We start from the raw sequence: 140,685 nt of genomic DNA, 5'->3' as shown, positions 1-140,685 counted from the left end.
GTTTAGAATGGATACTTTCTTTTTGAAGCACAATAAAAAATAAAAATAAAAACTAAGCAGACACTACAAATGAATGTTTATGTTTTTTTAAGATTATTTGAGGAGTTGGTCAAATGTCACAAACCTCACTTTGTCACTTCTCACTTCTTGTAGGCTAAGTGTTAGAGCCATAAGGTACATCAGGTTTATTTAGCATATTGTGCCTCATTTGAATAATTTGTAGTTATAAGTAATTTAATCTTGTGTTAATATTATATTTGACGTTATGTCATTTGGAATGCTTAACATTTGATTTGTGATGTTCAATCATATTTATCTAGCAGTGATTTATCTAAGATGCTTATTTGTGTTCTATTAGTCTGTCCTGCTATCGTAAATTTGAGTAATTGGAGTAATTATCCATGTGCGCATCAGTACGCATGCGCTCTAGTAGGGAGAAGGTGTTCAATGAAGCGGGACGTGGAGCAACAGTTTTCTGACCGTATCCGTAGGCAATTTGTATTTTTTGTGCACCATAGGCCTGATAGTATATAAGATCAGAAAAAGAACAGATAGCTAGATTAGGACTCCATGTGGAGACGTTTTATTTTGTAATTTACACCTTTTGTGGAATAAATCATCTATTTTTTTATTTTACACCTGCCTCGTTTATGCCATATGGATTATTAAGATACAGAAGGCGTATGTGGAAGTTTGCCTTTTGGAAACCACGAGTCAGAAACTTTACGTCCCGCAAGAGTGGCAAAAGAAGGTTTTTGTTTTAGTTTGCCACTTCACTATGTGTGACAGTCGTCATGATGACTTTTATACACAGTCAGCATGAAGTGAACAGCGCCCTCTAGGAGGCGCTATAATCCAAGAATAGTCCAGTCACAAAAACACGGGAGGTTTGGAGAACCAATAGATTTCCTCCTAATCACACCATTACTTCCGGACACAATCCCTGATGGTAGGTTGCTGTAAGAAATACACAGAAAACCATTTCCATTCTTCAGTTTTTAGCGATCTGAACTGAAGTAGCCTAAAGCGTGGAGGGTCTCAAAGAGTGAAAGAGGGTTCGCTTAAGATATTGCGTAGGATATATTCAGTTATAAATGTTCTGGAAAGGTTTAAATTGAACATTGAATAGCTCATGTGCCTTTTGGTGGACTGATGTGCAAAACGTTCTCTTTAAAAAAAGCTGGCCATGTAAGAGGTGGAAGTGATATTATGATTTATTTTGTACAAAATTAGGTTAAAAAAGAAAAAGAAAGAAAAGGAAAAAAGAACACCGTCTGCTGCCATCATATATGTGAATGTTTTTCAATTTGTCCATTTTTTGATAAGTTTGCCCTGGAACCGCTCGTTTTGCATTCTGAAATGTTTGATTATCAATAAAGTTTAAATAAATTATAATAAAAAATGATGGTCATGTTTGTAGCCAAAAATGTATATAGAGACGGGTTGGCAAGATCATCCGTCATAAGGCCTGACCAAATTGATACTGTCTAAATCTAAACATCAGTACTGCCCAACGTACATCCTCCAGTTTTGTCTGGAAGTCCTGTCTGGAAGTGTGTATGTTAACCTCCTTGGTGTTTATTCATGGAGGTGTTATGGCCCCGCCCACTGGGATCTGCAACTACCGGGTCGTGCGTCGAAGCTGTGATGCAATCAGCTGTAATTTAACTTCACAACTTCCCAGTGTAAGTTAGGATTGTGTTTTCAGGATATCACCTGCGCTGCCAGCGACAGTTTGGTTTAACGCTAGTCGAGGCAGTGATGTTTATTGTTTATCGCTTTATTTTGTAAACAATCCAGCAGCGAAAGAGTCATTCTTATTCAGCCCTCGCTTGCTAACGTTAGCTTCAGTTAGCAAGAGCTAGCTAACATTTTTTGGTCGTGTTTTTTAAACTGGCTGGGCTTAGTTTACGTTCATTTTTTTTAAACGGAGTCTCTCGTCTCTTTCTCCATTTTGTTTAGCTACAAATCCCATCCATCGGCCATCCGTATGTGTATGTTTTGAAGGGCTGGGGGCCGGCGGCATCACCCCACCTACACCTCTTGTTTTGCGGACCTAACGTTAAATGGCGAGCGCTGCCCCTCCAGCCTCTGGCTCTGCGGCCACCGAGAGCCCAAATCCTGGCTCCAGCAGCTCGACCGGGGGCGACAGCGGCAACCAGGACAGCACTTTCGAGTGTAACATTTGCCTGGACACCTCAAAGGATGCAGTGATCAGCCTGTGTGGACACCTCTTCTGGTAGGTTGTGTTTACAACGTTGCACCCACTTCAAACAGGTTTGCAGTCTAGAGCACCCTGGTCGAGAGCAGGACAAGACCAAGAACTGTCCTAGTTGAGACCTTTTTTTAACAGTCCATGGTTGAGAAAGGCAGCAGACAGCGAGTCCACAACCAGAACCTCTCTGAGACTAAAATGTATTTTGTGGAAATCGTCTAAATTTAATATTGTATATATGATTATCTGTAGCCTGTATGCTAAAAAAAAAAACCCAAACAATGCACCAACACTGAGAGAAGAAGAACAATATTTGGTTCACTAGTTGTCACTTGTTGTGACGTAAATTCATTATTCCTCCAACTATCTTTGCAAAATACTTTAATTTTGGGTTGAGTTCATTTTTATTGAAGTATAATTCTGTAAAAGTAGTAGTCCAGACACAAGCCTGGTGTAACACAGTATAGTGTAACATAGTAGCCTATAGCACAGTATTGCTGTGTGTGTAAGCCAGCTTGCCTCTCTTCTGAATTTGACAGCCTGGTTAGGATCTACAGAAAGTTTCCAAGCTCTAAAGCCATGTCTACCCCTACAGGGGAAACTCAACCTCTGCCTGTTTAGTTATTAGTTATTATTCTTCCTAGTTGTTCAGTTTAACTTTTCAAAGAGAAGTTCAATCCTGAAAAAAGCACACAATTTGTTAATTTGGGGAATGTTCTAGTTCAGTATAGTACAAGTAGCAGGTGAGTTTGTCCTGAACTTGCCACTAGTATAGAGAGTTGTTTGTCAACTTTGGAAATACAAATGCACCATTTTCCTTTTTATTAAATGTAATACATTATGCATAGCCTGTTTTACTCAGGATGAATCTAATGTTTCTCTAATCAAATGTTTTCTTCCCCTGTCCAACATCTCAACTTCATCTTCATCTTCCCTTGCATCACCTCTCAATTAGTTGGCCTTGCTTGCATCAGGTGAGTTGAATGGTCTCTGTTTTCTCCTTTTTCCAACATTTTCAAATTACCAAAGAGACAGAGTGTGTTGTCACTGATGCATTATAATTGATGCAATCAAAGTCAGTTCCTTAAAATTTCTTGATGTTTCTGCAGTGGTTGGAGACTAGACCCAACAGACAGGTGTGTCCAGTGTGCAAAGCGGGCATCAGTCGGGACAAAGTTATCCCTTTATACGGCCGGGGGAGCACAGGCCAGCAGGACCCAAGGTGGGTAGTATCAATTTGTTAATCTTCACATTTTAAATATCATGTGTCAGGCTTAATGTGTTACCTAGTTGCTCTCTTCTAGTAGTGAATATGTTACATAAAGTTGATTGAGCGTAAATCACTTAGAAATTGCGTTTTTTTTATATTTCGTTTTTATATTTTAATGCTGTTGCAAATGTGTTTTTTTGTTATAGAGAACGAACGCCTCCACGACCACAAGGGCAAAGGCCTGAGCCAGAAAATCGTGGAGTAAGTGCTATGTACCAGTTCTATTGCATGGTAACAACTAACCATATGATCTTACATTGTGCCAGTCAGATCCGTACATGTAGGCCCCCTAATGTCCGGCGTTTTAAAACTGATGTATTTGGAACGTTCCTGTGCAATGTCAGCTCTTGAGTTGCATGATCCATTCATGATGAAACTATTACACTGGATGATGCAGTTGCTGTAGTCCCACATTGCACTTAATTCATTAACAAAAGGACCTTTCCCACTGGGATCTATTAGATGCTGCGACTGAGGTGGAGAAGCCTCTCTTGAGAATGACACCAAATGGCATCGGCCATTGCGTCACATCTCACTTTTGTTAGATTGCTTTTACTTCCGATATTTAGATCTTTAGACGTGGCTAAACATTGAGAGGATGCACACAAAAGATGTTATGTTCATGTGAGAAAAAAATATATTACAGGGATTTCAAGGATTTGGCTTTGGAGATGGAGGTTTCCAAATGTCGTTTGGAATCGGTGCCTTTCCATTTGGTATTTTCGCTACAGCTTTTAACATCAATGATGGAAGACCTCCACCAGGTATTTATGATTTACACACTGAACCATACTGCCATACCATGACCAGACTGCATCTTTGTGTATCAAGCCATCAAATAATCTCTGTTAAACAATTGATTCCCCCCCACAGCTGCCCCTGGGACGCCACAACATACGGATGAGCAGTTCCTGTCTCGACTCTTCCTGTTTGTCGCTCTGGTGATTATGTTTTGGCTGCTAATTGCATAAATGATCGGACAACCAAGACAAAGCCTTGTGTTAATGACCCAAAAGAAAGGATTTGACAGTTAAAGAGATTAGACATTATGATACATCATCACTGTTTGCATCTACTTGATTCCACCTCCTTACATTTTTAGTATTGACTTAATGATTGAGCTAGTTCCTTGATTGCTTTTTTGTTTTGTTTTTTTTCTTTGATTAGATTTCCTGTAGATAACGTTTCTCTTCTTTCACACCACTAGCTGAAACTCTGCAGCTTAAAGCAAAAACTTGGTCCCCAAAGGTCACATACTACAACAAACATGCCAGTACATGCAAAGGTTTGACAGCACATGCTCTCCCAGACCCTTTCCCTATTGGTTACAGAGTCAGCCCCTTTAAAATTGTGAGTGTGCGTCTGTCAACCGAATCGCCCGCCTGTCTGTCAGTTGCAGCTGGAAAGGCCACGATAAAGATAGGAGCTGAGACAGGGTTGTCTGGAGTTATATAGCTCAGTTTATCTGCATCACATCTCAACCTGCCTCATAGACATAAACATAGATTTCTTTCTGAAATGTCCAGCAAGGTGCTCGTCCGTCAGTCTCCCTCAAGTTTGCATCAAACTGTAATTTGGAACCAACTGTAGAATCTGAGTGTTTTTTGAGATTTTTTAAACGTAAACAAGTCTAAGCTACGTTTGCATTTTTATTGTGAGGGGAACATTTGAGCATATTACAGTATGAGTTATATTTCTACAAATAATTATTATAACTGTATAATAGTTACCTCACTGCCTTTCACTTGTCCACACATGTTCTGCTGTCTGTCACTTCATCTGGCAGCTCACCAAACGTCTGCAGGCACAGTGAGAATGTAAACAGAGCTGTGTGAGAACGATGCAGGTCGGTCCAAAGTAAAGGTATCTGAGATAATCTAATGGTGACTAAATTGTAGCTGAAATGCAGAACACATACCCTCGGTCAATTAATGAAACTTGTACTAGTTAACATGATTAATTAGTGTGTTTGCAAAGCAACACACTTAATTTATTTCTCATATTTCTATTTCTTGCACCCAAACTTTGTCAGCTAACTCCTCCATACTTTAAACTAAATTCCCCATTCTGTGTTCAAACTGCAGATCCATTGGCACTTCTGCTATGACGTTTCTGTGGAAGCCCATTCTCGCCTCGCAATAAAATAAAAAAACGACTAAATTGTGAGTTTTTTTCCTCAGAATTAGATATAAAGAGGAAAAAAACTCATAATTGAGTCATTTTTTATTTTCTTGAGTGGCGGGAATGGGCTTCCATATGTTTCTCTTCAATACTCTACATACATGAGGATATTTTTATTTTATTGCCAATTATTTCCACATGCACACAGATGGCAGGTTGTTGTGGCTGATGACATCACTAGGCCCTACTTCTACTGGACCTAAATAGTTGCTTTTGAGTATTGCTATTGCTTGAGTATTAGCTTATTGAAAGGCATATTCTGCTAAAAATAATAATTTAAGATCATCAGTGCTCATTTACTTGGACACTTATATTTGGCCTACTTAATCCCTATATATTCTTCCATACCACCTGTACTGTTTTACTTGGGGCGTCTTTAATTGATAATTTGTCAATTGGTTCTATTCATATCACTCGGTATGTCAGAATATACAATTATACTGTCACTGGACTTACACTTTCTGAAGGATACAGTTTTATTATTTTCCCACAAGTTTCTATTGTATTTATAATTTATTTTTTTGTTTAATAAGTGATGACTTGTGTGCTGTCCCACTGCTCACTCAACAGCTTTTTTTAGGTCAACAAATTTTAAGACGATGATTATGCAACCAAATATTGGGAAAAGTAACTGATTTCTCATACCGGTTACTGGCAAATACACAGTTGTGTAAGTAAAATATTATGTCGACATAGAAAGGATTAACACATGATTCAGTTGTAGTTGTCCTGTCACTGATGATGGATTTACGTCTACGCATATTTAAAAGCCTTGAAGCAATACTTAACTTGTGTTAAAATCTTACCTTTTTATCTCCAAATTAATCCATGAACATCCAGTCACTGACATCAGCTGTCCTGAGGATCCACAGTTACCACTAGCGCTCACATGTTTTTCTGACTTTATTCATTTGCACATATTTTTGGAGCCTGGACTAACAGTCAAATTTACACAGCAGCATGGACACTGATGGAAAGATTTAAGGTCTCAGTTTGTCGGTGTGGTCTTGCAGCAGGGATGAGCAACACTATTGTCAATCAAAAGCATGTTGAGCATCTCTGCATGTAAACAAATCGTGACTCTGAGCTAATTAAAGATACAGTTTAGTGATTTAGCTTGAAAATTACAACCCTGGACACAGAAAATTATTCCAACTCTGCGTCGGTATGCACATATGTTAATTATAAGTATGCTTTTTAGATCGAAGCTTTTAATTTATATGCAAAGGACTGAAAAGTCAGAAAACAAGCCTGAATGTAACTGTTGACTCTGGATCACATGGATAAATGAAGTCACCGGTTGACTGCATTTGAATCCATTATTTAAATACAGCAGCTGACTCACTTTGCTGGTGTTTTACTTGTTGCAAACAATGCTACTGAATAACACACTGAATACCAGCATGTCATTTCCCCATGTTGACTCTCCATTCACTAATGAATTTGAAAAAGATTTTAAAATCTTTACGGGTGAGTCGTTGTCACTGTCTGAAGAATTATAAATTACACATCTTAGTTAAAATTTACCAAAAAATGATATGCATGCCATATGGAGTCATGAATATTGCCATGTTTGTAATGATTCAAACAAATCTGTCAGACAGTGTCTCTTCATTGTAGACGAGACGGACAAGAAGAAAGATGTGATGAGGCTCATAAGTAGTTGAATGATTGATTTCTGAAACAGTGTTCTCTCCAAAATTGTGTAATGTTTAATTTTGCTCAGTTTGACTCTTTGCCACTGTAATTAAATGTAAAATACTGTAGAATATTGCTGAGTTGAAAATGCAGATTGGTTGATTGAAATAATATTAACCAGTTTTCTAAATGTGAATCCACTCTATTGACAGAAATGCTATGTAAATAAAGAAGTTAATCATAGTCTGTCTCTTTTCCTAATGTGGTGTAAATCTATTTGGCCTTCATTCTCTCACAAGCCTTACACTTCTAATATGCAAAATGACTGACAATACAAATAATTTTCTTTAAAAACAACATGAACTGGAAAAAAAACAACACTTCAACACTTCTTCTAAAGGGAGGTCAGTAACTGAGTAGTAGATATATATTCTGTGGTGTTTTAATTGTTAATCACCTACTGTCAAAAAAGGATATACCTCAGACTCAATTAATTAATGCTGTAAAAAATGAAAAATATATATTTTGGTCATCTTTGTGGAAGAAGTTTTAGAAAACATTTGTCTAACAATATCAAAGAAAGTAAAAAAAAAAAAAAAAAAAAGTCAATTTGGCCTAGTCCTGTGTTTCTGACTCCGTCAGTTTCTCTGACTCTGCAACATTGAACTCCGCTTCATACATGATCTGCTGGATTCTTATTTTCGTCTCGCATCTTTTTTGTGGAGCGAGTCGCTTCAGAGCGGGAACAAAGCTCAACAGAAACAGTTCATCCTCGTCGCGCGGCCTGCTGGGAAACGAGGAGCCATTGTCTTTTGCTTGTCTTTTCGCGGGGATCGGTGTACTCTGGGAACAAGGTAGCGAGAGTGTCTCCCTCATCAGGCGCCGTTTCCTTCCAGGCTTGCCGATGGGCGTTAGCTGTGAGCCGGGCGGAATCTTGGTCAGGACGGCCAGCTGGGCCATCTGTGTGTCCTGAGACATGGGAGGCAGCTGGGTCACGAAGGCCACCTGGGTCTTCTGGTCGGCGGGGATCTTCATGATGGCCTGGGGCGTCTTGGCAGCCTCAGAAGACATGGTGTCTCCCTCCGCGTTGGCAGATTCGTTGTCAGGATTCTCGTGGTCTTCGTCGTTGCCGTTCTCTGCCGTTCCGTTCCTTGACCCGGTGAAGGGCGCGATAAAATTCAGCAGCTGTCTGTATTTCCATCGACTTGGGACCATCTCTCCTTGCTGCTTGCTCTTTATCTCCATTCGAACCTCCTTCAAATATCTGTCTCTCAGGTTCTTCCATTTTCTTTTGCACTCCTCAGCTAGAAAAGTAAAATATCAGAGTGTAAGGGAGCAATAATTCATTTGCTGAAAAAGCTGCTGTCTACTAGGAAAGCACAGGGAGTGGAAAATAATAATATTGACAACTATCATTACAAAAGTGCAAGAGGCTGCCAGTTTTCATTTCACCAGCAGGTTGCAGACTGGACTTGCAGTCAAGTTGCACATCAGACAAATTTCTCCTATTTCAGTTTGTTATGAAAATCATTTGTGTTTCATTTCATCCCCCAATTGTTTTTGTGTACATCTCACTATATATTGTCTTTAAGCGATATGTGGTTACAGTAATAGCTCAACTTGGTCATGTTTTTTCTGAATCTCCATAAAAATTTCATTCCCAAACAGTGACCCTGTGCAGCTGTGGGGACAGCTCTGGATCATGTTGAAGTTAGGGTTAAGGAATGGACACAGACTTATCACAGCTCATTAGATGCTGCTCTCAACTGCCCCTTCACCCAAACAGCAGCCTGCCTCATGATTAAATTAATGCTTGGTCATTATTGAATTTGAAGTCATTGTAAATCATGGCGGCCTATTGCAGGAATAGGCAATAGGGAGCCATTTAGGGCAGAGTGTCTGCAGGTTTTTCATGCCAACCAAACACTACACCAGCTGATTTCACTGATTCACACCTTCAGCCAGAGAGGAGGAACTGTGTTAATCAGTGAAAACAGCTGGTGTAGTGCTTGGTTGGAATGAAAACTTGCAGAAATTGATGAATTGTTCAACTTCACCATTATTTCATTTACAAGAAGTTAACATACAATCAGAGAATGTAGAAGAATGACTGTTTTGGTCATAGTATTAGTTTCACTGTTATCTCTCTGCCTACAATACAGATCGTAGTCATGGAATTCTGGACAAAATCATATCTAACAATAAAAATATTCTCAAGAGTTGAGAGAAAATCTCATCAAATGGGGGTCTGTGGCCCTAATGTGTACTACATTTGGGGTCCTTGATATGAAAAAGGTTGAGAATCACTGCTGTAGTGTAAAGGCATATGAGATAAATTACCATGTTAGGGCATAACCCGGGTAAACCTACTTTTTCCTCTTTATATTTATATTTATTTTTAGGTCCATTTACGACCAGTTTACTGACTTTTATGGCTGACAAATCTTTCTAGGTGAATTTATAGTAGGTTATAAATCATAATAATGATATAATGGTAATAATGATGCACGTTATACAAGTCTTAGTAATGCTTTTCTGAATGTATTTGATGATTTGTTTTGTTTATATTGGTGGTCGTTTGACTTACTATGATCACCAACCGGAGGTCATAGTTTATCCATGTTGTTATTTACCGCCGCATCACCGGCCATAACTCCGTCCTCCTGGTTTTCAGGGGGTCGGGGGCCTTGATCTCGGGGTGTCCTTACACAGTTACCTAACCCTGCCCGGGCTGCAGCCACCTCTGGACCACCGGAGGGGTTCAGCCCACGCCTCGCGCTGTAACGTGCACGGTTAACAACACTCAAAAATACAAAGAGTTCGTAGCGCTGAGCATCTCGCGTCCCGTCTCGGCACGCGGCTGGCGGCGCAGTGGCAGCACCGGACAGCCTGTCGGTGCAGCGCGGCCTCCGGCGTGCGAGCTGCAGCTGCTACCGCTAGCACGGTGCGCGTGCGGCTACACCGACCGCTGTGCTACTCGCGCGGATAAAAACGCCAAACAACACCACGCATCGCGAATCACCCGCACACTGCCTGAAACCTGACGGCCGGACACCCCGCAACACCCGATATTTCAAAACTCCGGGTGTTAAATCGTGCACGCCAACCATTAGCTGAGCAAATAATAACTCGACGTAAACTTGTGAGAAAAATCAAACACTCACATGGAAGACCCACTAAGGCACTGATGTTTCTCCACGCATTTGTTCGACTTTCCGTGCAACGGTAATTCGGCAAAGTGACATTGTACAGCTCTGGGAAATTAAATACAGACAATATTAACTTATCGTCCATTTTGCCCCGCTGTTGTTGCTTGTGCTGCGCGGACGCGGAAGCGGCAATTCCTCTCCCGCCTTTTCCGCCCAGCGTCTGCCTCTGTGCACGTTATCGCGAGTTGCAGGCTGCCGCGCTTTGTCGCTTGCTGTTCAGTAGCGCGCAGTGACGCCTCTGGTCAGATGGGGGCGCGCGTTTATGCTTTGGCTTCACTGATCTTCACTGCTCTGCTGCTCCGGGGCAAGGAGGTGCTCTATTAACTGGGGTTAATCAAGAAAATAAACAAGGTTGGGTTATTATTCAACATCTACATGCTTCCACTGGCTCAGATTATGAAAAACAACAAAGTATGTTACCATAATTATGCAGACGACACACAAATTTACATAACCATATCACCAGGGGACTATAATCCCATACAAACGCTGAGTAAGTGCATTGAACAAATCAATGACTGGATGTGCCAGAATGTTCTTCAATTAAACAAAGATAAAACTGAAGTAATTGTTTTTGGAGCCAAGGAAGAACGATTAAAAGTCAGTGCACAGCTTCAGTCGGTAATGTTAAAAACCACAAACCAAGCCAGAAATCTTGGTGTAGTCATGGACTCAGACCTGAATTTCAACAGCCACATTAAGACAATTACTAAGTCAGCCTACTATCACCTTAAGAATATATCAAGGATTAAAGGACTTATGTCTCAGCAGGATTTGGAAAAACTTGTCCATGCATTTATCTTCAGTAGACTCGACTACTGTAACAGTGTCTTTACAGTTCTCCCTAAAAAAAATCGATCAGACAGCTGCAGCTCGAATCCTCACTAAGACCAAGAAAGTGGGTCACATCACTCCAGTTCTGAGGTCTTTACACTGGCTTCCTGTCTGTCAAAGAATTGATTTCAAAATACTACTGTTGGTTTATAAAGCACTGAATGGTTTAGGGCCAAAATACATTTCTGATTTTCTGCTACTTTATGAACCGTCCGGACCTCTCAGGTCGTCTGGGACAGGTCTGCTTTCTGTCCCCAGAGTCAAAACTAAACATGGAGTTTTTATGCTCCACATATCTGGAACAAACTCCCAGAAAACTCCCAGGTCTGCTGCAACTCTCAGTTCTTTTAAATTAAGACTTTTCTGTTTGCCGCTGCCTTTTATTAAATCAAATAACTATGCATCTCTCACACTGTACTGTAACCTTTATTCTTGTATTTTACACCTGTCTTATTCTATATTTTTACTCTTAGCTCTTTAATGAACTTTATTTTTCTTGGTCTTTTATATTAATTTTATCCTTTTCATTTTGTCTCATGCTTTTAATGTTTTATGTAAAGCACTTTGAATTGCCTTGTTGCTGAAATCTGCTATATAATTAAACTTGCCTTGCCTTGCCTATTATATCTACTGAACATTTATTTCAGTAAACATATGTGGATGATAAAAAAAAAAGTGATCTCAAAAGTGATTTGGATGTATATTTATTTAGTCTCTTTGCAGCTTAGTTCAGAAAGCCCAAGGCACATTTCATGCTAAAGCCTACCAAAATAGAAACTAGATCCTAGAGCTAGATTTCTGAATTCAGGGGGAACATGTGAGAAAAGAGTAACATAACATTTGCTTTTACACAACTTTTCTGGACTTTCTATATTATGATATTGTGTTTGCATTGCACTGCATAAACTGCCATTAAAATGATGATATTCAGATGAGATGTAATGTCGGCCTACAGTTATATTAATGGACATGATCACTGGAATACTCATAATTCATATATTGGTAACAACTGAGGTTCAGGCTAGCCTTCTCATCATTAGAGGGAAATCTATTCAAGAATGTACACACATTTATGACTGTCAAGATCACTGATCATCATTTTTATTCACCTTGGGTACTTGCTGTACTACAGCCAGTGTGAGAATTGAGAGCCTCCACCTTTTACACATACTCCAACATGATGAAACCCCATAAATTGCAGTATTCAAATGGGTGAGAATAAATGTTTAGGTATACTTTTCTTTACTGTGTGGTTTCCTCGCCCCACAGATTGCAGCAGGGGAAGCTGAAAGCTCTCAGATCGTCTTGTGCGTTGATCCCAGGTTCCACTGACTCACATTTCTGTTAGGTAATCATGATTTTTTCATTTCTTTTTAAAGTTTCTGTCTGTACGTTAGATAATGCGGTGCCTTTGGTGACACTATGAATTGCCTAGTTAGGGTTTAATAAGGCATCTATTCATTGATTTGCTGCTCAGAGAGTAAAAGAGGTTGGTTACAACACTTCTGCACATCTCTGCTTTTAGTCCATCTCCCTCTTTTTGTGTCAGTGCAGCACTTAAGAGTCAGTTGCTCTAATAAGGATAGTAAAGAGCATTTGTTATATCATGTGGATTTGAACAGCACCATTTCTGATGCACCACAAATAATGTTTAGGAGAATAATTATAATGTTTGGCTTTTGAAATTAAGCAACACAGTCCAAGTAGCTGTTTTAACATCCAAAAGATTGGATTGCCCATGAGGCGGATGTGGTTTCTTTTCTTTACTTCTTGTACCCAATATTGCTCTTACAACAACAAAATGAACCTTTATCATTCTAATCCTCAGTAATGAATTTTGAACCATTTGAACCAGTGTGGATGTGGTACAATTCCTTCTTTTGAGAACCACAATAACTGCAGATAGCGATCTCAAATGCTCAGCAAACTATACATCAACAATCTGGTCGCTATTAAATCCAAGTGAAAAGGATGGGATGGTGTTTATTGTTATCTGTTTTCAAAAGCCCTTATAAGAGGAGCTTAAGACAGATTGTGAAAATCCATTAATTCTCTGAAAAAAGGTGTATTGCCTTGTATGAAATCACAGGATTTGTTGGGGAATGAATTTAACCTGTAATGGCTTTACCTCAGCTGTGCACATTGTCAGAGAAGTCAGACTGAAAGACTGCATCACACAGATAAGACACTATGCATGATTGTGAATACAAACGTGGATAGATCCCTTCTCTGAATTTTTCCGAGCCAGTGTTCTCAGTTAAATGTAAGAATTGAGTAGTAAAAATAAATCTATTAGTGTCACCACTCATTTCACTTGCACACTGAAAGTCTATCACATGTAGGTTCCTTCATTCATCTGTAATTGGCTAATTGGTGTGAATAATAAGTAGCCTATGCATTGTTGTTATCAGTCACTGTGACCTCATCTTATTTAATTTGGTGAATATCTTAGTAATTTGCACTCGATGATTTGCTGATAAAGCTAAATAGGAAAGTGACATTAAGAAATAAATTTAAGAGCTAATCCCCAAATTCAGCATACACAAGTCTTTGGCCACACCAAAGCGTTCATCTTTAAATCCAGGTTTCTAATACCAGGCAATCCCCTTTTCTCTAAAACCACAACAATAAGGATCTTAGGAGCTCTCCACTTCTCATTTTATGCAGCGAAATCTGATTTCCTTCGGAGAAAGGAATGAGGCAAGATTAACTGAATCTGCCGTCCTCCCTAACCTCTTCACAAAACTGCCCAGATTAGCTAGGAATTAAGTTTCAACCGTTTTATGTGTCTAGTCCATAGGGGGGATTATAGTTTTACTATTTTTTTCCCCCTCACAATTTCACTATAAGGGCCAGACATGCTGCTGTACGGAGAGGAGAAGGAGAGGAGAAGGAGAGGAGAAGCCGAGCCTGAACTATTGGAAAAAGTGTTACGGTCACTATTGTTTGTGCTGTGCTGTACTGGAATTTTTTTGGAGATGGATGGATTGATGAGGATGGAGAGACAAAAGTTCCCATTCACTATTGAAAACATACTGAACAAATATCCTAACAGTGGTGGGGACAGCCGGCCGTGTGGAGCAAGTGCTGCTGGACTGAAGGAGAAGGCGGGCAGATCAGGGAGTCCAGCTGGAGGCCAGACAGACGGCGTCCATCACACCTGCTTGTGTTGCTGCTACTGTTCCCACTGTGGAGACGTTTTCCAGACTGACTTTATTCATGAAAGTAAGGCCCAAATTAAGTATTCAGTTGTTTATGAACAGAGTTAGCACCTGTTTCAGACCAGTATTGATGTCAGTAACGCATGTCCCACTGCCTAACCCTAAAACCAGACCTCCTCTGTGCAGCCTGTCAGTATGGATGGTCTGCGGCGATGTTCTCGGACCCTTGCAGGCTGGGAGACGCTCACAGAGAGGAGCAGTCCATCGGTCAGGTCCAGAGGCGCACCAGACGTCACCGCACCATCTTCACCGAGGACCAGCTGGACGCTCTGGAGGAGCTGTTCCTGCAGAACCAGTATCCAGACGTGAACACCAGGGAGAAACTGGCACAGCGCACTCACTTGCGAGAAGAAAGAGTAGAGGTACAACTGCTACTGTGTCGTGATCGTGGATTTCAGAATTGAAGCTTGTAGATTGTAGCTTTGCTTGATCAAGGCCACTTTCAGCCTCAGCAAGTGGTATTCTTATTGCCACAGTGATAGAGATGTCTAAGATTAATAAGTTTCAAAGTCTGCTTCAACTGATCACTGCACTGGTGTCAGACGGTCATCATGTTAACTTGTTTGTGCAACTGATGAGCTTATTTGGATGAGGATAGAAACTCTTGACCATTAATAAGGATGCCTGCAAGCTAATATCCTGTATTGGAACAAGGTATTTGAACTGAACTCTGATCAATCTCTCATGTTTTTATTATTTACACGTTTTGACAATAATATATGTTTCCCAATGCTGTTAATGAAAGCCAGTTGTTTATGGAAATGTGGATAATTACCTCTCTTTTCCCAACAGGTTTGGTTTAAAAACCGAAGAGCTAAGTGGAGGCGTCAAAAAAGACTAACATTTGGTGTTGGAGACATGGAAAACTGACGTGTGTAAATGGACTACATAATTACACATGAGGAAAGAGCCTAGCCTCTGTGTGTGTGTGTGTGTGTGTGTGTGTGTGTGTGTGTGTGTGTGATTTGCACAAATGATTTTAGAGTGATATGCTTTCCTGGGATTTTTTTTTGAAAACTCATTTCTGATGACTGATGAATAATTATTATTATCGACAGTTACAGCCGGCCCACTCCTTAGTCTGAAAATGTACAAATGCTGAGCCCTTTTGTTTCAAAGTCAAATCATGGGATTAGATACAATTTTTGTAATGAACCTGACAGTCTGTTACTGCTAATCCAGAATATAAAATCTATCTTGAATCTGTAAATGGTTTGTTTCAGTTAGCACAGGTCAAAAAACAAGTGTCCTTTGAGAACAAATAAAGTGCTATTGGATGGCTCTGATCTGTTTTCATTTGAAAAAGATGCAGAAACTTTATTACTACTAGTACGATTACGTATAGGCTACTACTACTATTACTACTACTAGTAGTAGTAGTAGTAGTACTTGACTTTCATGTCAAGGACCTGCAGATCAATGTGCTTTAGACCACTGGACCCAATCTTATAACAGTTACATCCCAGGGATCCCCATCTGAGTAGACTTTTGTTGACTGTTTCTGCTGGAGATAAGTGGAGACATTGAATCTTCTCATCAGGAGAGTCACTCCTCTACACTCTCTCCGACTGCTGACTTGAACTAATCAACAAACACAAAAATACAGATTGTCAGGCAATTGAATTCAAAGAAGAGTCAATACATCATAAAGTTTGTATATTAACAGAAGACAAAATATAAAGTATCTGTATCAAAGTGCTTGAGGAAGATCACATTGTTTTTTATTATTAATTAATCTCAAGGATTGTATAAGGCATTTGAGGTTTATCAAAAATAGATCAACTTTTTGGAATCTTTGTTTATGAAAAAATAACTTGGCAGTCAAAATAAAGTCAAATGTCATACATTTATTGCAGATTTCTTTCCAAAGGCTCTTTACAGTATCGCGCTCTAGTCAAGTGTGCGCTTAAGAGTGTGTTTCCCTTTAAGAATGTAATAAACTTCCGCTGACGTAACCGGATCCAATTGAGTACGTTGTTTGTTCGCTTACATGAGGAGGTCACTGGCTGGAGTTGGCGACGCTAAAGCTCACGTTATCTCAGGAAGATGTGCTGTCAACTCGGTTACGATATGTATATTTCTGTTTCTAACGGGGTCTGTTAAGTGTTAAAGTCGTCTTTTCAGTCGGTGTTCACAGCAGGGCCGCCGTTAGCCTCGTAACTAACAGGCTCATAACAAACAGCGTAGCGTTGCCGCGGCTCAACAATGGAGGGAAGTGCCAGCGTGAGGAAAGCGCTGTCCGGGACCCTCGTCCCCTCCACTGTCACTACCGTGGCTCTTCGACAACAACCCGAGGAGAACGACCAGGGCACGCCGAAGCGGAAGGTTCTCGACGAAGTTGAATACATAGAGGTAAGAGATAAATTTGTGTGTGAATGTGACACAGACGCAGCTGTGTAGTACGGAGAGGATCGCTCTCTCCGATCAGTTAACATATGACATGAGTGTAGTGGTGCTGCTAGCTTACAGTCGTAATGTTAGCTCATGTTAAGTTAGCTAGCTAGGTGACAGTTACAGTAATGTTTCAGTAAAAATGCTTTCGTAACAGGTAACTACGGTGTTTAGCCTGGTTTGTGTTGTTTTCAGAGAGTAAGTCACTGCTGTTAAGCCTGTTTGACTCCCCTCTGATCAAAAACAAAACACAAGTCAACACCAACCAGCTCAACACCTAATGCCTGTATGGCTGGTTTTAGGCAGTAGCAAACTGATTAAACAATGAATTAAGTTAAAGTCACACTTGCCGGGATAGTACAATTCACTTTTGTATAATTTTTTATAGTATAAAACCTCAAATATGTTGCCAAATGATAAACTAACGGAATTGTATCCAATTCCGGCCACTCGGTCACTCGCGTAATTTCTGGTGTTTACCGGCATTTTTATACGGAGTTCCCAACCGAAAACTAAGTGACGTAAATTCATACACATTTCAGAAGCTAGATATCAAATTTCATAAATATCTATCCACATTTAAGCATATAAAACACTAAGTTACGAACTTAGTCACGAACAAGAAGCGGGAAGCCTTAAATCCCACTGGAGGATTGTTAATTTATGAGAAACTTCAGTGAAAACAGTACAGGATGAAATATATTGGTATATGATTGTGATTTTTTTGGTCATATGCTGTCAGGCATTGGGTGCCCTGATGTTAAAGTTACCTTCCCCCTCTACTGATTTGCTTCCAACAGAGTTTAGAGAAGATCATCCAGAGGGACTTCTTCCCAGATGTAACAAAACTACAAGCACAGAAGGACTATCTTGAAGCGGAGGAAAATGGAGACCTCGAGAGAATGAGAGAGATTTCCATCCGATGCGGCTCATCTTTGACAAAATCTACACCACGATCGTCCGCACCCTGTGAGTAAGATGAGGAGTGTGCTGTAATGTTGTATTATGTTTGATACCTTGATTTAAGAAAAAGGAAAAAAATATCTGTCGGTTTTGCTGCTCCACAAAAATGTTAAATTAAATATGCTGGTGACAATATAAGGTTTTAAGCCACACATTGTCTGCATCAAATATTTGGTCTGGTTTCCATGAAGAGATTTTGAATGAATGTGTCTTTTCTTCATCCCTTGTGTGTAAAGATGTGACACCAGCTAGCTTTGAGACACCGGAAGGCCGTGCAGGATCTCCCTCCTCCACTCATGGCAGACACATAACTGGCAATAAAGGTATAGATGGGGGTAAGTTCCTAACTTTTAGACACACAAAATAAATGTAGTGGCTTTTAAACACTCATAACTTCATTTGTCTAGTTACTTATCAGCTTTGACCAGTGGTTCGCAGCTGGTTTTAGACCAGGAGCTAAGTGTGACATCCACAAAGTAGCTAGAAGTATTCAGTATATCAAAATGTGGGAAAACAGTGTGCAGGTTAAGACAGAATCATTTAGATCAATTAAACATGAAGCCCACTAACTCAAACCCTGTATTGCACTGATTTGCAAAACTATATAAAGCAGTGGTTTTCAACTGGTTTCGCAATAAGAAAGTATTAAGTTGTGACCCATTGTAAATCAAAGAACTCATCAAACAACAAGCAAGTTATTCTTTAGGAGAGAAAAAAATCAAGAAAAGATGTAAACCTCAGAAAAAAACCCATTTTAAATCCCCTAAAAGCACATTTATTCATCTAATCATTAAAAAACAACACAGCTAATCAAACTTTATTTACCGGACATGCATTTCTGAAGTCATATAAAGGAAATAATTAAGGGGAATACTACAAGATTTGAGCATTCAAGTTAACTCTATGTCCATAGACCGTATTGGTGAGCACCTCCTGCTCTTATTTCCCGTGGACAGAAACAAGAAAGAAGAGTTTGTCCACAACCCAATCTTAGAAGGCATATTGATTTATAGCTCCATAGGGAATGAATTGGAAAAGATGAAAACGTGAATGTGACATTTACCAAGGGAATTATTTTGTGGAATTAAGGCTGAATAATTTGGGTAAACAATAATTGTGCACTTATTTGGTGATTGCGGTATGACATGCAATATATATATGTTTACATTTTGCTAGGACAGTGGATTTGTTTATTGACACTTGCTCACAATTTTGTCAGAACAGATCTGGACCCATTTTTGAAACACTAGCCTAAACCATTTCACATACATTACTCCCTGTCTTTTGTTTGTTTTGTTTTCTTCTCATGAATGGACATACAGTGTTGCAGTCACAATAGTAGTGTAATCTAGACATAATTAAGCCCAAAAAAACACAACAGTAATTTCACTCTGTTTCTATTGATTTTGTATTTATAGAGAAGGATGGCGACAAGGAAGAGAGAGAGCTGCCCTGTCTGGATCGTTTTCTTTCTAAAAATACCAGTGAGGATAATGCTTCATTTGAGCAGATAATGGTTCTGGCGGAAGACAAGGAGAAGCTGAGGCATGCCTGGTTATATGAGGCTGAGGCTGAATTCAAACAGGTATATATGAACTAACTTAAACATTTTTACTTTAAAGCCAGTGAAATTAAAGAGTATATATTCTCATATATTGAAGACATATGAAGAAGATGATGAAAACGTATAAAGACTACTGATATCTTCTAGCGCCACGAGGAAAACCTTGCTTTACCATCATCAGAGAAGGCAGCACTGGACTCAGTCAAAGCTGGACTGGAGACCTGGGAGTACAAAGCGAAGAACGCCTTGATGTATTATCCAGAGGGTAAGGAGATCTGTACCTGCATTATTTGGCATAAATGCTTGTTAAAGGCAGAGTGCAAAAGCAAATCATGCAGTTGATTTAAAAAGGTGAATTTCATACTGTATGTTTGTCACATTTATAAACAGGGGTTAAAGACGATGATGTCTTTAAGAAGCCAAGGGAGGTAGTTCACAAGAACACTCGCTTCGTGGGAGACCCATTCAGCAAAGCTCTGAACAAAAGCCAGATTCAACAGGCTGCAGCCCTCAATGCACAGGTAAATCATAGGAATATATTGTTTGAAATCAGACAAGACGTCACATAAAGGTAGTTGTGTTTTATCAGTAACTTTCCAAAGTACTTGAATTACTGTCTACACTACAGTCATCTGTCTCTCTTTAGTAAAAATGAGTGGAGATCTATTTTTAATTAAAAGAAGAGGCCTGGAAGTGTTGGGATTTAACATTTTAGAATCCAAAAGTTGAATGAAATTGGTAATTCCTGACTGATGCAGCCGATCTGCTGTGTTTTCTGTCTAGTTCAAACAGGGTAAAGTCGGCCCCGACGGGAAAGAGCTCATCCCACATGAATCCCCGACAGTGAATGGATACGGCTTTGAAGGAGCGCCCTCCCCTGCTCCTGGTAAGCGAGCCTTAAAATTCTGTTCAACTTAGTAACCAATCCTGAAATTGCTGAAAATACATGTTGCCTTGAATGGCTGATTCAGCAGTCCTACCTTGTACCTTTTGGAGAAGATTACAGTAACCTGATTTTGTCCCCTCAGGCATAGCTGAGTCCCCTCTAATGACCTGGGGAGAGATCGAGAGCACCCCATTTCGTCTAGATGGGTCCGACACCCCATATGCTGAGAGGAACCATGGCCCATCATTTAAGGTATTAAACTCGTAGTGGTTGGGTTGTTAAACAGTTTTTTAAAATAATTTGTCATGTTGTAAAATGTAAATTGTAATCTTTTTTTTTTTTCTAAAAGATTCCAGAACCAGGAAGAAGAGAGAGATTGGGTTTAAAGATGGCCAATGAAGCTGCAGCCAAAAATCGCGCGAAGAAACAGGAGGCGTTGAGAAAGGTCACGGAGAACCTTGCAAGGTAAAGACATTTGAGTGATTACAAGTATTGATGGTTAACTGAAACTATCTTCATTCTTGATAATTTCTACTTCTAGAAATAACATCAGCTTACTACATCTATTTGTTATTGCACTTGGGGAGAAATGATTACACTTCTCTCATTTCTAAAGAACCAACTGACCGTGACAACCGTTGTTTTGCAGTCTCACTCCTAAAGGTCTGAGCCCGGCCCTCACCCCCGCCCTGCAGAGGCTCGTCAATCGGACGTCTAGCAAATACACAGACAAAGCACTAAGGGCCAGCTACACCCCGTCGCCCTCACACAGAGGGACTGGCTGCAAGACTCCCTTAGGTGGCCTGTCCACACCCTCAGGAACACCCACGCCGAACAAAGCCAAGACCCCCAGTTCTCAAGACCTAGCCTCCATCACAGACAACTTGCTGCAGCTTCCCAAGAGACGAAAAGCCTCAGACTTTTTCTGAAAGGAGTAAAGCCGCTCTCAGAGGACACTATTAGGATTGTACAACATGGACTTCTTATAGTGAGGAGAACTTTAATATAGCTTTTCCAGATCCAGCTTTCCCCCAAAAGCACATCTTCTGTCAGGCTGGGTGGAGCAGTATGCTGGATAGAGAAAAGTACTGTAAAGAATTTATAAGGCTTTACTTGTTTATGTTCTTGCTCATGGGTTTGACTAGGGCCCTATGAAATCTGTTCTATTTTTTTTCCACCATTTTTCAATTTGTTTGTTTTTCCCCAGATTCAGGTTTTCATCAGTTTTTATACAAGTGTTTCCACACTAACAAATGTTTGTAATCACTGTGCAGTTGTCCTAATCAACACATCTATGCTTACATGGAATAGTGGAGTGAAGCACAAGCAGGCAAACTCGACTCATGATGCAAAAGCTGTATGCACGGAGTCAGATCCCCACCAGCACATACTCATTGACATTCTTAATTTGTTTGTAGGCCTACACTGTTGATGACTGTCATTTCGACTTTTTGGCCACATGGATTCTCTGAGAGACACAGGGGAGCGAATATTTGCACACACAGCATCCCACAAACATACAGCTCTCCATACATGTTGTCATGATATTTAAATGTTTCTGTTCATCCCTTTGCAATAGAAATGACTCAAAATAACATGTTTTGTTATTCCTACAACAGCGTTCCCCAACCTCACCGTTCTGTGGTATTCTGTGTTTATGTTTGAATTCTCCGGATTCCATCCTTGAAATGGAAAACATGGGGCCCTAGTTAGACAATTTATGGATTTGTGAATTTAAATGCTGAATATCTGTTTCCTATGCTTGTTTTTGCAATATATTTTTAGTAATTTGAACATTGTCTGAATTTTATTGGCAGTGCGAATTGCAATAATGAAGTTGTAGCATCTATACAACTTGCACCAATGGCTGATGTTCATAAAACTGTATGGCCCTTTTTAGAAAAAATATATAATCTGATTAAATTAATTGGACATTTTGACAGGACAATGTCTGCAATAAGGATGTCATGCCATGTATCATTAGATGACGGCTTCAGTGATGGTCCTGCTCAACCCTACACTGGCTTAGATTCAGATTCAGCCTCAGCCCACAAGCCGTTCCTCTTCTCGTTACTGTGGGTGATTATTTTATGCCTTCACTTTTTTTTTTTAGAGTAAGCTTGACATGTTCAGGTCCAATCATACTGTTTACCACTCCTGTGCTGTGCTTTAGCTTTTGACTGCATCCAGAAATACTCCAACATACCCTCAGCCTGTGTTTGTTAGAACACAAGAGGGTACTGGGTCCAGTAAGTCCAGGCCTTTGCCTCAGATGAGGTAGTCCTGTTAGGTGGAGAAGCCTGAATTTACTATCTTCACATTGGAGTGTGAATCTTGCTGAGCTTCCTAGGCACAAACATCTAAACTGACCTTTGATTTTAGATCTATGAATGTTTAATAAGTGTGTTCTTTATCACCGGAAATGAAAATATGTATGTTTGAATTTGTGTCCTGTTGCAAATGCAGTTGAGAACCATTATCAGAGAGCATATAACCACAGAGCATGTACAAGCCATACTCCAAATAAGTCTCTTTAAAACTGCAGGTGCTGTTTAGGCTACAGGACTGCAGTATGTTTTACTCCGGTCCATTTGCCCAGCATTAAGCCTGCTACTAAACCCAAATTCAGAGAGACTGTATCCTTGTCTTTCACATTTCAGATGTCTGGATCATATCCAGGTTAGGGACAGGCTGATTCTCTCTGAACTCGCTAAATAACTTGTGGCGGACACATTTTGGGTAAACATCCTTGAGAGTTAATGTTTAGCATTTAACATTGTTAATACTCAGATTGATCCAAGTCATGGGTCACAGATGTCACAGTGCCATTAAATGGTTGTCCGTTATCACTATGAAACTTGCTTTGTTAAAACCTAATGTTCTGACATTCCACACACAGCATGTGTACAGTGTATACACAGCTTGAGTCCCCCTGTCAGCTTTAAATCTGGAACTGGCACGAAACCTGGAATGGCCATTCATGGCTATAATTTTGGTTGGTCCCAAGTCTCTGAAAGCTGGGGTTTGGACATACAGTACATCTCTCCCATCCTGGTGGCAAAAGCATAACTGCATTTCTGCAAGAGTAAGGAGTCATTCATAATAATTGTAGTCTTTGGGTTTACTGCCCCATCATGTACCGTCCCCGGTCCCCCCCATTAAAGTTATTTGATATATAGGCTATCCCACAAGGTCGAAAGGGTCAAATAGGCCTGTTTATTCCAAGTCATCACAGGAATGAGCAGAATTATGCATATTGCATACAGTATGTTATAAGATGTCCTAATACAACAAATTGTAGGCTATAATTTCATGCGGGAAAATGTACATATGTCTGCATTCCTTTATACAAAGGTTTCCCACACGTCACAGTTCAGTTATAAAATAAAAAGGCAAATAATCACATTCCACGCCCATTGTTATGGAATGAGTAAACAGCAAAACATAACGGGTTTGGTTTCTGAATTACTTTATAATTGTCTGCTTAATCTTAATTAGAGTGATTGGTGATAGATGTCGCGTGTACGTCTAATTAGCATTTTAAGAAACAACCATGCTTCATAGTCTCCTGGTTTGCGTACCACGCCGTTGTTCCGCCGTTATGTATGAACTGCGCCATGCAGCGCCGCCCGAGCGACTTCTGTACAGTAACACGGTGATATTTGGGGGATTCATCACATAATGTCTCAATGGGTACACATTCGTTACCGCGTAGCTATCACATTGAGTATAATCCGCTAAACTCCGCCCCGACCCTCCTCCAGCTGATAGTCTGTGTTGCATGTTTGGGATTGTTGTGATGGGAGGACGCAGCCATCTTGGTTCAGTGCCGTTCCACTGGGCAGGAGGACGAACGACGTAACGTTAAACCAGCTAGCTAACGTTAGCTGGTCGGCGAGATTAACTATAATCTATGTCGCTGTCTGGTAATACTATGATTTACACGATCGATTATCTTCTGTTACCGCTTTGAGTGTACGAGAATGGATTTAAATTGTATTCGGCGCTTATAGGTCCGAAGTGGGCGACGGCGGTGCAGATCCTCGGTATATTTTTTATTTCTGAATAGAGGAGTTACTATGAATGGAGGATAAATGTTGCCAAAGGCTGACAGCAGCAGTTTCGTCCTCCTCTCTCTTCTCTTCGTCCTCACGTTAACGGACCCACCACGGACAGGTAAATCCACGTCGAACAAAGCGACTTGTTTTCCTTTGCATGCATTCCCGTGGGCTTGGCTTGAAACTGGGAGAAAGAGATTACAAATATAAGCAGAAAACTGCAGGCGAGGCCTGCTGGATAAACCAGCGGGCTCAAGTTCTTTTTAAACCGCTGCTATGTTATTGCTGGACGGTGCGGATCGCGGTGGTATCAGTATGTAGTAGTAAATATAAAGCTGGGTAAACTATAACCTCCTGTCGGTGATTATCATAAGGAAAACACCCACCGATATAAACTAAAATCAACCACGTTTTCAGGAAAACGTCAATGTATTCTTTTTTCCCCGAAAAAGATCGTTTCCTCATATCACTTCCATCACAGTTTGTTACTACTTCTGATTATATACATACAATGAATTTACGTTGGAAAGTGTAGGCCTATATAAGCTAAAGCTAAACACTACTGCGCAAATAAAAAAGGTTGGTAAACAGAGTTTCGGTGGGTTTGCCCTCCTCTATCCCTCTGGTTGATATCGGCTTGGTCGAGGAGCTCCAGTTTGAAATGCATGTCAGAGATTCATGCCCCTGCATCAAAAAGCCTGGTTCTCATCGACTCGTCTGTTACTGGATAAAACACGGCAGCTTGATAATAACTAAACAGCAATGCAATTCTTATAATACCACAAAAATGCATCGAACCACATTTCTGCGATTTGTAGCCTAGATGGATCGAGATATAGGTAGGTAGTTTATTTATCCCGGAGGGAAATTGAGTTGCCACAGCTGCAACATACACACACTTGAGAGACGATACACGATTTAACACAACGCCACGATAAAGCCAACAGAAATGTGCGTTTGCCCCCTCTGTACAATCATCCGACCTATTAACATTTATCCATAATATGATACATTAAGTGATCACAGCAATGGCACAGTAAAATCCTCTGGAGGATTCTGCTGTAACAAAATGCCAGCATTTCCTTGAACCAAACAATGAAATAATTTGAGAAGAGTGGTTTCCATTGAAAGGAAGCTACACCTGGCCCTTACATGCAAATGCTCGCATAGCCTTTCCTGAATGTGTTTCAGCACCAAGAAGCCAATGCATCGTTGTCTCCTTTAATGTTGGGCCTGTTCTAATGATCCTCACAAATGTTTGGACAGGAGAAACTCTGGCCTAATAGTTTGGCTCAATCTAAAGCAGTGACCCCCACCTCGAAAACAGACTAGAGCCAAAAGCCTTCCGGCATTGGTACCTTGTGGAGGTTTAGTGCTAGGGTAGGTGCCAAGTTCATATTAGGAGGCTCTTTCCTTGTTAATTTTCACTCAATTATAGAATATAATCAATAGTAATGACTCATTTACCCTTTCAAAGGTGAGCTCATTATTTGCCGTAATGCTAAAGATTGAACACTGCTATTTAGTTTATATAACTGGAGAGAACAATCTGAAATGTGAAGGTTACCTTTTGAGTAAGTGAGAGGAAGAGCATTGCTTGGCAGGACTTCACCTTGTGTGCGGCTCTTGTTTTAAACTCCTGCCAGTTGTTTGGGTGCTGCTGCGGCCTTCAGGGTAGGGCTGCCTGCAGGAGTCTCCCTGTCTTCATGCCATCTCACCCGGATTATGTCAAAGGGGGTTTTGGTAGAGCATGCTGATGCATGTAAAGTGTACGCTTCCCAAAGCTTGATGCCCGCACGACTTGGGCATTCCAAGCTACAGTATAATCCAGTTTGCTGGAACATAAACAACTGGGATATGGAAAATTGTATGTTTATGTAACGGTATAGAGATTCCTTTCAAGTTTTCAAAGTAAAAAATCTGAACCTGTGCAATTGTGTGTGTGAAACACTCTTTCCCTGTCACACATGCAGGCTACACTCAACTTGTCCCTGATACGGTCAATTCTCTCTCAAATGGAGAGAACATTGTGGTAAAGTCTGTTAAAAAATCTGCCAGTTTTGTACCTTATTGCTTATTTATATAAAAGTTCAACATTTATTTCTTCTATTATTCTCACAATCTTCTTCCACAAAGGGTTGTAGCAAGCAGTGTGAACCACTCCTAAAAGTTGAGATTTTATTGACATAAGCTGTATGCCGAATTGAAAAGTGGCTCTTAAAGTTTGGCTCATGAGCATGAAAAAGAGAATGAACTGGAAGAGAAGTTGAGAGTCTAACTAATACAAACTAGGCTATCTATGTGAGTGAGCATTGTTGTAAACATGTCTCTTCTTTTCCGGTTCATTCTCTTTTTCTTCCCCCTATATCTAAACTCCCATTGGCTGTTGCCATGGTCACTCTCAGATTTCAGTCTTAGTCACACTAAAGGATAATCTGTGTCGACTGTCAGGCCCGAGTGCCTCCCCGACCCGACTAGCCCAGATTCCAGCCGGGCTTAGAATCAACGTTAAAATTGCCTAGTATGACCTAGGCTCCAGGCCAATGGGCCACGTGTGAACCCATTTTAATCTTTGTCAATTAAGCAGTGAGTCACAAGAGGCCATGCCTCTCAGTGATTTAGAGCAGCTCAGAGGCGTTGTTGGCATAATGAGTGCCTAAACCCTCTGAAATCATTCATTCATAAAACATTCTAAAATCACAGTAAAACACAGCCTTGAGTGGTTTGTTGCTTTTATACAACCTTTGTAATAAACAAAGAATGAAAATGTTCAATATTTTATTTTTGATCAATAATAATTGACCAATAATAATTAGAAACTAAAACTAACTGCTATTGTTCTGCCAAGGAGTAGGCTAGTTTTATTATCTGTATGAGTGGTGATTTTATTACCTTTATCAACCTCTATCAGCGACGGGTAGAAATTATAACAACATTGATAGAATATTTCTTCCTATACAAGTCAAAATAGAGACAAGTAAAGCGAAATGTATATTGTGGTATGCGCAGAGCCACAGAGGCTGTCTACGGCGCCCACAGACAGCCGCATAGTAGGTTGGCAGACGCACCGTGCACATCCAGAAAAATTTCATAAGCAAGCTAATTAGACCAGAAATCCAACAGAAACTTAATGGTGCAAATACTGTAATATTAATGATAAGGTGTTTGTGCCATTAACACAAGAATAACAAAAATGTCCCACAAGAGATTTTCAAAATAATTGTATGAGCTAACCAAGAAATAGACATAGTTACAAAGTTTTACTTGAACCCCATCCCAACTTGAAACTGATATACAGAAGGCAGCCCAGTTTTGGTTCTTTTTCTTGCATCAAAAGTTTCACATGCCCATAATTGTATCATTCGCTTTGAATATGCTGTTAATTCTGAGGGAAAATAAGTACTAATACTGTAGATACACAAATGTCACAAAGGGAAATGTTTACCTGTTTTCATAACAATATAGGCAAGTCTTTGGCAAATATTTTGTTGTGAAGAAACAATGGCTCCCACAGAGCAGCCAGTGTGGTAAATCAGACACACTGCCAGCAGCTTGCTACAGACATGACACTTCCAAATTTATTTGACTTCCATTTGTGTCCCCATAAGTATCCACTAGTTTTTCTTGGTGCATCCTCTCAGCATTGTTTTAGTTCATTAGATGGTATAAACTGATACATTTAGTTATTACAATATGTACCAAATCATTTTACAAAGACATGGTAATTGCTGTATTATTAACAATTTCCTAAACAAAAAAAATAAAAAAATAAAAAATAATTTAGGCTACCCTATTGATTTGCAAAACCAAATTGCTAGCTTTGTGAAGAAAATTTGTAGGACTGCAACTAACGAATATTTTCATTATCGATTAATCGATTAGGCCTAGTTGTTTGGTCTATAAAATGTCAGAAAATGATGAAAAATGTTCAGTGTTTCCCAAAGCCCAAGATGACGTCCTCAAATGTCTTGTTTTGTCCACAACCCAAAGATATTCAGTTTACTGTCATAGAGGAGTAAAGAAACAGAAAATATTCACATATAAGAAGCTGGAATCAGAGAATTTTGACTTATTTTTCTTAAAAAATTACTCAAACCGATTAATCGATTATCAAAATAGTTGGCGATTAATTTAATAGTTGACAACTAATCGATCAATCGATTAATCGTTCTCTAAAAATTTGGCTCAAATGCTTTCATTTACCCAGAGTAGTGAAAATGTATCAATATTAGTACTGAATCTGAATCAAAAATTTCAAAACAATGCCCATACCTACTCACTATTGTTAGTAGAAAGCTTAAGTGTTTATGTGAATCATCACGCTCGTAGCCATCTCAGATGCTGCAGCCAAAGCTGATACAGTGTTTGCACAACGCCGTCCATTTCATCCACCATGCTGACCGCCTTCTATGGGACTGAGATGGGCCGAGGGTCAGTCTGATCCACGGTTAGTCTTCATTGTATTTTCCCATTGGTTATGTAAGAGGTGCAAAGGACACACTTCAGTCAGGGTCAAAATTTGAAGCAAGTCAGCGAGCAATAGCCTCAATATGAACTAATTTCAATATGTTTGCCCAGTACCTTCACAAAGTGAAAACTATCACCATCACTATTCTCTGCATTCTGAGAGAACACCTGATCACCAAACTCATCACAACAGAGCAAATCTGTTACATTTGTCATTCTTCAGCCATTAATGCTATAATTCCCAGGCAGATGCATTACATCAGCCAATCTATGTTAAAATATGTGTCTGTGCAAACGACATAAAATAGTCTAGCATGTGCCTTACCTCTCCTTGGGCTTGTTTCGGTCACTAGTGAGTGTTTGGATAAAGGTCACTGGGCTGTTTCTGGGCTGTTTCTAGCCTGTCTCTAAAACATAAAACCTTAACCTTCCTATCAAATGTGTGTAATAAAATCACCCCCAATGAAATCTCTCTCTGATGAAATCACTACCAAATAGAGAAGGAAAGATGAGCTGAGAAGCAGCTATGAACCACAGCTGATTCAGATACGCCATCCCAATCTCCAGAGAGCTCTGATAATGGATCAAAATGAATAAGCACTTCAGTTTGAGGTTGGCAAAAGATACAGGCTTTCCAACCTGCAGCTGTTTATGTCTATCCTGTGCCATCAATGAGTAATTAATGGGCAGTAACATCTACTGACCTCCAGTTTGTTGGCTACTGGTGTAAAAAGAAGTAGGCCGATATCTGAATCTGGATCAAGAGCGCAGTCATGAAAGCACAAGAAGCATGCATCCCAAGGTATGTGACAGCACGTCTGCGTTCATACGGAGCTTACGTGTGTCCAGCCAGACAGAAAGCATGAACTAGGCATCAGTCCCTTGTCCAAAGCCCAGAGATGTAGCTTGAGAAGAGTCAGTTAAAATATGGAGAGGTTTGAATTGATTTCCTTTTATCTCCATCTTGGAATGAATTACAGTGACATACTGGAATCACTTGCAGTGAGACATGGAGCAGTTCTGCACAAGAGACACTTAATTTTCATACTGAAAGCGTATGAGCTTAATAAGTCGTTCCCACGTGTTACTAAGTTGTGGCCACGCATTATTGTATGAACATGAGATGTCACAGATAGGCTCCGTAGTATTGACATGTCTGAGATGTAAGATTAGAAATTAAATCAGATGTACTCAGATTATTGCTGAGAGCTATGGACCTCCATCATGGCCACCAGAGGATGTGTTTACTTCACCTGACAGCCACCCACAGGCAAGGACACTCTTGATAGGGCCCTCTAGTGATGGCACAAACAACTTTTCTGTATACGTTCATGCAGTAAATTATTAACATCAATAGTCTTTTCTAATCTATTTTATCTACACGCTGTCCAATATCTTATTCATCAGGTTGACACACATTTATGCTTGATGGGATCCATTATAACACATTCATTCTCAACAAGAGATTGAGGTGGGACTGTAATGCATCCCAATCCACTCAGCATTAAGCATAAGCATTGTCTGCTGTACTGGACAGCTTTTGGTAGAGTGAAATCGATCTGCATTGAGGTCAGCCTTAACGGACATTTGAATTTGTAACTGTGTGTCCACGCCACATGCCAACCTTGTAGTTTTGATTTTAGGCTAATCATTAATTAATGCAGCATTCATACCTGTGGTAAAAATGAAGACCAATTGTTTACCCAGTGCACCGCAGTCCACTGTAGGTTGTGGCCTTGCCCTGTGGGATCATCAAAGCCTAAAAGTTTGGATTGTTAGGTTTAATGTCAACTGAGGTGGTTGGTACACAGATGGAACAACAATCACAGTCTTGAAATAGCTTCTAAGTAAAGAGTACAGGCCTGCTTTTTAAGCAAAAATAGAGTTGCCGCATTTGACGGGTGAGTGGGTGGTCCAGGACCATCATAGGTAAACATAACCACCTGTATCCCAAGAGCAGATGGTTGACTGTACCCACAATTAGGCAAGCAACTGGCGAGGAATCACTGAGCACTGACAAATGCCAGAGAAATGTTGACAGTATGAAGATTGAATCCCTTGGTAGACAACATAGTAACTAGTAAGCATCACGGGCAGGCTAAATCTTGTCCGTTTCTTTTATCATTTATCATTCTTGGTTTCACTCAACACGGGTATGTTCGAGTGCAATTAAAGATTCCTAAAAGGGGGCACATTGAGATAAAGGATAGTTCATCCTATTGTTTCTATTTGTTGCAGGTCCGCGGCTAGCTCTGGCAAGATTATTGTCAGGTAAGCAGTATGTTTTGTAGTGTAGTGATTGTTTCATTAGAATGTACCACCAGCTTCTTCCCTCAGTTCGAACCACTGTTGACCAAAACTTAACAGATGGAAATGGGAAAAGCCCTTTCAAAAGATATTCACTGAAACAACTGTGATTGTTTTATCATCTTTATATCTTTTCATTTTTCCGAACTCTTCACAGAAGAGTTTTAAGATCAGACTTGGACTGATCAGCCTGCAATAACATTTTACCAATATTTATTTTTTAATCAGCCAAATTTAAATTTCAACATGCATCCCATCATTATTTTTGCGTTTGTATTCATGAAAAATGTATTGCTGAGGTCTAGCCTTGTTATACTTTTTATTCTGACTTGAAGACAAGTTTGTTGGACATCTGTAGTGAAACTCTCACAAAAACTCAGTGTTAAAACATGATAATCAATCAAATTTCCCTCTCCCAAAATCAGTATTACTGTCAGATCCAAAAATCCAGTATCAGTTGGACTTTGACACTGCTAACAGACCGGTTCTTCCGTCACATGAGAAAGGCTTGACACAGGCAGCTCTGATGCAGTGGCATGTCTTATGTTAATCACATATGGCGTGGAGACATTGACCCAGTTAACGCAGACTCTGTGTTGCTAAGGGATATAAACAGACAAAAAGCCTATAGGGGGTTTGTGTATGCATGACTACTGTAGGTCTGAGGCTAGCACTTCCCTTTGCTTTGTAGCAGAACTGTGACTTTTCTGTTTACAAGTTCTTATTTTTCGTTTTGAATGGACTGCTTTTGGTGACTGGGATCAAATGTGAAAATGACATTGGTGGCCATTAGTTTTAGTGCAGTTTTCTTCACATATTAATGCATGGATTGAGTTTCACTGGTTTGCTTTCAATGGTAATACTGTGGGGTGAGATTTGTGCCACCAGATAACTGAATTTGAATTATGTGTTGAAATTGAATGTTGGCATTTGAATCTGAATTTAAAAAAACTGAACTTGCATTTGCTTGTTTGACATGTTTTTCAATATTCAAGTTCAATTGAATTGGAAAACAGTATAAAAAAATTACTGTTAATGTAGTACAAATTTGCAAACCCTGCTCAACCATTCAACACCATGATTTCAAATTCCACCCAGATTGTGGCAGCATCTGAGTACTCAGGAAAAGCAATAGCTTGCAGATAAAAATCAAACAGACTACAGAAGGTAGAGAAATCAGTATTCTCTTGGTGGATCCAGATATCTAAGTTTTGTCTGTTTTTCTTCTCTCCCATGTTTATCTAAATATATTGAGTTATCAAAAGGTGAAACTTTATTCTGCCAAGATACTTTTTCTCAGTTCTACCCAAAATGTTTTTCTCTTGTTGCTATCTCAGTATATTGACTTAGTGAGCAAGCTAACAGGCTAGCAGCTAGCATTTAAACCTCAGCCACACTGAAAGGCCCAGCAGCTGAATCAGTGTGTCCCAGTTGGTGCAGTGGAAGTGTCGGTGCTTGGAGATGGCGAGGTCCTGGGGAGACGCCATGGGTGACGCCTGGTCCCTGTCTGATTCTGTATGGTTTGCAGCCACAAGAGGGCAGCATTGCACCACTGCTCCGTGTTTACAACAAGCCTTAATACATTTTTGTTTCAGGAAGAACATTCACAATCAGTTTATGAATTCCACACCCCAAATTTCACCCCATACATTACAATCAACCATCTAAGAAATCTTATTTAAGCTCTTGCGCCCTTATTCAATCGTCTGCAGGACTCTGACTTTAAATGGTTTCTTTTTGTTTGGGAAAGGCATTCTCGTATGTAAGTATGACTACACTAACTCTCTGTTGTATTTCAGAGCAGCGCTGCAGCCCTGGGCAGTTTGCCTGCCGCAGTGGGAAGATGCAATGTATCCCAATGTCCTGGCAGTGTGATGGCTGGACAGCATGTGAGGACAAGAGCGATGAGATGGACTGCCCCCGTGAGTACAGCTCACTTAGGCCCTTTTACACCTGACTCTGTCACCCAACACCCACAACATTTGACTGGGAGAAACAGCAACACTTAGAGGATTGCATTTTAAGGAGGGATAAGGACTCAAGTTTGCGACCTGCACTCGAGTCGCACTTGAGTCACGTACAAATTGACTTACAACTCGACTTGGACTTCTCAAATGATTTCACACTTGACTCGGACTCTAGATTAGTGACTCATGAACAACGAGCGTCTGTAAATGAGTGGCATTGTATAAAAAGATTGAAGTGTTTATTTCTAGATTGGGCATGACTGTGATGAATCTAAACGTCACTTTGCTGTGCGGACAAACGAGCAGCATGGCATCGGCTGCAGTGCCTTTTGTAATAACATTTGGATAAGTCCGTTGGGCCCAATAAAAGGACAGCAATTTGCAAAGCCTGCAGTATCACAGTAAAGGAAGCTGGATCAACAACGTCACACCTGGATAGGTCAGTTTTAGAACAATACCTGCAGTATTGTATGGAGTGTTTACATGTGTCATCACTGACTGAGAGCAGATGAGTAAGAGTTTGGACCTCAACGCTGAGCCTATGGACCAGAGGAGGGGACAGTAGGGGGATTGAAAGGAAAGCAAAACCAAATCTGTAGGCTCCTCTCTCTATTTGGTGGTTGACAGTAGAGGACAATATGTAAACAAAGCTATTTTACCACTGTAGCTATAGCTATTTTTTGGGTTCGTATAGACTACCGGAAGTAAGACGCTGGAACCTTCATTCAAGTCTGCATGTTTATTGCAGGTAAAATAGCTTTATATTCATGAGATGTTCATGTTTTTAGGCCAATTACAGTTTTTAACTTGAAAAAGCTTTCACTGTGTTTTTCTCCTACTTCAGGGTAGTATAAAATATTAAGTGATGACCAAAAGACTTGAGACTTGCATTAAGTGACTTGACTGAGCATCTCTGATTTTAAGTGATGCAGTTTGACTCCCAACATTGGTTCATATGGAAGCCATGCAGATCACATTGGGAACCGTCAGAGAATGAGATTATTATGCTGGTGCTTTATCCTCCACAGTGAATCAAACACTGTGGGGATAACAGCTCTGGACTAGGGCTGGGCAATATATCAATATTATATCAATATCGTGATATGAGACTAGATATCGTCTTAGATTTTGGATATCGTAATATCATGATATGGCATAAGTGTTGTCTTTTCCTGGTTTTAAAGGCTGCATTACAGTAAAGTGATGGAATTTTCTGAACTTACCAGACTGTTCTAAAACAGGGAAGAAAACCCTGTCTTTGCATTTTATTTTGATCACAGTCTTGTTTTAATAAAAGTGCTTGTGACATCTCACATGTGGCTTTGACTTACAACTGAACATTTAGCCCACTTTGTAGAAAATACCGAGATATATATCGTGTATCGCCATTCAGCCTAAAAATACCGAGATATGATTTTTGGTCCATATCGCCCAGCCCTACTCTGGACAGACAGTCTCAGATGGCAGAAGGAGGCCGAGCTTATTCTGAGTAGCTGCACATATGTCTGCTTCCCCATTTTTATTCAGTTTTTGTTGATCTCTTAGACACTGCATAGATATTGCAGTGGTAATCTGTTGACTGAAATCCCATTGTTTCCCCTCTTAAATCCGGAGAGACCATATCCCTGGATCTCTGACTGCATAATGGGAATTATTGAAAGGATTGAGTACAGCATGTGACCTCCATACAGCAGCAGTTCTGCATGCTTAATTTGTTTTATGTGACTGTTTTTACTGTTGTCATGTGGTGATATTTCCGTTTATCGTGCCTTATTTTCAAGGGTCCATATGTTTTGGTAGTTGTGTTGGCATTGAACTAAGAACACCTAGTACAAAGCATAAATTTATAGGTAAACTTAAGTTAGTCTTTTAGTCGTTGTTGACTGATCTTCACAGTGTCATGGATTTTACATGTCAAATGCTGGCCAAATGCTTTTGATTGATTGATCATTTGAATTGTATCAGACATCCAAAGTAAATGTTTAATTGTATACTTATGTATTTATTATGTATCATGGTCATATGGAATCATGAACCCCATATCGTGTATCAAATAGTATCATGAACCCCATATCGTGTATCAAATAGTATCATGAGATAAGCATAGCGTCCCCCTACTTACAACACTTTGAACACACTATAAAAAGTGATTCATATTGTCCAAAATAGCATATGTTTTCCTCTTTATCTTCCACTCTGTCTTTGTATGTATTTAGCTTTCATATATTGAACATGGAGCTGTTTGACATATCAAACTTGATTGTTTGTTTTTAACAAACCCGCCTACACACACACGTATAATTTGAAAAGTGGAATTATCAGTGGTGGTGCAGAAGCAAGCAGCATTGAGAATATCCTACACATCAAACTGCAGGGTTACTTCATTCTGCTAGGCTAGCAGACAGATGAAAAAAGAGGTTTATGACTTTACCTGGTGCTGCTGCCTGCGACCATTTTGAGGTTGGAATTGATAGACACAGGATGCAATTTGACAGCTGTAGAATATTAATTAGATCACAGGAATTTAACTGGTTTTGCAATGGAAAAAAAATGAATAAACTATTTTGTTTGATTTAAATCAACTTAATAAATTTACATGCAAGCAAATAAAAAAAAAAAAATGGAGACGTCCACTTTTGTTGAACCTGTGTGATGTTGTTTTCACAGCTATGAAGGAGGAAAGGTTCCGTTTCGGCAACGGTTTTGACCAGGTGGAAGATGTCATCGGCGTGGCCCAGCCTGTGCGCTTTAACAGTAAGCATCTCACATAACTCTCTCCCATAGTTAGTTTTAGTTGGATAAAGAGTAGGGAGTGTAAAGAGTGTTAAGAGTTCCCTTTGTTTTGTTCAAAGTATGACTGTATACCGAACTTCAATCACAATGCGAACCTTCCTCCCACCTGTAGAGAAGTGCCCCAGTGGGTGGCACCACTACGAGAAGACAGCCAGCTGCTACAAAGTGTACCTGAGGAACGAGAACTACTGGCAGGCCGTGGATACTTGTCAGAAAGTCAACGGCTCACTGGCTACTTTCGTTACCAATGAGGAGCTGCAGTTCATACTTAAGATCGAGGTGGACTTTGACGATAAAGTCTGTGAGCGCAGAGACCAGTGCAAGTGAGTGTCACCTGTGCTGTGTTTTGTTTGGAATATATTTCACATGTATTCTAAATTGTATGTACTTTCTGTCTGAGAGTTCCAAAAACATTTACCAATTAATATGATCTGATGTAACTATTCCCTGTGATTATTTATTTATTATTTTAGTGCCTATATAGTTATATAATTCTGTAAGAAAAACTCACTGCTGCACACACTTTTCTCTCCACCACTTACTCCACCCTTTGCACTCTCCCCTTTCTTTGCTTTTCTATTTGGCCTTTATTTACATAGGAAATAATCGGCTAAGCATACACGCTCTAATTCAGCATTACCATGCTTTACATTTGAACACTTCAATTACACAAGAGGGAGCTGGCCAGTACAATGTTAGAGTCGGGGGGTTCAACCCGCTGACTTTTCAGTCGCCAGCCTGCTATTCTAACTTGTTAGGCCTCTGCTTCCCCCTCTTGACCCTTTATGTGTTGTACCAGCATGTTTACACAGGAGGTAGGGTTAGTGATCGTGCTCCGTCACTGGTAGCAGGCCATCTAGTGGCCTGAAAGATGTGAGCAATTGACCATGAAAATGCTTAATATGTACTTGCTTTTGGCTTTGAACTGCTGTATGCACCCTGAAATAAGTCATGTGACACTTTTAACTTAAACAAAAGAGCAATGCACCATATTTCGTTGGAGTATCAGCATTAGGCATTGATTTCTAATATGATGTTTATTTTTTAGGTTTTGGGTGGGCTACCAGTATGTGATCACCAATCAGAACCACTCCCTGGAGGGTCGCTGGGAGGTGGCATATAAAGGTATTTTAACATTTGTTTTTGTCTATTCTTTAAAAAAACTTAAAACGAACAGTAGCGACTCTACAGTTAACTGCTGACCTGTGACATTAAATGATTCATATAACCACCAATACTTGATCCTTTCACCAACTGCATTTGTTGTAATGCTTCAAGACGTTCCTCTTTTGTTTCTCCACAGGGTCGATGCAGGTGTTTCTACCACCAGAGGGCCTTACCAATTTTGGCGAGGCATCTCCCACCCAGGACAATGTCTTCTGTGCTCAGCTGCAGCGCTTTCAGATCAAGAGCATGAATGAGCGCGGCCTGCACAGCTGGCACGCTGAGAACTGCTACAAGAAGTTCCCTTTTCTCTGCAAGAGGCGTATGTACTCATTTTGTCTTTCCATCAAAAATCACATGGCAGTTATTTATATTGTTTCAGTCTTATGATAGAATGTGTTAGTTTTTGTCTGAGATCTTACGTTTCCCCAACAGGACAAACATGCGTGGACATAAAAGACAATGTTGTAAATGAGGGCTACTACTTCACCCCTAAGGGGGATGACCCCTGTCTGAGCTGCACGTGTCATGATGGTGAGCCTGAGATGTGTGTGGCCGCGCTGTGTGAGCGGCCGCAGGGCTGCCAGCACTTCCGCAAGGACCCCAAGGAGTGCTGCAAGTTCACCTGTCTAGACCCAGGTACTGCCGGCTGCTCGCACGTCTCACTGCTTCAAGCAATATTTCACTGGAGTAGAGAATATTTTCACTTTTTACCATGCGTATTTCATAAGAGTTCAAGAACTTTCAGCCTCCAAGTTCGGCTGGCCCACGTATCCTGGGGCATTCAATGAAATTTAAAGCAGAAATAACAGTAAGAGTCCCACAAGGTGGAGCTCCTTACAAATATACAGTATTTGATTTACTACAAGTCCTGGCAAATCGTTGTTGAATTTCCTTTAGCCATTGTTCAAGGACATTTGGCATTGTAGTTAAGGGATACTCAAGTAATCATTTTAAAGGATTTTTAAATACAGTTAAATAGAATCACCCTGTGGATCAAACACTTTAGTCTGTTTTAAAGAAGAATTTACATCTTCTGTTCATTCCTACTGAAATTTTGCGCTGGTTGCAGTTGCTCATACTTTGGCACAAATGAAGCATTATGACATGTATAAATGATATTGGACAAATGTGTGCTCAGATTGTGTCAAACCGCCATGTAAGAACAATGCATTTTCAGTGACTGAACCATGGAAATTTGATTCCAGTGCTTTGTTACTGTGCGTTACTCATACCAAGGTGCATGACACAGGCAGGTCAGGTCAGACAAAATTAACTTGCTAACCCCAACTGTGGACCACAGAAAGGAGTCAGCTGCTGAGCAGTGAAGCAGAAAGCGGTCGAAGTTTGTAGTACTGCAGAAAAAAAAAGTACAATGAAGCCAAATGTATTAAAAGATTCCATGTGCACAGGGACTAGAAATTATTCTGTTTTGGATCCAGGTCTGAACTAAAATCTGCTTATTGAGTGACAATGCTCTAGCTTTATTGTCTTTAAATGCGATACGCAACACCTAATATTTTTTATTTGTAATTTTCCCAGATGGAAACAGTCTGTTTGACTCCATGGCCAGTGGGATGAGACTAATCGTCAGCTGCATCTCCTCCTTCCTCATCCTCTCTCTGCTGCTCTTCATGGTGCACAGACTCCGTCAGCGGCGACGTGAACGCATTGAAACACTCATTGGAGGAAACTGTGAGCATTTAGCCTATTGGAAACACATACAGACCATTATTTGTATGATAAAAAATAATTTTGCTGATGTTCCTTGTTATGTAATGAGGCTGTCTCATTGTGCACAGTGACAGCAGGGTTTCCCATATAAAGTTATATAATGGGCAGCGCAGGTAAATGAACAGCCGCCCAAGGGAAATTTTGTGTTTTAGACAAAGCTGGAGCTCAAACCTGGTGTTTCTCTCAGGAGGTAATCCATATGTATTTAGCTGTATGATGTATATGCCTCACTAAAGTAGGGTTAATCAGATGGGAGTATAATATCTGCTAATTTTTGTGATTGTAGTGGCAAGGTAGCTAATACCAGCCTCACTGGCTTATACTAGAGTGAGAGACTTTCACAGGGCTTGCTAAATGAAATGTCAACCATCCAGAATCCCCCTCAGCTTTCAGCTACTGAGGAAAATACCTCTCCCTTAAAAAAATGGAAATTCCTCTTCCTTAAAAATGACTTCTCCCTTTACAGAGCAGTATAGTGTTGGAGCTGCTGGTGGCTGAATGGGCACCCACCATAAACTCAAAGCCTCAGCCCGGGTCACATGAAATCCTCTTCTTGCAAACTTTCACGTTTCTGCCTACAGTCAATTAAAGCGCAAATTCATCTTTTTAAAAAAATTTCAAAGCACCATTTTGTGTGTGTGTGTGTGTGTGTTGTAAATGCTGCTCAGCACATCTATGTCACTTCATCCTCTGTTTTGTGTCTCTCTGTTTCTGATGCTCAGTACACCACTTCAACCTTGGAAGACGAGTCCCAGGCTTTGACTACGGCCCGGATGCTTTTGGCACCGGCCTCACTCCTCTGCACTTGTCTGACGATGGAGAGGGAGGTGCTTTCCATTTCCAAGAGCCTCCTCCGCCGTACGCCGCCTATAAATACCCCGACATCCAACACCCAGACGACCCCCCTCCTCCGTACGAAGCCTCCATCGACCCAGACAGCCTCCTCTACGTGGACCTCGGTAGGCAAACTATATAGTCTCTAAGAAAGTGCTATTATTTATGCATCTCGTCATGTGCAGAAGACGTGCTCCCTACAGAGGGTGTTAAGCGCTTGTCTCCCTCTGTCGATCGCTCCTTTCAGGGCATAACGGGGTTTCCATGGTGCCGAGGCAGATGAGCGCTATAGTGGACGGGCTCCAGGCAGACATCCCCGACGTCTCTGGTCCCGTGCCAGACTCGGCGCCCTCGTCCCAGGAGAGGGAGGACTCCATAGACAGCAGCACCCTCCTGGTGGGGCCCGACACTCCCACGGACGGCCACGCCCCCGACTCCATGCCCGCAGAGTGCAGCAGCGGCTCCTCCCTCAGCACTGTGGTATAGGACTGCGGACAGACAGGACGGAGCTGCACCGGGACACACCTGCTGGTTAAGGGAGGTCATGGGTGCAGGCTGCTCCATCTATTTGCTCTGGGAGACGATGCAGCAGACGGGTCTGATGTTTAGGGGAAGGCGTTGACTGCAAAGAGGACAATTCGACAGTTTGTACAGACCATATCGGAAGACGGAGCGGCCTTTTCCTCGAGGTGTTGCGGTGGAAAGGAGGATTCCTCTCTCTCTGAAGACACACCCTCTTCTCCAGTTGGGCTTTGGAGACCGCAGTAGTGGGACAGACTGTTTTTTGTTATTTTCCCCCGCCAACTGGTAGAGGAGACACTGGCATCTGAGAGGAGACTATTTCTGTACAGAGAAGACTAACACTACAAACAGGCTGAGAAGGCTGCCCTTTTGCTTTTAGTGTCCACTGAGCAAAGCTTTTTGAAACGTCTGAGCCTCATGGTCAGGACGCCCTGATGTAAATACCCCCTCAGGTCTGCGCGTGTTGAATTTGTCGTACTTGTCTGTCAGAATCCAACATGGGGCAAATGATGAAAGAGGGACAGTCAGGCCAGCTTTTGTTCCTTGTGCTTTCAGTTTGCATCGTACCATTGTTGAAATGGACAAATATATTGAACTTTTCAGTTTCCAGGCTAGAAATATCATGTGCTCATCAGCCCTGCCTGTTGCAATGTGTCCCAGATCTCGATTTCTACTCACTGAATAAAAGACGCATTCTCCCTTCACTTTCTTATTAGTCCGATGCATCAAGCTGTCTTCCAGGTTTATAGTACATATTTGCAGTAAAAAAAAATGTTTTGTAGTTTTGAGAGTTGCAGCAAGAGGTTTGTTAACCTTGCAATAAGGTACGGTTAGTGTTCGTTCCAGCTTACTTCTCTACAGTATTTCTTTTTATTAGGTAATGCTGACACATAGCATTATGTATCAAAGAATGTCGATGAAGTGAAAAAAGAAACAAACCATGACTTTTTGTAGTACTACATATTTGAGTTAGGTAATGTGACAGCAGGCTGTGATCTTGATTGTTTTCTTGTGGGATATGAACAGAGTCTGCGATCTCCCCATCGATCAGCGAGTGAAACCGTTGAGGCTTAATTTCAAGTGTGTATCTTAGATTAGGGATTATATCCCACCATGAAATTTGAATTAACCGATTTATTCAAAATAACTGTTTCACTCATGAAGTCATTTAATCAGTAATATGCAGGTAGTCCCATTGTTGTTACTTTATATAGCAACTCTTCGCGGGGTAGTTGTGTATTTGCTAACTGAACCGTGATCAATATTTTGCACGCTCATCCCTTGATTACCATAAGCTTTTATTTTTTTTTGGTCCATTTGCCTTTACTCATATTGCTGAACAAATTTAACCTATTTTACAGCTGTTACTGAAATTGAGAAGAAATCTGTCAGTTGTCGTATTTGGATGCTGTCCCTCAATCCATGACGCGTTGTTAGTGTGTGTGATTCTTTATGCGGTACATCTGTTATTTCAAACGCTTCGGTTGTAACTATACTGACTATTGTACCTGATTTAGCTGTATACCTTTTCTGTTTGGTGTTGATGGGTCTGTTACCGTCCTTGTTTGTTAATGGGAGTGACTTATCATTTCGAAAGAAGAAACTGTAAGAAATATAACAAGGAAAAATGTAAACTATATATTTGGAGCTAATTAGACCCCAGTATGACAATCGTTTGATTCACTCAGCAGGCGGAACGAGGATTTCAGATGAATTTTTACGAGCCGGTTAACTTTGCAGTCATGCTTGTTCACCTGTGGAGTGTGGGGTTTTTTTTTCACCAGGTTTTGTTGCCTGGCCTGTGAAAGCAAAGCACAAAGGCTCCTCAGAGGGGGGGGTCGACCTCCAGCCAAATGTATACTGGCCCTCTGTAGTCAGGACCCACGTTGAAGCAGGGCTCGCATCGCCTCGGTGGGAATCCAGAATATATCACCACCAGCATTGAAACTGCTTACGATCTGCCTTGAGAAAAGCAGCCGTGTGTGTATCTGTCTGTCTGAATGAGTGTGTACGCGACTGTGTGTGTCCCATGTTTGAATGTATGTATGTAGCATTACTTTTTTATGTTCTCGTGCTGGTCTTCAGGCTTATTTTATTTTTTTATTTTTTTTGGCATTGACAATCCACAGTGGATTATCCAACAAAATCATGTTTTCATAAATTGTGAAAAAGTAATGTGTGCATGTGTGTACAGGAGATGGTGTACTGGTTTGGATTGTATTTTTGGATCAAGTTTGTTTAGTTTTATTTTTCAACCTGGTTTTGGACCTACGGTGCATGTTTTTATCTTTGGGCATGCTGAGAGATTTTTTTAAATGGAAACATTTTTAGCAAAAACAGTTTGTCATCTAGGTTCATGCGTAGCTCTGAGATACTTGCCTATAGTTTCATATCTCCGTATGCATTGAAAATCTGCCCACAACCCAAACAGCTGCATTTACACTGTAGTTTTTGTGATAGACTATGGCGGTGTGAGAACTAATTTTATTGATTTGAAATGTTTTATGTATAATACAACAAATGCTACATCTCATTGTCTTTTATTTCATAGCTTTTAAATTGTAAAATGCTTCATTTGCAGGGGGGCTTGTATTTTTCTGAGGTAGATGTACATCTAATCAAATGCCAAATAAATTGCACCATGAAGGACAACTGCTGCGTCAGTGGGGATTGAACACACAGCATCATAATGATCTTTTGTGGGAGCTTTATGTTAACCCTATGTGCCTCATCAATCGTGGCATTTAGTGGCTCTGTGAGTTCTTTGACTTGTCAAGGAATTTCCTCAGCCTACAGAGACCAAATGTCAAGAGGATTAAGGTGAGATGTGGGAAATCCCCAGCACCGAGATATGTGTGTGTCTGCGAGAGAAAGACATGGAGAGTCCTGGAAGTTGTTGGATAAATCCTATCATGGCAATCAAAAGACTGAAATTATTTATAGCAAGCGGATACACCTCACAATGACTCATAAGGCAGTGACTCCAGCAGATAGTGATACCCTATTGGAAACCATTGTTGCTAAATAAAGGGGCTTTGTTCACACAGGCCATGTAGCGACAGAATCACAGAACTCAATCCTGGATTGGAGAGAAGTAACACTAATGCCATGTTAGTTATTCAGTGGCAGTTTGGAGTGAAGACTGACCATTCAGTTTGTAGTTTAATGGAGCGTTATTGAGAATGGGGACATGCAACACTTTCCACTTATTCTGGTTACCTGGTGCAGAGATGGCTGTAAGTGAGGGAGAAACCAGGGCTTTTCATGTCTCAGGTTGAGAATACACAGTAGCTGTGAAACAGATTCACCACCCTGTGAAAGTACAAAATTTCAATAACAGAAAAATCTATCTTGCAAACCATTCACCCCTTTACTCACTTCAGTTAAATTGGTGTAATGGAAAATATGTTCAACATTTCATAACATATTATTTATACAACATCTATAGGTTCTAGTCAGACATTTTAAATATATATATTTGTGAGGAAGTCTTCAGTACATCTTGAGATTCAAGGACGTATGGTGAATTATAAATTACACTCATCCCATCCATTTATGTGAGAGTACAGACGATGCATTTTCTGTGCACTTTCCCCTCTAATTTCACTGTGCTAGTCAATGAAAATGAACAGGAAAAACTACTTAAAGGTGCACACTGTACTTTCACGTATGATGATGGGAGGGGAATCATATTCTTTTACTTTTTCTATTATTAGAATTTTATACTTTCACATAAATTTATTTTTCATTCCACCTTGACAGAAGAGTTGTTTGAATGGATTCCAGACCAGAAATCCTAAATAAATGTATTTTGAACTAATTTTGTTGCCCAAGAAAATGTGCAAAAAGTCAATGATGGTGATTGTTTTTTATAGCCACTGCTCAATACACAATATATTACATTACCTTCTAATTCAATGTCTTACACACACTCTCACTTTCCCATGAGATGAATGGGTACTATCACTGGTCATTGGGCATCTGTGGCAGGGAGGGGGGGGGGGGGGGGGGGGTGTCAAGCTGTCCTTGCATCAATGAGCCTGTTCAACAGAAAAGACCACTAGACTGGCAATGACACAGTTCACTGATCAGACCAGAAAAAACTCACGCATTCACCTCCATTCCTATTTAAGCCGGGCATTTTGCACAGATATTTAGTCTACCTCAGCTAGTAAGACGCTCTTGGATTCATGAGGCTGTGGGATCCTAAGATGATTTTGACTGCTACTATCCTGATGTTTGTCATCCCCTACTCTGAGTCAGGTAAGGATCTTGCTTGAGTACCACAGGGTAAAAAACTGTGTTTTGATCCAGTCATTTTTGTTACAACGTGGATTCAATCTAATTCACTAAGAGGAAAAAAGCAATAATACAATTTGACAAGTTCTGTTATTTTTATATTTCAGAAGACTTCTGTTACAATGAGCACCATTGCGGTAAGTGCTAAGAACTATGAACTACTCATTAAGTTTCAAACAACTGCCTGACACCAACAGATATTATTCAAATCCTATTTTTCAAATGAGCATAGTTAACACTGGCCACTCACTTCCCCTGTTCCTATGTGCAATTTTATTATTTTGATTATTTTAAAGGACAAATAGCAAAGTTATGATATGATATAATTTTGCTGGCAGCATTGTTGTTACTGTAACTGATAAACTAACTGTGATGATAACTTAGCTGGATAATCCTCCAGTCTCATGACAACAATGTGGTTCATGTTGTCTCCATCAGATCCTTACTCATGGGGAGACACCTTCCCATCATGTCACCCGCTGCTTGAAGAGCATCACTCTCCAATCAATCTGGACTATCAGATGACCAGAAATGAATCACTGGGGTCTTTACATCTGGAGGGCTTCAACACCACCCAGAAAGGCCACTGGACGCTGACCAACAACGGGCACTCTGGTGAGCGTCCTGCACATACTGTAGCATCACAGTGCTTTTTATATCCCATAGAACGGTGGTTCTCAACGTGGGGTCCGGGGACCACCAGGGGTCCTTGAGGGGGTTCCAGGGGGTCCCCAGCAAATTGATGAATTATTAAACTTCACCATTATTTAATTAATTAACACGATTAGAGAATGGAGAAGAATGTCTCTTTTGGTCATAGTTTCACTGTTATCTTTCTACCTACAATACAGATAGTCATGGAATTCTGGACAAAATCATATCTAACAATAAAAATATTCTCAGATTTGAGTCTGAGAGACAAAATCTCATCAAATGGGGGTCCATAGCTCTAGTGTGGACTAAATTAGGGGTCCTTGATATGAAAAAGGTTGAGAATCAGTGCCATACAACACGGTTGATTGTGCTTTGTGTGTGTGTGTGTGTGTGTGTGTGTGTGCGCGCATAGTTGTTCTGCAGGTTGGCGGAGGCATGTCAGTGAGCGGCGGAGGTCTCCCAGGTGTGTACCAAACCATCCAGCTGCATTTCCACTGGGGAAGCCCGTCCACCAACGGCTCGGAGCACACAGTGGACAGACACAGATATCCAATGGAGGTACAGTTTGGTCAGTAGACAGTTCTACACTGTCTCTATCAAAGCTGCTCGCCATCGATGGACAAAAACACCGAAACACTGGCCTTTTAAAGTCCCTGTGCTTTTTACTTCCAGATGCACATAGTCAACATGAAGTCCATACATCCCAACCTGTCAGCCGCCTTGAACGACCCAACAGGCCTCGCTGTTCTTGGATTCTTCATTGATGCAAGTTTTAAATCAATTTGTCCAAAATTCATTGGTTTATTCTCAGGCATTTGTAGCATATTCATTCAAATCTCTCCTGATTTTGCCCTTCCATATTTCTTGCAGGTTGTTTATGCAGACAATGTACACTTTGGACACATAACACAAAAACTTTCCTCTGTTGCTTACAAAGGTTGGAAGAAACACTAAATAATCAATCCTGCCTCCTGCTCTATGTTGCCTGTAGCACTGTGTTCTCATCATGGCTTTGCATCCTTCCTCAAGGCCAAACAACTTCAGTCAAGCCCTTCCCACTGATTGGCCTTTTGTCTGAGCGCAACATGAGCCAGTATTATCGTTATCATGGCAGCCTCACCACTCCTCCCTGCTCTCAAGTGGTCGTGTGGACTCTGTATGAAGTGCCCACCTACATCTCATGGTCACAAGTAGGTTATTAACTCTGTACCAACTCAATAGCACTGACCTTATCAGAAGTAAAAGGGAAAAAAACAGTTATACTAAATTTCATATCATACTAATTTCATATCATATGTTTGCACAATACCATGAAAAAATGATCTGTGGTGGTTTCATGTGTGGTGTAAGAGCATGTTTTTTTTTTATTTCCTTCTCAGCTGGAGCAGTTTGCCTCAGAAATATACTCCACAGAGGAGGGCGCAGAGGAGGTGCAACCTCTGCACGACAACTTCCGACACATCCACCCCACCTTCAGTCGGGTCGTCTACGCTTCCAAAGACGCCAAACTCCTCACAGGAACAGCTGGTCTTCCCCTCAGGTCAGCTTTGACAGTACTTCTGTTTCAAATAACTCTGCTGGGAAGCTTTATCTGCGGACTTTAGCGCTGTCTTACGGCCAACACACTACAGACAGTGCTTGCAAGAGTTAATTTGTTTTTTTTGTCACTCAGTTTCCCCCAAAACAACATTTATGTGAAGTTCCTTGGTCAGAGATATTTTGGTCACATAAGCTCCAGACTCTGTTTCTTGTTTGAACCTGAGGAACAGCGTATAAGGCCAAAGGCTGAAGGAGTTTCCAAGGCTGTAGAAATACTCTAACAGAGGATGAATATAAAAAACTGTGAAGAAGAGTACTGTAATATTATACATTGCTACTAAATTGTTCATGATTGTACCCTGCCATTTTGCAGGATTATTTAACTCTATGAATGCATTCAGTTAAAAAATGGATAAGAATATATGTCTCATTACTAACTGTATAAATTACTGTGTGAATTTAGCACTGGTGGCATTAAGCTATATTTTATGATGGTAACCATCTGTGCATTCATGATTGTATTCATAGCTTATTCTAAAAAAATGTACAATCTGAAATATGCTCTCCCCATTTAGCTGTTTAGGAGAGGCTGGGCTCAGTTGTCAGGAATCATCTGTAACACATTTATCAAGTTGAAACTATGTTGAGCTAATGAGACTCCACATTAATATCAAAGGTTCTCAGTTCCTTCCTACTGAATCTGTTATAACTTTTACTGTCTGACAATAAATTTGACATTTTGTGTTGTCCTCTGTCAAATAAATTGTTGTTTTTGAGAAATAAAAACATGTTCACGTTGCTCGTTTCCTCCCTTCGCCTTGTTGCTCTGTCTGAACATGCGAAGAGGGTTTAGTGAGTTACATTTAGCTTTTTTACAGTTACATTTTCCCAATAATACAACCTAGCAAACATTTAGACATTGGATAGATGTTGATATGACGGCCTGCACCACTATAACCCATACAGGCTAAGTACAGCGGCAAACTGAAAGTTGGCTGAACGTCTGTAGTCGTCTATAGCTACCTGCAGCATTTAGTGAAATCAGGACCTAAATATCTTTCTGATATCATTTCAAATCAGTTCCCAAACCACCTAGCAGCACCCTAGCAACCATTTCTAAGCACCTAGCAACCACTTAGTAACACCCTAGCAACTAATAGGCTAATAATCACCTAGCAACCAGCTACTAATTAACTTCTCTCACACTGTTTAAGCGATCAGTGCCATTCAACAATTAAAATGGTCATCAAATTAAGCTCATGTGTGCTTCTGTTCGAAATTTTTAAGCTTCTTATACTTTTTGAGTTATTAATGCAGAAAATCTCAGAAATGAACAGTGGAATCTTGAACTAAATGAACTAAAGCACATTGTTGGCTCTTCAGCTGATGATGTCATAATGCCAGTCAGTACATTCCGATCACTGTGCAATTAGAATTTGGTACCAGTCAGTCTAACTTTTGCACTTTAAATCAGAAGAAAGCACACACATTTTCTTTAGAAAATGTAACCTTTTCTAGTTAATTAGATACTGCTGGACATGATTTGTGGAAAATTATTTTTCAAGAGTTATAAAGTGAAAATTAAAGAGGAGTGAAGCGTCACAGCTTTGACTGGCTAATCTGAACCTTCTGAGCACAGTTCCATGGTGCCACAGTAAAAAACAAGAGAGGAGAAAACAAGAAATATCACAAAGTAGCTCCATGGTTACCAAAGGAGTTGGCATAGCAACCGATAAAGCACGGTAGCAGGGATGTGTTCCCAGTGTTTGTATATTTCAGTGGCGGGCACCAGGTGATTTCACTGATTTTCACTTCAGAGACAGAGAAAGTAATCAGTGTATTCTTTGGTTGGAACAAAAACCTGCACACTCATTGGCCCTCCATGGTGTATTTGATGTTAGTCAGGCAGATAATGAGAAGCGTTAGCCGGGGTCCCGTGCTGTCCACACTGCCTGCTCCTGCTCTCCCCTCCCATCGTCTCTACTTCTGCTCACACCATCCTCCTCCTGTCACGGCCTTGGGGCGGCAGGGGACACACACACACAGAGGCCGCTCTGTCAGCCTCTCTCTCTCTCCGGAGTGTGTGAATGTAAGTCCCGGGCTGGGTGAGGGTGACGTCACTCCACAGAGGGCCGAGAGCCTGCAGGTTTTCATTCCAACCAAACACTACGACACATGATTTCATTGATTAGTTCCTCCTCTCTGGCTGAAGTTATGCTAATCAATGAAATCACCTGCTGTAGTGACTGGTTGGAGGGAAAACCTGCAGACTCTCGGCCCTCAGTGGCACACAGTTAGGGAGACTCCTGGGTTAGAGCTAAGGAGCCAAGTCATCAGTGTTAATGCAACAAATTCCCTTAAGTGGACTTTTCTGTATTTATCAAAACATGTCTTGCTTGCCTTTCATTTCAAAGTCAAACCCATTCACAGTAGTGAATGATTGGAGTTACTGTGATCAGTCAATGGTCTGAAACGTCCTCACTGCATCTCACACTGCTGTGCCTGTGCTGTGTGGGCGTTTACTCTGTTAATGACCATGGAGGGAAGTGAGTCACATGATCTGGTCCTTGGTCAAACTAGCCTGACATCATGGCATTGTTTCATCAGGCTCTGCTCAGTGTTTATTCATGGTAGTTTGACTGTGCATTATTATCAACGAAGGTGTTTTGCCAGGCAACATCTCATAAGATTATCAACCCAACTGTAGCAAGTTTTTATTCCTCTTTTGCTTCATGAAAAATCGCTGTTTATGGTTGTATGCAAAATTGCCTTTATTTTCCATTTTTTTCCTTTTTCATACATTTGTTGTGTAATAAATAGACATGAGAAACAGGCTGATAATTCCATCCTCTTCCCATGCCAATTCTGCACCTTTTTGTTTTTTCTCCACACCGCAAACAGCTTTTCATAGAATTTACAACAGAAAATAAAAAAACAAAGCTTGACACAAGCTGAAATTACTGCTACCAGCTCAATGCTCACCTCATATGTTACATAGATCTTTGAGCTGTATTTATGTAGCAAATCCCAGGAACAAAAATATATATATATGTATATATATATATATAGTATTCACAGTTAAAGTATTTACACATTTAAGATTACAAAGCAAATGGGCAGAAAATGAAGACGTTTCTACAAGAAACAATCTTTCAAAGGGAGGTGGAGACATTTTCTGTACACAGTGGACCTTTTCTTTAAATAAACCCTTCAACCCTCAGATTCCTTTTACAGATCCCTGAAAATATTTTTTTTAAATACTCAGTCTTTTGTTTAAACAAACAAACAAAAAAAAAAAACAAGAGAAAGATGCATCTTAAAAGTATTACCCCTGTGAAGATAAAAAAGCTTTAGATCTTCTGTACAAGTGACCATGTACAATATAAACATCACTGGTGAAAAAATTCTCCATAACCAATCCAACTGAATGAAAAGCAATGACTGACTTGGTCTTAAGAAAACTGATTGGCTAAAGAGGGCGTAAAGCAGAAGTGCAAGCCTCTAGTGCATTCACAAACAGTAAAAATATCTTTTCCTTAATGAGTTTTGTCAAAGAAAGACGACCTACGCTCTACACAAACTAAAGATGGGAGCTTGAGGCTCTGAGTGTGGAGGCTCAGACGAGGAGGTCTGACGGGTTGTAGAAACACCTCTGTCTCAAAAGGTAGATTAAACACTGCTAGAGTAAGTGTCCTACTTGTCTCAGTGGAGGAGGAAGCACTATATAGGGGAAAGCTTACAAATATGAAACAGCCGTCCCCGACACACAAACCAAAACATCAACACCCACATCGGTGAAAATAGGCAGCGATTCTCTGTGCATGCACGTTAACACAGCTGCAAGTGACGGCTCTCAGAAAAATGACCTTTATCCGTCTATCTGTTCAGGTTAACTGAAGAGGTTTACACATTCATATGGCACTTAAAATAATACACAGATGTATTTTTCCGCCGATGCTCTTGGCCCTCAAAGAGTTTTTCAAAAGGTGACACCTTTGTCAATATAATGAACATTTTCAGACAGTGTCTAGTGGATCTAGACAGGAATCAACTGAGTCTTCATCTGTATCTTGAAACACGCTGGGCGACTGGTCTGCCTTCTACACTACGGCCTACAGAGGGCAGCACACTCACATTCTCATACACTAAGGTATACTGATAAATACTCTCACTCAAAAGCCTGACGAAAACAGACATTCTCAATCATACACACACACACACACACACACACACACACACACACACACAAATATAGTGTCTTTGAAGAAACAAGAAAAGAAAAGAAATATCTAAACAAAAATGGAAAACACTGGAATATCATTAATACCATTTTGCACATCTTTGCAACTATAATCTTTAACTTTGCATAAACTAATAGGAAGCAGCATGATCCACATTATTGGCTGGTGAAAGCAGTTGTGATATCCAAATATTTCCAAATTTGTGGCAGGATTAACCATTTTTGTTGCTTAAGTTTGAATCAGTTTTGTGTGTTTTCAAGAGAACTGGTGCAGAGGAGGTAGAGTGAGGAAGAGGGGGGTTTCAGCCCATGGCAGGCTGAGTTCGCAACACTCTCGCCCCGTCTCCCCTCTGCGCTCCTGGATGGGAATAGTGTAGTTTGCCATCTGCCTGGGAGGCTAACCATGTCATCTCCCACAGAAAGGATGTTTTTCTAGTGGGCTTGTGCGTGTCAACAGTATCAATAAGCAGCTGAATCTGTGTGTTTGGGGGGCTACGTACCACATGTGGGCTACATAAAGCTTATGAGAAAAATGAGAGTAGGTGAAACTGTACAAACCAGGACTAGATATGGAGGGAACCATGCTGAAATACCACTTGAGAGGAAGGAAGTGCTGCACCGGCAAGTCACTGTTTTGTAAATTCTGGGTCACTGGCAGACATAAAAAACTATGCTTTTTCATTTCAAGAGCACCAGAAATCGTAAACAATTTTGAGTAAATATGTGTATCTGAAGAGTCCCATACAGGTAGCTGAATTGTATCCAGGTGACTTGCGGGTCCTCCCCCCCCAAAAAATAAACAGTTGCGTCTTCCGTTCCTCCTCTTCGGGGTTTTGGCGTGGAGTCTCTGTGCGTGTCTGGGAAATCTGAATAATGTTTGGGGACAGCGCTCTTAATCCCTGGAAGATATTCTCCTTGACTGGATGCCGATGTTAATTCAACGTTCCCCGACAGTTTTCTGCCCCACACAAACAGGGGATCTTCTCATCTTCGATGGGGAACTTGTAGTCGTAAGTGATCTCTTCATTGACGTTAATGGGCTGTCTGGAGTAGATCACAATCTTCTTTTGGGACTCCACTGTGATGACCTTAGCATAACAGTTGGGCTAAGAGAAAGACCAAAAGATAGACAGAATTAGAGGATGTTTGCTTGTATCAGATTAAGCCTGCTTGTGGTAAATAGTGCAGTACTACTAAAATTACTTGATAAAAACTATGTACTTCGTAGAAATGATTCTATTTGATATTGACGTCTGGATAAAAACCATGGCGCTGAAGCTTTACAAACGAGGACGTGTGGCTGTCTTACATTGCAGCTGTGGTTGATGAAACGGGCGAAGTTGCCGCACTTGGTAGCATCAATGATGGTGTCATGGTCGACACGGAACATGTAGCTGCTCCCGATGCCCTCCTCCTCGTAGCGTTTCTCCCGCATGTCCGCAATCACCTGGACACGCAAGTTAGACAACTTTAATATGCGTATACTGAATAGGGAAATATGATTACACCACTAAAATTCCACAATCTGCCTAATAGGGAAGGCACACAAGCCATTGATCATTGTTATTGTGCGGACTTAGTATCAATTCAGGAAAATCACTTGGACTCCACTTTAGATGAGTTGGCTCGACACCCATGTTTTCTCCACTGAAAATATAATAACTGTTGTTCAGATCACTTCAGATCAACTGTCTCTCACCTGTCTGATGTTCTGTCCCACGTACTCGATCACCATCTCATCAGCAGCAATGGGCTCCATAGCAAACAGACCCCAATCGTGGATGTGCGACTTGCAGAATCTAATCTTCTTCTTACGGAACTGGGGGAATAGTGGGAAAGAAAAACAAAACATGTCACATTTAAGTAGCAGGGGAGTTTGTTGTCTACATGTGTAAATTTGGTACAAAAAAAGGAGAACAGCATCTGTCTAAGAAAACCCGCAAGGTTACAAGTTCACAAGACCACGATGACCCCGTTTACAAGCTATGCAGCTTGCTTAAAACTCTTTATCGACACCTTGCATCGGCGACGATGTTGAAACTCGAACAGGTTACAGGTTTAATTTTGCTCACCTTCAGCTGGTTGAACTTTAGTAGGTCACTGTCACAAGCGAAGGAGGACAGCAGACGGCGCTGTTCTGACCGCCGCTCAGAGCCGGCTCTGGTGGAGGCGTGTACTTGCGCAGGAATACTCATACCCTAAAGAGAGAAAATATTCAGTCGAGACAGATTCTATTAACCTATGGCAATTTAACATGTTCATGCACACAGTGTGAAGAGGTTCATCTCGTTCCCTTGTAGACTAAGTCGATTTGTATCTCAAAACACTTTGCGTTGCTATCACTACATATTTACAAAATTACCATTACATTTCCCATATTGTATTATTGTCCCCCACCAAAGGGAGGAGTATGGATCGGTCTCCATCCGTTAGTTAGTTAGTTTGTTTATTAGTTTGTTAGTCACACTGTAACGTTGACTTTGTGCCGCTAGGGGGCATCATTGACAATGAATGGGGACTCAGTGGCAAACCAGGTCATACAGTTTAAGTTATCATACAATGTGGGGGACAATAAATGGGTACTCAGTGGTAAAGCAATACAGTTAAAGTTATCATAGGTAACATAATAGTCTACACACGCTACACACTTGGAGATATCAGACTGGGTTGATGTGTTGAAGTGAGAGTCAATGGAGAATATTTGTGCAAACCTCTAACCACAAGACACTGTAGTTATTGTACAGTGGTTGGACTGTTATTGCACTCATCACTGCACTACCACTGTGCCGTCAGTGTTGACTACTTATATCATTACCACTTACCTACTGTGCAATACCATATATCACTTATCATTTAGCATTTATATTATTCATAACACTCACGCTCCTGGTGTTGTATGTTATATTGTATTATAAATTGTATTGTAGTGTACATTGTGTAATGTACGAATTGTATTTATTGCGTATTGTAGTTCTTATATTTTGTACTGTATTGAATAAAAACAGGACAATTACATTTACTACATTTCAAGATATAACTTGTAAGTCTAATTCTGAGGAGACTAGGCAACAGAAATATATGGTCAATCTGTCCTTTCATTGTCCCATACAAAAATGCTTATACAATTTCACTCATATTTCAAGTACACTCAGCAATCACTGACTGACCCAAGGGTGGAACTACATCACTGGTGGGGGACAACATGTTTACCATTTGCTTGTTAATACTGATTCTGAATCAGTTTTGTCCGATTTACATTTTTACATTTACTTCTTGACATTTAATTGTTTAACTAAATTATGCCCCTGATACACACACTTAAAGTGTGTGTATGTGTGTGTGTGTGTGTGTGTGTGCTTAAATTTAAGTGTGTGTGTGTGTGTGTGTGTGTGTGTGTGCATCACCAACTTCTGGTTTTCATCATACCAGACAGTTAACTGCTTTCACCTGGCATCCCTATTTGTTCTGGGGCCCTGAGGACCAGGACTGAGAACCGCTGCTGTATCGAACTCCAGCACCACGATCTGTAGCCTACCTGCGTGTCAACTGGTGGCTCCTCTGACAGCAGCCGTGTGCTCTGAAGGTACTTGATCTTGTCCTTCTTGTCGATCTTGTAGTATCCCTCACTACGTGCACAGCCAGTCATATGGTCCCTCATGCCGTCGTCTCTCCTCTTTCGCTTCACTCCTGGGATGTTGGTTTGTGCAGGGAAGTCAAGGAAAGACCAGGAGGCTTTGGATAGTGGACTGCCAAAACAGTTTTGAAGCTAAACAGATATTAGGCTACTTCAGCTGGTCTTAGCTTCTTAATTCTAACAATAATATACAGCCAAAAAATTCCCCATTATTGCCAGCAGAGGGTGCTAACTATTCGATACACACAGTAGGAAGTGAAGCTATTAAGAAAGCAGATTAATAGGACTACATGTGTAAACTAAGTAGAGGTGCGCCTCTTTAAGTAGAGGGCTAGCAGTAAAGGATATGAGGGTGGTTGACCCAGAGGGTGTCGTTGAGCCAGTCATTCCCATTATCCTGCTGGAGCATCTTGTCATAGGTGATCTGCAGGAGGCGTATGTCTTCCTCATCTATGCCGTCATTCCAGATGTCGTACAGGATGGTCATCTCCTCAAACTCTGAGCGCGGGGTGAAGTAGGACCGGGGAGACGTGGTGACGGGGGACAAGCTGCCCAGCAGCAGCTCCTCCCAACCTCGCCGCGCCCTCCGAGCCGGCTTGACAACCGCAGGCGCTGCTTCTTCATACGGCAGGAAGCCGTCTTCTGCAGGCACGACCGTCTGAGGCTCCACCTCTCCTTCCCGGAAGTCCAGGCTGGGGTGGGTGGAGACGTCAGGGGACTTGGCAGACACAGAATGATCTCCGAGATGAGCGTCATGAGGCAGAGGGGTGGGGGCAGACGAGAGCGCCAAAGACTCAACAGGTGGGGGGACAGCAGGGGTCTTTTTGCCCTTGGGCCGACCCGGCTTCCTCTTGGGTGGGGCGGTGTCGGATGGCACCAGGACATCTACAGGTAGGACAGTGGGCAGATCTTCGGTGAGACTGGTTGGGTCTTGGGTGCCAGCTGACAGGGCCTGGTTGGGCAGGGTGCTGATGGGCGGCTCCTTAAAAACTGGCCTATCATCCAGGCTCTCGGAGGATGGTTTCCTATGAATGGTGGGGGCTGTGGGGTCAGGGAAGACGGGGGTGAAGGTCAGGTCTCTGCCTGGGGTGCGGGGGATACCCGCACTCAGGACAGGAGACTGGGCGGGATAGGAAAAGGGGCTGCCTGGGATGTGAGGGGAGCTGAGTAACAGGCTGCTGCCCGTCAGTGGGGCATCACTTCCAGGTGTGATGGGGACTGTATCTGTGCTCTGGGACTTGCCCAGACTCCGGGCCCGGTCCATCAGGTCCCTGCCAGGCGTGCGGGGGATGTCCTCATCTGTGGGGAGCCTGGGCCGCTGGGGGAGGTCGGGCAGAGGGCCGGGGGGCGGCAGGAGGAGGGAACGTCCTTCCATAGCCGGGTGAGGGGGGAGAGGGAGGTGCATGAGAGGCGCGGAGAGCGATTTGGGGACAGGTGCGTCTGGATCTGGGTGGGACGGGGCTGTTCGACAAGGGGTGGAGGGCATTTCCTCATGCTCTGCTTGACTCTTGGCTTGTGTGTCCTGGTCACTCTCAGGCGGGGAGCCGGTTGGGGTCGGCGGCCGAAGGGTCCTGGCTTGCTCCTGAGGCCCAGACTTCACTAGAGAAATGCTGCCATCTGCAGTCACGTCTGGCTCTTCAACTGAAAGACAACCAAGATATTATTCATAATCTTATTTAACCTCTGACATCAGTACTTGAAAATAAACAATGACAATACATTTAAGTGAAATGCTAGAACAAAAATAATTTACATTTAACCTGAACAGTATAGAATTAGGAGCAGACACCAACCTGGGACTCCTTTAGGCGATGGTGGCTTCTGGTCCTCCAGACTGCTATGCCCAGTATCTGCTCCCTCTTCCCCAGGACTAGGCGCTCTGTGTTTGGGCTTGCTACTGAGCTCCTCCCTGGGTCTCTGGTCCTCCTCATCCTCTGGGGCCGGCCCTGCAGGGGTGCTGGGTGCCTTGGTCTCTGCCTCCACTTCGTCTTCATCAGAAGATGATGATGAAGAGGACGAAGAAGATGAAGAGGTCCGAACCTCATCCTCTTTGCCTTCATCCTCTACATCTACCACCACCTCCGCCGCCTCCACTTCCTCCTCCTCTTCTTCCGAGCTCGACTCATAGGCAGAGGAGCCTTCGCTTTCTGCCGAGGAGTCTGAGCCGGCCTTGGAGGACGCTGAACTCTCAACTTCTGTCGTAAGTGGGAGAAGAAATGATAAATTACTGGGAACAGACTTAATATGAAGAACCAACCAGCTGATATCAGAGACATCACGTACCCTCATCAGACGTATCAGACGAATCACTCTCACTGGATGAGTCTGCCTCGTCTTCATCGTCGTCCTCCTCATCTCCACTCTCCTAAGACACAATCACATATCATGTTAAGTTATATACAGACTATTCAAAACACACAATGCAAAGTTAAGACAAAATTCAACGCATACACTTTAACAAGATGGTGTACACACACACACCACTCATACACCATCTAGTAATTCGGTGAACACTCACTTTGCTTGACGACAGCCTGTCAGCGGCCTCCATTTCATCAGGCCCTTCCTCCCTATCAGACAGCGACTCCTCCTTCCCCGAGGTCTCGACCTCCTCCTCTCCTTCGCTGTCCAGCTCAAGGGGCCGCGAGTGTCGTCGCTTTGCTGATGTGCCATCGGCATCCAGTTTGGAATCATCCAGGGGGAGCTCAGCTGGGTCTCGATCCCGCTCTGGATAAAATTAACCATGAGAAAAATTTGCTATTAGCAATTTTGTAACACCTGGTGGAAACAAGAGGATTGCATGTGGGGGTGGGGGTGGGGTGGTATCTATCTTGCTGTAGTGAATTTTCGTAGTAGGAGGTTACCTTCATCCTCCAGCTCATCGTCCACCGGAGTGGACGGCCGCGCTCGCTTGTTGTCCCCTGCAGCTGCAGCCTCAGGAGGGTCCTTCCTTTTCACCTAAGCACAACACACAACCATTAAACACCAACACGCAATCCAGTTGGTTGAGAAGTGACAGACTCCTTTCCTTATCCGTGTTTGCTGAAAGGCAAGCAAATTTCAAGGCTTACCTTGAAGGAGGGCAGGCGGATGGCTCCTCGCAAACCGATTCCCAGGCCCATGCCCTCGTAGCCGAGGCCCTCACCCTTGTTCCAGTTCTCTAGCAGACTTGAACCCATAGTCTCTTTAGGTTTGGGTCTTTCCTCTTCCTTCCCCTCCGCACCCTTCACTGGAGTCAAAGATGCCTGGGGAAAAAAACCCACAACATGACACTTAATGCAAGTTAATTTAGTTACCTTGACATTAAGCCAAAAATAGAATAAAAGAAAAGAAAAGAACAATGTTTTCCTGTAAGTGAGGCAAATTTTGGAAAGGTTTGTGAAAAAAAGAAAACCAACATCTTACCATCATCCAAAGTCTGAATCCATTGACAAAAATAAATACATTCTATTGTGCAGATATTCATAGCCATATTTAACTGAGACCTTTTATCATGAAACATGCTATTTCAAATTCGAATGTAGCTCATTTTCCAGCATTTTTGTATCAAAGCAACAGCCACATTCAATTCTCAATTCCTGTCAAGACGTTTGCAACTCAACTAACTGTCAAAATCATCAAATGAGCCTTATATCATTTGAAACATTATATGTACCAAAAGTAGCTGACAAAGATAAGGCAGGACCTCAGAGTAGCATATCAGCTAAAATTGAATAGAGAAGTAGTTTTCATTATTCTTATTTAATAATCTTTAATAATCTTACAAACCTCCTAAAAGGACTACAGTAAGCATCACACCATCAGACTGAATACCTTTTGATTATATGATTATTATGAACATTTACACTGCAATCATTCTTAATAGGAAACCAACCACAGGGTGATAACTTCATTGCAATACTAATGAATTCTATGATGTAGGCCATATCTAAATAAATAAATACAAAAAAATCTTCCTATGAATGCAACTGGCCCTGTTTGATTGGTTGGCCAATTTATTTTTCAGCAGTAATAAGTTAGAAGTATAGTTAGTTGTTTGTACAAGTGTGATGCAATACTTTTCCCACACTGATGTGTGAGAACAGGAACTCTCTTTGCCTCTGGAGGTCAAACTGTAGCAGTATCTTAGAAGGTGAAATGGAAAACTGACCTTGGCTGAGCGTTCCTTCTTGTCCCACCAGTCATCGAAGGCCCTAAACGCAACCACTTCCACCATTTTGCGGTTGAGGTCCCTCTTCATGATGGCCTTCAGCTCTTTGACAATGACCAGCAGCACGCCGTCCACTGTGGCCTTGTGGGGGTCTTCCTTTTTAGCCTCGTATCCAGGAGGAGGAACAGCGGGGTTGAACTTTGGCACGCTGGGATGGGGCCACGGCTGCCCGGGTCCCCCTGTGCTGCCGGCTGGTGTAGCACCCATGGAAAGAGGTGGGTAGGGTCCCCCAAATGGCACAGACGCACCACCACCCATAAAATGGGAGTACTGATAGGGCCCTCTTGTCTGAGCCATGCGACTCAGCATCTGGGTCTGCATCTGGAAGGACATGTGAACGCTGCCCCACTGTGGCAGGCAGTTCATCAGCTCCATCTGCACCAGAGGCATCATGCCAGGAGGATAGGGACCCATATGTGGCAGCATGTGGTGAGGGACTCCAGGAGGGCCGGCCAGGTGAGGGTGGCCTGGGACGGCAGAGTGAGGCGGGAGGTGGGGATGAGGGATGGGGAAGCCAGGCTGAGGCGGTAGAGGGGGGAAGCCTGGAGGAGGGATGGAAATGGTCTGGTGCATTGGGGACACTGCAGAGTTCACAACAATGCCCTTGGCACAGTCTCCACTGGTGATCGGGGTTCCAGGCATCTCGTCGTCGGAGATTTCCATGTCTTCTCCGGACGACGGATTGCCCTGTGTGAGAAGGGACAATCTGTCAGAACTGTGGTGTGTGATCTTGTTGGGTGAAAAGCATTTGTAGAGTCAAACTTTTTGCCCCTCAGAATAATCTAATAGTATCGCAAATACAGCCACCTTCCCTTTAATTTCAAACCATACACAAAAAGACACACAGCATTGCTTTTCTTCAAATATTTGCCATTAATGCCTGCTCTATTAGCGTTTTGCAGCATGTCATTACTTGTTAATCATTCAAAACAAGAGCAGCAAAATCATGTAAAGGCTGATCCAAGTTCAAAGTTTAGTATACGCACGAGCATAGTCAAACACAACTGACCCATGTCTTTTGGCACCATGCTTTTAAACATAGCTGTTTGTTAGGTATCAAATAATTCTGAAACTAAAATAGATAATATGAATGCAAAAGTCATGTCATTAAACATATCAGCGCTGAATTCTCTTCCCCACTGTTTTGCATTATAAAATGATCTGGTACAGAAATGAAACTAAGCATGGGAGTGGCGTCTTTACCCAAATGACCACTTTGCAATGTTTGCTTTGTGATAAATTGAAATCTGAGACATGAGACGCTGTGGCCAATCCTGACTGTCAGGCTCAGCAAAACCAGGAAGTGTGTTACTGAATGGGGCCAACAGCCAGTCTGTGTTTTCCTCCCTGTTAGCGTGCGCTGCAAGTGTTAGAAAGAGGAAACGAAAGTGTTCAATTCCCCAACAGCAGAACGGCTCTTATTTCTCCCTTCAAAGGACGGCACATGGTAAAGAAATACAATCACGTCATTAGCCAGTTACTATTAGACTGACATAAACAACAAGACCAACTTGTTACGAAGGTTAAAGCATTTAAGACCTGGGCTACAAGTAATACATGGATCTAAAACTTTGTATTCATTATTATCTATAATATATTGAGTTAATTGTTACTTAAACTTTACACCTTTCATACTCATATTCAGAGCCTATTGTGCCAAGATTTTTTTTCCACCTCTTTTAACAGACGTCTCAGATAAGAGCCAAGTGTAAAAGAGGGAAGCCACCTGAGTGAAAACCTAAAAATACTGTCAACAAAAGTTTGAGATCATTTTCACTTTGCAGCAAAACACCTGCTAACTGAGTGAGCAAAGACCTTTCATCTCCAAAGGACCCTATCTTTGTTTTCAGCTCAGCCACTGTTTCATACATAGTTTTCTGTGAAACAGGAATTTCCTCTACAAGGCTGAATGAAAAGAATGAAACAAAAGGGAAAGCTATATGCTTACTACACCTCCCACTGAAGCTAGCTCTCACTTCCCCTACGCAACTGCTATAAGGCTGTATGTAAACATCATTACAGGACTACTGTTGTGACAAACTTAACAAATTGACATGCATGCAATAATATTATTCATGTAAATAGGAGGAGTTATTTCCCAAAATTGCATTAACCTTTCATGTGAATGCCAAATTTCCTATTTATTATTTTCTACAAATATTAGAAACTAAATCTGGCAAATGCCATGTCTTACCATGTCCGTTTTATCAGTGGGAGTGTGGCTGTGAAAATGACCGTCTTTGAGGTCACTGGTGTTCATCTTCTCGTGGACAGGAGAGCTGACTCTCTTCAGCAGGGAGGCAGTTCCAGGAATTGGCTCTTCATCATCCGAGTCTGGCAGTGGGGTCGGACTAATGTCCTCCAGGCCCGTGCTGGAGGGACGAGAATTTTGCTGGCCGCCATGCGACCCGCACGTGTAAGGAGGGATCGGGGACAGCTGAGAGGACGAGGAGGAAATCGGACTTCCCTCCATTCGCACCTCCGTGTCCGAGTCACGCTCGGCCAGGAAGGGCAGTTTAGTTTGTTTCTCCTTGAGGAGCATCTCGATGCGGGAATCCAGGCTATTTCGCTCTGAATCCAGCGTGGGGGAGCCAGGTGAAGGGCAGTGCTCCGGCGTCTGGGGAGGAGGAGTGGCGGGTTGGGGCAGGGGCTCCGGCGGGGGCTCGGGTATCGGTGGAGTCTCTGGCCTCTCCTTGATGGGCATGAAGTCAGTGGCGGCTGCCAGAGGCGGCTGGGGCGGCCTGAGGTACTCCCCCTCCCGCTGGGCAGGGTGGTGGAAGGCTGGCTCTGAGGGCGGGAACGCAGGGGGCATGGGGGCCTGGTAGGGGGAGAAGGCCGGCTTAAAGTTGGCCACGGCAGGGGGAGGCGCTGTGTAGGTGAAGGAGGCGGTGGAGGGTGGAGGTTCAGGTGGGGTGAGTTGGTGCTGTTTGAAGGGAGCTTGTTCGGAGGGCGTACTCCGGTACATGGTGCTGCGGTACTGAGGCCTCTCCGGTCTGCGGTTGTAGGCGTCCTGGAACTTGCTCTCATGTCGGCGGGACTTGTAGCCTCCGGAGCTCTCCGCCCGGCTGGACTGGTACGCAGGCGTCGACTGCCTGCTGGAGTAGTTGGAGTCTTGCGAGAAGGGCGTACCCGTCTGCCGTGGGGTGTGCGGCGTTCCCTGGGACTGCGGCGTGTCCTGCCTCAGGCTGGAGTAGGCCGTGTCCAGGGACAGAGGAGTGGAGGTGCTGTTGGGCGGCACCGGTCCTCCCGTGGCAGACGCTCCGCTCTCCGACAACCTGCGGATGGGCTCGCACGCCTGAGAGGAGACAAACAGGATCAGGCGAAGTCAAGGAACCACAGACATGACATTCACACCAATAAAACTTCTACCCTGACAACTAAAAAAAAAGATAAATATCCCTGATATTTTGTTGAGCCCATCTTTAGGACAACTGCTGCATATTTATGCAATCATGAAAATAGATGGATCACTTTCTCCAAATGGCCCAGCGATTACATTTCATGGTGTAGACTACAGGATCATTTACAAAGCAAACCAGTGGAAAAGAAGAGTATTTAGGCACTTGTATGCGGAGGGGACCTCATGCTACAAGGCCACAGCTCAAAGTGCATGTTTCAGTGTCTTTGCCACTTCACTCCGCAGGCAAGAGGCTGCATAACATTCCTTCCTCGGCCTTATTTTACCACCTGCTGCACTGATAAAACGGATTAGAGATAAGGATGTCAGCTTAGATTGGGAAGTTTGTTCCTTTGTAAAAACTAAAACTATAATTCAATGACAATATCTACACTGTAGTGTGAACAAATTCACCAAACAAACCCTTTCAAACAGACAGAGAGAGAGAGTATCTCTGAAGAGTAGTCGAAACAGAAACATCGCTCCTTTCGTAAGCCTATTTTGCAAACTGCTATAAAGAAAAATAAAGATGTGAGTATACTGTCAGCTAAGCCTCACAGTGTGCGGTTGGATAATTTCTTTATGTGGATCATTGTGTATCTGTCATCCCCTCAGATTATCTAGTGACTTAAATCGCAGCCATGAACAAAAAAGATTTTACCAGTAGGGCTTCTGCCAGGCTTCGAGGGGAAACTTCCCTGGCCTCCTCTCCACCGACAGGCAGCGTCCAGGGAGTGTAGCTGCCATTCATAAGGAGCTGGAAGTACCTGAGGCGATTCTCACCTGAATGGACGGAAAATACGACAAGAGTGGGTCTATTGCCAAGTTTGTAAAACAGACCTAATTCAGCATGCGATCTGAATTAAAACTAATCTGGCATGATTTCAGCATAGTGGGTATTCAATATCTGTATGAGCAGAACCCAAAAATAAACATTTGTAGAAGGGCACCATTCACTTATGCTGTTTCCTCCCAAAAGAAAACAACACTTCCAAATTATTATGAAAACAGCAAGAGCTTTACCTACTAATATCAAAATATTTTTCTGCCTATATATTAATTGTAAACTGGAAAACTCCAACCAGAAAATATGACTTCATTATAAATGTTTTGCGATCAATATGATCAATCTAGTTATAGTAAGCTGAAACATTTTATGCATGTAATGTGTACTAGGTTGTTGTAATAACACAACTCAAAGGTGTCTTGATTATATTCTGCACAAAGATGCACACACTCACAAACTGCACGTGTCAATAGAGACTGCCTCTTTAAGAGAGTCTAGAGAAACGATTTACAGGATGTCACAGCAAAGAATACATTTGTGCGGTGAAGACGACTCGTCTAAAACTCAGAGCAGCCAGTGAAAAACTGTAAATATTGTAACAACAGGTACTAACAATTTGCTTAGTTTTCATTTAAATGTGCACAGAAACAAGTGCCTGAAAAACATTACACCAACATTTAAAAATACAGCGGTGAAACACTCCACTAAGATTACTTAAACTTTTGTATCTGTGCCAGTCAAAGACAACAAGAATACATTTCAGTGCTGGCCTTGTTAAAGAAAGGCATTTCAGTATTTATAATTAAAAGGTCACTCAACAAAACCCCCTATGGCAAGGCAGAATCTGACAGATTGGCTTGTGTTTGTTTACAGGTCTGAAACTACACAGTGGGAGTCATTACACAGCACCTTCAGCTTTTGGCTAGTAGGAGCAGGCTACCTCTCAATGAAATTCAATTATCCGACGTTACCAGGCAACGCACGTAAATTTCAACACGTGACCGCTGCCCTCGTAATGGATTTCAACAATGCAACATTACTTTGACTCTTTCTTCCTGTTCGAGTGAATAATAATATGCATACGTGTGGGATATATGGGGTTTATTTCTGTGAGTGAAGCGGTATTTACCTTTCGGGTCGAGCTCCACGTGGATAATGTTGCCCATGACAGACGTGTTGTGAAGAGTCTGCACTGCCTCCTTGGCGGCTTTCACGGTTTCAAAAACAACTTTGGCAATTCCCAGGTGCTTCTTGTTCTTCGGATTGTACAGAATTTCGACTTCTTCGATGTCTCCAAATTTCTTGCACATGTCGGTCAGAAAGCCCTCTCTAATGTTGTCGTTCAGCCTCGCGAATGTCACCTCCTTTGGAGGCACCCGGCCGATGTAACACTCATCGATCTGGAAGGACAGGAGCGGGGTTATGATCGGTGCAGGTTCAGGTCAATATCATACCATGTGGGTCTGTACTGACAGCTGGACAAAGAACAACAGTTGAGCAAAGTGCAAGCCTACTCACACTCGACATCCAAATCCAGTCAGTCCTATATTACCCTTATTAAAAATAACTGTTTAAAAGCCCCAAAAACTCAGTTATGCAGTGGATGCACTGTTATTTTGGAGGATATAACCCGTCAACAATCATACGATGTCCTGGAGATCAGAGGGGGTGTGTCTGGTCACCACGCACTTGACAGTCCCCCCAAAAAACTCGAGAAAAGCACGATACTTTCTGTCAAGGCCGAAGTGAAGTATCTACCTTAAATTTCGGGACCGGGAGATCAGTCTCTTTGTACTTAGTCCAGAGACGACCGATTCTCGGGTCTCGGACGGTGTCCACCGGTGGCATCCCAGGGTTCTGCAGGAGGGGGAACAACAATGTTATCCTTCCCATTCAAAACTCGGATGCACAAGGCAATAACTTGTTGCAAAGTAGTTTGCCACTCAACGTGCATAAACTAACACGGTGTCCAGTCGCTTGCGCTGGCGACACGAACACGTTTGACACGCCATGCAAGATGCAGAAACGAGCCAGCCAGCCCGATAACAGCCTACATTGTAACCCATCATGGAGGTCGGTTACTCGGTTACAATTGTAGGATTCGCCGCATCAAAGGCGGATGTAAACGATCCACTTACGTGCATGTTGAAAGTCTGTCCATCGTAGCGATACAGTTTGTGCGATCCCTTCTTCAACGCTGGGTCAATAATCAACTTGTAACTTCTCCAATGGTGACTTCGCTTCTCCCCCGAACTGCAGACGGGATGACTATCCATGCCGTTCGACAAACCTGAAACGATAGGCATCGACAGAAAGCTACCATGAGGCAAAACACGGCGCCGTTACCAGCATAAACACCGACCACAAGGCAGCAATACATTACAGATGCTTGACTTTGCTTACAGAGTGATAGGCTGGAGAAACTACGAGCAAAATGGGATCTAGCGTATCCCAGTTACCGAAACAGGCATTAGGCTGGAGAAAGAAAAAAGAACAAGCTTACTTGAACTCTGCTTTCTGCCATGGTCTTCGTTCAATCTGTTTCTCTCCCCCGGTTTGGACATGGTTTGTCCGATATAATGCTTTTTTTATTGACGAAAAGACGAAATCGTTTTCCTTTCGCCGATTACATTACATGATTTAGCTTGAAGAATACTGCCTCCTTTTAGGCGAGAGCCAACACATATTGTGTGCCTCTAGTCTGTAGCTTCTGTCTCTCCCACAATACACCGCTGAGCTTGCCCACCTCCTGTGTTAGCCGCACTTTCGTTACAAAGTTGTTTCGCTGCCCTCGCTCCTTTAATATTGCTAAAGCGTCGCATTAAAATGTAGTATTGTTAAACAGTCGGAATAATTACGTTTACTTACACGTGTGAGTTTAATGTAGACGTAGTAGTCCCGTGGCGCCATACTTCAAAATGCATTTTTGTGTTGAATCTACCGATTGCATTTACCCAAATGGCAAACACAAGATAGACACAGGGGGCAATATTTTCTCAACTGGCACTAAGGCTAATACAATTATTTGGTCGTACCTTTCTGTATACAATCCGGCGGTGTTTCACAACTCCAACATGTTAGGCCACATTTGAAAAACAATAAACAAACAACTGACTGCTGCGGAGCAACTCCGCTGCTGAGATGGTGATGTGGACTGTTAATGGGAAATGTCTGGATAGTCTACAGGGAAATGATTTTCATTCCAAAGTCAAGAGATTTCGATATAAACTCGGGCTATGTTACATAACCTTTATAATACAGCAGTTTGTTACTCTTTTTCAGTTAGTCAGTTCTTCCAGCCTAATCCATGCCAACTATTGCCAAACCGCTTTGCAGCCAAATTTTACAATTCTAACCAAATGCGGGGCTTTTTTATTTAAACAAATTTAAATCAGTAAGGTTTTTTTATGGCGGGTATTGCCTAACAAACTGTGTTTTGTTTGACATTGCTTGATATTTTGCAGTGCTCGGGCAATTGGCTGGTTAACAGTAGCAGCTCGGACGGCCAATCAGAGCGCAGCAGCATTTCAGCATTCTGCTATTAGAGGCACGGCTCAGGAATCCTTCAACAGAGAGCAGAGAGAGGGGGCTGAGCGCTCTCGGCAGCCATTTTCCTGAAACAGGACTCAATGGCCTATATGGGTTTCCTTTGTTCCAAAAGGGATCTTATACTTGATTTCCTCATCTCTCATGGACTATGATAAAACTATGATTCCTCCTTTAAAGGATTGAGAAGAAGGAAGATAAAATACTGGATGTAATCCCTTTGACATTTTGAACCTTTTTTCCTCTGCCTGGAATCCATCTTTGTCTTAACTAGGTCATGGCACACCCATATAATAGTATTTATGTTTCTGAAGTAAAAAAGAAACCAAATGTTGTGAATAAACAGCTTATAGTTTTGGAGGTGTTAATTTGAGGGGAAAAAAACACAGTGAAATTAACAAAATGTGTAATGGCAGACTGTTGGCATTGCACTTTATGGCCTTGTAGGATATGGTTAGCAATGAGTAAGTTCACTTCTTTTATAATAATTTAACAATTTTGATGATTAAGCTTTGTAAAATATGAGGCATGCAGTAACTGTTATTAAACGTGTTTTCTGTCAGTTTATTATCTTTTGAGCTATCATCAAATTGATCATACAGTAATAATGGTATTTCTCTAGCAGCCAACTCTATTCAAAATGTTCACTGGCATGCTGGTATAAGAATATCCAGTCCAGGTTATGTACCACTGCTCCTCAGATGACAGAAAGCAGGCCACGGGCAGCTAATGGCCCTGTGCAAAATAGTTTCATCGTGTTGCCTGAAATTCGTCTGTTGATTGATAACCCCTTTTGCTTGATTGATACCTTAAACACTATTTCATCTCACAGCAGCAACGTTTAATACCCTGAATTCAGCTAAGTAGTCATTTACTCAAAATTGTACCTATGTGAACGTGTTAAGCTTAAATCACGTTTAGGTGTAGGCTCTCCATTTTCCATTAAGAAAGCAAATGCGTGTGTAACGTCGCCTGACCTTCCCTTCAAGGGCATATTTAAATTTGTGGAGAATCCAGCCTGGCAGTCTTTTTCATTCAGAGTCTACAACGGCTCAAAAAAAGCAGTCTATCAAACCTTAGAGGAAGCAGATGGAGGGAAAACTCTGATGAGAATATTTACCTCAGCACTTTGATGAAATGCATTTAACAGGCCTAAACGCTGGGGCAGAAGGAATGTTTTCAGCTCCATCTTCGGATCCTCTAATAATGGCATTAAGAAAGGGTGGGAATGCATCTCCTGAAAAGGAAGGAATCCATTAGCAAGGAAAAAAAATAGTTCTTTTGAAAACTTTTGATCAGTGGCAGGCAGGCAGGCTTTGCCTCTTAACCAGCGATATGCTGAACATCTTCAAGCATCATCTGTGTGGGCAATATGCAAACAACCTCTTCTCTTCTCTTCCCCTGAAGACAGGATTGCAGTCAAATCTAACCTCGTCCATTTCGAGATATCTAGGTGAGCGTGCACCACATAAAAACTACAAGGAGAGGTTGTTTTGAAAGGTAATGGATTTTGAGCCGTTTCTCTGAATCTGCCAGTTCCAGTGTAAGTATTATGTAAGTATGTTCTCAAAGAGGACAAACATGATAAACATGATTTAACGTGATTAAACGTTACCAACAAAACCATAATGACTGTTGTAAAATATAACTGTAACCCATATTTTTTTTATTGATTGGTATTGTAATTGTAAACTTACAGTTACGTATTCAAAACATGTAATCCAACAGAGTCTTAATCGAGCATTTAGATGTTATGGGGAGAAATATCTTGTATAATTCACTGCCTCCCTTTGTCCAAACAGACCTTTTGGTGTGTAGGCTACACTTGCTCAATGGGTTCTCTGCTGTTCTCAGTTTCAAAATGGCTTCTTTACAGACAAAGGAGAGCACTGTGCTGTGAAATGTTGCTGCGCCATAACTGGGTGAGGCTCGATCATTCGAGAGGAGCCGTTGCCTGGGAACTTCTCGGTATTTGTCTAAATTCACCGGGGATTCGTTATATCAGCCGGGACCAGGGTGATTTAACTCGAACGGGTGCGTGTTGTAAAGCCTAAATAGCTAAAAAAAAAAAAAACGGTAAACAATGTGTGTAAAAAGGCAACATTTATGTGTCGTATTCAGCTCCGTCGCCTGGTTGCAGGGCTGACTCGCCTTGGCAACGGCAGTAATCTGAGAGTTCTGGCCGGTTGCCATTAGAGCCCGAGCGCGCTGCACCCCCACACAGCCATATAAGGTCAACAGGAATCCTCTGCTGCAGCGCTGTTGTTTGTCTCGGGAACCGGGGGGCTTCGGGCTTCCGCGTGCTCTCTGCGTTACCTTCAAGACAAAGGCTCGTGCGGTTCGTCGTGTTTTCGAAGTGCTGACCAGAGGATCACACAGACACAGACAAACACGCACACACAGACACAGAGGCGAGATGCAATCCATCTAGTCGGTAAAGGGTAAACGGAAGAAAGGGACGAGAAGAGAGTGACAAGAGGGGGCTCATTCGCGCGCGTAAAGGGTCTCCAGGTGTGTCCCTAGGGTGCCTATCGCGCACTCACATTTTTTTTTTGTCTGTACTAGTGCTGCTGGCCCTCATAACCCCCGGGCCATATGTCATCATTCCATTGTGCCGTTTTTGTCTGTGGGCTTTTTCTAAGCAGAGTTCAAAGTCTGTACATTAAGTGACCAACACGGCACGAGCTGAATCACGAGGTTCGAAATAGTCGAGTTGCTGCATTCTCTGCTGTAAAACCGTTTTCCTCTCAGGAAAAAAAACCAACAACAACCCCAGAACAGATTCAGTGTCAGAGGCCTGTTTTTCTTGTTATCCATTCCAGCCACTGCAAGTGCGCGCATTCCTCCATTGCAGGTCACGAGGCTAAAACGTGGAGTGTTACATTAGACTAGAAGCAGCTATCCCCCCCCCCCTCTCTCTCTCCAGTTCAGACCAGCAGAGCGACGTGGAAAGCAAGACACTTTTGAAGAAGGCTTTTAATGTGAATAAAGATAAAATTCTTAATGATGGTAGGTTTTGCTTTCCAAACCATTGACTAGGTTATTTATAGGCCTTCGCTAAACACTCCCCGGTGGGTTGCGCCAGCGTTACGCACAGGCAGACTGGAATATTCCACACAATGGGGATTAGTGGACTCATGGCCTCTTTAGCAGGAGAGCTGTCTGTTAGGCGCCTGTCGTCCCTGCCCGGCGATACCAGCTATTTTTGAAATGTGTTCTTTATTTAGGATATTGACTGATAACGCTATAGGCAAAGTGATGTACGTATGGATACTTACTGCACACTTACAGGACAACATATCCTTTATACCTTGTACATTATGTTCTGTATAGGCTATTTTTAAGACACTGCCAGGGTTAATTTCTGTCCCGTCTACTAAGTCAAACAAGCATTGTGATTCTGTTTTTACGATTTAATTATAAACAGGATTTCGTAGGCTATACCATACATATTAGTCTCAGATACTCTAGGCTACACGGGTAGGCTGGGCTACATGAGAACGGCATCATGGTGATTTCTATCGAGGCAGATTTAGCCGGGCAATTTGTCCATTCGTTCTTTAAAATTGGTTCAGTCTTTTAGTCACATTCTACATCGAAGGAAAACAGTAATTTAAGTCAGGCATCCGTGGTGCATTGTTGTGTTTTTGATCATTTGGTTGTTGTTTTTTTATTATTATTATCGCCTATTCAAGGACTGGGCGTTTTTTCATGCAGGTACTTCTAGGTACTGTATTTGTTTTATTTCAAACAATGACTTTTTCTAATCCCTATTTTGCTTTTAAATGGGCTATTTGCATGTTCAGTGCCGATTGTCTTATTGCGCAAATTGGTTTGTTAAATTATCTCTTTTTACTTGGCTGTAACTCCCTTGTCTGTGTTTCTGAGATGTTGTATAAATAAAATAGACTACACACGAATTAATGCTCTGTTGCTGTTGTTGTTGTGGAAACTAAAGCAGATTGTTATATTTAGTTAAATTTCTGATGGGCTTATTATGTGACAATTGTCGAAGTGAAACGAGTTTTTAGGCCTAGTCAAAAATGAGGATATTGTTGCCTGCTGTGACAGATTAGATAAAATAAAACGACAACATGGAAATAATTCTGCAAGGTGATAAAGTACAGAAGCAAGTTGCAAATGATGATTCCTGCAAATTTGTTTTGAAATGTAATTCCAAGACAAACAATTGTAAATGTGCATATAGCCTATATTGAGGCAAAATACTACAATACATAATATATTACAAAGTGAATAGTAGTGGTGCTTCTTACTTAATATAGGTACTAATGCAAAGGGCAGAGTCAACACATCCTCTTAAAGGGATAGCTTGCTCAAATTTTCAGCATTTCTACGTACCAGTTACACTTTTTCCACTATTCATCACTGAACTGTAGCATTTTCACCAGATCCTAAATTAGAATTTGTCCATTCAGCTTGGGTGTTCAATAGTTTGACTGCTTCTGTGACAAGGAAAATATTCCATGAGGAAAAGTGGGCCAAATGCTACTCGAAAGACAACATTTTCTTATATGTTAAGATCAAGTTATGATCACACACTCCTACACTTGATCCCTGATCTGCTCGTTCCTGACCCCCGTCGCAACCCGCCAGCATCAGATTCCCACTACACCTACTGATCCCTATCAGGTATGTAAAGTGTTTGTTTAGGTCAGATTGTTTTCACCATTAAGGATCTGAGCTGTAGGAGGGAGAGCAGAGCTGACGCTGAAGAGGAAACCCACTGAATTCCAGCATTGAATTGTTATCCCTCTTTAGGACAGTGTGTCTGCTTTACACACTCACTGTCTCAGATCAAGGCAGGGTTACATGCCCCTGAATTTGACCCCTAGCCCCTTGAGTATGGACATTTAGGTTGTTGCTAAGGTGATAAGATAGCAATGTTGTTTGACTGTTTCCATGACGGGGAAAATGTTCCCTGGAACAGAAGAGAATAGTTTGTCCTGACACCCAATCTGTGATGTCATTCTGATGTGCAGCCATATTGAACAACAGTGGGATCCACCATCTTTCATTGTAAATACCCACACCATTCACAAAATTCACACAAAAGGGAGATAATTTAGGATTTTATTTTTTTTTAAATAAATAACAAAACAAAAACAACTTTAATTTGCAACATCATACCACCATTATGATCTAAACCGAAAATATCAGGTGGCCAAATACTGTGAATGTTGTAAATTATGTAATCGTATGCTTACCCACAGATTTATTTAGAGGCCAAGACTGACTTACATTTTATACATTCATGGAATATATATATCAACTACTATATATTAAAATGGTCTGTAAATTTCTGCTTCTCATGGATTACAATATTGAGTGTATTTTCTCTTTATGAGTGTGAAACCCTATATATTATTATCATTAATACTAATTACTACTACTACTATGATCATGGAAATCCACAGTAATTCAAACATCCATGCCTGAAAAAAAAGATGGACAACCTAAAATAAAGATGTATTTACATGCACAGTGAAGCGACTGTTTTAGAGTTTGGAGTCAAATCTGCCTCCTATGAGCTGCAGTCATGTTATCATTTGTGCTGCACTTATAAGAAGAGAGGCTGGCATCAGTTTAGTTTCTGTTTACCAAAGTACAGAGTTCATTTACATGTAAAATCTTAGAGAAAACATTGTGTGAACACATCGTCAGTCTCCCATTCATTGTCATTGGAGCTCCAGGCCGTTCATAGATGAGAAATCTTAAATCTCCAATAGTTGTTCATGTTAACATAGACTGACTGAATTGTCTTAAGTTATAAAGATGTAAATTCTGTAAACTGACACACACACACACACACACACACACATAAATAGAGGCAGTACTTCAGATTGAGAACCCGCCCAGAAATGAAACAGGCCAGCATGCAATAGAGGAAGTAAGAGCGTCCAGACTGCTCTACATCTGCAGCTCAGCTGCTGTTCTGTTGTAACAGAGATGCTTTCAGTGAGCAAACTGATGAGGAGACGAGAGAGAAGTGATTAGGGTCAACTGGAAACAACTCGAGTGTGACAAGAACAGGAAGTGGTGAACAGAATGAGATACCTGGTAAAACATGAGGCTGGTCTGTTCCTCTCTCTTGACACGGTCTGTAAATCTTAGCCTTTCCCAATTCATTCATCAGGCTTTGTCATGTATTTAACCAAATATCTGGAGAGAGTGACTTCAGCCCTGTTCTGTCTGGCACTGCTTGGATTGTTTTGAGGAGAAATGACACACAACAGTTGTGTGACTGGCACCATGAAAAAGGGTAATGGCACTGGTAATGGCACCATGAAAAAGGGAGAAGAACTCAAAATTGTTGTTGTGGGAGATGGAGGCTGTGGGAAAACCTCTCTTCTCATGGTTTATGCCAAAGGCGATTTTCCAGAGGTAAGAAGAGCTAACATGTCATGAACCATTTCTGTAGGTTCATTTGTTTTAGTACAGCAGTGTGTGTGTTTCTGACCATAATTCTGAAAAGGGTGAAATGACATTTTGAACTTTGCCCTTTTTGATAAGCATGATTTAATATGTTTATCAGAATAGGCTACATGATTTAATATATGATTTAATTAATTTAATCTATTAATTTAACATCTCAAGATGATGTGAGCTCAATTTCCAATGATTATACCGCATTTTCTAATACAATTGAACTATTAGACAATATGGAGCAGCAGTATGATGTTAAATAAAAGCAATATATAGCCATATCATTAAACTGACTTCTTCCTTTTGTTTGTCAAACACAGAAATATGCCCCATCAGTGTTTGAAAAGTATGTCACCACTATCTCTCATGGAGGAAAAGAGATCAAGCTGAACCTGTATGACACAGCTGGTAAGACTCCCTGTCAAACACACGACCACGATGAACAGTTACAGGTCTTGGTTCTGTCGCAGCAGGCAGGAACAGTATGTGGAAAGACATTGGGGTGTGGAGCATGCTCCGTCGGCACTGGTTAGATGTAACTGAATACTGTTGAATACTGTTGCTCAACAGCGTGTGAACCTTCAGATAAAGAGTGTGTATAACGAGTCAGAGGTTGATAATGACGTGATTACAGGAGAAAACAATTTTATATCTTTTGAGACATTCAACACAGGCGACTCTACTGTGTGTTAATTCTTTGTCTCGTTGTTTTAATCTTGTCCTGTAGGCAGTGGCTGCAAACACCTCTGACAGAGGAAGTGGTAAAGGTCGATGTGAAGAGAAACACTGTGGTTAGCGTCTGTGCATCATTGTCTTTTAGGAGCTAACCAGAAGTTTGCATAATACTACTAACAAGCCATCTATAAATTAAAGACTTTTCGCTACATTGTTAAGGGTTAGGGTTATAAGTGTTTGGTAAATTTAATAAAAAGGCAAAAATAAGTAAGTAAAACAAAATAAAACCTCCTAATATAGGCCGGTTAAATAGCACGAGTTGATTATATGCTGATGTATGAGTATTTTCATTTCTTTTGTATTGTTCACCATGGTTTCAAACAGGTGAAGTAGTTTTCTCTAAGCCACAGGCCCATATTAGGGCTGGGTGTGAGGAAATTATCTCTAGAGGCAGAAACATGAAGATCCTACTTGAACTAACTATAGTCTCTAGAGTCATTTCATATCCAGGAAAGCCCATGACACAATGAGTAGCAGCTTATCTTTGTGTATAATTGCAGCGAGGATCCTTACTTAAGCGGAAAAGGATGTTGAAACCAGGATGTGGTTTTATACATCTACCCTAGCATTGTATAGCTTTAAGTTCAGACTGTTGCATCCAACGCAGACTGGGTTTTAGTTAGTTCTTCTGTCCATTTCCACCCCTAAACTGTTGATTATGTCTTTGTTCATATTCAAGTTTAACCGTTAACATATATATGCTTATTTCTTTCAGGACAGGATGACTATGACCGGCTAAGACCGCTCTCTTACCAGGAAGCCAACCTGGTGTTAGTCTGCTATGACGTGACGAACCCCACCAGCTTTGAGAATGTCCTGATCAAGGTAATCACAGCCACACTGTATGAACAAGGCACCGAGTGATGTGTGTGTGTGTGTGTGTGTGTGTGTGTGTGTGTGTGTGTGTGTGTGTGTGTGTGTGTGTGTGTGTGTGTGTGTGTGTGTGTGCTGCACTGCCGATCCAACAAAAGGGTCCTGAGAAACAAGAGAGTGGAACGTCACTGTTTAGTTTCAAGTTAGATGTTCAAATAGTTTAGTTGGTTAAATGATTGTTAGAGACTGACATGTTAGAGATTGATATGTTGGTGTACATTCCTTTAGCTCCGATTAACTCATGTGACTCAGCCTGCATGTGAACATTGACCCCATGCAGGTGCGCCTCAAAAACCAGAACAGTGCTGGGACTCTCTCTTATAGGAAATCCCAATGCCTGCATACAAACAATGAGAATATCACAGAAAAAAATGCTGTCAAACAATGCAGTGTTAATGAGAGTGGACATGACAAGTTATCTTTTCACCCAGTGGCACCCAGAGGTGAAGCACTTCTGCCGGGACGTCCCCGTTGTCCTGATTGGCTGCAAGATTGATCTTAGGAAGGATAAGGAGTGCGCCAGGAAGCTGAAGGCCATGAATCAGGATCCCATCACTTACATACAGGTAAGTGAATGAGAAGTGTGCAGATGTTTTATTCATGTATGGAAATAGAGCTTTTATCTCCATCTTACAGGGTGTCCAGCGCAATATGCAGCTGTATTACCACATAATTGTAAGAAATTCCTGGCCAAATGTAGTGTTTTTTTCTTTTATTCTACTGCCATTTTTAAGTTAAAGACAACTAATATAGATTTTTCCTTCTTCTACTATAACAGTCGAAATATTCTAATTTAATTCTGTAATAATAACTGTGTTTGCAGGGTGAGGAGACCCGGCAGCTGATGAACGCTGAACTATATCTGGAGTGTTCAGCTAAGTACCAGGAGAACGTGGAGGAAATTTTCAAAGAGGCCACCAAAAAGGCTTTGGCAATCAGCCGTAAGCAAAGACAGAGTAAGAGGAAAAGGTATTGTGTCGTTTTGTGAGGTCAAACTCAGCAAGGACAGAGGACTCAGGTGTGATGGGTTCATTTCCCACCATATCATACACTTGCACTCAGAGTGGCTGGACGTTCAGAGACCAGAGGTGCTCTGCAAATATTTCTGGGTGCCCTGAACAGATGTGACATCGGCCCAAACGACCTCAGGTTCAGAAAATACTCCCTACGTCTTTTTGGACCTCGCTGAGTCATCAGCTCATCCCCCCCTTCAGTCACAGGACGGTGCCTCTGATGACGAAACTGGAGAGACTTAGACAATTACGCAAGAACAATGAACAGCAGATCTTGCAGTAGGGATGTTTTGTACTTTTCAAAATGGAGTCCCATGACAAGATAATTATTCTTATATCAATCTGCAATATTTACATCAAAGTGGTATTTTTTTGCCTTCAGTCAATAACTTTTTCCTTTTATATGAAAATGTTGGGTTTTTTTTAAAAAGGTGTCATTTTTTATTTAGTAGGTTTTCATATTTTGTTTACAAATAGACTTATGTTCAGGATGTGAATAGTGCTTTGTGCTATGTATAAAAAGGTATTTCCTGAATGAATTTGAATTAATTAATTATTGAATGCAATAAGGTGCAAATTCTCGATCCTGACTGGCAACAGTATAGCCTACCGGATGCCTCCCAGTGTCAATTCAAATGATACAAACCTGTCCGATAGGTTTTAGGCTGTTGCTGAGAAAACTGCCTTGAAAATACTTGTTACAGATCAAAAAAAAGAAACAAATTAAATATTTAAAAGTATCTTCAACAGCCTTGAGCAAATATCTTTATTAGCACAGGGAGAATATTAGTTCAATAGGGTTGGCTCATTTCCAGTGACATTTTGTCAACAAAATATCCACAAAGTGAATGTAACTGAATGTTACATCGAGGAGGTTTCCAGCAGTTAAGCATTGCCGTGAGTTTTGGTAAACAGAAAGCACTGGACATTATTTCCTCTTTTTCGGCAGTGCCAGCATGCAGCAAGTCTCTTATCTTTACCAACAGCGCCCACTAGTGTTGAAACCCCCTCATGTGTCTAGCTGCAGACTTCTTGTCACCAAGCAGATTAAAGGCACAACACTGAAATAAAAACCTTCTTTGCTGTAAATCGTTTTGAATCTGATGCACAAGAGACACAGAAAATGCCCGCAAACTTTTATCAGGTGTTTTATTATTTTTTTTACAACAATGTACACAGAATGCGAAATCGTCAATTGTCTCGTTATTGATCATGTTCAGGCACCAGTTACAGTCTTGAGGTGAATGATCCATGGTGAACATGATGACATTTTAACATCAGCTACATTTTTATATATATAAATGAGGAAATCAAGTTCTTTTGTGCATTGTGGCAGCTCTCGTCAAATGTAACATTTTGGTCTGTAACTCAACATGCTTCGACTTTACCCAATAAAAGTGACATATAAATACTGTGTTTCTCTTAAAGAGCAGAATGCATTCTGAAAAAGGAGAAAAGATCTAACACTAAGGTCTTTGGATTTTCAAAACAAACCAACGAGACATTTCAGTTGTGACAGGCTACAGGGAGAATAAGGCATTAGAGACCCGCCACTACTACAGCTATTCAGATCAACTCAGTGGAGCCCAGCTGAATTCTTGATAAAAAAAAACTTGTCTAATACTACAGACCAAGTATGAAGCACAAACCAGATAAAACTACATTGAACTGGAGCAAAAGCTCAAGATTTGGCCATAGTTAATTTTTTAGACATATTTAATAATGTATGTTAGTTGGAAATTACGAAAACAATAATCCAGCACATTTTTGTTGTCATTCTGAATAATAGTCTTACAGTACCAGTGCCAATAGCAGCATTTTGATCATAATAAACTTCTGCAACAAAACATAAGATGGGAACTACCAGCATGTTTGTTTTTTCCCCCCGCACAGTAAATCATAAATGCAAAAAACTGTATATTATGCACTTTAAGTTTTAAACTGGATTTCAGCAGTTCCTCTGACCTCAGGTCTTTGTGGTAAAATGTTTAATAAGCCTGAAGCCATTTCACCACCAGCAGCAAGGTTTAGACCATTAGAGAAAAATAACTTGTATAAATTATCATTTACTAGCATCATGATAATGACAACAGAGCAACATAAGATGTACAGTTGCTGCTAGGAAGGACTTAAAATGAAGATCTCCTTTAGTCTTCACTGGGCGCAACAGTTAGCTAAGGGTTTGGAGACAGTCATAGTTTAGATACCCAGGATTAGGTTTTAAATTGTACAAAAAAATCTATGGCTTTTGTGACCACCGCCTGAAGGGAGTAACAGTGTTGCCGGCCCCCACTCTGTCAAGGACCCTGAAAAATAACCCAAAACCCCCCAGAGAATATTCAACAATAAGCTGCTGCCACTGACTTCTGTATGGCAGATAGACAGCAATGGCACCAGCTCACACTGCCACAGAAAAAACTGCACCAGAGGGGTGAATTTTCTCTGAGACTCCCAACGCTTGACAGTAAGGTGGTGGTGGACAAGCAGCGATCCAGTTTCTGTGTAAGTCTGATTTGGTGTATTCAAAGTTATGGACCCACATTTGTCATTTTCAAGAAAAAAAAAAAAAAAAAGGTTTAACACTGAAAAAGCACAATACGGGAGTTAAGCACTACACATATAAAAAAGTTAGGAGATACAAATAATGGAACGCTGTGCCATGTTGTACGTATTCAAATTAGTTTTACCCAGAGAGATAGTTTGACCACTACTACTTCACAGAAGTATGAAGCATCTACATGACAGACTTGGGTCTTCAAAGGCAAACTATACTGTTCTGATGAATCGATGCTACCTTACTCTCTTTTAGTTGCATATCGTTTGAACAAAAGGCTCTCTTACAAAGTTCATGCACTGACACAAACATAAACACCCAAATAAAACACATTCTGTCCAATCACTTTATATCTACATGATAGAGCAACAAACTGTTAAGGATTTCAAGTGGTTCATCTCTCAGGTGAACGCCACTTTTTGTTGTGATTGAGTGTGCAGCACGGACAACAACAAGTCATTAGAAAGCAAAAGCCCATTCACCAAATACTTTGGCTAGATGTTGCTGCTGTCATCAGAGCCTGAGAGGAACTGGTTTCAGCTTCGTCTTCCCCGGCCCGGTCCTACTGTGGTCAGTCTATCAAGCGATTGTGCGTGTCATAGTTTAGCTTCAGAGTTACTGGCCGTTTGGAGAATCTGAGCCGTCTCTTAAAAGCTCGTTCTCAGTCCTTTTTTTGCACCTTTTCTTGGTTTTTCTGAACTTTTTGGTGAACAACTTTTAACGTGGTGAGAAAATTCCCCAGGAACAAGACGAGAAACGTCAGTGCCAGCATAAATACCTGAAAGAAAAAGACAAATGTCAGCGTTTTCGTTCCAAGACAAATCATGACATGCATTTCTGTATCTGTAGCCATTTCTATATTTTGAAATGTTGTAGGGCTAGAGGACAAACTTTCCTCAAAATCTCAACATCATGCGTTTTCTTACAATTACTACAGTCTCAACACATTGCTACCACAGAACTACACTGAGAACGTCTAAAAACACACTTCCATACTTTGGAGAGCTTAGATTCACATAGAAGTGTGACGTTCACCATAGCAATTTCAAATGTTATTATTGTTTTTTAAACTCTATAGCTTATGCTTTTGACTACATTCAAATAAAGCAGTATGTGTGGACTATTCCTGTTTGTCATTTAGTGTGACCTATAATAAACAGGGAGCATGTGCTGCAAATCATTAAAAAGGCTTATAACCATGACAAAATGTCCTGTGCCAAATGCAGCTATAAACAGGATCTGACAGGCAGAGTTCACTATCTTAACAATGCTGGACCCAGTTCTCCAGTCTTAGTTCACCCGTATATACACAACAGTTAGGCAGGTAAACTTTCTTAACCCACAAATGATTTTAAAAAGCAACCTGTTTGCAAGGTATTCATGAGTGGGATTAAGCAGTGCGCCCAACTTCCACTTCTCCTCTGCCTTGACAGTATGGATGGGACAATATATCGCAATATAAAAAAGTGACAATACGTATCGTGGGGCAGAAAAATGAATCGCAATATCAGCTCAATTTTATTCTGCTCTAGTAATCACAAATGAGACGGCTTGCCCATCACAATTTCACAAGCTCTGCATCTAAATTATATTATTTGCACTTTGTAATGACATTTTTAAATTGTTGTTTACATTCTAGCAAGCCAAAATCATTGCTAGAAAGATTTGTGGCTCAGAAATAACAATAATTCTGCACAGTCATACTTTGGTGTCCTTGAACTTTTATTTATCACATCGTATCGTGGTTGTATTGAATCGCGAACCCCATATCACGTATCAAATTGTATCGTGAGAGAAGCATATCATCCCATCCCTACTTGGCAGATGTGTGTGTGGTTCATGCAGTGGGTCTGCGATCCTTACCTGCCACTCTTTACAGTCCTCGTGTCCTGCCAAGCGAAACAGGGTCACCGAGTTGTACAGCTGCCAGAACTGTAAAGGACAAGGAGACAGTATCTTCCATTAACGTAACTACACACTTTGGAACTGCAATCATTTTCTGTCCTGATCCTCATCTCCCTTCTAAAGCATGAACTTAGCTCTTTTAGTCCCCAGTTAAGTTCTGTCTCTCACACACACATTGTTCGTGTTTGATCAATGTTGCTTGTTTTGTTCTTTTGTGTGTTTGTATTAGTTATTTGTGTTCCCTAATATGGTTAAGACTGAATTCTTTATATGCTTCCTATGTTGTTTTCAGTGCGATTTAAAACATATTACAATTTTAAAACTACTATGACAAAAACAACCGAATAAGGCTACTAATGAAAAAGTAGCTTGACATTTCAGAAAAATAGTAGTAGCAGAGGAAGAAAACTAGAAAAGTGTTGTAAGTTTTAACTTACATGGCCAAAAAAGAGGAAAGGCAAAAGAAAAGTGAGGCCTCTCCACATCCAGGATTGAAATCCCTCTGCAGAAACACAGAAATATTGTAACAGTGGCATAAAATCTTAGCATAAAATGACACAGTGTATGTGGAAATGCTTGGAAAATGGATGTCTTGTTGCTCAGTTGTCTATGTGCAATAATCAGAAATGTGGACATAATTCAGTAAGGTCTTTCCCAAGTTATTCCAACATCTGTAACTCTGCACACTGATGTGCAACAACTTTCTCCACACCTCACCTTTCCCCTATTTTTCCAGACATGGTGCTGCAGAAGTCGGAGGAGTTCAAAGGATTGAAATGACTACAACCAGAAATAGCACACGACTTACCCACTGTGAGATCCAGCTGATTTCTCTCTCCCAAAGCGCGCAACCTGTATAAGCAACCGCTCTGGTAGTAATACTGGAGGAACTGAACAAAGCCTGGAACACAAATGGATTACAAAAAAAAAAATATAAATTATAATGCATCACAGTCAACCATGTAAGATGATGGACAGAAAATTGAAGATAATTTTGAACTTTATTTATACTTTATTTCAGACAAAACAGGGAAAACCCTGCAGGAACCCATTGTTTTCCTTTAATGTACCATGAATGATTACAATCAACAAAAGTAAACATTACATCAAAGTGGAATTACTGTCATGTTGTATTCTGTCATTTTATGAGATTCCCTATGGAGTCAATGTTTTTATAATCAGCAATGAATGCAACCACCAGAGGGCGATAATGCTTTCCTTTCTATTCCAGTGAAAAACGAGTTCCACAGCAGAGTTGTTTTAATATAAATGCATAGTATAAATATAATCAGTTATTAGCTAACAGTGTGGCATCTACTATCTGACATCCCCATCTAAAAGTGCCTCTTTCCTTTTTCCATGAAATGTGGACAGTAACCTCCCACCATAAGCGCTCAGACCATCGTTTTGAAACAAGGTTCCCCAACGCCTACGTGAATTTTGGTCATCACATATCCATATTTCAAAGTAAAAAGTCATTTTTTTCATACACATTATGTACAAATCTTCCAGATGAGTATCTCAATACATAGAAATGTTAGTGCTAGAATTAGAAATTCCACCCATAACCCAGAAACAAACACCACTGGATGCCATGATTCATATCTTGCCTAGAATCACAAAAAAAAGAGAGAGATTTCATTGCGGCCCCTGGGGCGAACCGTGTCCAACACATGAATCCATTTAGTCTCAGCTCATCATGTAAGGCTGGGTGTGTCACCTCCCTGGCTGGGGCTTTTCACCAGTACAGTGCCTTGAAATATTCACTTGTATACATCATGTTTCATCAGATTCACATGTCTATCAACTGGAGATTTTTCATCCTTGCAGCGAATGGCACTTTTGTGATCCGAGATCCTGGTTTTTAGTTTCCTGCTGGTTTTACTGACCCACAAGGACATTTCAACAGATATCTAACAACAGGTGATCCCGCCCTTGAGCTTCATGCTTTGACCTGTGTGAGGACGGTTAAAAGTATCCCCTGGTATCACAGCATGACAGTGTCTGCACTCCTGACATGGGAAATGGCGAGTTGGAGTTGGCATCCAATGGTGTTTTTTTCTGGCTTATGGAGTAGAATTTTGAATTCTAGCATAAATTGTACATTTCTGTGCATCGAGTTACTCATCTGGAAGATCTAGCTGAAACGTGTTTGGCAGAGTGCGGGCTACTTCTTCATATTTGTATTATTGGTTGAGCCTTAGCATCTCACTCCTTCCTTTCCACCTTCTACTTACTTATTGCAAATCTCAGCAGTTTGCAAAACTGTGTCCGATTATAGACCTCGTGACGTTACCGTCGCCACCCAATTATCAGAGAGCCCACAGGCAAGTACAGAATTTAGCAGCTCCACACATTTGACACAGAACACAGGAACACACTCCTACCATTATAAAAAGAATAAATCTTTGACACAAGTAGCGATCTGAAACAGTTTACAACTGTTTGCCGTACTCTCTGGGGTTTGAGATGCCACTTTCCATTTAGCAAACTAGAGAAGAAAGACTATTGCCAGTTAAACCGCCTGCTGGGTGCATTAATGCAGAATTTACAGATTTGTGTAGTTAACCTTATTCTAGTTATTAAGTTCAATTTTACAGAATTATTTCCATGGTACATGACAGTAAATTCAAATGGTCTGTGCCCACTTTGCATGACATTCTAACCGGTTAGGAAAATAATAGCACATATCCAGTAAGGGGGTTAAGCTGTAAGCCTGTAGTTTTGTGTTTTTGTGAGACTCCATTAAACAAGAAGTTATTTCTATATGGACTTAAACGTGAAGGTCTGTTTTTTGACACATAGCAGTCCCAGCCTAGTAAATCCATTCAAAATTCTTACTCTGATAGATGGAGAAAGCAAGGAACTGGCTTCTGAACATCTGATACATCGGCCCCTCTGGCCTACGAGAAAAGAGAGGATTAAAACACTTTGTGACATTAAGCAATTAACAGGTATAGCCTTAATTGCCTTAACAGGTGCTTACTTAGACATTTGACAAAGTTCAAATGTTCAAATGTCATTTCTGAAACAATGCGACATCAATGGGATTAAAGGAAAAAAACAAAAACTTACCAGGTAAGCATAACACCTGAAAGAAAGGTGGACACATAATGGTGTGACACCCACCACCCTTTAATCCTGAAACAGGGCATAGAGAGTAGAGAAAAAATAAACAAACCTGAAACAAGTTACAATGGCATACTTAGCAGGGTTAGAGTCAATTAAACTAATTCAGCAACTAGATCATCTTCAAAACCCCTAAAGTGAAAAACTTTTTTTTTTTAATTTAGATTTTATTATAAATGAAATAATTGAGAACAATTGCTCTAGCTGTTTCACTTCACATTTTCAATTGACTGCATTGAAAGTGAATTGACTGTAATCCTAAAATAAAAGTGCTTCTGAATTAATCTAACTATATCAAAGGAGATTATAGACTACACACCTAGAGCCATTGCTCATGAGGATGCTTTCCCTTATAGTCAGTGTGCAGTAGTACCAAACCAGCAAAAAGTTGAAGATTTCATCGGTGACACTGAAATTAAAAAAACACAAAAAAAAATACTGAGCCATTCTTTAGATTTTGAGAAGTGACAACAAAAAAAGATACTTAAGGGGATGAATTTAACTCACCGATAATTGAGGAAGAAGAGGCAGGTTATGGCCCCAAACATCAGAATTATTGTCATACAAAGCTTGAACTTCTCGTACTCATCTTTGTAGGCAAATCTATACAAATAAGCGGAAGACACAGAGGAGATGAGGAGCTGACAACATGCAAACACAACTCTAGTGTCTAAATCTGTTTGAGATTTTCAAGACTCAAGGAGGATCACATACTTTGCCTGGTTGCTGAGAAGAGTTACGTTTACGTTGCCCAGGACCAAATTTAGGTACAATCTGAAAAAGAGAAGGGAAGCAAACAATATTCACAGTCCATAATACTAAGTAAATTATGAGTAAAATATCCACTGTGGAACATCAAAAAGTACTGACCCATTCTTCTTTGGCAAATACGCTTCCATATCAAAGAACACATTTTCTTTATCTTTGATTTGTATCTGAATGTCCTTCATTAGTTTTAATTCTTTCTCGTCACATGTTTGTACACACCTGTGAAGAAATGAAAAGCTATCATGAAGGAGAGGTCATAACCTTCACCATAAGCCAAGACATTCCTTGCTCCTGCATTCCTGGGATTTGTCTCAGAGTGAGAGAAAGAACAATTCACTAATTGCATAGAGATAGCCGTATTAGAGCTCAATGTGTTTCCACAAGAAATCCACTCACTGTCTCCATTATTAAAACTTTCATTTGACTTCTCTTATTGCATAACCATCTATTCGAGTACTGACCAAACTTCCTTGCCCACTTTCCACATGCTGTTCATTAGAGGGGATACTGCCAAACGGATGCCCGATCACCAAAATACATGTAATTTCTAAATAGTGACTGTTTTGTTCATAAGGATCAGCTCATTGATTTACTATGCTACACTACGATACTCCAGTTCACTAACTCCGGTGTAAGCAAAGGGTGTCTCTGTAAAAGACGCCTGAAGTGTCCCACAGTCCAGCAGTACCATGGGCCGCTTGATCTGACACCAGGATACTTACCTCGTCAGGCTGTGCCTTAGGTCTTTCAGGCATTTTCTCTGTTTACTGATAGCGCTGCTACATGTCGACTGAAGATTGGTGAGCTCCTCAAGTTTTTGTCTATACACTTTGTGAGTTTCCTGGTGGGCAAACAAATACAGCAAATGAGGCTAGAAAAACATACAGGGCTAGAAAAGTCTGCTGATGGTTAGAAATGGGCAATAATACATAGAAACTCTACAAATCACAAACACTGCTTTAAGAAATGTATCAATGAGACAACAAATGGAATAGAGATGGAAATGTTGTCATCTTACACAGAAAATACATTTTTGACGCAGTGAGATTTTAATGTTCATGAAAATGTATAATAACCCCACAAAACCCCACACTGAAAAGCTCCAGGCATTTTTATAAAAGGTCTCAAATAATGTCTCCATTCATTGGACACTGAGATGCTTTTAAACCTAATTTGACTCTTCTGCCTCAACACAAGTCGCACATGACATCATGCTATTTGGCAAAATAAAAAAATCATGAGATAGGATGTAGGGTAGACATCGCGTGATCAAAGCATCCTGTGGCACCTGACCTGTGTGTCCTAATTGACTATGTTTACACGGTCAAACTATTTCAGCCATAATTCTCATGCTAGTCTCACTAAGCCAGACCTTACCACAATCTTCTTATTCTGAAAATGACAGTATTCTCACATTGATACTCCAGTTTACATGCACTTGCGCTGGTGGGACAGTAGACAACTATGAGCTGTATATCTCACTTCGGCTGTCAGAACTGATTTTCAAGATTGGACTGAGTGTGTGGTGGTCAGGACACACAGTCAGCACTGATAATCCTGTGGTACGAGAGGGTCAAGGACTCATTCTACATTTGTGCAATTTGAAACCAGGCAAATCTGCATGGGATCATCTACTGTGAGACAGTCAGAAATGGGAATGGGAAAACAGGAAATGTATAACGTATGTATATATGCTATGTATACCATTACATTATTATCTACTAGTAATCTTAAAACAGTCAAATCGGATTATGGGTGAAGGGGTCTTGTCTGCCCTGCCCTTAAGAAAGACATGTTTTGTCATCTGCCAGATCCCTAAACGAACTAGAAAGGCACTCGGAGAGCGCAGACCTCCGCCAAGGTTCGTGCTATTATTGCTTGTTCATGAGTTGGATCCGGATCCGCTCCAAAATGTAATGGGTTCTTCCTTGGCCCATGCTACACCCTTCCACGAAGTTTCATGAAAATCTGGCCAGTAGTTTTTCCGTAATCCTGCTAACAGACAAACAAACAGACAAACAAACAAACGGCACCGAAAACATAACCTCCTTGGCGGAGGTAATAAACAGGTCCTGTCCTTTCACAGAAATAGAGGGGAAAAGCAAACTGTCTGCTGTTCACTTCAGTCATTCAGTGAGTTCATTATCTCACCACTGTTTGGTTTTCAACAGTTAAAGGGAAACGTTAGGCAATTTAAGAATTGATGTGTTATTCCATTGGTCTCAACAGTTTAATCAATACTGTGAACATGAACAACTGTTTCACAAGCCACAAACCAGTTATGACTTGAGCCTGCAATGCCACAGGCTCTATAGACAATGAATGGGAGAGTGATTTTGTGGAGCCAAAATGTTTGTGTTTTAAATCCAAATTAGCTCTGGCCTAGATCAGTATTGTAGCCTTCTCTCAAGGAAATCTCTGGATGGCCTCACAGTCACCTTCACCATCTTTCTCAATTCATCCTCCAAGGAGCAGCTCTAGATTTTATATTTTGAAGACATGACAGGTTCAAGCGTCAGTTTTCTGATACTAGCTTTGGGGGAGAGGTGCTCATGCCATAGGAATAGCATACATGTTTTTAATCTCGTTTTAAAGTGAATGGTATTCTCTTCTATAAATGACTATCTCCAATGTTGTCTGAAGTTAGCTAACTAGCTAACGTTAGCTAGCTTACTAGACCCTGATCAGCCTGGTGCATTTAGTCACACAAAGGACTAGCTAGACATCCAGCGCAACGCTAACGAGCACGTGAAGTTACTTCACCACCTTTAAGCAACTTTACGTAGCGATCAGGTAACACCGACCAGTCGTATAACCTGGAATCTGTAGCAGCTCACGTTAGCCACCTGCGGACTAGCAACTCAGCCAACCTGCTGCTAACGTTAGCTAACGTTGACACATACACACAGACAGGCACACACATATGGCTGCTCCTGGCAAGTCATCAGTAATAATCATTCACTGAAACATAATGCACTCCTCAAACAGAACAGCGCAGGTCTTGGCTCAGTGCGTTGTTCACGACCGGGGTGGATATGAATGACAGATAAGAAAGAACCAGCTAACTAGCCACTAACGTATTTGCTGTCAGTGTCATCCACGACATGCTATGGGAGTCTGGCTTAGATGATCCAGAAAGCTAGCTAAGTAACGTCAACTAAAGTTAGCTCTCGCGCGGATTTGCTAACGTCATCTTATTATTATATCAGTCACCTGTAATTGTTGATATTCTTGGTCAATTTCTTCCCACTCAGTTTGAAACCTCGGCAGCGACATTGTGGCACGGCAGCGTTGCACAGGAGATGGCTCAACAAGGTCCTACTCTTGCTCCCCTCTCCCTCCCTCGGTGTCAGTCACAGGCTGTCCAGTTCCTAACAGCCAGACAACGCGAGCCGTTTTTTTTTGTTTTTTTTACCAGGCTGCGTGGAGCATGCGCCCATCGAAACATATTGTGACGTTGACATATACACACCAGCTTTTTTATTGTGTGATTAACCTAGTTCACTGGTTAAATAAAATCAATTAATTAATAAAATAAATAAATGAATAACTGAAAACATCCGTCGAAATATTACGATACATTCAACTTCAATGTAAACTGGATCGCTGCATCATAAACACGAACACGAGCACAACACTGCACCAACCTCAAAACATGATCAAGTTGCTAGGTTACTAGGAACGCTAACTCTCTCGATAGGAGAGTAAAGCTAGCTAACCGACTAGCAGGCTTTCAGTCTTAGAAAAACAAGGGGAGTGAGCTTACGAGAGTCATTCGCTTGAACACATTGATAAGGTACAACTGCTTTGGCTTCAATTAATTAATGTTTCACATCCCATTGGCTAGCGTTACGTTAGCTGTCATGGCAGTAGTGCATTGGAGGGTGATGGGGGGGTTAAATAACTAATGCTAATTTAACGTAGCTCGTTGACTGACAAGTTTGTCGGTTGCGTTACAAAAACAGCTGTTTAAACACCACTGACTTCATCCTAAAAGTCGAGTGTATTCATGTGTTATTCTTATTCCTAATGTTTGTGCAAGCCTTCTCGAACAACAGTAAAAGTTCATAATGTCGTTTTTATCTGTGATGAATTACCATTAGGCAACAGAATCTATGCTCCATTGACAGTAAATTGGACATATAATAGAATAGTTTGTTTGAACTTTTACACCTAAATGGATGAATGAATTTCATGATTTACTAGTTCTTGTGCCAAAAAGTGTGCACACCTTCCTGGAAAATCACCTTGTTTGCTTTCACAATGTGTCTACAAATTTGGGCACCTCGAGCATTATAAAAGAGTAGTTCATAAGAACAACTCTCTTCTGTACCAATCTGCACAACATCATGGGCTAACATGTGTTACTTATGTTTAGGTTTTTCATCAAGACTTGCCCAAGCCATGCCATATTTGAAAAAAACTCAAAAAAGTCAACCGCTGTCAAAAATATGGGATATAAAAGCCCAGAAATGTGGATTGCGACACACAGTGTTCTCTGTCAATGGAGATGAATACACAGGGGAGTGGCTGGACAACAAGAAGCATGGTAAGATACAGTGCAGCAATATGCAGTAACTATTGAGCAATCTACCAATGTGTGGTTGTTAATCATGACAGAAGATATTGGCTACACAATAGCTATGTTTAGTCATTGATTTTTTTTCCAAGGAAAAGGAACTCAGGTTTGGAAGAAGGATGGTGCCATTTATGATGGAGACTGGAAATGTGGAAAACGTGATGGATATGGTAGCTACAGCATACTACTCCCAGAGACCAACGAGTATGCAAGACAGTACTGTGGTGGATGGAAAAATGGCAAGAAGCATGTATGTATTGACATACTGTTCTCCACACATACTGTACCACAGTAGTTACACTTTTTGACACATTATGCTTCCTTCTCCACCTCTTTAGGGGTATGGAACATACTTCTACAGTAAGTCAGCTGTTTATGAGGGGGAGTGGAGTGAAGACCGTCGGAGTGGCTGGGGACGAATGTACTATGATAACGGAGACATATATGAGGGAGAGTGGATGAAGGATAAGAACCACGGACAGGGCATCATTCGATTTGGTGAGGGAAATTGGCTTTACATTATTGTCTAAATGAGATTAACAATTTAGTGAGGCAAGCTGGTGAAGCTGGTGAGCCTGACTCTCTGACTTGTGTTAAAGCAAATGAAAACTGGTATGAAGGCAGCTGGAAGGATGGAAAGAAGAATGGTAATGGAAAGTTCTACTATTTGGACAAAGGCCAGCTTTATGAAGGCTTTTGGGTGGATGGAGTGGCAAAATGTGGAACTGTCTCTGATTTTGGAAGGGATGAAGCACCAACACCAACAAAGTATCCAATTCCCAAGGTACAACATTTTGGCTGAAGGTAGTATTACAGACACACATTTAATTGTATTATCCTTATTCAGGCCTCCACACTCTTGTTTTTCAAGGTACACCTGTTGGATACGCAGTTGGTTTTGATGGAAACCCAATCAGCTTACCATGATCAGTGATAAAGAACAAGAGGATCAACAGCAAGTCCCACACTCTTGATGCACTACAGTTTTACAGGAATTGTATTCCGTGAGCCAATGTTGCACAGTAATTGTGAATTAAGCCTGACTGGCCAAAATCGTGTGGAAGGTGTTAGTAATATATAGAGCTGCACCACTGTCCCCACTCACAAACAAAAATAAATTGCTGACTAATATTGAATATGTGATTTTTTGCCAAAATAGTTTCACCCAAGTAATTTCTCCTTCCAACAAAGAAAAAATAAATCAAACAAGTTGTAAACATTTGTGGTAACCTCTTAGCTATTTTACCTATTCCCATTGCTGCTGATGCTTGACTGACCTTTGGTTGACATAAACATAAAAGCCTTGTTGCTGAATTTTTCTATTACATAAGAGGAAAGTTCTAAAACTTGATCAAACCATGTGCATAAATAGAAACAAAATGCTTATGTTATTTAATTTGCTATGTTGGATCTAAATGGTCTTTGCTAACCTAAACACACAACCAAAGACATCACTTCATAAAAGTTGATCATGTGATAAATTTAGAACTAGTTTACATGGAATATCCAAACGCATCATCAAATTGCTCTTAGGGGCTTTATAAATGTATAATATACTGTATATTCTATATATGGTGAACTCTGACAGCCCTGTGAACTTGTGAACTGGTACATTAGCACATGACCAAACCAATACACAAGCCACACAGACTGTGTTTAGTTCATAGGTGAATAGCTCAATAGTTCATCTTCAGCACTCTGGAAGATACAACCTTCATTGTGGCAGCTCAACAACCTCACTGTGGAAAGAACAGCGGCCCACAACCACGCCAACTCTGAAAGGGCAGCATTTGCAGTCACTCCCTACATTATGTCAACCACCATCTATGCTGAAAGAAATGCACCCACAACCACCACATCCTATGGTGAGACAACAGCAGCCGTCATCACTCCTGGTGCCACCTCCACCTTCCGTTCTGAATGCATCACTACTATCCCCACCATGTCTGGTCTGGACTCCTCTCATTTTGACTGGTAACTGAAGTTTATCAGTTATATTATTATTCATATTTACAAGAACTGCCCCCAAATGTACCATTTATGCTAAAGGTCTCTGTTAGGTTGTAGAAAATGGAATCCCAGTTAAATTGGATTTGAACAATGCCCTCTACACTAGCATGATTTGAAAGTACTCCAGGGGTGGCAAAATTCAACTAAGTAGTAAAACACTAATTCAGGATGAGTATGAGATAAGTGGACTGCTCAATCTTTAAAAAATTAAGCACAGAGGAATACACGTGCACAGAATTGCGCTTTGTATTAACAGCAACTACACAGATCACAACCTGTGATTATGCAGTACATATAATTTGCTGGAACTCAATAAAAAGCTAATGTGATGTTTCTTATTCAGATAAGCAATGGCTCACTTGGTTATCAAACAGGAAGATGATCACTGATTACATTCAAAGATATGGATTAAGCCTAGTCCTGAATGTTAAAAGTTCCCTTCAGCAGAAATATCCATTACACATAAATCACATATGTAATAGTATGTAATAGTAGTGCCATGTTTTCAAATAACATGTCCAAAATATTTTTAAACTCAGAATGCCATTTGGTAAAAAGTATTTATTTTAACACTACAGCCTGTGCTAAAAATGTCAGCAAATATACCCTAGTACAGTTTTGGCAGGTGTTCAGTCAGAAAATGCAAACAGCAGGCGTTACAATAAACCATAATCTCAAATGCAAACGGCAAGCATTACAATAAAACATGTACACAACGAATAAAGAGAAAAAAGTAAAATACTTGTGGCTCACAAAACACAGTAAGGCAAATAACAAACAAATGGAGTATTTCCTTTTAGACTACTGGCATACAGGAAATCAATGCATCAGGCAAAACACTGAGGATTCCATGTTATTTGTTAGATGCCTCTGCCATAATGTATGGGGTAAATCAAGTAATGGGCCACAGTTAAGACTTTGTTTTCCTACCGATTTCAAGTTACATGCATTATGGCAGATTTGTGTGTTCACAGTTGATAAAAAAAAGAAATGTTTTCTAAAAATACAGACATTTTGAAAAAATTAAATTTCACAACAATTGGGTGAGTTATCTTCATTCCTGTGAAAATTAGAAGCCAATAACGTCCTGGCTTGGAGTAAACCCAAAGGGTCAGAGTTCATCCATCATACTCGTCTATGGGAAATGCGAGCTAGGAGATTGCATGATGGACGATTCCCCTCTGTGGTCCAGCTCATTTTGTAGCCTGGTGAGATTAGATAGCTCCTCCAGCTCCTGAAATTGTCTGTCAGTCTTGTGGCTGACCAAGGAACGGTAGAAATGCACAGCAAAGACTATGAAGACTAAACCAAAGGGGACCATAATAGAGGTGGATGTAATGGCAGCAGCCACACCAGAAGAGATGGTGCTATTGGTGGGCTTAACAGGTAAAAATTTGACCCAGCAGAGTAAAACCACCTCAGCCAGGAAGAGCAAGGTACCGATAACAGTAGAAAAAGCCCATGCCAGTTCAATGTGCCGGTGCATTCGCTCATGTGGAGACTCCTTCACAGAGTTAAGGTTGTGGACGTTGCTGACAGCCTCTATATTGGGCAAAATGCAGGTACTGACCATCAGAGCAAAGAGGTGAACAGCCACAAGCACAGTGGTGCAGGCACTGAAGGCGATAAGGAGACCAGGTGGATAAGGGTAACTGTTGTCCAGCTGCACTTCCACCATTGCCACCTGTAAAACAGGAAAACAGCATGCTACACATTGTCAGTACTGATAATCACTGGACCATTCGTCATGTGACAGATCCGATCTAATAGGAGAGGATGCAGTGCTGACTACGTTACCATAGCAAATCCAGAAAGCAGAGCTGATGTCCGACTAGAAGCCTTTAGTTTGGCTCGACTCAAGTAGAGCTTCCTCCAGGATAGTGCTTGCAGTGAATGCTCGTTCAGACTCATTGCGCTGGTGTTCAAAGGACTGGGCGAGCAATGTCGTAGTTATTCTATCGCGGAACACGACAAACAAGCGTTCACATGTCAACCGTTTACACTTTAATACTTAACCTCACCGACCGCAGCAGGTCAGACGCACTGACAAACCCTAGAAGCTATTTTTCACCGCCGGTGTCGAGCGTGCTGGCTGAACTGCCCGCACCTTATATTACCCACAAGCCTGCGCGCTTCCAAGGGAACATCCGCTGGAGTGAAACTGTCGGTTGCACACGATTGTGAGGCTATAGTACACCACTTGATACTTGAGTAACCTCCACAGTCTCAATGCAGTAATGGTCACAATTTTCTTTTTAATTAAACTTTAAACGGCTAATCGGACCGTTAGGCTACTCCAGTCCACTTGATCCAGGTCACGAGCAGCTCTCAGAACTGTAATTAGAATTACAATGAATGGAACTAATTTTTTGATACGTGCTCTCATCTATCATATGTTTTTCTTACTTATTCAGTACAATGCATTAACACGACTCTTCGTTAATAGGATAGGGCCAGAACAGCGTGTTACGCTTTCGACGAGAAACAAACGTTGAAACGTTATAACGTGATTCATTTTTTTATATATATATTTTTAAAAGCAGTTGTAATGGAGTGAAATGACATTCCATGACGTTGTCCAACAATGTTTTGGTTCTCTTGGTAGCGATGACGTAATACAACACAAACATGGTTCCCTTGTTTTGAACCAGAAAGCTTGCTAAGTATTTCTTTAACTAAATATGATGTTTATCCGAAAGTGAGTGACTGGAAACATCCGTAGCAGACGATGGCCCAGACCGCGGAAACGTGTGCTGAATCTGGACGCAGGCTGGTGTGTAGCTGTAGCATCTACCATTGTAAACCTAGCTTGTGAAGCGAGACTGGCAGCGAGCTAATTAGTTAGCCAAGCTAATGTTAACGTTGTGCAACTGTATTTGTCAGGTCAGCATTGCTCTTGAATGTAGTGGTCATGTGGAAAAAACACAACATCACATTTTAGACTTTGCAACTTATTATATATTTTGTAATAGTTCAGCGGGCGAACGGTAGATAAATCAACATTTCAGATAATCACAGGGCAATGAGATCCTAAAACTGTAATCACGTTATAACGTTAACGGTGATACATTTTGTAATAACTAGTGTTTGATGTTTATTGCACGTAACTTAACGTAATCAGCCAAATCATTGTTACAGTAGTACTACCTGAAAACAGGATAGGACCTTTTGGACCAGAGTCAAATTTAGGTTCTTTATGTAATTAACGATAGCATTTTACACCAGTCACAGACTGTTTTATGGAGTGAGGCCATTGTGGCAGAAATAGGTCACATTTCTTGCTTTCCACGCGTGTTTCAATGTTTTTGTTGTCATGTCTTGTTCATATTTTCTCGTTTTCAATGGTAGCGCTCCATCTGCCGGAGAATGTACGACGAAAACGAGGATTTGTCTGACGTTGAAGAGATTGCTAACATCAGAGGCTTCAGTCTGGACGAAAAACTTGCCAGTAATGGTTATAATGCAAACTTTGTCCACATGATGGAGGGTAAAGGTAAACAATAAACTCAATACATTTCCCTCTTGAGTCCTACGATGCATATCATAACCACAAGAAATACATTTTCTTGAAATGCTTCTGACTGAAACACTCATTGCCTTTCAGAATTCACCTATGAATATGTCCAGAGAGAGGCTCTCAGGAGTCCACTCATTTTCAAACAGAAAGATGGCCTCGGGATCAGGTAAGAGGCCATTAATTTATTTATTCAACAATTTACTGACAGATGTCATGAATTGTCCCCAGTAACATCTTTGACAGTGCTCTTGGTGTTAATTATCCTCAGTGTTTTAGGCAATGTTTAGGTTAGGCTACTTCACTTAATAGTATCACCTGGAACAGATAAACTGAGTCATCTCTCTCTCTCTCTCTTCAATTTATATAGAATGCCTGATCCAGAATTTACTGTCAGTGAAATTAAAGGCTTAGTTGGTAAGTACTTTGAAAATGGCACACAAACGCACACGCACACACGCACAATTATCTATCTATCTATCTATCTATCTATCTATCTATCTATCTATCTATCTATCCATCTATCCATCTATCTATCTATCTATCTATCTATGTAGGCCACCTGATATCATTTTATATGTGTGCATGTCCAGTTTCGTATGTATTTATGTATTTTACATGTATATCACCTATAGATATGAAAAGCCTGCCACTTTTTCCATCTATTAGCTTATATTTTTCCCCATGATTTTTAATAGAGAAAGTGCCATTATCAGCTGATCCCCAAATGCAATTTTTAAAAAATATGATAATTTGTGTCAAATGAACTATCAAGGAAGTGAGGTCTAAACAAGATTGGGATGTTGTTACCCCATCTAGTGGTGAAGGTAGTGAATAACATGTATATTTGAATTTCTGTAATTGTGATGAAATCTGCGATATGTTAACTGCAACCTTTGTTGTCTATGTATGTATGTGTCAAAGGCATACTAGATTATTTTATGCTGATTTACAAGCACATTATATTAGATTTGAATGAAAATAGAAACACTAATATATTGATTTCAATTTGTGTTGTGGTGTTTGCTTGCAGGCAGTCGTCGATCTGTTGATGTTATGGATGTGAGCACTCAGAAGGGCTCTGAGATGAGCATGGCTCAGTTTGTCCGCTATTATGAGACTCCAGAGGAAGAGCGGGACAAACTCTTCAATGTCATCAGCTTAGAGTTCAGCCACACTAAGCTGGAGAACCTCATCAAGCGGCCCACTGTGGTAACATAACACTGCACTCTCTGTATGATGTTATGTAGGGTTATGTTAAGGGTGTAAAACTGGTGCCACATCCAAAGAACATATGACTTAACAGCGCTGTGTCGCATGGCTAAAGGTGCAGTTTCTGAACTTTCTCACAGGTGGATCTGGTTGACTGGGTGGACAACATGTGGCCAACTGATCTGAAACACAGCCAAACAGAAGCCACCAATGTTATCTCAGAGATGAAGTACCCTAAAGTGCAGAGGTATGACTCTTTTGGAAGAAATTGCATTTTTCCATTGCGTTCCCTGACTAAGAATGTTCTCTTGGAGCTTTATGTCAGGCTATGGGAGTAAAAAACCCCCAAAACATTTTCATGAAAAATGAAAAACGCTCTCAGAAAATTGCTGCTTCATTGCCAGTAAATATAATTCCTCCTCCTCCCTTCTGAGTGGCTCATCCATCCCTCCGTCACTCTAGAGCACTGCATTCTGCTGGTGTCCTCCACTTCCTATAAGGGCTCTTGATGGTTGCTAGGCAGCAGGGTTTTCCACAGCGGAGGGTGGTTTCATAACAGCTGTAGTCTGACTGCATGGACACCTCTTTGCCAATCAGCTGCCAGCATTCAGGCATAGCTGAGAATTTAGAACCAATTGTAATCACCCTCCATCCCCTTCTGTCTTTTTCCAAAACAGAGACATTCATACACACGTGCTTCCTCTCTCTCTCTACTCAATTAAGTATACATATATACAATTAACAATGGTGCATGGTGGTATAAGGGGGTCAGGTATGTGTGTGTGTGTGTGGGGGGGGTGATAGGGGTTATAGAGAAAGGAATAACTATGTGTCTGTCAATCACAGAGAAAAGATAATGGGATTTTGAGGTTTCTAAAAGTCTTATGTTGTTTGTGGTTTGATGTTTGCCTTGGGCCCTTTTCATTTAGGCCTTCTGAGACTTCTGTAAGGGACAGCTAAAAGACAGCTTTGTTTATTTTGATAGTAAGACTTGCTGATCCATCTGTTTTTCCAATGATATAGTGCATTCATATTGTAAAATCTGTCATTTCCTATCATTTCGTTTATCATTTTCTCTTATGCAAGCAGAGTCACACCCTCTGACTTTAAGCAGTTCTAGTGTGCTTGCAGTTTTGATCATTACCTCAATCCGAAGTCATTTTCTGCTCTGGCTGCTGTCCCATGTCTCCTTAGGTCTATTAGTATGAGGATAGCGGAGACCCATCTCCTGAAGCTAGACCAATAAACCTATGAAAGTAGTCCAGTAAACAGGCCCAGCCAACTTTCAGCAACACAACTCTCTTAGTTACCATATGAGATGAGAAAATGGCATGGGTGGGATCATGAGTATAGCAGAGATTGCTGACATAAATCTGAATTGGGTTGATCCGCAAAAATTTCTAGACCACATTTTAATTTCAGTGTGGTGATGGATGCATACAGCCACATCTAATATCGATACTGTATATCATCCAAAGCCCTGTAAGTGATAGTATCAAAGAGGTTTTTATAGGACATCACAATCCAGTGTAATGTATTCCTCCTACATGTTAGAAGCAGAAGTCACAGTCAGTGGAAGGAGTGATTTGAGAAACTGTAGCATCACCTCTCATTGGGATGTGCAGTACAATACTGTTTAAAGATATCCCCGGTAATGGTCACTTCCACTTATACCCGGGCGTCAGCGGGTACATAATCCTCATGTAATTGGAGCTGCTATTCCTCTTCTTCTCATCTAGGTAAATTACGTAATGATTTATGTCCCATGGAACCCTTATCATTTGTCAATTTCCAGAGGAGAGGTAGCCTGTTGTGAGTGGTTCTCTCTCCTGTAGTGATCTTATGGGTGATTATGGTGTTTCTATCTCTGTCAATAGAGACTATATTTAGAGCTGTAGAGGATACATTTTTGCAGGCCTACTTATTTTGAAATGGCTGTTTTCAAGTGAAACAATTATTATATGCTGGTTTCTCTCGAGATGGACTTGTTATTTTAAGTACACAGCGTGCCTTTTACACAGATTTTACTTTGTACTCTGGCTTTCCTGCATATTCACATTTTGGAAAACTACACTCAAAACCTAATAATATGCTGCCCAAAAGCCTGTGAACTTTCATCATCACACCCTCACTTCAAATGTCACAGCCTTTTGTTTTGCAAGTAGTATTTTGTAACATCTGGCCGTTCCTACCTGTATTTACAGTAATATGACTATGCAATTTTATCATGCTGGATATTATCAATATATCATGTTTTGTTAATATACAGTATAATGTTATTTTAATTGTGTTTGTGTTGTAAAACATCTTCACGCATCTAAGAGAATGGACAAAATAAAGTTAATAATGAAGGATGCATTGATTGATTTGATTGATTGATTAATTTGTTATCTATAGAAGAGTTATTGATAGAAATGATGTGCCTGTGAGAGAGAAATCTAAATAAATGAGACTTAAAGTGGTTTCATACACATTCAAAATTCTTAAGAGTTGGACAATGAAATAAAGGGATGCACTTTTTTTATTTTATTATTTATTTATTTTTACTTTTGGTGAAAATGTAAATCATTGTCACTGGCTTAATTAATAAAATACAATTTTAGGACCAAGAACCTTTGGCAGATTTTTTTTTGTATTCTATTTTAGATTAAGATCTATAAAGATGAAATTTTTGCATCTTGACCTTTTGATTTTTGATTAGGATTTTTATCTTTTGTATGCTACAAAACAATGTGTGCATTCATAATTCTATTGGGATTCAAAACTTCTGCTTATGTATCTCAGTGTATTTCTTTTTATGTATCTGAATCTGTCATGCCAGAGTAGGTGGTGCAGGCCTCCTGGCAACCAAGTTTGCCTGTAGGTTTTTAACATCTACTTCGTTAAATTAGTCTTTTTTATTAATGTATTTCCTTTCTCTTTCTGTAGGTACTGTTTGATGAGTGTGAAGGGCTGCTACACAGACTTCCACATCGATTTTGGGGGAACTTCAGTTTGGTATCACGTCTTCAAGGGACAGAAAGTAAATTCATTATATTCTCTCATAACATATCTGATATTTTGTGCTGCAAACCATTTATGCAAATAATGGAATATAGAAGTGTAATACTTGTTATCATTTAGTAGGACTGTGCTTCCTTCCCTCAAGCTTTATAGATGTCAGGTTTCTGTACACTAAGGGTATTTCCTCTCTGCTGATGCTTCAAGCCATTGCTAAGGCAAACAGGGAATACCCTCACTGTCTACAAATGGCTGCATCAGCAGAACTCTTGGCTTTATTACTAAACCAAGGAGTTTATATTTTCTCCCTTGTTAGTCTGTCAGTCATTGGGATATTTCAAAAACATATGAATGAATTTCCATGAAATTTGGTGGAGAGATAGGCCTTGGGTCAAGGAACAATTGATTTGATTTTCTTAGTGATCTGCATCTGGGATTTTTTTTTTTAGGCCATAACGATCAAACTAACAGAGATAGAGACTTGATTCCAAATCTTAGGAGTATGTCTGCGGGGTCACCAAATCAATTTAACCTTTTTTAATTTAACTAATTAACTAAAATTTTAGCGATAGGAATGATCTTGGTCTTTGGGTGTAACAGCAAGTTGGAGAATTGTGCTATTCTGTATACTTGTGCACCATAGGGCGATCACATTATACAGACCTACAGCAGTCAGTCAATAAATAGACAGGAAGATAACAGGAGGAACATTAAGTGATACATTGGATGAACCTATCAAATGGTCTGGCAGTATTTCTAACAACCTTGAGTGTTATTAACAGTTCAGAGTGGATATTGACGGATAAGAGTAGATGACCTCCAAATGATCCCTGCCTCTCTCCAGGTGTTCTGGCTGGTGCCTCCAACCCCTCATAACCTCGCCCTGTATGAGGACTGGGTTCTGTCAGGCAAGCAGAGCGATATCTTCCTGGGAGACCGAGCTGATGGATGCCAGAGAGTGGAGCTTAAGCAGGGATACACCTTCTTCATCCCCTCTGGTGAGTTGACATGATTATTTCAAACTATTTGGCGTGAACGGATTAATGCTGTGACTTAAATTAACAGTAATGCTTTACCTTATTCGGCTATGTGAGTGAATTTGTCTGCATGTGTCCCCTACACTGCAAAAAACTTCCATCTCAACAAGTCATTTAGTCTCATATTCAACCTTCAAATCTTATTTTTCTTAAACCAAGAGAAAAGTTCTGCCAAAGAGGTGAGATAACTCAGTTTCACTTGTTTAAGGAATTTTCTAGACATGAGTGTCAGTATCTTGAAACAAAACAGAAAAAGGCAGGTCACTGCACTACTATCAAGAAACTGACACTTGATTCTACAAAATTATTGAAACAAGTTGATTTGCATTGGAAAAGTGTGATTGACAGACTTCTTCACTTGTTTTAAGAAAATTACGTTTTTAAGACTCAATAATAGACTAAATGACTTGTCAAGATGGAGATTTTTTGCAGTGTATATGTCCCATATCTCTCTATATATGTCCTGTGCTTTTTTTTTTCATGTGATTAAGGGTGGATCCATGCTGTCTACACTCCCGTGGATACACTGGTGTTTGGAGGCAACATTCTGCACAGCTTTAACATTCCTATGCAGCTTACCATCTATGAGATAGAGAACAGGACTAAGGTAGGAGTCTGGCTGCGTTCCCTGACCCCTGACCTGCACTGCAATACACTACTCTACCTGGGATGGATTTAGCTCTGAGAGAACCAGGGGAAGGTGAACATCTCCCCTCAGAGAGACAGGAGAATGAGAGATGTGGTGGAGGAGGAATAGGTTTGGTCCAGATTGACACAGAAAAATGGGGAAGTGGTCAAAGAGCAATTATTTAGATCATCAATTGTTAAAATGACAGCGAATACAAATGTGAAACTAAGTGAGGAATGAGCGAGCTCAATTTTCTTATTTTCTTATTTAAAAGGTTATCCACATTAATGTGGAAGTACAAGCGTGTGGCTGTTTTAATTGTGCCTCTCTGGACAGGCTTAAATTCACTTATCAATGTTGAATGATGGTAGCTTGAGAAGGAAAGAGTCTCAAACTGGGTATGAATGTTAATGAAATATGTGATATTATACATTTCAAATATGCAAAATGAAGACAGAAAATTATCATTTTTTAAATAATTTCAGTTGTGGATACCATGTCTTTGAATTTATATGGGAAGTTATGAGCTGATAGGAGGTATCTCACCCAGAGTGGCACTGTTTTTGTTTCTTTTGGAGGCATGAGAGAGAAACAGACAGTTCCAATGGCTCTCTGGGGCTCAGCCCTGGAGAATGTGCTATTTTTACACCTCTAGACAAAAAATGGAACTTCAGAAAACAAGATCACCACACAGAAAAGTGTTGATCTACTGTATGTGAAATAATTTCAGTGAGATAATTATAGGCCTAGGCTCTATTTCTGAGAAGAGAATAGTTAAGTCAAGTGTATTTGTATAGCCCTTAATAATAGTTACAGTCTCAAAGGCCTTCACAACGTCCACATTATGAAATAATAAATTAAAACGACACCCCACAACTTTAACCCCACAATGAGAACAAGGAAAAACCTTGGGCAGGGCCTCACAGAGAGGGATGCCCCTTCCAGGGTGGTGAGACGTGAAATGCGTGTGGGCAAACAAAGATTAAATGTTGATGACAAAATGTAACATTACCAAAATACACAGGATAAACACAGTGAGAACACTTGGGTCAAATGACCGGATCTGGCGCGGGGCATCAATGCCAACTCGGTCACCATCATCATTGTCGTCATCGAGGTCATTGTAGCAACGACACCCTACGTAGGGCCGTCAGCGCCGTCTCAATTCAATCCATGGACAGCAACTACCACCGGAGGGAGGAAGAATCAGGGACCCCAAAGGACGCTGATATTGCCCAGCCGCAGCCACATCCTGGAATGAAAAGAGATGGGAGATGCACCAAACACGCAGCAGAGGAACCTCCACTCAAACAGACATGCACCAACATAAATGAACAGGTGCACAGAGATTGGGAAAACAGAACACACAAACTCAATTTCCATGAGCAGGAAGCTGAAGTAGTGCTATCTAACTAGTCTAATCTTACTCTGTGAAGAGACTGAGTCGCTTCCGGAAATTATGCAAAGCTAAGGTTGACAAAATGATTGTGAAAATAAAAAAGGCAGCAATAGGGTTGGTCCGATGGACGATGCCATCGTCCATCGCCGATGGCCGACAGTTTATTTTTAAATCTACCTGGTTTGCGCCTGCCTTAGTAAATCGGGGGGTGAGTCTTTATTTGTATCTCAAAACTGAGGATTCAAACTTACCTACAGAGCGAACTCCGGCCACACTGATCCCAGAAAACGGACAGAATTACTAATGGATAGATTTCTGTCCGTTGGGTTGTTTTGGAACGTCAACGCTATTTTTTTTATAAGAAACCCTCTGATTTGCGGTGACAAATCGGTCAAGAAAAAGTTCAACTGGGTTGCGCTGCCCGGCGTTGCCCGGACAATGGACAGCTCTCATTGAAAATGAATTGAAATGAACAGAGACGGACAGACACAACGGACTACTCTCCCGTTCTCTCCTAGGAACCGAAATTTCAAAAAGGTAGGAGTCGGACTACTATGCCTATCAAACATGAAGCGAAGTGCTGCAGTTATGCAGTTACATCACTATGACTAGTATTTAAAATATTTTTTTTATAATCACATGATCTGCTTGAGGTTGCTTAAGCGTAGGTTATAGGGAGGAAAAGTAAGAAAAGGCCGGGTGAGTAGGTGAGGATGGGCTGTGGGCTCAAATGTGCAAAAAATAGAAATAGTAATTAATATCCAACATAGGCTACATACATGTAAAAAGTATAAAAGAAAGTATTTATAAAAATTTTAGTACCATAGCAGCTCACATGAGAGCCTTGTCCGTTTCATTATGGACATATGGAAGAACATCTTTTCTTGTTCGTCTATACCCCCCCCCCCCCCCCCCACAACGATGTCATTGTCCATCGCGATGTTTCACTGTGGACATCGTCATATGCCAATTTGGTAGACATTGCCCAACCCTAGGCAGCACCATTTTTTACAAACTGAATTTTTTTATTGCTAGCATTAGGTAATCTAGAGAACAGGACGTTGCTGTAATCTGACTTCCGATAGGCACACTAGGCCTCTAAATTTAGGAAATGAGAGTGGTCATTCGGTTTCACAGATATTTAGAGTTGAGTATCGTCCATGTAGCAATGAAATTTAATTCCACATTTACGGATGATTTCACAGAGAGGTAGCATGCAGACAGAGAAGAGCAACGGGAATAGAGCCTTGTGGTACACCAAAGTCCACACTGCAATACTCTTAGGTAGATGCAATGTGTTTTTTGTAATAGATAGGACCTAAAGCTCTGATTCACAAATACTAATGTAGTTTTAAAGACAATCTAAGAGTGTCTTATGGCCACCTGTTTTAAAAGCTGAGCTCAGGCCGAGTAGTAATAGCACTGAGGTTGAATTAGAATCAACACCAGGCAGGAGACCATTGGTTTCAGAAAAATGAAGAGATCTTAAACTCAAGTGAAACAATTTAAATAAATTATTATTGGACAGGTAATCATTGAGTTGGCTGGCTCTTTCGGAAAAGAAGGCAAGGTTTGAGATCAATCTATAGTTCTGAAGGACTTATGGATCAAGGGTTGTTCTTTTGAGTAGCAGCTTTATCAATATTTGTTTTAACGCTATAATGTTTTGAAGGAATAATAATCACATCTCACCACTGTAGCTTTCATGGACACATGCCTGCCTGTTGAGATGAGATGCAGCTGTGTTCCCTGAGAAGTGTGTGTATGTGTGTGTGTGCATGTATGGATGTCTGGTGAAGAGTCTTCCAAAACTTGCAGGTATAGCAATGTGAGACTACCATTTCATTACTGTTTTCAGGTTCATTCCAAGTTCCGTTACCCCTTCTACCATGAGATGTGCTGGTATGTCCTGGAGAGATATGTACACTGCCTGACCAAACGGTCCTACCTTTCTCAGGAGCTCCGCAGAGAGCCTATGCTTATGGGTGAGTGATGAGTATAATATGAGTCCATGGATACTGCTATAGCCTTGTACTGCTGCTCTAATTAGCTCCCTGAAGTTACTGAAGCTCTTATCATTTCCTAGAAATTAGTGATAGAGTGATAGATATCTCTGATCTCCTTCTATTTGATACTGCACTCTGACAGGCCCTGCAACAACACTTCAATCTATGGGGAATACCACTCAGTCTATGAATTCACATACATTATGTCTAAGACCTAGGATAATGTAATTCCATTTGTGAACATGAGCTCTATCCCAGTCCTTTAAACCAGAGAATCAGGCCTGTAATCTGATGTCAATCTGATGTCTGATGTCATTAAGATGAAATAGGGAGGGGTGGGGTTGCCGATTATGGATTTGTCTCCATCCATGCATTAGTCATGCAATATCCCAGAAACTACAGGCACAATGTTGACAAGATGTGGGTGAATGAAGCTTCTTCAGTGTTACAGGACTGCATGCATAGTCAAATCAAGTCAACTTTATTTATGTAGCTCTTTAAAGAGCACAAAGCCAATGTGTACTAAAGCGCTTTACAAAATGGGGGAGATTACAAAACAGGGAAAAGGACACAGCATGAAGCATCAACACTAAGATTAAGACATAAGGGAAATAACAGCATGCTTAAAAGCACAAAATTATAGCCACAGAGAATAAAAAACATGTCAGACAGTGAAAAGCCAGTGAATAAATAGACAAGACAAAAAAATTCAACTGATTCAGCTGATCTGATGCTTTGGGAAAACCTATTTCAATCATCTATTCTTCGGAGCAGATGCAAGTAAAATACACTTTAGTGCTGTTTATGCTGGAGGACACAAGAACTGATCAGAATGCATACTGATAAACAAGGCCAGTTATTAAGTTCTGCTATCATTTGTCAACCTGGGAATCACAAACCTAGGAAGTCACCCTGGGTGCTCTTAAAGTCACCTTTTCCTTCTCCTTCCTGCTCATTACTAATGGACATATAGAAGTGGGCAGCATTACAGGTTGCCTGCTGTGTTTGTCATCAAACATTGACTCACATGGCACGCACGCTGTTTCAGTGCTATACTGGATTATTGTTATGGGTTGAAGAAATACATCATCTAAGCACCTCCCAGGATGTTTTCCCCTATTTACTTCACTCTGACTCTAGGCTTTTGCCAGATCTTTCTCCAGGATGGCATCCTACTAAAACAAAGAGAAATGCAATGTAGAGAGATGTCTTGGCATGTGAGATTAACACAAGCTGACTTGTCCTACACCATCTTTGAAATAGCTATTTTTCCCCTGCCTTCTCCTTTCAGACTTTGAGACAAAGACAAATACAGAGAGCCCATCCTCTGACTCAAGGAGCCAGGACATGAATGAGGACTCATGCGAGACGCAGGTCAGGGATGAGCAGGGTGAAAAATCAGAGCGACTTGCTCAAGATGATCCCTGCTCCCCTGACAATGGGAAGGGCAAAACCGGTGACTCTCACAGCCCACAACACTTCAAAGCTGTTTTATCCAATGATTCTGAGGACAGCTGTATCCCCACCTCCACCTCTCTAGATTTCTCCAAAACCCCCTCTGACTCTCCAGGCTCTGAGTCCCACAGTAAATGGACTCACTTGACAGAGTTTGAACTGAAGGGCCTCAAGGCGCTGGTTGACAAGCTGGAAGCTCTCCCTGAGAATAAGAAATGTGTTCCAGAGGGCATAGAGGACCCCCAGGCCCTGCTGGAAGACATAAAGGTAAGAAACAGCAATTTTGCTTCAGTTAAAAACACAGAATTGCACAGAATAGATGTGACACAATTCCCCCTTACCTTTCCTTACCTTCTTCTCTGGCCAGGTTGTCTTAAAAGAACATGCAGATGATGACCCCAAATTGGCAATCAATGGAGTTCCTGTGGTGTGCTGGCCCAAGAAAACTATAAAGGTGAGAATATTTGAGCAGCAGTGTGAGACTCATTTCTTACAGATTTTTGAGTCATTCTTATGCACCAAACAGAAACTTAAAACACTAATAGGCTAAATATAATGGTACAAATCATCGATTGGTTATAAATCCTTTGAAGTGTGTAGTGGTTTTGTTACCCTACGTCCAGGACATGGCGCAGATATAAAACCTACCGATATTGTATTGTTTACATTTTTGTGGTTTACATCATTCCTCTCTTTGCCTGTCTTGTCCTCTCATCAACTTCAGTCCCTCATGTTCTCTCATAGTCTAATTCTCTTCTCTCTCTCGCTCGAACACTCATTGCACTCCTTCCCTAGAGCAGTAGATGTACTTATTTGCATAATTTTGACTTAAGAGGCTGCAGCATTGCCTAACGAAGTAAATAATGAGATTTTTTTTTAATTATTTATTTTTCCTCCTCTCATTTCATCCATATCACAGCTGGGTGCTCTACAGAGTGTCAGTATTGTGTTGTTGTCAACATACTCTAATATATGCTTTGGCTCACAAGCTCACGTGGGAACAGTTGAGCTCAGACTGTACTGACCATTATTTTCTCACACTGCAAGATGCCATATGAAAATAGTCTACTTTGAACAGCAACCGTATGCCATTTTTCCAGATCAAAACATTTCTTGTTTTACATAATACGCTTTTTCCTTCATCCATATGGGTTGATGGAAATCTTTAACGTATAACTAGAATGCAGAAATGCTCATTGTTTCATTGTATTATATTTGTACTTATATAAGTTATAGCCATAGCTTAACATCTCATATCTTATAGCCTCTGAGACTGATAAGAAAGCATGCTAGCTCCATTGCTGGTTTGCAGGTCATCATGTCTCCTGAGCCTCCTTACAGGCTGATTAGTGATCATAAGGCCTCCAGGCGGGTCTCACCTGGTCTCAGATAGCACATTCTATTAATTTATTGCACTTCTCTACATATAGATGTGCCATTATACAGGTCCAGATCACAGATCATTTTTTCCTGAAATTATATCCCAAGCTCCCAATCACATTTCAAATGCAAATATATTGCTTCCAACTCTTTTAATAAATGACAGTGGATTACACAGAAAATTATGGTAAATGTTTATACACAAATCATCTGCTGAAAAGAGTCATGTAGTCAGGACCTGTTATTTTATTCAGAATATATATATTTATTCTAGAGGAAAGTTTGACAACATTTATTACTCAAAGATAAATAATTTGGACAGCTTGGACATTGTAAAAAAAAAACAAGGCAATATATATCAGTTCTGCAAACGTACACACAAAACTCTCCAAACAAAACTCCATGCTCTCAAAATAGCTCACACAGCTGTCTAAGCTCTTTTACAAAAATAACATTACCTGACCTAACTAATACTCTAAAAATACTTGTTCATTGTTTTCAGACAAATTACAAAACAACATACCATAAATCCTGATGAGCAGTAACAACAGGAGTTACAACAGTACATAGTGTGGTTTCTTTTTAAACAAATAATGATTCATTATGTTCAACAACACTTCTCCCTCGATACTGTATCACTTACAGACAAACATGTTAAACTTGTCAGATATGACATCACCAAAATTGACAAATCTACTACATTTGAAACCTTGAAATTTATTTACATATTATACTGTAAGTGTGAGGAACAGACATTTTGCTTACTGTAAGAAAAAAGTTTCATCAACAAATTATGGATAAAATTCCATAAAAATTGTGGAACTTTCTGATAAACATGTTTTATCGTCAGTAATCTTGTGTGAATATATCTGAATTAATTATCAATAGATGGCATGTGTGTAGTTTTGATATCAGTATTTGATTTTTATAAATATGTGAGCAGTGCTTCATTTTGCAGTGAAGCTGGGCTGTTTTGCAAAATGAGTCTGTTTCAAAGGCTGCGTTAACTGTTTTGAGAACATAAACCTTAGTTTGGAGAAATGTGTCAAACCATTTGAGAAAAACTGTAATACAAGGTTGCAGTTATCATTTTTAATTATTACTGTGGTATGCCCACCACCATAAATTAACAATTATTTTGCTTGAAAATACATAAAATAAAGCTCAGAGTACTAAAGTCTTTAATTTCCACATTATTTACTAATAGAGCAGTGTGCATATGATCATCCTTTGAGTTGGGTATAGCCTACGTCTGTGCCAGGGAAAGTGTTTTAAGCTCAATACTGTCCAAGTTTAGACCTTTCTTTTTACATAGAAAATGTGACGGGAAACCCTTTACCATTATGCAATAGGCCTGTGTGTCTTGTGAGACAATTAATTGGTGCCATTAGAGTCCAGCTGTGGGGTTAGCAGCGCCTGGAATGACTCAGCAAGCCGATTCTTGAGCGGCAGTCCTTTCCACAGATGTTACATGTGTATGTCATGGCCTCTCCATAGGACTGTTTAATTTCTTGCCACTTTTCCTGCTTGGCTTTCCACACATTGTGTCTTTTCTCCTCGCCTCTCCTGACTCCTGCATTTATAACCCGCTGCCAGCCGATTTGTCGGTTGTCGGCATGGTGCTCCCAGCTCGCATTGTCACTGCTGCAGCATTTCATGTCCTGCTTGTTGGACGTCCAGTTGGTTAGATGCCTGATGAGAGTTTAAACGCCTTTGACTGAGAAGTAGATGCTGGGAATGTTGGCCTTGTTCGGGATGGCTGTGTTAGGGTTACCAACTTGCAATTAGATCTGGTTAAGGCAGCGGAGGTGGAATGTATTAAGGCAATGTTCTTGGCTGGTGTATGTTGTCCATGATTCAGATAGAGAAAGGTGTTCAGGACACAGGCCCGATACACTTGTACTTTGGTGTTAAGAGTTAGGGACTGGTTACAAATATTGTGATAATATCGCAAACCCAATGTTGTATTTTGAACCTAAAAAATAAAAAATAAGATACAACGCGCTCAACTCACGATAATACCATGACAACTGGGTGCTGGATCCTTAAAGTAGTTGATAATGAAAAAGAAAAACTAGGACAGCACTCCAAATTGACTTTTTACTTGCCACACATTTGTGTTTTGAACCTAACCATAAACTGAATGAATTGTAACATCCTTAAGAGCAAGTAGAAAAAATAATACATTTTCAGTGTGGATGCACATAACTTAATTTTGACCCACCTTAATGGATACGTTTGGCGATTTTGGACCTACAGTATATATAATTTGTCTCTTACATACCTGTAGTACTTGGACCTGCAGAGAATATTGACTCCAGAGTCAGCTGTTGGTTTAAATGGTGAGCTCTGTTGCTGGGCCTCTTGCTGCTAACAATGAGTCCAAATGGGGTTTGTCAAAATATCCTCTGTGGAGCTGTGTGTAGGCTCCACAGGGGAGTTGAGAGTAGTTTAAACAATTAAGTAACATCAAATTGACAGTTGTTTCTCATGCCTTATCTAATAAGCCAATTATAATATAGTGTTTAGTAAGCCATTTCTACCGACAGCTGACTCTGGCCAATATTATCTGCAGGTCCAAGTACTACTGGTATGTAAGAGACAAATTATATGTATTATATACAGGTCCAAAATTGCCGAACTTTTCCTTTAAGCCATACTTTACAAATGTAGAAAATCACAAAAAACATCCTATTTGTCCCCTTTGACAATGATTTGGATACAGAGTGTAATAGAGTTAAAGAAATATTTTGTATGAAACCACCATTTTTGTGTCTGGCCTCATTTCCACATAAATTTACAGGAATTTGTCTTTGTGAAATTGATGCAGAAATATTGACAGCTTACAGAGTTTCACACTACGTACTAAAACGTGGTACAAAATATAAACAAGGAGGAGCGCAAGACACTGTGGACAGCTGTGTGCAAGCTGCATGTGATACAGATGTTGGCAGAAGAACAGTGAAACTGATACTGAAGGGTAACAACAAATAATAAAATGAAATGACAAAAATGAAAGCCCTTTAAATAAATTGGCAAAACATAGGGTGAAAACAAAATTGTCATCACTACTTAACGTCCTTTGCTTAACTTAATATTACATATAAAGCAATTAGTAACTTTAAAAAAACAAATACTCTATAGCAGAAATGACCATTAAAGATGTGGAACCTGGCATCAGCAAAACCAGAATTTGGTTAAGGATGGTTAAAAAAGACTACTACTGAAAGATAATAAACAAACTAATAATAGTAAACAAAAAGTGTGCATTTTATGTTCTTATTTGTAGTGCATTATAAAACCCTAAATGTTATTTAAAAAAAACACACCATTTGACCATCATTTACAGAAATATATATATTATGGTAAGGACAAACGTGTCCTTGGGCAATATTTTAGCCAAAAGTATTTAAGCTGTAAATTGTAAATCAATAGAGATTATCTCTATGTCTATTAACATGCACTACCCCAAGGACGAAATTGAAGTTTATTGGATTTTCTATTCATAATCCATGCTCCAAAGAAATGCATGAACTGTGTAACAGGCAGAGAATACTTAACAGGGGGTGGGAGGGCGGGATGCGTTATATATTAACATATGGAAATATGTCTATTGGTTTCATGAAAATCACCCTCATGATCACCCCCACCCGTCCCCCCAAAGGCCAGCTGCTGGTCGCGGGGCCTCTTTGTGTTCGTCTTTTGTAATGAGATGCCATCTGTCTCTATTGGCTGCACTGACCCTGCTCTCCCTACCCTGTGATACTGCTCATGAATATGACAACACCGTTTCTGCATGCTCTCTCCTCACTGGAGGGAGACTGACACCCCTCAGTACATATTCTAACGTATCATATGTACAGCTGCCTCCCATTGGTCCTTTGCCCCCCGGTGCTCCTCCTCTTTTACAGGGAGCCGGTCCATATTCATGAGGCAGGCTCCTCGGCACTCTGCTGCTCTGTGTTTCCTACATCTGCTTGTGGTATTGTGGAGCTGTGGAGCAGGAGGGAGGGCTGTAGGGTAGACAGCAGTAGCAGTAGTAGAAGGAGGAGGAGACTGCAGCCATGTCAGTTTGCTGTGAGCTGGACGGTGTGTGAAAAACCAGCCATGGCCATGTCGCTGAGCGCTGATGATGAGGACTACGACTCAGACGCTGAGCAGGTTAGCACACTAAACCCCTGCAGGCAGGCGTAGTAAGGCCACCAGAGGAATGCTTGTGCCAGACAGAGAGGACTGTGCAGCATCAGAGGGCAGTGAGGAAATGGAGCCACCTGGAGATAAATACACAGATTCTGCTTGGTCTTTTCCTTTAAGCCTTTTGTTGCAAGGTTTATAGATAGGTTTGCGTGCTCTGTGTGTGCATGCGTGTGTGTTAGGGTGTGTGTTTGGCAGGTAAATGCAGCAAGAGAAGAGAAGGGTCTGTTTATACAGCTCAGAACCTCAGGGCAGCTATTGGTTGTTTCAGAGGAGACATTACAGATGAACCAGAAGAATGAGAGAATTCAAGCAGATACAGAAGATGAATCCTTCATGGTTTCATTTTATGTGCTTGTCTAAGCATGTTGAGATATGTGTTGAAAGTAAAACTATTAAGCTGTTAGATTATTGGGCCAATGTTTCTTCATGAAAATCATAGTTGTGGAGCTGAATTTCAAAATATTGTTCAGTGCAGCTGTCATGGCAGTGCAATATGAGATATGCCTTACACAGCAAGAAACGTGTTTTGTTTAGTTAGCTTATATCCTTCTCCCACATACTGTACACAACATCCTCTACACTTCTGAACCACACCCCCTTATATCAGTCCACTGGTCACATTTGTGTTAACAAAACATTGAATACAGATGAATTATTTTGATCTTTCGACAAATGCCATAAGACATTTTCTTCCCTATTTTTTCTGGTCATGTAAATGCACCTGCTCTTGATGTTACAGTTCAACAAGGCTGTGTCTTTGCTTTAATTCAAGCATGTCACAAATAACTATGGCCATCTCAAGATTTTTCTGCAGCACATTTTATATTGCTTGCAGAATGTCTACTGCAAGCTTAGTAACTATGAACGTTCTGTATCTAGCCTAAAATATAGTTTAGTTACTTTTGTCAGAAAATGCAGAAACTTCCTCAAATCATTCAAGAAAAAGGCCAAAGTACTTGTGAATTATAGCAACCTTGTAAAATCTTTAATGCAAATAAAATGAAAACATTTCAAATTGCTATGCTCTTTTTTTTCAATAAAGCTGTAGCAAAACCGAGCATTTCAGTTACAGTAAAAATGACGTTAAATGGGGACCATGGTCTATGTATTTCACTATAGACTTTGGACAGCACAGTCGGATACTGTGTTTGGTGTATTGCAATGTGAGACTTGTAGAGTAATGAATGACATCATTCAGACGGATAGAAGGCTTCATGATTACGGGCTATTTGTACATTGAACCAGTTATCTGATTTCACTTCCTCTGCCTTGCTGCTGATACAGTCAGTGTAGTTTAAAATAACACATCTTGTTTGTGCAGTCTGTGCTCTGTATGCTCTGTCTTTTAAGTGTGTTTGTGGGTGATGTTTAGCTGATGTACAGTAACTGATTTCCACTGTGTTCCACTCTTAACATGAGGGGCTCTAATGAACTGTCAGTGTACGCTTTGTAGTGTCTGCTCCTGTTCGCATTCCCCAGCTGAACAAGCTCTGAAGAGACAAGGAATTAGTAGTTGGTCACTTGTACTCATCTCTTTATTGCTTGGATGTACCCGAATGAAGAGCTGTGCTGTACAGAGAGGCGTGTATACACAGTGTACATCACTACCACATCTTCATAATTTCTTTTAACCACACTGCTGTAGGCTGAGCTGCTGCTACCAGTGACATTACTTTGTTGTCAAGATGGCTTACGCATTTTTCTAAAAATATTTCTCCCAAAGTGAACTCTCCTTGCACCCTGAGATGGAGGGTAGCAACTGAGACTGAGTGATGGGTCACTTAGGACCTGTAACAAGAGGCAGTTCATTTCTGTGATGAAGCTGTTGTTAACCTCTCCTGTCATTTCATCCTGAGTTCCAGTGAGATGTCTGCTTTGGAGATCACCTACTTAGCAGACAGGGGGGGAAGGGGGAAGGGATTTAGGGGACAATATGGACAGCTATGTGGAACCTCTTCCCTTGTGTTAGGCAAGTTTTCCTTCGGCCTCCTAGACTTGTGGTTTGACTTATGCGCTCACCTGGCCAGTCGTATGCACTTAACCCATATACACTATGCTGTCAAGCCTGTTATTTGAGGTAATCTGATATTAGCTAATTGACCATAGGCTGATAGGCATAACATTGACTTTTTGTCTGGGACCCACTGGAACTAGGAAGAAGGTGGGATACAGATCATGAAGCTTTAGCCGCAGTTCACCGTTTCTTTTGGTTGCATTTCTGTTCTTGTTTCAGCGTTCTTCTGGCACAAACGTCCTGTCTGTAATCCCAACGGATACCCCAATACAGATTACACAGGCCCTGCCCCCCCAATATCTCACTCTAATCCTGTCTGTTGACTGGATATCTGATTACCTCTGTCATTCTCTTTCATGGCCACTGTTGTAATAAATTGTTCTAATGTGCCTAGGATTGAGCCTCCATTCTTTTTCAGTTTGGGTGTCTCATTACAGTTCTTATTGGTTACAAGTCTCTGTGTGTCATAGACTATTCTGTTAGAGAATGGGACGCGGCTGTTGCTATGCTGATGCTAGGAAAATCTGCACTGCCGATGTTACCTCAGAAATCAGATCTTCATTTCCCAAAGCTGTATTCTTTTGCATTCCTTGTTGTAATTTATCTCAGCTTCGTTCTGCTTTTCCCACGCGGCAATCGCTGACAACATTATGACATAATATTTCACTGAATTCCTAATGCAAGGTCTAATTTGTTATTTCAAAAAAGGCACTGTAAGTGGTTTTGATGTTCCAAAACCTACTTTCTGGTTGCGTTCTGAGACTGAGGATGTGGAGAATGGAGGGAGGGGGAACAGAATATGTAATGCAAGGACAGTAACGATGAAGATCAAAAGCATATCTTCTCAATTGCCCAGTTCTGTTAAATAGAGCATATTTTGTGCGTACTGTAATAAATCAGTTGCACAGAATAATATGTCCTAGTGATCCATGTTATGTGTGAAAGGTGGTTGTAAGTGCAATGTCTCTTTGAAGTAGAAACATCCATGCAAGTGAACTGCTGAATATGGAAAAGCCCTTCAGGGACATTCTGGATGTGTTTGTTTACTGTATAGCTCCAGTGTCTTGTGCTTTAGCAGCCATGCAGAATGTATGCACAGCAGTTTCTGATCAGATATGTGTTTGTGGGCATGTACAGTATGTATGTGCATGTGTGAACGCAGGTATGGGTCCTTTTTGCATGTGTCTGTGTTTGGGACAGACTATTGACTCAGCCAAAGGAAGTATCAAGGAAGTCCCTCAGACCTCCACCATTTAACACTGACTTCAATTGAATATTACAGAATATTTGAACTTTTGCCTTTACTTATTACATAACACTGTTGTAAGTGGTTAATGTTTGGGCATAGAGCATGTTGCTGAAAAATGATAAGAAATCATAAAATAAAAGAGCTCAAGGCCTTGCTCTTGCTTTCAGCTTTCAAATGGAAAATTTTGGTAACAACACTCAAATTTTACAATAATAGTATAGTTCAGTGTTAAGCATTTAGTTTCTGGTGAGAGACTTGGACTTAGAATCCTGACTTGGATTCTAAGATGTCTTCATTTTGAAATCAAATGATGCAAGCTTCCTGCTTTTGACTTTGTACTTAGGAATGTGCTTCATAACTATAAGAAATCAGCTTACTTGTATTGGCATATTCAACCAAGATACTTCACTTGTAGAAGTGTAAGATACTTAACATTTTAAAATAATTCATCCAGGCCTGCAAATATCAAGTGTCACTAAACTGCTTCATCTGACAGTTGGAGTCCTAGCTGTCAAATATTTGTAGGCTGAACTTATAACATACTTGACTCTCCTTCCTCCTCCTCCTTTCAGCCGCGGCCTCCCAACCGGCCCAAACCTAAGATGGCAGCTTCGCCTGCATCAGCAGTCAAACTGTCAGCTAGTCGGGGAATGTCTGGTGCCAGGAGGAGAAGGACGCGCTGTCGGAAGTGTGAGGCATGCCTGCGTACGGAGTGTGGAGAGTGCCACTTCTGTAAAGACATGAAGAAGTTTGGCGGGCCTGGCCGTATGAAACAGTCCTGCATCATGAGGCAGTGCATTGCAGTAAGTTCCCCACTCATAATTTTCTCATGGTGTTTCATGCATTTTCTTTTACTATACACATTGCAATAATCATTGCTCGTGTCTGTCCTTTACATTACTATTTGGTCACAGAATTTAACAATATGAATAGAGGACAAAATGAGTTTCCACTGATTTCAGTATTTCATGCTTAACACTCACTATTGTCTCCCACAGCTACAAAAACTAAAGAAGATGTTGTCCTGCCCCTTAATCTGTGATGTCACACTGCCCATGAATTGGAGTAGATTGAAACTGTGACTGTGACTGGAGATCATAATACATTTTATTATGAGGTGCTGTGTAGGACAAAATTCAAACTTTACCTTGCGCATGCACATATTTTACCTCTCACATACATATGAGGTGCCTATACAGTCAAATGTAATGAAACACATACACTGTTGAAAACAGTTATGAAATGCTTTCATATACATTATCTAAAACTCTTGCATTCACTATTGAAACAGTCATACACTATTAAAACATTCTTGCATAGTGTCATGCTCTCATACACACTGTCTTTGAGGGCGGCAGCAGAATATTTCAAATGGGGTGGTGACACCAAATATTTATAATAACATTTGGACTGTGCTTATGATATATACTGTAATTACATGGTTCCTAATTGCGTGATCAGCACACCAAGAAATCATTCCAGTGTGGTAAATGTGTTCAGTAATAAGGATCATGCTGCATATTTGCATACTCTTTGAAGACAAACAGAATATAAAGCTTTGCTCAGTATACCCAGGCCATGTTACACTTGAGTCTCCCTTTTTATTTAATTTATCAAATCTTGTACACAGTTCAGTTGTGGAATAGCTGAAATATCTGGAGTGAGGAAACAGGATCAGGTCTCAACAATGTCTTGAGTATGCTCAGTAAAGCCAGTTAACCTGCCGTTTCTATTCCTGAAGTTTTGGTTTTCTGGTTTCTGAGTTGAGTCATGCTGACAAATACAGACTGGGCGGTGGTAGGACATGACAGTGAAATTTTCTACTTCTTAAATTCAATTTTTAACAACAATGCATTTGTCAGTGACTCCTTAGAGGAATATTGATATAATATTAAAAATAACAAATATTCAGTTTGCTTAACTAGACAACATTAAATTATATTCAGATGATGTTTTTTGCCTTGAGAGAGTTTCTAGTAAATAGTACTGACTCCTTGCAACTTCTATCTATCAGTATTAGCGTTACTATGCTGTTTAATCCTCAGGCAGCTGCAAAAAAAAATCACTGCTAGCTAACTAGCTTGAGTGCAACATTGTAAACACTTTTCTACCTTCAATTATTGGAAATGTTGTTGTAAGGACAGAAGTGATAGTTAACCAGGTAGTCAATCACAGCTGTTTTCTGCCCATGAGTATAATAATTTGACACAGCGAGCTCCTGTTCAGCCTATTTTGTGTTCTTCCCCAGCCTGTCCTGCCCCACACAGCAGTGTGTCTGGTCTGTGGAGAAGCAGGGAAGGAGGACACAGTGGAGGACGAGGATGAGAAGTTTAACCTCATGCTCATGGAGTGCTCCATCTGCAATGAGATTGTTCATCCTAACTGTCTTAAGGTGAATTACTCAACACTTGTGTTTTTGCTGCTGAGTATCGACTATTTCTAAACATTAGGTTTAGAGTAGTTGAGCCATTGTTTGTGTCCTTTCATTGTCGTCTCTCACTACTTAACAGTCTCTACGTTCTCTTTTCTTCAGGTAAAAGATTCAGGCGGAGTAGTAAACGATGAGTTGCCAAACTGCTGGGAGTGTCCAAAGTGCAACCATGCTGGAAAAACAGGGAAAGTAAGCATCTGTGTGGATGTTATTCTACATGTGTTTGATTTAGGAAAGGATGACAAAATTGAGCATATTTCAAAACCTAAGAGCAAAAGGTATAAAGTTGTTTTTCCATTTTTCTCACCTTTTGGCCTTAAAGCAAAAAAGAGGGCCAGGATTTAAGTATGCATCTAACCTTCCCGGGTCGCTACTGAAAGAACCGCGGTTAAGCCGGGACATAAAAGAGGAGCCGGACCCACCGAGTGTGGCTACAGCAGCTGTCACCACTTTGATCACAACATCTGCAGTGAAGAGGAAGGCAGAGCGGGAGGAAATCCCAAAGAGGAAAGATGAGGAGCCTCCAAAGAAACGCCCCCCCTTGCTGTCTCTGGACGGTACGCCCCGGCCCCGGCTGGAGGACAACCCATTGAGGAAGAAGAGGAAACTGTTTGACACCAATGATGAACCTGTCATTGTTAAAAAGAAGGTAAGACCCTTATCAGTTTGTAATCCTGTCATCCTGAATAAGGTTGATATTCATAAGGCCTTAATAATTGTTAAATATTCTGAACTCCTAATACAATTGCAATGTACTGTAAAATAAAAATAATAAAAATAAAACATAAACAAAACAAAATAAAAATCTCCAAAGTAGAAAATAACCCAAATTAGACAGGATAACACTTTAAGGATACTGGCAACTCTGTGTCTGAGGTGGAGGAAGGTGGAAATGTGAGGGAGGAACTTGAAATTTTGGAAATTTCATGGAGGGATTTCACAAGTCTGTATATAGATAAGATGAGATGAGATGGTACTTTATTGATCCCCTTGGGAAATTCAGGCTAATTTAACTAAATCAATGCCATAAAATACATTCAATTAATTATGGCAAGAGGGTGAAATCAGTTTGAAACTTGCTAAATCAAGCTGTAAACGAAACACAAGCTTTAAAAATTAACACATTTTGTTGAACTGCATTGATTTGTTTGCACAAATTATGAAATTGTGTACAGAAAATAATGAAAATGAGGGCACAAATTAAAACAAAACAAGGGAACATGCATCTTGGGCACTCAAATTAATCAAAGAGAGCTGCATTCTCTAAAGGTGGGAAGAGGTGTGGGGGAGCGGGGCTTATAAAATATAGGAAAGGGAGCAGAAGGGCAGACATTACTGGTCAGAAGAGGATCGGATGAGTAAGGCTCTGAGTCTCCAGTGTGTGTAGAACATGGCTCAGAAGAAGTGAGAGATCAGTTGGACTAACATGGAATATATATATATATATATTTTTAAAATGCTTATGGTCTCATTTCTCTGCTTAAGCTGTATTGATAGCAATATGCTTTCTCATCATATTCTTCTTGTAATCTTCCATCCACTTTGCTTGTCTGTATTTGCAGCTGGTGCAGTGTGTTAGGATGACTATTAATTTTTCATCATTTGTTTGGCAAGCCCATGCTTGGCCTGAATCAAGTCCCTTTTTGGTCCAACCCAAACAAGGCAGGTCTCATTAGGTTTGCTGCATCTGAGAATAAGTAGTATAGAACTCTTTTAGAGAAAATGATTGAAAATGAGATGCAAAAATGAAATAATTCTGTTCCTTCTGTTTCTTCTCAGAAGAAGCTTTCCAAATCTGATGATCCGTTGAGCCATAAGCTGCTGCGGCAAATCAAGACAGAGAACGATGATGGTGATGATGAAGAGGACCAGGAGGATCGTGAAGAAGAAGACAGATTTTCCCTGGACAGGATTAATGTAAAGGAAAAAAGGGAGGATGATGAAGAGGAGCAAGAGGAAGATGAGGAGGAAGAGGAAGAAGAGGCACTGACAAAGGAGAGAGATGGTAGTATAGAGGACAAACCCAAGCTTCTGCTGAGTCCACTGCTGAGAACATCAGCAGCCAGAGAAAGTGACCAATCATCCTCCAACTCTCCCAGAGCCGGCCCCAGCAGCGAATCAGGTGACTCCCAGGAGAAGAGTTCTGGGCAGCTCAAGGCTCGCCAGCAGCGCCGCCGCCTCCCCAACAAAGAGCTGAGCAAGGAGTTCAGCCAGGAGATTCAAAAGACAGAGGACTGTCTGGCCAACCAGAACCGCAGACCATTGAAGATGGAGGACAGCCCAGCCAATCACAACCGACGACCACTGAAGAGTGAGGACTCTTTGACAAATCAGAACCGCAAGCCACTAAAAACTGAGGACTCAACCACTAATCAGAGCCGCAGGCCCCTTAAGATTGAGGAGGGTCTGGCCAGTCAGAACAGACGACCACTGAAAACAGAGGACAGCCTGGTCAATCAGAACCACCGGCCGGTAAAGACTGAGCCTGAGAGTGAAGGCGAGGAGCCAAAACCTAGATGGCCGCTCAATAATGGCAGCAGTGACCTGGGTGACTGGCTGCGCCACAGGGGGCGGGAGGTGAACGGGACGCCGCGTGGGTACTCGCCCCTGGGCTGGAACAGAAGCCCGCCAATCACACCTATATGCCCCCGCCCACTTCCCTGCCGGTCACCACCGAAATGTATCCAAATGGAGCGCCATGTGATCCGGCCCCCTCCCATCAGCCCCCCGCCTGACCGGCTGCCTCTGAGTGATGGAGAAACACACGTAATGCGTAGGGAGGTGTGGATGACGGTCTTCAGTCACCTGACTCACAGGGATCTTTGTGTCTGCATGCGTGTCTGCAGGACCTGGAACAGATGGTGAGTGTGAGATGTGCTGAACCTCCTGGAATCCTGTGGAGTCTCTTCACACAGCGGCCCTCTGTGAGTGTGTGCTAAACCTGTTGTGTGCCTCCTCAGGTGCTGCGACAAGAGGCTTTGGGATCACATCGATCTGAACCGCTGTAAGTCCATCACCCCTCTCATGCTCAGTGGCATCATCCGCAGACAGCCGGTAGCTTTGGACCTCAGCTGGACCAACATCTCCAAGAAACAACTTAGCTGGCTCATCAACAGACTGCCAGGTAAACAAATTCAGAACAGAACACTATACTCTGATTATGATTTATAAATAAGTAAAAAAAAAAACTAGATTCGGTACATTTTCTGAAAAAATGGTGAGTGTGCTTGCTGACGAAGCAGTGGTTTGTGTGTGTGTGTGTGTGTGTGTGTGTGTGTGTGTGTGTGACTTAAATATCAGGGACGTAAACACATCAGGGGTCAAAAAGGTGACAAAAACCCAAACACACATTATAGCTAGGGGGGTCTGGTGGCATTCACCTCCAGAGAGAAATGTTTGAAAAATGAAGATAAGATGACAGTTTATTGTTCCCCGTTGGGAAATTAGGTCATTGCAGTGGCAAAAGTAAAAAGAGAAAAAGACATGCAGTTTATAAAAAAGTAATTAAACAAATACGCAATAAAAAACAGTAAAAGGCTATAAAACAATAAAGCAGTAAAATAGAATGTAAACAATGTACATAATGTGAAAATGTGCACTGAATTCACATTAATAGTCTGCAGAGGGCCATATATACAATTTAAATCTCTTCTTAAAATTTACTTTTATCATTAAGCCTTTTTGTAATCTTTGCCTTTTATTCATTTTCATCCTGTTGCCTTGTCTGTTGTTTATTTATTCCATTTGTTTTTATCCCTATGGCTGGGTATATTTATTTTACCTTAATTTATTTTACTTCTAATTTATTACTGTTTTTCCACATTGATATTTCTGTTTTATTGATCTGTCCCTTATTTCTCTTGACTGTGAAGCACTTCATAACTTTGTTTTGAAAAGCTCTATATAAATAAAAATTATTATATTATATATATACATAAATGTGTCATGGCTTGCAGACTAGCGCAGTAAAGAAACTATGCCTTTATCAAATAAATACATATAGGCCTATATAACAGATATTACATAACATTACATTACGATATATTGCAGAATGTGCCTTTCAGATATATGCATTACCAGCTGTCCTATGTGAAAAAGCTCCAGGACAGAATTACCATATGTACAGAAAAAAAAGGCAGTGTACAAAACACATGTGCATTATAATCTGGTCACAGTATCAGAAAAGTGTCATATGTGCCGTCTCATGTGCAGAGAGTGTGCAGATATATGCAGAAAAGTGTCCACCTACAGTCCAGAGTGTAGGAATGCAGAGAGCAGTGCAGGATAGTCTGCAGAGTATCGTCAGTCCAGTGCAGCGCATTTTTCCTGCCTCCGCTCCCTCCTAGTTGGCTGAGAGTGGAGCTGCTTGGAACACGAAGCATTTTGATGGTTGTCAGCACAAAAGAGCACCTAAAGCGCTCTGTGTTGCACTTTGGAGGGATGAGGCGGAGGCTGAAGCTGCACCAGCTCACCATAGAGGCGATGGGAGGTGTTGTCTAGGATGGAGTTGAGTTTAGTCTTCATTCTCCCTTCTGCTAACACCTCCAGGGTGTCCAGGCTCAGCCCTACAACACAGCCAGCCTTCTTCACCACTTTGTTTATCTCTCCTGCATGCCCAGCCTTGATGCTGCCTCCCCAGCACGCTGCTATATACATTGAAAGACCTGAGCCTCTTCAAGAACAGCGTACTTTGCCCTCTCTTGTACAGTGCCACCATGTTATCAGTGCAGTCCATTTTGTTGTTGATGTGATCGCCCAGGTATTTGAAGGACAGCACCATCTCCGCCACTTCACCCTGGTTGGTGACGGTGTCGGTGCCTTCCTGCTCCGTCGGAAGTCCACTACCACCTCCTTTGTCTTGTTGAAGTTAAGCTGCAGATGGTTCTTCTCGCACCACTCAACGAAGCTCTCACTGATGCATCCAATAAAGGAGTCATCAGAGAACTTCTGGAGGTGGCATGACCCAGAGTTGAATCTGAAGTCTGAGGTGTAGAGGGTGAACTGTAAGGATGACAGTACAGTCTCCTGGTGTACTCATGCTACTCTTTAGTATGTCTGACGCACTGCTCCATAGGTGGACAAATTGCGGCCTGTCAAATAAATGGTCGATAATCCAGGACACCACGGTGTTGTCTACCTGCATCGCTCTGAGCTTCTCCCCAAGTAGGAAGAGCTGGATGGTGTTTAAATCACTGGAGAAGTCAAAAACATGACTCTCGCCGTGCTTCCTGGCCTCTCCAGGTGGAAATAAGTCCTGTGTAGCAGGTGTGCGATGGCATCATCCACACCTATGTTGGCCTGGTATGCAAACAACGGAGTGGGTCCAGGGAGTCTTTCACCCGGAGTCTGAGGTGCTGCAGGACCAGCGTATCGAAAGTCTTCATGATTTGGGAAGTCAGTGCCACGGGCCTGTAGTCATTCAAGACACTGGTGCATCCCTTCTTGTGCACTGGGACCAGGCAGAAGGTTTCCCACAGCGGGGACACCCTCTCCAGCCTCAGGGAGAGGTTCAAGAGGTGCTGGAAGACTTCTGCTAGTTGGCTGGAACATGACCTGAGCACCCTGGGGCTGGTGCCATCAGGACCAGCTGCCTTGCCTACATGGAGCCTCTCTAACTCCCTTCTCATCTGATTGACAGTGGAGTGGAGAGCGTGGGAACACTTTCAAGTTGTTTCTTTGAACCATGAAGTCGCTGCAGCAAATATTCCCACATTGCGTGAACGCAGCATGAGCTACAGTTGTGGAGTGGGACACTGAGGGAGAAAGAAAGACGCAGAAGAAACAAACACTCGTAGAAACTTCAATATTTTCATTTTTTACTGTTTAATTGGGTTTCCCCAGTTATGTCAGGCCTGCCTGAGTCACGTCTGCTGCCAAATGAATAGAAACGCTGGATGTAACTAGCTACAGTACAACTATCTCTATATACTTGACTTGGTGAAAACTGTAAACTTATTCTTTCAATTAGGTATTATATTTAGGTGTTGATAAAAAGTATCTATTGAATACATGTGAATGTTTTTTTGTTTGTTTTGGAAATTAGAATTCATCTGTTGTCTTTGTAGAACTTTTTAAATTATGAGCCAGAGTATCCTCCCCTAGATGGATAATTGTATCCCTAGAGGATCCCGAATGCTTTAGATGCTGTTCTTTGTTGCTTATAAATTTCTTTTCTGGATTATGCAGTTACTGTAATTACATTAGCATAGTTATTGCATCTGTGATTGTTTATTTTGCACCCTCAGGTTATCTAAACCTCTGGAGACAGGAAAAATGAAAAATAGGGCACATTTTCTTTAACAGACTGAAAGCTGAGATAAATCTGCAGAATATTTAGCTTGCCATGGTGCTGTTTGTGGTCATTGGAACAGATTTTAAGGTGTTCACAGAGGAACCCAAAAAAGATCAGTGTGTTGTGAGCATTCATCATCTAACATGCTGTATGTCCTTGTTGTTGCTGCAGGTCTGCGTGTGCTGCTGCTGTCAGGATGCTCCTGGGTGGCCGTCTCTGCTCTTTGCACCTCCAGCTGTCCTCTTCTGCGCACTTTGGATGTGCAGTGGGTTGAGGGACTGAAAGACGCCCAGATGAGGGACCTGTTGTCGCCTCCTACAGACAACAGGCCAGGTACCAGCCCACCATCCACTAGATGTTTCAAAATTATCTGAGGCATTAATGCCTAAAACAGTGATCATGGATTGTATGTAAAAGGAAATTAATGAGAAGATTAGGTTTGTGTCATTTTCAGTGCCGTCTGGTTCTTCTCCGAAAGTCTTATCAGATCTTGCAGTGCCTGTTATTTGATTTTACTGACTTTAAACTGCTGTCACGTCTAGCATCATAGCTATAAAACAATAACAATATCACAAAGTTTGAAAGTGACTGGACTGTTGCATAATGGAAAATTGCATGATTCTGAACAGCCAGTTGATCAGCTGATACCTATAAAATCTTCATTAAATAAAAACAAAAAAAACACCCGTCTTCCTCCACAAGGCAAATTCATATGTTGAAATATATAATTAATATAGATTGACTGTATAAAATAGATTAATCCTCTCTCTCCCTCTATCTTTCCTTCTCTCTCTTTCTCTCTATCTCTCCTCTTGCCCTCTTTTTGTCTTTGTAGGTCAGTTAGACAACAGGAGTAAGCTGCGTAACGTGGTGGACCTGCGCCTGGCGGGCCTGGACATCACGGACACCTCTCTGCGCTTCATCATCCGCTACATGCCCTTGTTATCCAAGCTGGACCTCAGCTACTGCAACCATGTCACTGACCAGTCGGTCAACATCCTGACAGCTGCAGGGACGACCACCAGAGACTCCCTCACTGACATCAACTTGTCAGGTAGGAGGCTGAACAGACTGTGACACTGTAGACTGTAGTGATAATAAAGAAATAAGTAACCAAGTTGTTGGATGTAAATCTGCCTGTTCTACTTGCTCCATCTCATAGCTGATTTCTGACTTCATCAGATACATTTCATGAATTACAATAAAGAGGTAACACCAAAAAGTTGAGAGGTGCTGATCAATGGAAAAAAAATAGAAAAAGTGTGTCACACACAAGATCAGCTCCTGATCTTGAAGAAGGCCACAGGGCCAAAACGTCAACAAATAAAGAATATTCTCTATGGCGCTGGAATGTGCGACACACTTTTTCTTGTTTTTTTTACATTTCATGAATTATCATCTCTGTCTACAGGGGGCAATATGCTTCCAATGAACTTATAAATCAATTCCATAGATGTAAATAAAATCATATTTTTCTCTACGTAATGCTGTTCCTTCAGAGGCATGAGATTAAGTAAAAATAGGTTTTGCCATTTATTACAAAGAGAGGAGCTGTTCAACAAGTGCCATAAATAATCAGGCCCCATGGTTCTTGTCTTCCAGAGAGAGTGTAATGCTATTAAATGAAACACATTACAGTTATGGACGGAGCAAATAGACTTCCTGATGGGTGCAACAGTCTCCACGTTCTCTACTGTCTGCCTCTCATCCCAACTGAAGCACATCAAAACACTGCTCACCATAATGCGGCCTTTGGGCTTGATGTCCCAGAATATCCTAAAGGATTGATTAAGCCATGTGTTTAACAGCTCATGTCCGTACAGGTGACCTGTTCTGCATCACTGGTTCTTTTTCTCCTAACCTCGTTTCTCCCTGTAGTTTGCAACAGGGTCACCGACCAGTCGCTGACCTACTTCAAGCGCTGTGGAAGCATATGCCATATAGACCTGCGCTACTGTAAGCAGGTGACCAAGGAGGGATGTGAACAGTTCATTGCAGAGATGTCAGTCAGTGTACAGTTTGGACTGATAGAAGAGAAACTACTGCGAAAGCTCAGTTAGGCAGAAGAGCGTTGAAAACTGCACCACATGCACAAGTGGTAATACTACTGTCCACATGGAGGCAGCAGATGACTGTATTTTTGTGGAGAAGCGGGTTGTGCTTCACAACCTCTGTGGGCTCTACCAGGCACGGGGTGTCTGTTTCTGTAAAACTTGATCTTAAGGGAACCTGCGCTGCTAAGCCAGAATGTTTTGTAAAAATGGAAATTTTAACCCGTGGAGGCGAACAGGATGCCACTTTTCGCTGGAATATTGCAAAAATGTTTTTTGTTGTTGCTGTTGTTTTTCTGAAATCTTTGCACCTGTTTTTAAGTTATTTATTTCTTCAGATGAACTGTTTATGTACCGTATTATGATCATGTTTTGGTGTTCATAGACTATTTTTTGTTCCAATGCAACGGTAATGCATTATAGAATAATATTTTTGTATCAGAAAGTGTTTCATACATTTATGTGCAGTATTGAATGCACTGGTGTACTATATAGTACCATATAAATTGATAATCAATCTGCATTACTGTTAAGCTTTTTATCGTTGAGAGGCAAAAGTCGGGGATTTATTGCCAATACAGTAGGATGGTAGCTTGTGTTTGTGTAAGTGTTTTTATATTTTATTTTTATGTGCCAGTGTTCTGTTTCTTATTGGACAAAGGTACTATACTTTTTGCTTTTCATAAGACTGTGTACTATAGTACTATGTCCAGTTTTAATATCTAGACGAAAAAGTTAAAAAGTTATTTGCACTGGTAGAAATGAATACATGAATGTATTCATATATATATATATATATATATATACGTATATATATATATATATATATATATATGTGTGTGTGTGTGTGTATATGTATATATATATATATATATATATATATATATATATATATATATATGTATATATATGTATATATATATATAAATATATATATACGTATAGCTAGCAGATTTTTTCAAAGCCAAGATGTTTTCCTTATTCTGCTTATAGTTTGTAACTATGGGACATATTAAGACATAACTGCATACTAAGGTCTCTGTCAGTCTCCAGACACATCACACCTGAGTATTATTGGTGCTTTGTGAAGGGAATCCTTTTAGCTCTGCATGCAGCAAAGAAATCTATTCACACAGCAATCAATAGATTTAGTAACTGTCAAACAATACAGTCATGTGTTTCCCCATCTTTAGCTGAAATGTTCTTTACTCTTAATAAGGAATTCCACTGAAATAGACATCTTTAAAAACGTATTTCTTAAAAGTTTTTGTTTTCTCGTTTTATGGCTTTTGAGTTGGGAGTTGTAAAGCATTGCCTAAATTGCTTGAAGAACATTTTATACACAATATTGTCCCCATGCCTATATTAATAAATCAAATAAATATTTTAAGTCATGTAAAATTCTTAAACATTGGGACGGGAACATGAGAAGAAATTTCAGGAACTGCAATTTGATGATGTCATAGGATAGCATTTTCTCAACTCAACAAAAAAAAAAAACTTTCGGAAACTTTTGCAAAAAAGTCAATTTCAGTGGAATTCCCCTTTAATGGGGATATATGGTTCTGTGGAGGGAAGTTTTGATAAATTTGTTTTTTTTAATTAAAATATAAAGTTACCATGTCTCTTGGGTACAATATGACATATTTTAGTACATTTATGTGAATAGTCTTAACTGTACATAATGTATAAGTAAAGCCTTTAGGAAAAATTACACACATGACTTTTGAGATATTAAATTCCTTTTAAATACTAAGTTGCCAAAATTTGGTTGTCATTTTTTGTTAATTTTTAAAACGTTCTCTATAAGTGACATAACATTATGTTGATACTAGAATATAACTTTTTCACGCTCAGAAATACATATGTTATTGGATTTGGATTATTACTTAGATTACTTTACCATATGCCAGCTGCTGTGCTGACTATGAGTAGCCTTGCCAACCAATATTGACGGTTTAAGATTAAACTGAACGCACCATATCGCCGATTACAGAAAGAAGAGCAGGGTTTTACTTACTGGTTTAAAGTACTGCATTTTATTGAATCTAATAAATCATTTTCTCTTGTTTACCAAAATAAAAAGGTTCAACATTCCAAAATATAAAGATCCAGGATTATGAGTGCTCATGATATCCTCCTACTCTGATATAGCTGCCCATGAATAACATCTTTGAGAAACAGCAGCATCAACAAACAGGCTTACAGAGTGACAGTGTTACAGTGCATGGTGTCAATGTCACTTTTGGATCTGAAGCAGACTAGGACAAGAATGCTAGAAAGCAAGATCATGACGCAACTTTAATTGTGAGATGTGACATGATCAGAGGACTCTGTTTTTGATTGTTAAGTGAGAAAATCATCTGACCAAATCCAGTGGATATACATTCTGAAAAATGGCATATTTTAAAACCTCCATACTAATTACAATTTTAAACAAATTATATTAAGTCTCCCAAATAAATGGAAAAATATACATTTAATAATAACTTATCAGTAAACAACAATATAAGCTATCTATGCGATTCACTTAACAGCAATCAGCTTTTTTTGTCTATGTTAACATACCGCAGGCATACGTAGATATTTTAGTAGTAGTAAACTGGATCTCATGACAGGAAAACAAGTGTTTCATTTGCATAAACAGGTTAAAGTAAACCAGGTTTTGGAATCTGCTTCCTCTCCCTCTCATGGTATACTGGATGTTTCAAAGGACACCTCAACAACATGACAAAAGGTTTTGTTACGCTCTGAACAGAGGAAGTAGCACCTGATACCTACTGTATAAGTTTCAACACAGTAATGGACAACACAATCAAACAAGACACTTGGTAGACTTGGGAATGGAATGATATTGCTTGGTGCGAGTTATTTAAGATCAAGAACGATGGCCAGTTCTTTTAAATATAGATGAAAATGACACAGGAATGTACTGCAGCACATGGAGTGAACAGCATATTGTAGGTCACTTCAGTAGACGCCATAAAATGGTGTCACTCAATACGACCTCAATGCTGCTCACATCTGTGCCCTTAATTTTAGATGTGGAGATGGAAACACAATAATAATCAGATCAGCCTCCTTCACACAATGAGGGAGTTCAAAGGTTCATATCGTCGCTGTTGGGTGAAAACGTCCCATCTCCAATTTTGGTAATTTTCATGTTTTAACTTTAACTGAAGGATCACATGCTCTTCTTTCGGTTGAGACATTTCTACAACCCTTTGGTTCATGAAACCCTTTCAAAGCTAATTAAACTCAAAATGCATGGACATCAAGCTAAAAACAAGGCTGTTTTTCTTAGAAAGAGTTTGGACATACAAGGTTTTCACCTGAACACTTTATATCCTATTGTTCATTTGAGAAAACTGAGACAAAAAAACGTAACTATCACACCAAGCTTGCTGGTTATGAGATGCATATATTGTGAAATCCAAATACAACTGATTGAAGGCATGAGGTTTGGCACCTTACACCCTCCCGTGTGTAAGACAAGACGACGAGGTGCATGTACTCTGGTGATGCTATTCTGATTAATGGATGGACAGTTCCTCATACACATAGAAGGGTCTTTTTTTTCTGATATTGCACATCCTAAAGAACACTGAGGGAGATACACGGTGTGGTGTGGCATCAATGTGTAAACCATATCGACTCTAACCCTGGGATAGCGTCTCTTTAGTCACTATTACAGCTTCTCTCCACCGCACACAGAACAACCAATCCACTTCAAGTATGCACGAGACCGCCTCCTCTCCACTCCTCTCCTGCTTGTAAATCAGGAGAATAAAAACCAAACTCTCAAACGAAACGCTGTAAAAGAACGGAGAATAGAGGGCAGAGAGTGGTGGAGGGGTTCTGCTTGTGGCAGCGAGAGACCGAAGAGAGAGAGTGAGTGTCCCAGTGCAGCTGATGACAGTCCACAGCGGTGAGAGAGTCCACTGGGGAGGAGAAGGAGGAGGCGCGGGATGGGAGCAGGAGTTAGTAGGGGGGTAACAAAGTGTGGTAGGCCGTAGGCAACTGTCTGGCTCCGAGGCCCGAGCGGGCACAGAGACGGGGGGTGGGGTGGGTGCACACGCCTGCCGCAGCACGAGGCCCTGGGGGACATGCACAGCCCGGTCATTCTTTACTGATAATTCGGGTCTTGAACATGTGCTCGCCCGAGGCAGCTCCGGCGCGCGCACACACACACAAGAGGTTTTAAGACTTGAAGACGTGCACGGCCCGCACCACGTACTGCCTGCAGATGGGGCACTCGCTCATCCTCTTTCCACATTTGGTACAGGTTACCATGTGACCACATTCCAGCAACACACAGTCAATGACGGCGTCCATGCAGATGCGGCACAGGTTGTCATCGGAGGCCAGCTGAGCTTTCACGACATCTGCGGATGGAATAATGTGAAGTTAGTTTTCGGTTACAGTGGTTCTCCCTTAACAAACTGTGCGTCGGAGAGGCCGATGATGTTGTATTTCACAAGTACAGATGCTCTACAGTCCCACGGCGCCTAGCTAGGTGTGCAGCATCAACTGACCAGCAGTGAGGAGGGGCTGTAACTCACGAAATGCATCATTTCAATCGGTGATCGGATCATGATCGGCCAATCACACTGTTAAACTTGTTACTACTCTCATCAGCATCGGCACTGCCAATTGAAATCTGAGAGAAGGCATGACAGCACATAAAGAGGGCAGTGTGCAGCAGGCGGACATCACCAATCAGATGTCGAGGACGGATTGTGGGAGTTTACCAAAGATTCCTGTATGGTTGTGTGAAAATTCCTAACTTTGTTAAATGGCCACAAAACTGTTATCTCAGTTAGATACTACCCAGTAAACCAAAGAAAACAAAAAACAAAGCAATTATTTTAAGGTCTGCAAATTAATTAGTGCACTGGTATTCAGGGGTTAAGTGTCTGTCTGATCAACTGACTGACCTGAATTTGGCATCTTGCGCCGTGGGAAAAAGCTAATAAGGCTGCAGCATATCTGGTATCCCTCCAGATCTGCACTTAGCATTCTGTATTAAGTAGGCTAATATCATCCTCAAGCCCTTTGTACCAGCAAAGGCTCTCTCTAGGAACGCATGCTTGCAAATGTGATTACACCTGATGGAGACATGCTGCTACTAAAATAATATGATGGGTCGTAAAGAGGTAAAAGCTCTCAGAGACCACATTAATGACAGGATGAGAGACGGTCCTTAAGGACAGAGTGAGATGATGCACGCTGAAAGAGGCACACCAGTGACAGAATGCGGAGAAAGAAACTGAATCAGGCAGGAGGAGGGAATGACACTAAGGATCAAGATGATGAAATACAGAATGATGTAAGGGATCAAGTAGGTAAATTGGCCGCAGCATGCCTTTACTGCTGCAGTAGAAAGTCATATATCAGATAATTGCATGTGCAGTATATCTGTGCAGGGAGGAGATGGTAGAGGTGCGGTGACGTGCCTTCGCATAGAAAAACATCTTACCTCCGACTCCACTGTTGCAGACAGGTGGAGGATATGCTACCACTTGATTTACATATGAGAATGGGCAAAAAACTATTATTAGCGTAAGATACAAGGAAGATACCCTTAAAAACTATTTTGCAACCTCAAATTATGCATTAAATTCTACTGTACCACATAATAACAGGTAACTAAATGTATTTGCATGTAGACACTTGCCATATATTTCACCTAGGTAATTTGATAGTACGATCAAACAAGAATATTTACCTGCAGTTATGGTGTTGCTCACATTTTCCACTAGAAGAAAAAGGAAAAAGAAGTGTTTTTCTCACACACAAAATCTCAGGTCACACTTCTGAATCTAAAAAGACTGCAATAAGTCACAGAAACGAGGACAATACAGCTGGCACTGGATGGATATATTGGGAAGGTAGTCCTAGTTTTTTCAATTCAAAAAAATGCTTACTGGATTTCCTGTTCTGCTCATTTTCTCTGTAGAGGCGATGCACTCGCTCCAGCAGCTCCCATTTCTCGCAGCAGCCAGAGTAATTGACAAAGTTCCTGGCGAGAATCTCTTTGAGCTGGCGGACGGAGAGGTTTTCTATCGCCTCCTCGGTGTCCAGATCAGAGAGCGAGGCCCTGATCCTCCTCTGTGTCGCCGGGCTGACCTGCGGGCCGCACAGGGATTGGAGCTGTGAGGACAAGCTCAACGGCCGGACTGGATTCCCTGAAAGCCTCTTGGTGCTAAAATAAACTTTTCCACTTTCCACTTCCAGTATAAATTCTGTTCAGTAGATGTAACAAAGACGTATCTCACCTCTATGATATTTTCAGTAGGCTCCAGGTTCAAGAGGGACACTGTTGGAGTATCCCCATGCTCCTGAGATCGAACGCAAAACAACAATTTAAAGACAATTAAGATCAGTTTAAATTTTCAAAAGGGTGTTTCCCTTTCACTCTTCACACCTAATAAGATGTACCTTCTTTACTGTAAGTGAATTTAATTACCCAATCACTCCACTTGAAGCTTGAGCTTTTTGACTAATTAGCTGGTAAATAATATGAAGACAAACAATACAGACAAACATGTTTTTCACAAACATGGCTGCCGTACTTCTGCAGGGTATAGCTTGATTCTCACCTTTGCCAGCAATGTTAAAAAGCTAACTTTCTGTCACCCATAACTCTGTCTGTGATCACTAATTTTGTGTTTCAACATAATGTATAACAAACACAGGTGCTGTCACTGACATATGTTTCTGTTTCTGTTGTCAGACACTGCACCACTATAAGAAAAGTGATTTGATCGAGGGTCACAAAATGCTAACAGTACAGAAATTAGCATTAGCCTTGGTTAGCCAATTAGCATTTTGTGACCCTCAATCACAGTGACTTACGCAGTCGTCTGACAACAGGAACAGAAAGATATGTCAATGACAGCACCATCTATATTTACCCACACAATCACAAAGCGCATTGTACCTGATCACAATTTACTATGTCTTCCAGCCCCATATGACCATCACTAACATGATAAAAATGACCTCACAGCTGTCTGCTTTGGTAATAGTTCTCAAAACTGTATGTGAAGCCATTGAGATATTTAATGAAAGAAAAGGGATATTTAAACACTGTCTTGGTTCAATTTGCAGCAGCTCTCAACTCAGCAATTAATTATTCACTTTGAAGGTGGAGGTTGGGAATTTGCTGGCTGAAACGAGAATAAACGGAGCTACAGAATGCAGTTAAGAGTTTGGTATGGGTATGTAGCCCTGTATTTTCTCAGCCATGTATGTGCATTGAGGAGAAGTTACAAAACAGAATACTCCACTCCTCTCTGTGTTCTTGTATCTAACAAAACGGAACTAGCTAATGGCTACAATAAGCTTTTACTGTGTGATATCAAGCTGAAGCAGGGAGCAAACTCTGCCTCTCCCCATCTCCTTCTCTGTCTCTCTCCACTTCATCACATTCCAGCAGACCAGTCAGTTACCACCATCTTCCCAGAATGTGGATGTGTTAATAATGCATCTGTCGGCCTGGTGGTGCTAGATGCCTCCCCTTGCCCAGATGTCATACTTTTGCTCACTCAAGGCATCCCAGAGACCAAAACACGACCAGCAGCCTCGGCCCATGCAAAGTGCCAAACTTCTAGTCTGGAGCTGAATGTAAAAGGTTGCTTTGACTTTATCTTAGATTTCATACAACCATATCAAAGAATATAACAAACAGATGAAAGTAATATCTCTAGGATTCATACCTGGGATAATGCCAGAAATTAGTTTTATCTTTACATAGATTACAGAAAATTGGCAAAAAACCTGCTGGGTTTTTGCATCAAAATCATTTTTCTTGTATAACCACACCTTTAGCTTACAGTTTGGTTGTAAGAACATGATTTACACCTGAGGACCTTTTATAAACAAGCCTACATGTGCCACAACAAGAGGAGAGTCTTTTGATGTTCAGACGCCTAAAATGAGAACTGAGAGATGATCCAGGGACAGATGAGAGCAGGAACGTAGTGTTTTCTCTCTGCTGTTTGGTTGCAGCTGTGACGCTGGGGGGAGTTATCAACCTGTGTGTTTGTTACGTAACGGACTCAGCCTAACAGAACTAAAAAAGGCAAAGGACTTAAGCCCCGTCGCTGGCTGGTCTGAGGGCTGTGTAGACACAGCAAACGCAGCTGTTTCCAGCTTTCACATGGACATTAGACCAACGCTGTAGTGCTTAGCATTTTTCATGTGGAGGTGAAAATGAATCCAGAGAAATGTAGCAGATGCTCAGTGTGAAACAATTAAAAACAAAGCACCGGACCAGACACAAACCAGAGCAAAAAAGCAAACAATACCGTATAACCAGACACCAAAAAAGAAATAATAAATAAATCTGATCTAAATAAAGCATCTAGTTAATTGTCATACTGATAGGGGCACCTTTGAAATTAATTATCTGGGATAAAAGGAGGACAGATGCCAAAGATGCAAGGCATATGGAAATGAGTGGAGGGGCAAATATGTTTGTAGTATATGTGTGTGTTTGTGCATGTATGTGTGTGTGGCCACAGAGTATACATAATCCTGAGAGCCTAGTGCTGTATGCATGTATGGACCAAACAGCGGCTGTGTGTTTTTGTGTGTGCACAAGCTGCCACACCTGGCTGGTGGTCCCTGAGCTGTCACTCCGGCTGAGCGCGTCTCCCTGAGAGGCGGAGAGGACTGACTGTTCAGAGGTGGAGCGTGTGGCGGAGGGGGGCGAGGCGTGCAGCGAGTGGGGGAGCGAGTGCAGACTGTCTGTGTCATCTCCCTCCTCTTCTTCGTCCACCTCGTGCGCCTCCTCCTCCTCCTCCTCCTCTTCCTCCTCCTCCTCCTCGTCCTCTTCCTCCACTGGTCTCGGGGTCTCCCCTGCCCCCTGATGACAGAGCACCAGGTCCACCAGGTCCTCTTTCTCCCTGCAAGTGTCTGTGGGGATGTTGCGCAGCAGCAGGTACTGGCGTAGGTCTTTTACGCGCAGCTGCATGAGCCGAGGCCTCTGGAAGGCCGTGCTGCGCAGCAGGTGGCAGGTGGTGCAACAGCGCAGGTTCTCCTGCAGCACTGAGCACAGGGCACAGAAACTCTTCTTACAATCACAGCAGATGTGCTGTTGGGGGGAGCAGAGATGGAGAGACAGACAGACAGACAGACAGACAGACAGACAGACAGACAGACAGACAGAGGAAGAAAGTCACGTGAACAGCCATTGCATTTCTTCTGACTGGAGCAGCCAGTCTTCCTCATAGTAATTTCATTTTCAATATCATTGTTTAACAAACTGTGTTGAATGTCTTTTTTGCTACATTCAATACCTGCCTCCTGTTTGCATATTTCATTATTTACCCTTCATGCCAATTTTGATGCTTAGCGTATCCGACTACTTGAAGAGACTTAACTGGTTTGAGCTCAGGAACATGCAAATTGGACCAAATGATGCACTAAACAGATCATTGGGGCTGCTATTTGAAGCACATTGAATTTGCCCTGTGTATGAAATGTGCTATATAAATAAAGTTTGCCTTGCCTTGCAATGATAGTAGCATTGCTTTAGTTTGCAAGAGAATGATCCATCAGAACTAGTATCACAACAATAATTAGTGTGAAAATTCTATATGTACAATTTTTAATCACTGGATATTGTAAACTGAGATTCCCGTGGAGTCAAGTGACTTATTTTTGTATTACTGCTAATGAGGGAAATCTTGTAAACCAACAAGACAACTTCAATCCAAAATAAGGGTTCATTATCTGTGTGCTTCATAATTTTCTAGGAAAGTGAAGTGAAGAAAAGAAAAACAAACAATCTGGAACGCCTGGTGATGTCTGACATTTTAGAGGCTTATCAATGTCTCCTGAAACAGAGCAGATGAGTAGACTGACAAGTTGAATGGGCAGGGAAGAAGGTCGGCTATGGCAGGGAATGTTTCCTTATCACTGGTGTGCAAATATGCTGCGGCCCACCAAAAGCACATATCCACCGCGACAGATACTTTCTTCAATCATTCCTGTTAATCCCTTGGCACCTCTTCTTTTACTATGAAAATATCATGCTGACACATTAATGTGTGTATCCAGGGATTCGACCTGCCATCGGAATGGCAACTGGTGTGAGGATATAGATAGAGCTATCTGAAGCGGAGAGCTGAGAGAACGCACTCCAGGGCTTTCATCAGTGGCTCAGTGTGTCCTGCTGCCAGACAGAGCGCAGATAGGCTCTGCCATTAAACTGTGACATGTCTGGCTGTGCAGGGACCCTGGAAGGGCCAGGACGAGGAAGTATGCCATACGTAGTTAATATTTCATGCCTCGCTTCCAAATTTAGAGAAATCTGTCTCCATTGTCCATATCAAACCATCCAGGCCGTTCTTTCGTTTGACCAGAGGAACATCACCGCTCCTGGCGCCGCCACCGTTGTCATTACCACCACTCTCATCCGTACAGCTGTATTACCTTGCGTCTGAAGACAGAGAAGGCCAGTCCACAGGCCTTACATAACTGTCCGGCGCTCCCTGAGCTGGTGGGGGGGTAGGTGGAGTACCCAGCGCTGGGGGCGAAGCGGAAGGGCCCGGCCCCTGCTCCGAACCCCGGCTGCTGCGCCCGCACCGTGCCCGTGCCCATCACCTCGTTCAGCAGCCCACAGCATGACGCCCACATGGACGATGCCCCCGCCTACACACACACACACACACACACACACACACACACACACACACACACACACACACAGAGTTTTAGAGACTTGTAAAACAGAAGAGAAGTCCAGATTGCTAATTAGGGCAACCCCTCTGCATCATCATTGACAGAAAGGTAACTGTCTTCATTATGCACATTATGCATTATTCACAAAGATTTCACAGCGCTTCTGTGTAAGCTTCAGATGCTTCTTCCTTTATGATATTCCTTCCAGGTTTTTTTTCAGCTGTCTTTCACTCTGTGGGATGTGAGAACATTCATGATTATTTAAAAGTACATGATGGCACCCGGTGTACTCATAATAGTGTCCTTTGAACAGAGTGAGGAGCAGTGTACCCTATACAGCCAAAAAGACCACATAATGAGGTTCTCTCTTTTGGTTCTGGTGAGAATAGAGAGGAGGAATGAGAGAGAGAGAGACAGAGAGAGAGAGGGAGAAAGAATCTGGAACATCAATTGGCCAACTATCTTAAAATAAAACTTTTTAAATAAAGAAGGAAAGAAGGATGCTTTCCAGATTCAGACTGTCCAACCACAATCTGGAGATTGAAAGGGGAAAGCACCTGAAAACTTGGGTACCAGAAGTTCAGAGGCACTAAGCACTGTAACATAAATGAGATAGAAACAGAGGAACACTTTTTGTTTGAATGTTCAACATATAACTCCATTAGAGAGACTTAATTTAATAGATTTTAATAGATTTCAGGTTTTGATACCTGGCTTTTCTGCTCTCTCTCAAGAACAAAAATGACACTATGTACTTGGAGGATGATAAAACTGCAACTCCTGCTGCTAAATTTGTAACTGCCTGCCAGATGACTAGAGAAATAAGTTAAATTGAAAGATATTATATTGTAACATATTATGTACCCTGTCTTTTAATGAATATGTGTAATATACTGTTGTTTTAGTACTACATGACGTATAAATGTATGTGCACAATACGTGTATATGTGTATATGGATGTATTTCCATACTGTACGCATATGCAGATTCACATGTAACATAAATGTATGGTTTGTCTTTAAGACAGACTTTTAGTTGAACACTTAAATTTGTGTGTGTATGTATTACAATAATCATATGTATAATAATGTAAAATAACTATAAAAATATTATATCATTATTATTCACCAATATTCAATGTTAAGAAGATACTGATCTGTTGTATAATTTACATTATTATTTTTATTTTGTTCTACATTTGTTGTATTTGTTGTTTTGTTGTTGTGTGCTTTGGCAATATGTACACTGGCGATGTGTGTCATGCCAATAAAAGCTCACTGAATTGAAATTGATTTGAGAGAGACAGAGAGAGAGAGAGAGAGAGAGAGAGAGAGAGAGAGAGAGAGAGAGAGAGAGAGAGAGAGGGAAAATGGACAACACATTACTGAGAGTGCTCTTGGTGTGTCTTTGAGGTTAGAGACGATTAGAAAGTAGTCATCTCTAAAAGCTCCTATTAATGACTTTGTCCAAAGTGCGTGGCGAGTTAAATTTCTCAATCACTGCACTATTTTGTACAATGTGGTAAACAAATAAGCACCGTGGAAGCATATGATGTGTTAACCAAGAGTCTAACAGATAGCTCAAATGGAGAAAACGTAAGGTTGACACGGCGTGTGCAGCCTGTGTGCGACCTGGGAAGACTGCAAACGAACTGAAGTCAATGCATTGAGCCAGGGAAGCAAAACGAATGCCCACACTGAGGATCTGGCGTGTCTGTTTACTTGACCGCAAGACCGGGCAGAGACAGGGAGCAAAGATGGCGTGATCCGAGCCGCAGCTCCTTGGAGCATACTGATGAGAGTGGGAGGGAGGGGGAGGACAGGGAAGAGAATATGTCTTCTGTTCCAGGGTCTGGAGAATCAATAGCTGACATGAGCATACTGTAAGCTCTCTGTGGTTCCCGGCTCACGACAGAAAACAATGGATTTCACGAGGCCCGGCCACAGCTCTTCGTAAGGCGCCGTTCTGCTCTGACTTGCCACAACACACCCTGTGATCCCACCTCACCCATCTGCCTAGCCACTGGTTATGTAATCTAGGAACTAAGCAGCACACGTGGAGCCGGGTGAGGAGGAGAAGGTCTTCCCCTGCTGCAGGGAGCCAGCTGTGACACTGAGCAGAAAAACAGTCATGGTGGCTTTGCAAAGATAATGGTCAGTTAATGTAATTGATTGAACTGGTTGTTTGCTGAGTTACTCATTTATTTGTTTCATTGCGATGTCTACTATGTCAGTTTGTTTTGTAAGTAGGCTACTGTTTAAGTGACATTTATGGGAATATCATGGATCATGGGGTACTTAAGATCATTTTTCCCCAGGTTGTATTATGAATAGATTTAGTACACTGAATGTTTTGGATTATTTCTATTTACCATTTGTGAACTGGGATGTTATGTATACCATTTGTGAACTGGGATGTTATGTGATTATTTTGAAAGTGTCATCCTCAATAAACTCTGCCACAAGCAGCTCACTTCAACACAATATACTCCTTTAGGTTTATGTGCATGTTGAAACCTTGATGCAAAACCTGATAGATGGAATATGCTGCAGGACTCTCTTAAACTGGACCGATTTGTTTCTATGGAAAATTTCAGGGCGCTTTTAGAGGATGCATTATGTGGAGATTGCACGTGCTTCTCATAGTCTTGTTGTTATTTGAACCTGGGAATTTCATGTGATTTTATATTGTTTTATATGTTTTTTCTGTTTTTTTGTATTTTTTGTTTTTTGTACTGTAATGTTTGTAATGTGTTTTTATCTTGTGCTGTAATCAGGGCGTCCTTGAAAAAGAGAGCTTGCTCTCAATGGCCCTCCCTGTATAAATAAAGGTTTACATACATACATACATACAAAACCTGGCCCGATGTAAAGTTTGCGAAGACAGAGTAGAAAAAAAAGCCTCCCAATTCAGATAAAGCTCCCTTTATATGGGATTCCAGTCACTCAGAAGAATATTTACTGCATTCTCCACTCTTCTACTAGATTTACCAGGATGAGCCATGGCAGGCTGGCCATGAAATCAGTCCTATCTGGCTCCTTGCCAGCGGCACAACTTTCCTCTGTCACCTCAATTAACACACTGTAAATTCTGCAGGGAGGGAGCGCAAAAACATATGGGTGACAAGTGCAAACACAGGTTACAGTATATTCTTTTGCAGCTGTATCGCTCACATTTCTCTACAGCCTGTTTTCTCAAACTATGGCTATGGTTATATTATAATAATATTATACTGCAGTTTTTATCATTCCAATCACACCAGGACACCAGGTTAAGTGTCAGGTCTGGACACAAAAAATTTGATTTTTCTCACATTGCTATTGGATCTTCAGCAGCAGATATGAAGTGGTCACGACATGATCCAGACCCAGCAAGCAATGTAAAGCCATGGGGAGGGAAAGCAGGAAGAGGAACAGATAAATAACAGCCACAGGAGACGCATATCAGCAATTTACAGGCCAAGTGTGGACACACAGTGATGTGGCCTCATAAAATCTGTTCTTTAGTGTCAGATTTTGGGGTGTCCAGGTGGCTCAGTGGTCTAAGGAGCATGTAACCACCATGTAACTGCAACGGCTTCAGTTCGAATCCGGCCTGGGACATTTGTTGCATATCAACCATCTCTCTCTCCTAGTCTTTCCTGTCTGTCTCCGCTGTCAGCTATCAAAATAAAGACCAAACAATAATCTTTAGAATCAGACCTCAAAAATTGCATCAAAATAATCATAATGACTGGGACCCAAAATGGGCCATGGCTCTACTTCTGGTCGGTCTCCACATGACAAAAGTATAATTGTTAATGACTCCCAGAGAGACAACACCTCTCATTTGCTCATTCTAATGTATTATCATGGTTTCTGTATCTCCCTTTAAGCCCCCCCGCACCCCACCCGCCTCCTTTGAATGCCTTCAAGTGACTTGAACTTTTCACATTCGTTTGTTAGGGTTCTGTGAGTCTACTGATTCTATTTACTGCTGAAATCAGTGCCTTTCATCGGTGCCTTCCATTTGACTCTTGGTTCCTCTAGTAGACTACACAACTAGACTGAGAACAATGACAAAAAGGCCCGGATAAGATAAGGCACAGTAGACTGAGGCATTAATGTCATTTTATATTTAAGCACTGTGATAATAGTGCATTTACAACCATGACACAGCCATCAATGAATGATACACAAATGAATGGCATATAATGAAGGGAATATTATGTTGGATTTCAATATAAACAAAGACTGTGCTACCATACACTTTACTGAGACAAAAAAACAGACTCTTCGCTCCCCTCTACCATTCACTATTCCATCCACTCTCTTCCTCTCGCTCTTCATTCCTGTTTCTTCATCCCCCTTTCTCTCTTGAATTTTTCTCCTATTTTTCTCTGGCATCAAGTGGAAATTCCATTCATGCAGTGAAATGTGCAATTAGCTTGCAGACTGTTCAAGACTTCCTCCTAATTGCTATTGGAAAGTAAGATTGTCAGAAAAAAACTAAAAAAAACTTTCATTTTGCGTCTTTCCAAGACAGTGTACAAAGGGAAGCTTTCATTGAAAAATACATGATTATGTTATTCACAATTCAGAATGTCAACTGAGGCCGATGCTTGCAGATGTTAAGTCCTATAGAGAAGAGATAGACTAACACTTGGAATACTGAGAGATGTGAACATACAGCTCATGCTACTGTTGGCTCAGTATTTGTGTCCACGAAATAACAGCTTTACACACTTTACTCCAGGGTTGGAGGAGGACAGCTGATAATGAAGACCAGTTATTTGGACTGGGGAATATTTTTGGTTGCAGCAATGCAAACACATCTTGTCTGCTGCGGAGATAGTGCAATATTAAAATGTGGCTGGACTATTTTATAAGAGCAACCAGAGGTCTACTGTGCTCCTAAATCTGTATCACAGTCTGTATCGCACTTCTGTCCAGTCTTGGTCTTAATCCACATCAGAATGAAGACCCGGATGGTGTCAGTCCAGAGTGAGTTTTCTCTCACTCGCAAGTCAACAAGCCGTCATGTCTGACAGGGTTGAGGACTGACAGTTCAAACTAACTGGATATTTGGCAGCACAGTCCAGTGATGAATTCACACTCACAAAACAGTTGAAATTACACATATTACATCACATAATTTCAGCAGTGGCTCAGTCACTGTTGGGACAGGGGAATGAATGGTGGGATGATTCTGAATGTTACAGCAAAACTTAAAGGAATACACAACTCAAGAGTGCACTTTGATATAAAAGATCTAAATTACATTGATAACACATATATAAATCTCTCCTATTTTGTGATGTATGCTCATGCAACTCAGCTAACACCATCCGTTCCTCATGGGCAGAAAAGCCGCTTTTCAATTTAAATCAGATTAGTCAATAAAATGCCACAGCCATCTCTCTGGGACATAGTGATGATGTGCCGTAGGAAGATGAACTTTGCAGACCAAGAATAAGTACTACAGCACCCTGATCTTCCACAACACTGCAATAACACAGTTTAGATGTTTTCATAACAAGGGCTATCATCTTTAACTCACTGCTGCACATATCATTTCACCGGCATGATGGGTAAGTATCAAGTCTTCAATGATAC

At 41.1% G+C, this 140,685-nt stretch overlaps 13 protein-coding genes across 17 annotated transcripts; 8 read left to right on the top strand and 5 right to left on the bottom strand.

Moving 5' to 3' along the window:
• The first annotated feature begins 1,617 nt into the window (after positions 1 to 1,617).
• rnf185 (ring finger protein 185) lies at positions 1,618 to 4,496 on the top strand. 2 transcript variants are annotated; one of them, XM_071520620.1, is made up of 7 exons: positions 1,618 to 1,685; positions 1,963 to 2,239; positions 3,171 to 3,189; positions 3,325 to 3,437; positions 3,632 to 3,686; positions 4,132 to 4,249; positions 4,359 to 4,496. In XM_071520620.1, exons 2-7 carry the CDS (start codon positions 2,067 to 2,069, stop codon positions 4,454 to 4,456), a joined length of 576 nt encoding a protein of 191 aa, XP_071376721.1. In that variant the 5' UTR covers positions 1,618 to 1,685; positions 1,963 to 2,066; the 3' UTR covers positions 4,457 to 4,496. The 2 variants fall into 2 exon arrangements, with proteins under 2 accessions (XP_071376721.1, XP_071376720.1); XM_071520619.1 differs by having other exon boundaries at positions 1,644 to 2,239.
• Positions 4,497 to 7,901: 3,405 nt separating this feature from the next.
• On the bottom strand, positions 7,902 to 10,646 carry LOC139645039 (uncharacterized). Its single transcript, XM_071520618.1, has 2 exons — positions 10,469 to 10,646; positions 7,902 to 8,608 (listed from the first exon to the last, which is right to left on the bottom strand). The coding sequence occupies exons 1-2, from the start codon at positions 10,596 to 10,598 to the stop codon at positions 7,920 to 7,922; spliced, it is 819 nt and encodes a 272-aa protein (XP_071376719.1). The 5' UTR covers positions 10,599 to 10,646; the 3' UTR covers positions 7,902 to 7,919.
• A 3,484-nt stretch (positions 10,647 to 14,130) lies between these two features.
• LOC139645027 (homeobox protein goosecoid-2) lies at positions 14,131 to 15,438 on the top strand. The gene is given in 5 exon segments (XM_071520600.1): positions 14,131 to 14,166; positions 14,168 to 14,227; positions 14,230 to 14,572; positions 14,695 to 14,930; positions 15,361 to 15,438. Coding segments are annotated over 5 exon segments (753 nt in total).
• Positions 15,439 to 16,565: 1,127 nt separating this feature from the next.
• On the top strand, positions 16,566 to 23,272 carry ess2 (ess-2 splicing factor homolog). Of its 3 annotated transcripts, XM_071520611.1 has the most exons (11): positions 16,566 to 16,920; positions 17,760 to 17,928; positions 18,159 to 18,261; positions 18,646 to 18,652; positions 19,346 to 19,507; positions 19,634 to 19,751; positions 19,877 to 20,007; positions 20,270 to 20,372; positions 20,515 to 20,624; positions 20,722 to 20,837; positions 21,022 to 23,272. In XM_071520611.1, the coding sequence occupies exons 1-11, from the start codon at positions 16,774 to 16,776 to the stop codon at positions 21,299 to 21,301; spliced, it is 1,446 nt and encodes a 481-aa protein (XP_071376712.1). In that variant the 5' UTR covers positions 16,566 to 16,773; the 3' UTR covers positions 21,302 to 23,272. The 3 variants fall into 3 exon arrangements, with proteins under 3 accessions (XP_071376712.1, XP_071376711.1, XP_071376710.1); XM_071520610.1 differs by lacking the exon at positions 18,646 to 18,652 and having other exon boundaries at positions 18,159 to 18,245; positions 19,341 to 19,507; positions 21,022 to 23,271; XM_071520609.1 differs by lacking the exon at positions 18,646 to 18,652 and having other exon boundaries at positions 18,159 to 18,257; positions 19,341 to 19,507; positions 21,022 to 23,271.
• A 934-nt stretch (positions 23,273 to 24,206) lies between these two features.
• dgcr2 (DiGeorge syndrome critical region gene 2) lies at positions 24,207 to 42,870 on the top strand. Of its 2 annotated transcripts, XM_071520606.1 has the most exons (11): positions 24,207 to 24,548; positions 31,136 to 31,168; positions 33,004 to 33,126; positions 35,839 to 35,925; positions 36,077 to 36,287; positions 37,013 to 37,089; positions 37,268 to 37,450; positions 37,564 to 37,767; positions 38,671 to 38,823; positions 39,585 to 39,821; positions 39,944 to 42,870. In XM_071520606.1, the coding sequence occupies exons 1-11, from the start codon at positions 24,467 to 24,469 to the stop codon at positions 40,180 to 40,182; spliced, it is 1,629 nt and encodes a 542-aa protein (XP_071376707.1). In that variant the 5' UTR covers positions 24,207 to 24,466; the 3' UTR covers positions 40,183 to 42,870. The 2 variants fall into 2 exon arrangements, with proteins under 2 accessions (XP_071376707.1, XP_071376708.1); XM_071520607.1 differs by lacking the exon at positions 31,136 to 31,168.
• A 1,762-nt stretch (positions 42,871 to 44,632) lies between these two features.
• car15 (carbonic anhydrase 15) lies at positions 44,633 to 46,775 on the top strand. The gene is made up of 7 exons (XM_071520614.1): positions 44,633 to 44,654; positions 44,956 to 45,132; positions 45,584 to 45,729; positions 45,844 to 45,936; positions 46,042 to 46,108; positions 46,201 to 46,361; positions 46,551 to 46,775. Exons 2-7 carry the CDS (start codon positions 45,039 to 45,041, stop codon positions 46,773 to 46,775), a joined length of 786 nt encoding a protein of 261 aa, XP_071376715.1. The 5' UTR covers positions 44,633 to 44,654; positions 44,956 to 45,038.
• A 2,692-nt stretch (positions 46,776 to 49,467) lies between these two features.
• On the bottom strand, positions 49,468 to 65,664 carry setd1ba (SET domain containing 1B, histone lysine methyltransferase a). The gene is made up of 18 exons (XM_071520615.1): positions 65,482 to 65,664; positions 65,117 to 65,268; positions 64,737 to 64,835; positions 64,108 to 64,378; positions 62,853 to 62,974; positions 60,989 to 62,089; positions 58,735 to 59,481; positions 57,656 to 57,829; positions 57,449 to 57,542; positions 57,103 to 57,311; positions 56,868 to 56,949; positions 56,378 to 56,779; positions 54,933 to 56,225; positions 54,486 to 54,652; positions 53,023 to 53,148; positions 52,650 to 52,769; positions 52,260 to 52,397; positions 49,468 to 52,056 (listed from the first exon to the last, which is right to left on the bottom strand). Exons 1-18 carry the CDS (start codon positions 65,540 to 65,542, stop codon positions 51,883 to 51,885), a joined length of 5,532 nt encoding a protein of 1,843 aa, XP_071376716.1. The 5' UTR covers positions 65,543 to 65,664; the 3' UTR covers positions 49,468 to 51,882.
• A 6,756-nt stretch (positions 65,665 to 72,420) lies between these two features.
• On the top strand, positions 72,421 to 76,998 carry rhof (ras homolog family member F). The gene is made up of 5 exons (XM_071520599.1): positions 72,421 to 72,926; positions 73,289 to 73,376; positions 74,419 to 74,528; positions 75,008 to 75,142; positions 75,400 to 76,998. The coding sequence occupies exons 1-5, from the start codon at positions 72,765 to 72,767 to the stop codon at positions 75,562 to 75,564; spliced, it is 660 nt and encodes a 219-aa protein (XP_071376700.1). The 5' UTR covers positions 72,421 to 72,764; the 3' UTR covers positions 75,565 to 76,998.
• Positions 76,999 to 77,141: 143 nt separating this feature from the next.
• On the bottom strand, positions 77,142 to 87,292 carry tmem120b (transmembrane protein 120B). The gene is made up of 12 exons (XM_071520598.1): positions 87,159 to 87,292; positions 84,668 to 84,786; positions 84,048 to 84,164; positions 83,892 to 83,951; positions 83,685 to 83,780; positions 83,497 to 83,586; positions 83,124 to 83,189; positions 82,890 to 82,951; positions 80,857 to 80,949; positions 80,486 to 80,550; positions 80,007 to 80,075; positions 77,142 to 78,921 (listed from the first exon to the last, which is right to left on the bottom strand). The coding sequence occupies exons 1-12, from the start codon at positions 87,219 to 87,221 to the stop codon at positions 78,805 to 78,807; spliced, it is 1,017 nt and encodes a 338-aa protein (XP_071376699.1). The 5' UTR covers positions 87,222 to 87,292; the 3' UTR covers positions 77,142 to 78,804.
• A 403-nt stretch (positions 87,293 to 87,695) lies between these two features.
• On the top strand, positions 87,696 to 89,652 carry morn3 (MORN repeat containing 3). Its single transcript, XM_071520627.1, has 6 exons — positions 87,696 to 87,741; positions 88,324 to 88,494; positions 88,617 to 88,774; positions 88,863 to 89,022; positions 89,124 to 89,308; positions 89,396 to 89,652. Exons 2-6 carry the CDS (start codon positions 88,350 to 88,352, stop codon positions 89,456 to 89,458), a joined length of 711 nt encoding a protein of 236 aa, XP_071376728.1. The 5' UTR covers positions 87,696 to 87,741; positions 88,324 to 88,349; the 3' UTR covers positions 89,459 to 89,652.
• A 1,245-nt stretch (positions 89,653 to 90,897) lies between these two features.
• orai1b (ORAI calcium release-activated calcium modulator 1b) lies at positions 90,898 to 92,640 on the bottom strand. Its single transcript, XM_071520623.1, has 2 exons — positions 92,332 to 92,640; positions 90,898 to 92,218 (listed from the first exon to the last, which is right to left on the bottom strand). The coding sequence occupies exons 1-2, from the start codon at positions 92,443 to 92,445 to the stop codon at positions 91,670 to 91,672; spliced, it is 663 nt and encodes a 220-aa protein (XP_071376724.1). The 5' UTR covers positions 92,446 to 92,640; the 3' UTR covers positions 90,898 to 91,669.
• A 554-nt stretch (positions 92,641 to 93,194) lies between these two features.
• On the top strand, positions 93,195 to 125,122 carry kdm2bb (lysine (K)-specific demethylase 2Bb). Its single transcript, XM_071520597.1, has 23 exons — positions 93,195 to 93,307; positions 93,883 to 94,027; positions 94,139 to 94,217; positions 94,419 to 94,465; positions 95,082 to 95,260; positions 95,401 to 95,507; positions 98,189 to 98,282; positions 99,105 to 99,258; positions 99,789 to 99,904; positions 103,183 to 103,309; positions 104,622 to 105,052; positions 105,153 to 105,239; positions 114,198 to 114,428; positions 115,874 to 116,017; positions 116,159 to 116,245; positions 116,379 to 116,483; positions 116,532 to 116,705; positions 117,836 to 118,275; positions 118,474 to 118,917; positions 119,017 to 119,180; positions 122,520 to 122,681; positions 123,184 to 123,402; positions 124,227 to 125,122. The coding sequence occupies exons 1-23, from the start codon at positions 93,263 to 93,265 to the stop codon at positions 124,406 to 124,408; spliced, it is 3,963 nt and encodes a 1,320-aa protein (XP_071376698.1). The 5' UTR covers positions 93,195 to 93,262; the 3' UTR covers positions 124,409 to 125,122.
• A 3,351-nt stretch (positions 125,123 to 128,473) lies between these two features.
• rnf34b (ring finger protein 34b) lies at positions 128,474 to 135,046 on the bottom strand. The gene is made up of 6 exons (XM_071520605.1): positions 134,843 to 135,046; positions 133,017 to 133,499; positions 130,678 to 130,740; positions 130,327 to 130,528; positions 130,128 to 130,157; positions 128,474 to 128,784 (listed from the first exon to the last, which is right to left on the bottom strand). Exons 1-6 carry the CDS (start codon positions 135,044 to 135,046, stop codon positions 128,600 to 128,602), a joined length of 1,167 nt encoding a protein of 388 aa, XP_071376706.1. The 3' UTR covers positions 128,474 to 128,599.
• Between the last annotated feature and the right edge of the window lie 5,639 nt (positions 135,047 to 140,685).

The sequence above is a fragment of the Centroberyx affinis genome, unplaced genomic scaffold (assembly GCF_046629955.1).
Source record: "Centroberyx affinis isolate AG114_WGS23_722 - 3 ecotype Tasmania unplaced genomic scaffold, CSIRO-AGI_Caff_v1 ptg000813l_1, whole genome shotgun sequence".
Classification (NCBI taxonomy): Eukaryota; Metazoa; Chordata; class Actinopteri; order Beryciformes; family Berycidae; genus Centroberyx; species Centroberyx affinis.
The sequence above is the reverse complement of the archived record's forward strand: the minus strand, read 5'-3'. Positions and strand labels throughout refer to the sequence as shown.

Coding starts and splice junctions, on each gene's coding strand:
- car15 (XM_071520614.1), top strand. CDS start 45,039: ATGACCAGAAATGAATCACTGGGGTCTTTACATCTGGAGGGCTTCAAC. Junction 45,730..45,843: donor GACACAGATATCCAATGGAG/GTACAGTTTGGT, acceptor TTTTACTTCCAG/ATGCACATAGTCAACATGAA. Junction 46,362..46,550: donor CCTACATCTCATGGTCACAA/GTAGGTTATTAA, acceptor TTTCCTTCTCAG/CTGGAGCAGTTTGCCTCAGA.
- dgcr2 (XM_071520606.1), top strand. CDS start 24,467: ATGTTGCCAAAGGCTGACAGCAGCAGTTTCGTCCTCCTCTCTCTTCTC. Junction 37,451..37,563: donor CCCTTTTCTCTGCAAGAGGC/GTATGTACTCAT, acceptor TTTCCCCAACAG/GACAAACATGCGTGGACATA. Junction 37,768..38,670: donor GTTCACCTGTCTAGACCCAG/GTACTGCCGGCT, acceptor TAATTTTCCCAG/ATGGAAACAGTCTGTTTGAC.
- morn3 (XM_071520627.1), top strand. CDS start 88,350: ATGCCATATTTGAAAAAAACTCAAAAAAGTCAACCGCTGTCAAAAATA. Junction 88,495..88,616: donor GCTGGACAACAAGAAGCATG/GTAAGATACAGT, acceptor TTTTTTTCCAAG/GAAAAGGAACTCAGGTTTGG. Junction 89,309..89,395: donor CAAAGTATCCAATTCCCAAG/GTACAACATTTT, acceptor TTGTTTTTCAAG/GTACACCTGTTGGATACGCA.
- ess2 (XM_071520611.1), top strand. CDS start 16,774: ATGGAGGGAAGTGCCAGCGTGAGGAAAGCGCTGTCCGGGACCCTCGTC. Junction 17,929..18,158: donor ACCACGATCGTCCGCACCCT/GTGAGTAAGATG, acceptor TTGTGTGTAAAG/ATGTGACACCAGCTAGCTTT. Junction 19,508..19,633: donor CTGAGGCTGAATTCAAACAG/GTATATATGAAC, acceptor GATATCTTCTAG/CGCCACGAGGAAAACCTTGC.
- kdm2bb (XM_071520597.1), top strand. CDS start 93,263: ATGGCCCAGACCGCGGAAACGTGTGCTGAATCTGGACGCAGGCTG. Junction 94,028..94,138: donor CCACATGATGGAGGGTAAAG/GTAAACAATAAA, acceptor ATTGCCTTTCAG/AATTCACCTATGAATATGTC. Junction 116,018..116,158: donor TTCATCCTAACTGTCTTAAG/GTGAATTACTCA, acceptor TCTTTTCTTCAG/GTAAAAGATTCAGGCGGAGT.
- rnf185 (XM_071520620.1), top strand. CDS start 2,067: ATGGCGAGCGCTGCCCCTCCAGCCTCTGGCTCTGCGGCCACCGAGAGC. Junction 3,687..4,131: donor CTGAGCCAGAAAATCGTGGA/GTAAGTGCTATG, acceptor AATATATTACAG/GGATTTCAAGGATTTGGCTT. Junction 4,250..4,358: donor TGATGGAAGACCTCCACCAG/GTATTTATGATT, acceptor TCCCCCCCACAG/CTGCCCCTGGGACGCCACAA.
- LOC139645039 (XM_071520618.1), bottom strand. CDS start 10,598: ATGGACGATAAGTTAATATTGTCTGTATTTAATTTCCCAGAGCTGTAC. Junction 8,609..10,468: donor TGCCTTAGTGGGTCTTCCAT/GTGAGTGTTTGA, acceptor TTACTTTTCTAG/CTGAGGAGTGCAAAAGAAAA.
- setd1ba (XM_071520615.1), bottom strand. CDS start 65,542: ATGTCCAAACCGGGGGAGAGAAACAGATTGAACGAAGACCATGGCAGA. Junction 62,090..62,852: donor GCCTGGCAGAAGCCCTACTG/GTAAAATCTTTT, acceptor GTCTCCTCTCAG/GCGTGCGAGCCCATCCGCAG. Junction 52,770..53,022: donor TAAAGTTCAACCAGCTGAAG/GTGAGCAAAATT, acceptor CTATTCCCCCAG/TTCCGTAAGAAGAAGATTAG.
- tmem120b (XM_071520598.1), bottom strand. CDS start 87,221: ATGTCGCTGCCGAGGTTTCAAACTGAGTGGGAAGAAATTGACCAAGAA. Junction 84,787..87,158: donor AAGAATATCAACAATTACAG/GTGACTGATATA, acceptor TTTGCCCACCAG/GAAACTCACAAAGTGTATAG. Junction 80,551..80,856: donor TCAGCTGGATCTCACAGTGG/GTAAGTCGTGTG, acceptor GTGTTTCTGCAG/AGGGATTTCAATCCTGGATG.
- rnf34b (XM_071520605.1), bottom strand. CDS start 135,046: ATGTGGGCGTCATGCTGTGGGCTGCTGAACGAGGTGATGGGCACGGGC. Junction 133,500..134,842: donor TCTCTGTCTTCAGACGCAAG/GTAATACAGCTG, acceptor TCCCCCCAACAG/CACATCTGCTGTGATTGTAA. Junction 128,785..130,127: donor GAGCAACACCATAACTGCAG/GTAAATATTCTT, acceptor TTCCATCCGCAG/ATGTCGTGAAAGCTCAGCTG.
- rhof (XM_071520599.1), top strand. CDS start 72,765: ATGACACACAACAGTTGTGTGACTGGCACCATGAAAAAGGGTAATGGC. Junction 72,927..73,288: donor CCAAAGGCGATTTTCCAGAG/GTAAGAAGAGCT, acceptor TGTCAAACACAG/AAATATGCCCCATCAGTGTT. Junction 73,377..74,418: donor GAACCTGTATGACACAGCTG/GTAAGACTCCCT, acceptor TATTTCTTTCAG/GACAGGATGACTATGACCGG.
- orai1b (XM_071520623.1), bottom strand. CDS start 92,445: ATGAGTCTGAACGAGCATTCACTGCAAGCACTATCCTGGAGGAAGCTC. Junction 92,219..92,331: donor TGCTTTCTGGATTTGCTATG/GTAACGTAGTCA, acceptor CCTGTTTTACAG/GTGGCAATGGTGGAAGTGCA.